The sequence below is a fragment of the Elgaria multicarinata genome, chromosome 9 (genome assembly GCF_023053635.1).
Source record: "Elgaria multicarinata webbii isolate HBS135686 ecotype San Diego chromosome 9, rElgMul1.1.pri, whole genome shotgun sequence".
NCBI classification, from domain to species: Eukaryota; Metazoa; Chordata; class Lepidosauria; order Squamata; family Anguidae; genus Elgaria; species Elgaria multicarinata.
In genome coordinates, this window is record NC_086179.1 from 25207497 (window position 1) to 25351171 (window position 143675).

General features: G+C 45.1%; 4 protein-coding genes across 5 annotated transcripts; 1 reads left to right on the forward strand and 3 right to left on the reverse strand.

Moving 5' to 3' along the window:
• Positions 1-486: 486 nt before the first annotated feature.
• Positions 487-12361, reverse strand: SSBP1 (single stranded DNA binding protein 1). Of its 2 annotated transcripts, none has more exons than XM_063134485.1 (7): positions 12220-12361; positions 11015-11085; positions 6465-6525; positions 5696-5836; positions 4295-4382; positions 3684-3772; positions 487-660 (listed from the first exon to the last, which is right to left on the reverse strand). In XM_063134485.1, exons 2-7 carry the CDS (start codon positions 11036-11038, stop codon positions 617-619), a joined length of 447 nt encoding a protein of 148 aa, XP_062990555.1. In that variant the 5' UTR covers positions 11039-11085; positions 12220-12361; the 3' UTR covers positions 487-616. The 2 variants fall into 2 exon arrangements, with proteins under 2 accessions (XP_062990555.1, XP_062990556.1); XM_063134486.1 differs by lacking the exon at positions 12220-12361 and adding an exon at positions 12171-12195.
• A 3903-nt stretch (positions 12362-16264) lies between these two features.
• On the reverse strand, positions 16265-50087 carry WEE2 (WEE2 oocyte meiosis inhibiting kinase). Its single transcript, XM_063135051.1, has 12 exons — positions 49819-50087; positions 44866-45227; positions 35214-35413; positions 32400-32451; positions 28838-29010; positions 27756-27877; positions 24205-24351; positions 22417-22518; positions 20792-20877; positions 17991-18161; positions 17769-17911; positions 16265-17062 (listed from the first exon to the last, which is right to left on the reverse strand). The coding sequence occupies exons 2-12, from the start codon at positions 45220-45222 to the stop codon at positions 16897-16899; spliced, it is 1719 nt and encodes a 572-aa protein (XP_062991121.1). The 5' UTR covers positions 45223-45227; positions 49819-50087; the 3' UTR covers positions 16265-16896.
• DENND11 (DENN domain containing 11) lies at positions 49580-84992 on the forward strand. Its single transcript, XM_063135052.1, has 9 exons — positions 49580-49820; positions 68890-68989; positions 70902-71060; positions 71701-71848; positions 72707-72845; positions 74607-74738; positions 75248-75398; positions 75781-75849; positions 77698-84992. Exons 1-9 carry the CDS (start codon positions 49580-49582, stop codon positions 77891-77893), a joined length of 1335 nt encoding a protein of 444 aa, XP_062991122.1. The 3' UTR covers positions 77894-84992.
• A 1083-nt stretch (positions 84993-86075) lies between these two features.
• Positions 86076-132813, reverse strand: AGK (acylglycerol kinase). The gene is made up of 15 exons (XM_063135053.1): positions 132680-132813; positions 118935-118974; positions 116153-116232; positions 111264-111339; positions 108942-109034; positions 108017-108049; positions 102015-102109; positions 99852-99921; positions 98906-98985; positions 96971-97028; positions 94923-95070; positions 94491-94588; positions 92028-92098; positions 86838-86922; positions 86076-86419 (listed from the first exon to the last, which is right to left on the reverse strand). Exons 1-15 carry the CDS (start codon positions 132787-132789, stop codon positions 86285-86287), a joined length of 1272 nt encoding a protein of 423 aa, XP_062991123.1. The 5' UTR covers positions 132790-132813; the 3' UTR covers positions 86076-86284.
• Between the last annotated feature and the right edge of the window lie 10862 nt (positions 132814-143675).

Genomic DNA, 143675 nt, shown 5'->3' on the forward strand with positions numbered 1-143675 from the left:
TCACTCTCACTTGGCTTTGAGACACCATCATAAAGTCAACTCAGAGTGAAGGCAATGGTTCCAGCCGGAGCAAATTAAGGGAAATATTTCACCTCTATTCACAAACCCAACACAACAACACTTTTAAGAGTCTACAACCGTTCTCTGCTTTCCCCAGTGCCAGATTCTGGCCACAAAACCAAGAGCCCACCTAGTACATAGAAGTGACTATTTACAACACCAGTGGACTTTACAACAACGGTGCTATCAAATGTGGCTCTAAGCCCTGCTCGTTCTTCATAGCCACACCCCTCATATAAACCACTCACACAGCATTAAGGAGTAGCCATGATAGAGAAGTGAAAAATAAGTCACATTTCTCCCGCCCCCCCCTTGCAAAGTAACTCCGGCTTTGCTTAGGAAGTGAAACACACAGGTGACAAAAGCCAAAATAAAAAGACACACACATACACACACACACACCTCAAAATAAGCCCACAACACTCACACGTTTTCCCAAATGTGTACAAAAGGGTAGTTTTAATCTTGGTAAAGAAACTATAGGCAGAGACATGATTGCAGAATTAGGAATCACTACAAAAACGAGAAGCAACAGACGAAGCCAGACTTCAAAAACTCATTCCTTTTCTCTTGGAAAGTCGCTCAGGAAAATAATGTTATCTGGAAGGGGGGGAAATGGGGGAGGGACAGAGAAAGAGAAGAAGGAAGTAGTCACACATTTGAACGTAAACAGACACAAGAAACCAAGGAGTGTATGGAGGCTCCATTTCTTTTCTTTTTTTACCCCCAGGAGGGTGGAATTTCGGGGGTGGGGGGGAGACAGGTGTTGGGAAAGTTTAACACACACCCTCAGAGTGCCACGGTCCTGATCTGAACTGGGGCCACATGAAGCAAAACTATCACATGTAGATACACTATGCACGATTAGATTGGCCGCGAATGAGACTATTATGGCTTCATCGTTCCCTGTAGTCTGGTTGGCAGTGATTCTCCAAGCTCACAGACAGAGGCTTTTTCCCAGCCTTGAGATCATTTTAGCTGGAGATGCCTGAAATGAACCTGGAACCGTCCGCAAGGCAGGCGTGAGCTCTGCAGGGACAGCCCTACCGTTGGGCAAAGCAAAGCAGAGGCCTCGGGCGATAGATGCTGAGGGAGTGGCACTGAGACGTTGGGAGGACAGAGCTAGAGATCTTAAACAGCCTCCCCTGTACCTCTGAAGCTATCTAGCTGTGGTGTGGTGTGTGGGGATAAATACTATCTCATCGTTTTGACTAATACTGTGGCTATCTTCTGTATGTAGGAAGTGTGTGTGTGTGTGTGTGTGTGTGTGTCTTTTAGGGTGTAAGACAAGCTATAAGTCTAAATTTGAAGCAGGGGAAAAGATTCACAGGTACTCTGTGCTGAATCCACTGAAATCCACAGGCTGAGCTGTGCCTACCTCTTCATGGGATCAGGACATTAACCTCTTGCCTGAAGACCATTAACTATTCCTTTCTGCCTCCCTCCTGAAGTTTGGCTACATGTCTGAGCAGGGGACTGTAATATTTATTGTTCGTATCTGCAAGGATGTTATTAATGCCATTCATCTCCAGCTCTGCTAGCATAAAGACAAGCACGTCCCTCTTTTCCTTCCGCTCTCTGCATCTCAAGGGGCCCCGTGCATTCCCAATATGGTTACAGAGACAGAACTGAGTAGCTACTAGACTGTATCTGTTCAACAAATGGGGAACAGTCATTATTGCTCTTCTGTCCCAGTAGCTCTGGGGCCATCTGCCTTGCAGCCTCTTGCACTTCTGCACTCCATCTTAAGGCTGCTACGAATGGTAAATTTACGGGCATTGACATTATTACCCGGCTCTCTCTCTCTCTCCCTCCCTCCCTCCCTCCCTCCCTGCTTTGTTTCATTTAGCATTCAGCCTGAAGAACAGTCCCAAAGATCTCAAAGACCCTGTTCAGACGACACGCAAAGGCATGGTGGTTAAGGCTCTTGAGCTAAATATTATGGCTTAGCGTGTCATGTGAACCAATCCTAACCATGGTGGCTACATAACCATGGTTTAAGCATACTCACCATTTGCTGCAAAAGGGTTAGCAACCTAACAATAGCTTACCGTGTTGTCTGAACAGGCCCAAAAGCTTGCTCATAGCTTTGTGACATTTTGGTTAGTCCTAATAAAGCAGGGGTGTTGAAACCCAGGACCAGGGGCTGGATCCAGTCCACTGGAGTGCCCCAGATGGCTCCGCCCCTTTACCCTGGCTCCACCCACCCCTGGAATGGAGAACCTAAGAGCTTCTCCAAAACTGAACGTGGCCTCGGATTGAAGGAAGTTCAACATTCTTTCATTGAAGGCATTACCATACCGTACTTATTGGATTAACACTCCAGAAGGCTATCAAATGGCTACTAGCCCTGATGGATATGTGCCACCTCCAGTATCCGAGGCAGTAAGCCTGTGTGCACCAGTTGCTGGGGAACACGGGTGGGAAGATGCTGTTATACCATGTCCTACTTTGCTGGTCCCTAGTCAACAGCTGGTTGGCCACTGTGTGAACAGAGTGCTGGACTACATGGACCCTCTGTTTGATCCAGCATCAGGGCTCTTCTCATGTTACTGCCCTTTGCCAGTGTGTTATTTCTCCTTTCCCCTCCGCTTTATTTCATTATTATTTTTAAACCAACTCCTTCTCCTCCCCAAGATGTTTTCAAAAGTCTCTTGTAACAAGACTGCGGATACAGAATGCAGAAAACCTGTCATCAGTGGCCCAGCCAGACAGGCAAGTATTTCCTGCTGAATTCTTGAATCGGAACGTTGAGGCATAGCTCCCATTCATCCAGAGAGCAAACACAACAACCTGATTGGCCTCTGCCAGAACAGAGGAAGCAAGCAAACGCTCACCAGCTATAGCTTACAAGCATATGTTAGGGCAGCCTGGTGCATCTCCCTACATGCTGGACTACAACACCCACCATTCCTAGCCGGCATGGCCATTCTGACTGGGGATGATGGAGATTGTAGGCCAACAAATCAGGAGGGAGGTTGGGGAACCAGTCTTAGGAAGTCTGTGCTCCCCCACCCCACCCAGCTCTTTTTGTGAATGGTGCCCAGCAGTGACACCTAGTGGCCCAGGCTAAGAATGAAGCCCTATGAAGAGAGACTGAAAGAACTGGGCATGTTTAGCCTGGAGAAGAGAAGATTGAGGGGAGACATGAAAGCACTCTTCAAATACTTAAAAGGTTGTCACACAGAGGAGGGCCAGGATCTCTTCTCGATCCTCCCAGAGTGCAGGACACGGAATAACGGGCTCAAGTTAAAGGAAGCCAGATTCCGGCTGGACATCAGGAAAAACTTCCTGACTGTTAGAGCAGTGCGACGGTGGAATCAGTTACCTAGGGAGGTTGTGGGCTCTCCCACACTAGAGGCATTCAAGAGGCAGTTGGACAACCATCTGTCAGGGATGCTTTAGGGTGGATTCCTGCATTGAGCAGGGGGTTGGACTCGATGGCCTTATAGGCCCCTTCCAACTCTGCTATTCTATGATTCTATGAATGGAAGGTGTTTACACAGTTCTATCTAAATCCAGCACATGGCTCAGAGCAGAAAAACAAGCGCGGACGTCTGGGCAGTGCTATATCCCTCTCCCCCTCACAACCCTGCCAGCTTTGGCACCCAAAAGCTTTTTACCTGCGATGACTGTTGTGGCTTGCCGCCTCACGTTGTTTTTATCTACGTATTCGCCGTAGTCGATCTTCCCTTCCACGTAGATCCGAGCGCTGCCGGGAGTCAAGCACAGACAAGGAGCAGACTCATGGCACCATTTGCTTTCAATTCTGAGCTTACGGCCTTATGATTAAATCAGGGCTTTAAGTGCTGCCATTAACAGATGCTGCTCGTTGGTTCATTCATCAAATCACAGACGGTTAGAGGGAAAGGAAGGTTTTGAGAGACTACTGGTAAGGCAGACACTCAGGCCTTTGAGTGATGCTACGTCAGCAGCACTATTGGGAATCTACAGGCATCGCCACGAGTTTAACTAGAAACCAGCCCATTGACAGTACAAAACTACACAGAGCAGGAAATGCAAACAAAGTAATAATCCCCTATTTTGGCCAACCAACGTGTTGGCAGACAAATTGGTTTCGTGTAGAGATCAGCTGACACAAGGCAATGCCATACAGGAAACTACCATTCGGCATTGCTTCGGATAACCAAAATTTCTAACAAGCTCTCACATGTGTGAAGGGCCTGGTACTATTAGAGAGTTCTGCCCACAGGCAAGCCCCGATTCCACTCACCCTTTCTTCACGTATTGATAAGCCACATCTCTCAGCCCTGGCCTGAACACAGAGATCCGGTGCCATGTGGTCTTCTGCGTAATATCACCTGGGTCCAATGAAAACAGAATAGGTGACAAGAGCTCCCATAGGCTCCTGGTCTTATCCAGAGAGTGGCTTAAAGCTTCTCACAAGTGGTGTGTGGCCAAAATCCTATCACACTCTCTTGCAACGCACGAGGGGGCTGTGAGGTCATGCTCTCCCACTGGCCTTGCATTCAGCAGCCACAGGAAGGGGTTGTAGGTTAGCACTGACGTTGATGCACAGAGCTACTCCAGGCAATGGGGGTGCAGGTTCCCTCTTCGCATGGAGGAGTTCTATGAACACGAATCAGTGTGTGCGTAGAGCCTTCTTAAGGCTACCAGGCGGGTGGCTGCTGGGGGGAGGGAGTGGCTACCAGCGCATGCACTGGGTTGGTGGGCATGGAGTTGTCAGGTGATGGGGAAAGGGGAAGTCTGGCCTGGAGAAGGCATGGCTAAAATAGCACATCATGAGCAAGGACACCAAGACTCAGAGAACAGGAAGCTGATCTTCAACACAGGAAGCAGCAATGGCAGCAGTCACAGAGGCAGGAATAGGATAAGAGGGGCCAAAGGCAGTGAAGAGCAAAGAGGGAGACAGGGAAGGAGGAGGAGTCAGGGAACTGACTCTCAGCCCAACGTACCTCACAGGGTTGTTGTTGCTGTGAGGATAGTAACGGAGAGGAGGAGGATTATGTGTGCTGCCTTAGGTTCCTTGGAGGAAAAAAGGCGGGATATAAATGCAACAAACAAAGTGTAACCTGGGGCCTCGGAATCCAATGGAACTTGTAGGACCCTCTCAAAATGCCAAAGAACACCCCTGCCTGGGCCAGTTCGCTCCCAATTCCAAAGCAGAAGAAACGGAACCCTTTCTCCTTACCCGTCTGCTCCAGTGAGCTTGGGGGACTACACTTGGAGTGGAAGTGTGAGAGGTAAGACATGATACATGTAAGACATTGGCATTATTTATTTATTTTAACTTTTGTGATTACATTTATATCTTCCAAGGAACCCAAGACGGCTTACACGGTCCTCCTCCTCTCCATTTTATCCTCACAACAACCCTGTGAGGTAGGAGAAGTTGAGAGCCAATGACTGGCTGGAAGTCACCCAGTGAGCTTCCATGGCCAAGTGGGGACTAGAACCTGGATCTCCCAAGATCCAGTCCAACCCTCTAACCGCTACACCACACTGGTTCTCGCTATAACATAGACTTTGCTTAAACTACGCAGCACCGAAGGGGACGAGACACTTGCCTAAGTCAATTTAGTGCCAGGACACACCCCAAACGTATCGCATTTACACTATTACGCCCCCCTCCCCCACAGCCATACCCGCTCACCTGCTTGGAGTGCTTCACTTTCTCCCGACCGCCACATCTCATTGGTTGCAAGGCTGAAAATGGTGACAGGATTTTTCCCTTCCACTTGCCTCATGACAGGATCCTGTCCTACACGGCCGAGCAGCTGGATACGGTTCAACGCTTAAAAATGAGAAGAAAAGAACACCCGACAGAGACAACATATTTGTGTGAGGTAAATTAGAAGCCAATTTGATCAAAGGCAGAGGCGGGAAATTTCGGAGAGGTTCGGGGGGGGGAGGCATTTTAGTGGCTGGTGGGGCTGAAGGCAAAGGAGGCAGTGGGGAAAACACAAAAAATACCAGGATATTTCAGCTGAAAGCACTTATTTATGGAAAGGAAGACAGGGGTCCTGTATCTTTAACTGTTGTAGAGAAAAGCGAATTGCAGCAGGTGCCATTTGTATGCATGCAGTGCCTGGTGAAATCCCTTCTTCATCACAGTAGTTAAAGCTGCAGGAGTTATACTAGAGTGACCAGATACAAAAGAGGGCAGGGCTACTGCAGCTTGGGTGGGGTGGGGCCAGGGGAAGATCTGTGTGCCTATCCAGGGAACCCCAGGAGGCTGCATGGAGATCCCAAGCAGGCTAAATTTCCCCGCCTTCCCCAGACCGTAGGTTATCCATTCATGGTCAAAGGTGACCAAATTTCATCAGCGCTAAAGACAGTGAAATCGACTGACAGGTTGATCCGGCATGGACTGTGCGTGGCCTTTGGAAGCTGCCCGCCCTGTCTCCAGAAAAGCTACTTACATCTTTCGAGGACGCTGGGCATCACTGACTCAGACTGATGCCTCACGGACTGACGCAATATCTAGAGAAAGAAAACAGAGGGCGAAAGCAGTCAGGTAGGCCTTGCCTGCCTGCATCATTCCAATAACAGCAATGGTGCTGAGAGGCTCAGGGGTGGATGGGTGGGGATCCCCAGAAGGCCTCACCACCTTCCCCCGCCACATTCACACATCAGTGGAGGCTAGCAGCTCCAATGTCAGTGAGGCAGTGAATCCACGCCAGGTTTCAGTCAGAATTCTAAATCATAGAATAGTAGAATTGGAAGGGGCCTATAAGGCCATTGAGTCCAACTCCCTGTTCAATGCAGGAATCCACCTTAAAGGCTTAAAGTCTGCCTGACAGACAGCTGTCCAGCTGCCTCTTGAAGGCCTCTGGTGTGGGAGAGCCCACGACCTCCCAAGGTCATTGGTTCCATTGTCATACTATAATGCTTCACACTTTGGATAGCTCCTTTAGACTTCTGACTAAAACCAGGAATGGATTCACCGGCCCACTGACATCGGAGCCACCAGCTTCTACTGTTGCACACGCGGATCACTTGGTGGCATCCCAGCTTTTGCGCTGTTTTGTTTTCCCCTATTCTAAAAGGCTGAAATGACTCTCCTAAGGCTTCATTACTGGCAGTAAGGGTTTTAAGGAACAATATGCTGATCCTATTGGTATTTTGGGCCTGACTCCTTTTGCCTTTGGCTCCATCCTTTTGCCTTTACCCCGACCATCACTGGAATGTGCTACTCTGAAATGGAATGTGTGAAGGAAGGGTGGGGTCCACCCAACCTCCCTGCAAGGTAGGCTCTGGACCAAACACCAGGTAACCCAGATCCTTACCTCCCTAACCCCGTACCAAGACAGTATTAGCCAGCCCTTTGAAGAATAACCACACACACCACAAGCTAAGGACTGAAGCAGTTTATTTACACACACTAAATCTAACACGTAATGCCCCAGGGAATGCAGATGGAAGGAAAAGAGAAGGGGGGAATGGGGAAAGAGGGTTTGAGGTAGAATTTAAGTGCAGTCAAACACCAATCAACCACTTAAAACATTAACCCACCATAAATCATGCCACAAAGGCGACTGGCCTTCCCTGGAGTGTCCAGGCACTTAAAACACAAAAAAACCCTTTCTAAAACCGAGCCATAACCCAGCTCACTGGGGATCTCCCGTTCCACACACGTGTAGTTCCAGAGAAGATGGCTGGCCCCTGGTTACCCACTCCTTTATCACTTTTTGCATCTGGCAGTACCATGACCCGTGTCAACCAATCAATCCCCAGCCCCACTCAGATGTCCAAAAAAAGGAGAGGAACCGTACTGTGAAAACGCTGTGGAACTGTCTGAGTGTAATGAATAGGTCAATAAAAAGTTCTACTACGGTATTAAAGGCAAAACTGAAGTACTTTGGCCACATAATGAGAAGACAGGATACCCTGGAGAAGAGGCTGATGCTAGGGAAAGTGGAAAGCAAAAGGAAGAGGGGCCATGCAATGACACCATTAGATTTAGCAATTCCTCCTTTACAAATACATGATCAGAGTATCATTAACACTTCAGAAAGGTGCAGATAAGTGTAACACCACAATTAACATAGAGATGTTGTTGTTCCTTCGTGACTTCATGGACCAGCCCATGCCAGAGCTTCCATCATATATCTTACTGTATACAGTCGATGAAGATACAACAATATGAAACAATGATCACATACTATCAATACTGCATAGAAAAAATAAAACACATAAATCCTAAAAAATAAATCACAAAAATCCTACACTCTACAACATATACCACACACCCACAACATATGCAATGTAAGTCAGCATTCAATAGTTGTGCTATACAGGTGGTGAACCTGATTGTTTAACCTGGATGATATGTTAATTGTGGTGTTACACTTATCTGCACCTTTCTGAAGTGTTAATGATACTCTGATCATGTATTTGTTAAAGAGGAGTTGCTAAATCTAATGGTGTCATTGTATTTGAATACACATTCATTTACATCATTGTAGAACCGTTTATTGACTTATTCATTACACTCAGACAGTTCTTTGATGCTTGGATCCTTTCCACAGCGCAGCCACTCAGATGTCCAGCTCCCTCCTCCCTTGCGAAGGGTGCCTTCCCCATCAGGCCATTTTCCCACGAGTCAACTCAACTCCCTATTAGCCCGACCTTGAGCCAGTCTGATAACTTCCCAGGTGTTGTTGTCAGGGGGAGAGTGTTCGACTTAACAAGCTGTTTTCCCAGAGCTGGACCTTGAAGGCTGTTCTCACCAACTTCCCCCCTCCCTCCCCATTAGGAGGTCTGACCAAATCTGAGCAAGACTGCAGCCATCTTGGCTGGTCTTCACAGAATGTTCCTCAGGCTTCGAGAATATCTGTAATCCCTACAGAACAGTCTTTCTAGTAGGAACTGCCCCTTCGCCGGAGAACAAACTGGGGGTGCAAATGGTCCGGAGTATATCTTTGCTCTCACTCTGCTTTCCCCACCCTGGCACCTTCCAGATGTTTTGGACTCAAATTCCCATCAGCCCCAGCCAGCACAGCCAATAGCCAGGAATCCTGGGAGTTGTAATCCAAAGCATCTGGAAGGCCCTGGGTTAAAGACAGCTGGCCTAGCTGTTTGCATAGTCAGATGTTCGCTGCCAAGCACCAGCTGCACTAACAGCTACGTACGTTTACAATCGCCAACAAACAAGATTCCAGAAAGGCTCAGCTCCAACAGGGACTCTCAGAATATGGGGAAGCCAGCCTCTAAAATGGCAGGAAGGGCAAGGGCCTGCTGAGAGGCAGCCAGGCAGGAAGGCAGAGACTTTAGAGCACCCATGCTTTCTGAGATGCAAGGTCCAAACCACCTCCTCCATGTTTCCATCAGGTTGCGCATAGAACTCTTTTGCCAGCAGCACTTCAGCTCCCAAGGTCATAAAAACAGAGCAACGAGCTGACTGCTTTTGTAAACATGAAAGTAGGCCGAAACTCACATCTTCACACAAAATGGTGCACATCAGTGAGTTGAACACTGCAAAGCGCACGCACACCAACCTCAGAGCTTTGGTTCAGCAGAGGACTTTTCCCCCCATTCCTCTGGGCCTCTTTCAAGTTTCACACCTCATTTCCCAAGGTTCCCTGCTTCTGTTGGTCAGTTGACTTCTCAGATCCCTGTCATTCCACAGGCCCCGTTCCCTCTGGGAGAGTCTGGGCAATCCTGCCTTTCCCATTGACTAGAAAAGCTCAGTTGAAGAGAAGGAGGCAGGAGGTGGAGGGCAGCAGCCCAATAAGCAAAAGTCTCCCTCAGAGACCAAATACATTTTAGTAAAAAAACAGGAGGGAGAATATTCCCAAGTGCCTGAAAATGCTTCATTAAGTCCAACACATTTTGGAATGGTATTTCCTTCCTGAGGGGCCATTCATCTTTCTCTATGAATATTTTGAAACATCTTATCAATGTTATCTCTGTTTCAAACTACTTGATGTACTACTCTTTTCTTAAGTAGCCCAGAACAGAGGAAGTTACCGGTAAGATTCTCCAAATTATTTGCAGAGAGGCTCCTGTGAAAGGTAAGTTCTTTCCAGAATGCAACAGGCTTATTAAGGCATTTTCAGGCACTCGAGAATATCTTCTGTCCCATTTCTTTTTTTCCTTTTTTAAAAACATAATTCCTGCCATTCCCTCTCATTTGATTCCCTCCAGTCCCAAATATATTTTAGAACAGCCTTTAGACACTACCATGTTGCTTGGGTTCCTTTTTTCTTTACATGAATCCTGAGAGCCACCAATATGAGTCAGGTGCAAAATGGCGGCTCAAAGAGTGGATCCGATTATGTACTGCATCCCCCACGAGCTGCACGCTGGAATGACTTGTGTATAAAAGTACAAAGTTGTACACCTGAGTTGTCAATTTTTTTAAAAAAAAAACTTTACTTTTCTTTCACCCAGTACGTATACTTGAAAAAAAAACAGCCAGAAGTTATATGTCTTTTAATAACTACATAAGAGGCAAAACAAGTCAAGCGGGGCGAAGAATGGATGGAAAAAGCTTCACCTGTTGATTTCTGCCTGTCATGCAGTTGGTTTAAAAGACAGAGCTTCCGACCACAAAAAAGAAAAGCATTTCTAGGTTTACTGAGAAAGGCACAGAACTCTATGGTGACCCCTTTGAACCCAAAGTCAATCTTTCATTTCCATTCTCCTCCTTGCTGTCCAGATCCCTTTTCCAAATTTCTCTACTATTTTTCCCCAAAGTACATTAGAGGGAACCTAATCCAGCCTTGCCCAACTTGGCACCTTCCAGATGTGTTGGACTACAACTCCCATAATCCCCAAACAGGATGGCCTGTGCTGACTGGGGCTGATCTGAGTTGTAATTCAACACATCTGGAGAACAACCAGGATGGGAAGGCTACAGATAGCCCAATAACGTAAAGATAATCACAAGCGACTTCAACTCCTCATTAATACACCAGCAGAATCCACTGTTTAAAAAAAACTGTAGCTAAAGGAAATAGATTGTTACCTGCAGTAGCGGCCTGCACAACATTCTGGCTGTTTTCTTTCAATTCTGTTTAGGGAGCTTTTCTAGTTGCTCTGAAAGAGAAAACACCACTATTAAAACAATCCGTAGTTACCAGCTGTCCGATGGCATGTGACTTTCATTTTTGCATGTTGTTCCACAGAACAGAAACTTGGAAACAAAAACAAAGCATAGGGATTGAGTGGGGAAAAGAAACAAAAAGTTGAAAGAAGGAATAGTGGCAAGAAATAGTGCAACTTTCCAAAGAAGACGTTACATACAGGGGTGGCTGCCTTCACACAAAACAGCGAGCCAGAATCCTAACGTATTGTTCATGAGCAAGAGTGCCCAGGGTATGGCACAAATATGTTTCATTTGAAACTGCTCTTTCTTCCATGAGTGTTAAGTGGCACACGAAACATAGTGCCACAGTCACACAAAACAGGAAGCCAGAATCCTGGCTCATCTCACCAGCAAAGAAAAAAATGCTTAATGTTGCATCCGAACCAAACTCCTGGCTTGCTGCTCCCAAACAATCCAGAAGTTCTAAGTCAATGCTAAACCCTGGCTTGTTAGGGGAGTGACAGACCAAGAGTCCTAATTCAGATGCAACATTCAGCTTTTTCCTCTTGGGAAGTTCCTCGTTCATGAAACTGCTCCCGCCAGGAGGAGGGCCCGAAGGAGCAATCAGGGCACAATCGTATGCATGTTTACATGGGAAAAGAAGTCCTACAACTCCCAGCATTCCCTAGCAAGCATGGCCGGCAGGAGAACGCTTGGGAGCTGTAGCACTTTTCTCTGCCAAAACATGCATGGGATTAACGGTGCCACAAATCTCTCCGTTGCTTGTCGGTAAACAGGCCGCACGCGCTCCACGAAGCTCAGGCCGGAGATGCAAAAGGTCAGCACCAAGTAGAATTGCCTGAAGCAGCCTCCGCCACCCCGCCTCCCTCAACCATATTAGACTAGGCTTGCTGGGGATGGTGGGACTTGTAGTCCAACGCTTTTGGAAGACACCGGGTTGCGGGCAACGCTGAGCTAAGGACTTCTGACTGCGCCTTGGGGCTCCTTTGGAAAAATTTGCAGGCAGGCACGGCAGTGTAAGGGAAGTGTTAGGAAGATGCAGGAGATGCTAGTAGGAAGGCATCTGCCAACTTACTCACAGCTTCGCCGCCGGCTCCTCCGCCCTCCACCCAAACGGAGCTTACCTAACAAGCACCTCCGATCGGGCTCCCACGTGGCGCTGCGTAGATTTCCTCCCCTGCCCCAGCAGCGATCATAGAGATAAGCAAAGTTCCAAAGCACGCATCGACGCAAGCCCTACCTACACTTCCGGTCTCGCATCGAACCGTTACCCCCCCCACACCTTTCAAGGGCGATAAGGGAAGAGGTTCACCATAGAGATGCCAATGACAGAGCGACGCCATTCCGCTCTCGTAGAGAACCGGAAGTTTTGGCTCTGCCTCAGCTCTCTCTTCCCGCCCCCCGCCCCCCAAACCCGGTATTTTCCATCTCTACAGACTTTTGATTAGACTGGTAGTTTCCTGCTGCAATAGAACTATTGTTTTCCCCTACCCTGGGAAGCGAAAGCTGCTCACAGAAATCTTTGGAGAATATTCCGGATTGCTGTGATGGCACATCAATACCTCCCCTTCCAAAATAAACAAGTTCCTGCTCTTTCGCATCCGGGTCCTATTTTGTATGAGCATTTAAGTATAAATTCGGTGTCTTTCGAAATTTAGGGCGAGATCCTTGCATAGTTATGACAGAAATAAGTCCTACAATTTCTAGACATTTTCCTAGTAAACAACTGAATAATGAATAGAGCATGATTCTATACGTCCTACAACTCCCAGCATGCCTTAGCCAGCCTATCTGGCTGGGGAATGCTGGGAGTTGTAGGACTTTTCCCTGTCTAAACATGCATAGGACGGCGCGTTAAAAGTGCAAGGCGACTTCAGGCAGATGAATAAAGCGCAGGACTCCTGTTTGCAATTGAGCACTTTCTTCGAGCTGGGGTGCAATTTAACTCGATTGCTGCAAGCTGGGAATTGTTCTGATGGGAAATATTCGGCTGGAAATGCAAAGCAGGCTCAGCTCCTCTATCCTGCAATTAAAAACACTGGACTAGATTGATTGCAGAACTCGTGGAAGCCACTTGCTCAGCCAGCCTACGATAGGAGACTTGACCCTGAGACAGGCATGGGCCGGGCTGGTCTTTAAACGTTAAGACGTCTCTTGAAAAATGTAAATTTCACACTAATTTATTCATTTATTATGTTTCGATTCCACTCAATAGCTGAAGCTCTCTAAGGTTTTTCTGGTTAAGAAAAGCAGAACATCTTTGCTGGCACCATTTCTTTATGAGAGCTGAGTCATACCCAGATGTTCACAGCTGCAATAAAATCTTGGATTACTCCAGCCATTCCCAACCTCGTGCCCTCCAGATGTGATGGCAGACCAGCTATTTATTTTGTTGCTGTTGTTACTACATTTATATCCTGCTTTTCTTCCTCTTGCAAGGAACCCAAGGCGGCTTACATGGGTCTCATCCTTTCTATTTTATCCTCACAACAACCTTGTGAGGTAGGCTAGACTGAGAGTCAGTGACTGGCCCAAAGTCACCCAGTGAGCTTCATGGCCAAGGAGAGACTAGAACCCAGATCTCCCAAGTCCCAGTCTGGCACTATGTCACACTGGCATACCACACTTATATCTCTCTCTTAGGGCTTTTATTATAAACAAATTACAAATAATGTCAAAATCACAGTTTAAAATGCACTACTAAAGACAATTTCAGCAACAATAAAAGGAATACAAAAAAAATAAAATGGGGCAGCATCATGATTAAGAGAAATCCAGCATCAATAAGTGCATTTTAGGAGGCATTATACCATGTTTTCTGCCTCCTGAACTGCATAGGTGAGGGTGTTCCTGAGGGAGGGCGCCACTATTTTTAGAATAAGATCCTGGAAATCACCAGACATTAAGGAAGCAATCCCATGAACCATAGATAGCATTTGGGGTGGGGTAGGGGATAGGATACTTTGGATTCCTGGATCAGAGGTTGGAAGGCCCCATTCAGAAGATACATTAAACCATGGCTCAACCATGGTGGTTAAGACAGAAAGCCAAGCCATGTTCAGAACACACCTTAAATCATGGCTTTAACCACAGCGAATAAGGCCTTTTACTTTATTCACCATGGTTAAAGCCATGGTTTAAGGTGTCTTCTGAACAGGGCCTAAGGGATCTGACTTTGCCTATCCGAAGTCAAAAATACAACTTTGGAGAGGTCAAGGGGGCATTCTGGTTGGGTGGGGAGGGGACTGCAGAGCCCGGGTTACGCAGTATCCGAAGCAAAAAAAACCATCTAGCCAAAATGCAGAACAGGAAGTGCGGATCTCTCTGCCACATCTCTCGCTCTGCATTGGATACTTTTAAGCCTCTGAGTTCATAGGCTTACAAGCGCTGACAGTGCCATCGATAAGACTGTGCCCTAAGAAACATACCTAAAAAAAAATCACTATAATCATCTTAGCATTTTAAAAAGGAAAACTGTATAGACTTAGTTATAGGGCTCTGTTTGAAACTTGGTGATTGAATTTCATATATGAACTGCAGGACTTTAATTATTTTTAAAAACATCTATCATGGTACGGCCTTTCTGATCTTTTCAAATTTACTGAGTTGCTGTTTGACACCAGGGGGAAAACACCCACAACTGAGATTTAGTGTAAAATAAAATAAAAATAAACCAAAGTAGGAATAGTGGCAGAAAGGAGGAAGCAGAGAAGTTGTATATCTCATTATCATAACCAACACAAATATTTATCTAATATTTATATTTATCTAAGTGCCAGATAGATTCAAACTAATATATATATATATATATATATATATATATATATATATACACACACACATACATACATATATATAATTTTTCTATCCCACCTTTTTTCCTCCAAGGAACTCAAGGTGGCATACATAATCCTCCTCCTCCTCTCCATTTTATCGTCACAACAACAACCCTATGAGGTAGGTTGGGCTGAGAGTCTGTGACTGGCCCAAGGTCACCCAGTGGGTTTCCACAGCTGAGGGGGGACTAGAACCCGGATCCCCCAGCTCCTAGTCCAACACTTTAGCCACTACACCACACTGGCTCACAGTTCTATCAACAGGGCTGACCCTACCATTAGGTAGAATGAGGCAACTGCCTCAAGCAGCAGGTCAGCAATTAAAATATTTTAACTGATGTTTTCACTACACTTCATCCTTTGACTCTTATAGGTGCCCAGATTTACTTACGACTATAGCATCACATACCATGGTGTGGCCTTCTGAAGGACTGAGTACCGTTGTGCAGACCTAACACTGCACCCCATGGCATTTTCTTCCTAGTAGACATGAGTTAGCCAATGCCTGGAACAACTCCACAAGTTAGAAGATGTATCTACAAATTAGCCCCAACAGATGTGTGGACATGGCAAAAGTTGTCATCCCTCCTTTATATGATCTGAAAGAAATTCCCCTACACGTACACTTTTACATAAACAAGGTTAAAAGCTTTATTCACAGAGGTGTCACTTTTTAAATATATATATAAAGGAAAGGGAGAATAGTTCCAACAGCTAAAAACGTCAGTGCTGTCCAGCAGCTAGAAAAGTTGGGGGGAATTCATACATAAAGGAAACGTTGGAAGCTCCTTAAAGACACTGCTCTAATGGTCAAGTCTTTGTGACTGGGCTAGTCAAATGGAATCGTGGTTTTTATTCATGAAACAACGTCAGAAGTTAACACTTTGATAGGGGCATAAGATTTGCTTTATTTTATTACATAACACTTTACATAATGGAGCCCCCCCAAAATCGAGGCTTTCTAAAAGCATGTTTACCTCCCTTCCAGTGCACGTAAATCCCACCCCACCCCGTTGCAAGAAGACAGATCTTTTACATGTCTGTACATCATCCACCACCCACCACATTAAGAATAAAGCCAGTGCTCTATTCTGGACATAGAAAAACACAGCCATCAAGGCCAGGCTATATCTTACCTTCTGTTGCATATGCAAACAGAGAGATAACCTGTTTCTAAATCAGGTTATATTTTCCTCCATACCTGTGAGCAACAAAGCTATTCAAAATGTCCCTATTTCTTAGGACTTTTACAGTAAATATATTTTGCTCTGGTTACTCTCTCTGGCTCTTTCGGCAGGACGTAAAAGTTTAGCATGATGGCATAGCCTTATCCAGCCCCTTCCCCAATTGCAAGAAGAACAAGCTTAAGAAGTTTTCCTTCGAAACACTCAGCATTTCTAACTTTTATTTTTACCCCCGTGATGTACACAGAGGTCCTTAAAATAGGCCAATATAAAAGCTAGAGGAAGGAAAGAAAGTTATAAGCTGTTCTGAGAACCCAGGGGAGAAAATTGACTTCTTAGTTTAAAGCAGCAGCAGGCAAGTTGTGGCTCTCCAGATGTTTTGGCCTACAACTCCCATCAGGCCTAGCCAGCATAACCAATGGTGAGAGATGATGGGAGTTGTAGGCCAAAACATCTGGAGGGCCACAACTTGTCCACCTCTGGTTGAAAGAGAGATTATGCCAATAGTTGCCACCAAGAGTCCCCTCTGCCTATGAACTTCAGGCTTTATTGACCTCACAGCAGTGCCAGCTATGGCCCTTGAGTCCAGAGGCCGAGTGGGTGGGACAGTCTGGTCAAACAAGAGACATGATGTTGCAATGTCATGGACCACAATGATCTCGTAGCGATAGAGATTCGGCAGTCATGATGGAACAGATAAAAACAATTATGATCTCTTATTCTCCACAGGCACTTGTTGCTCTGGGATAATATGCCTTCAATAACTTGAACAGCCTGGTTCTCAATAGGCGCCAGAAGTAAAGCTAAATGACCGGGCATTTTTGCCTCCCACCAAGCGCTTCTTGCTGTTCTGATGCTTTGCACTGAATCCAGATTCTCGTAGTCGGGCACATTCCAAAGACGGGTTCTTTCTGAAGGTCTGGGCAAGACGGGCTGCTCTCAACTCCCTGAGGAAGAGTGGAGAGGTGATAACAATAACACCCCGCGGATTACAAAGGAGGGTAAGGAACGTTTCCCCAAGACTGAGCTTGCCACCGATGGCAGAGTACTTTCAAGTTTAGGGAAACAGATGCAGCGAGGAAGTGGAGCAACCTATGGACCCTTCATACCCTTTCCACAAGCAACCCACCCCACGCACAGAAGCTGATCAAACTGGCAATTGAATCTTACTTCAACACTGTCTGCCTCGACTGCACCTGAGGGCAACTTTAGAAGCTGCCGGTTTTATTTACCCCATCTTTGCCTTGTACAAGCTAATGTTCTTCTCGTCTCACCAGTTTTCCTTCTGGGGATTGAATGTTTTGTGATTGGCCACGTCCACCATGGCAGCCATTTTGTGAATGGGTAAAAAAAAAACCACTCCATGGTAGCCATTTTATGAGAGTTTTCTCAATATTTGGAATATTGAGAATCTCTCTCAATATTCTAAATTTGCCCAATGATCCAAAAAGGTTGATGACCCCTGTTTCACCCAATCCTCTCCAAAGCAACATGAATAGCCACAGTCCCCTCAGAAGCAGAGTCTAGTCATAAGCCTGAGTTGCATCTACAATACATTCTCCTTCAAGGGAGGGGTTGACTTCTAAGCCAAGTAGTCCAGTGCCTTTGTTACTTGCAACTCTTCCTCAGCTTTTGAAGAATGGTGGACATTACCTTTCTAGCATAGCAGTTTTGAACCTTTCTACATTCAGCTGCTTCTGGAGTTGGGCAGCTTTCCCAAGAGAAGGTCGAAGGACAGGGTGTTTGGTTAGCACAGTGGCCGCCGGCCTCGCGACCGGATCGGGATGAATCATTAGCTGAGGTAAAGAAAAAAAGAAATGAGGTTTTATATGACTGAAGCATTGAAATGCCCACTCTCTTCCCAAGGAAGCTCACCTCAAGCAGTTCTGTAAAGCCACGTGACAGTGGCTGAGGGATTAGTGGAAGGTTGCCTTGACGGATGTGGTGCCACATGGTATCGTTGGAGGGCAATGGCCCACAGCCTGCTGCTAGAGCAATCGTTAACGCAAGGGCAAAGATGTCTGCCTTGGGCAGATAGCAATATTGCTATGGAAGCAAAGAAGAACACTAGAGATTTTAAAACATAATCAAAGAAGTAAATACATCAGTGGAGGTGGGTGTGGCGTTACACCCCACAAGTCAATTACAAATGTATGTCTGCAGTTTGTAAGTCTGTGGTTTTTAGAATGTTGGCCTGAGTGGGCGGAGTTAGAATGTCTTGGGAGTGGGGAGGAGTGATATATAAGGGAATGACTGAGGGGATTGAGAGAACTTTTCAGGGAGACTTGTTAGGTACTCTTAGTGTCTGTAGTGCTCTCTGTGTTTATGGTACTTAAGTTCTGGGAAATTTGAGAGTCAGTGTAGTGAGTGGTGTCTTTAGAGTGTGGTGTGCACGTAGTGGATGTATATTAATCAATACTGAGAATAAAGAAAGTTCAAGAGTGATTGTGTGAGAAAAAGGAAAGCGTGTATGTGAATGAGTGACAGGATTGTATGAAAGGTTTCAAAAAGGTTTTTAAATGTTGTTATTTGAAACAAAGCTTGTGAACTTTTAAAAATAAATTTTGATTGTTTTGTTTTTAAACTACCACAAAAATCCCACGTGTCTGTTTGGCATTTATCATCTTAAGTTTACACATTTAACACCCACTCTGACAATCATTCACCTAAGCAGTATCAAGCGGTGGTGCTTGGCTTGAGCAGGGAGTAGCCGCGGCCGGGTCTGTTGTTCAGAGCCTGTGTCGTGGCAGTGGGTTGCTCCAATGTCACTAGGGCAGTGAATCTGCTCCAGGTCTCAGTCAGAACCAGTCAATACTTCACACCTTGAATAGCTCCTTTAGAGTTCTGACAGAAACCCGGAGCAGATTCACCACCCCATTGACATCAGAGTCACCGGCCTGCCCTGTAAGACTCCCAAGTTGGGTCATGTTCAGTTTTAAACATGCTAGTTGGGAATGATGGGAGTTGCAGTCCAACACATCTAGAGGGTTGGGGAACTCCCCTCCTCCTCCTCCCTCCCAATCCCCTTTCCTTTTGTGTCATGTCTTTTAGATTGTAAGCCTGTGGGCAGGGACTGTCAAGAAATACTTTTGTAAGCCGCCGTGAGAGCCTTTTTTGGCTGAATGGCGGCATAAAAATACTTAAATAAATAAATAAAATAAACATTGGTTTAGAAACTCTCATATTAAAAAAGGGGACATATTCTAAAACTGACAGTGTCTGAATTTTAAAGTTTTCATAATTTAAAAATCCAGGGTCAGGACAGGAAGATTTCCCAGTTCATTTTTTGAACACGACCCACCCTCCCCAATTAGATTCAAGCTTAGTTAAAACTAGATAATAAGTCACAGCCCCAAAGTCAATAACCTCATCAGAACAGTCCCGGCAATATATGGATTGCAAGATGTATTTGATGCTTAACAGCAGAAAGAGACATGTTTAAAGAAACATTGGGCCTATTCAGACAACACTCTAAACCATAGTTAAGCCAATAACCCCTTTGCAGTAAATGATTAGTGAGCATGTTTAAACCATGGTTATGTAGCCACTATGGTTAAGAATGGTTCACACAACACACTAAGCCGTAATGTTTAGCTCAAAATGCTTAACCACCGTGGCTTAGCATGTCATCTGAAGAGGGTCCTTTTCTTGAAAACTAATTTTTCAAAAGAATGGCACGCAACATACCAACCCACAATAAACCACATACAGCAAAAGGTTTGCCTGGATTGGTTCAGAGTCTCAGTCTCAACTTCTACAGCAGGGGTGAGCAACTTGTAGTCCTCCAGATGTTTTCGCCTACATCTCCCATAATTATGGTGACCATATGAAAAGGAGGACAGGGCTCCTGTATCTTTAACAGTTGCATAGAAAAGGGAATTTCAGCAGGTGTAATTTGTATATATGGAGAACCTGGTGAAATTTCCTCTTCATCACCACAGTTAAAGCTGCAGGTGCCCTGCCCTCTTTTAAATCTGGTCACTCTAATATAGTTCCTACACTCTAACTATTTTGATGAAGAGGGAATTTCAACAGGTTCTCCATATATACAAATGACACCTGCTGAAATTCCCTTTTCTATGCAACTGTTAAAGTTACAGGAGCCCTGTCCTCCTTTTCATATGGTCACCCTACCCATAATCCCTCAACATTGGCTCCATTGACTGAGGGTGATGGGAGTTGTAGGCCAAAACAACTGAAGGGCCACAAGTTGTCCACCTGTTCTACAGGCATATACAAACATCCTCTATAATGTTTGATCTACTTCAGAGGTGAGAAACCTGCAGACCATTATATGTTAGACTACAATCTCTATCAGGCCCATACAACATGCCAATGGCCAGGGCTGATGGGAGTTAGAGTTTCTAACTTCTGCTCTAGTTTTAGTATGCTCTCACTACAAGCTATTACGATTAGTTTCCTTATTGAACTTTATTCGTTTGATTTGAATAGCCATATGTTTGCCAATAAGCACTGTAATTTTGCATGGGCTTGCCAACAATGCAATTCTAAGCACAATTTATGTTAGTAGGATTTACATAAAATCAAAATTCCAGTGTGAAGTAGGTAAATCTGAACACAATGAAAAGGAGTTTTATTGTAAGTATGAATGGAAGTTCCTGTTCAGCCAGAATCCCCCCTGTGTAAGTCCTAAAGAAAGTTCATCACCATTTTACCTCTTGCAAGATTTCGTTGGCCAAGAAGCGGCAGTCTCCTTCCTCCACTTGAGGATTGGTTATGGATGTCACATGTCCAAGGTCCCCTAATAGAGAGAAACGCATGAGCCATGGAATGCATCAAACATGCCCAGGAGTTCAAAGCTTTCTACCTCTGAAGAGTCCCTTCTACATTTTGGACTTGTCCACTGAAAAACTCCAGCATGTCTGCCATGGAAGCCCTTAAGGTTGGAAGATTCTGGGATGTGTTCTTAGCTGCAACATCTGGTAAGGTTCATGCGACCAAGAATTGCCCCACATGAACTGAAAGTGCATCTCAGACAGCAATCCTAGAACCCTGAGCCCAGAGATCTCGGGGAAGGGGAATTCAATCAGGGATACCTGCTGCACCTCCCAGCCATCTCAGAAAGCTCCCTGGTGGCCCCTCTCCCGAGATCAGTGTGGCAGCCTTGGAAGAGGAATGGGTAGGGAAGGAAGAGGACATGGATCCACCAGATCCATAAGCCTCTCAGTTCCCATCCCCGGCCACAGAAGGCGAGTGAGCTAGATGAGCTCAGAGGCCCATCTAGATTAAAATGCACAAATGGAGGATGAACAGGCTGTAGCGTTACCTGGCTCTTGCCAGCAGGGATTATTATTAATAATAAATAATAATATATTTATTTCTTACCCGCTTCTCCCTCTGGATCGACATTAAATACAATATAATACATAAAACTAGTTAAAAGAGCATATAAAACCAATACAATATTAAAATAACAATCACAACATATTAAAATTCTTAGGTTTAAAATTTATCTGGGTAGGCCTGCCGGAAGAGACTAGTCTTTATGGCTGTCTTGAACTCAGAGGCGACAAATCTCCGGCAGGCCATTCCACAGTCTGGAGGCGGCAGAAGAAAAGGTCCTCTGGGTAACAGTTGTCAGCCCAGTTGTGGCTGACTGGAGTAAACCCTTCCCAGAGGACTGGAGTTGTTGTTGCTGTTGTTGTTGTTATTATTATTATTTGCATTTCTATTCTTCTCAATAGCTCTCTGGGTGGTTTACAACAATTCATAAGACAATAAAATACAGCACTAAAAATACAGCATAAAATTTTAAGTCTCCAAAATTGAAAACAATTTAGACAGTTAAAAGCAATTTTAGTGAACCACTAGCCCTGTTTGGATGACTGGCATAAATGCCCCATCTTATACCATTAAATGCCTGGAAGTAGAGGGCAATCTAAACCTGGCGCCGAAAGGATCACAATGTTGGTGCCAGGTGGGCCTCTGTGGGAAGCTCATTCCATAGTCAGGGGGCCACCACTGAGAAGGCTTAGGAGAGACAGAGGGCTCCGAGATCAAAGCCCTTCATCTAATGAGTGTCAGTCCTGTAAGGCTGAGCCCTAAACGACCACCAATCACTTTCCTGCCATTGTACAGAACCCAAAACCGCCCCACTTCACCACCCCATTCCAGCGATCATGACTATCTGTTTAGCACATCCCATGCGCAGAGTTTGGAGCAGCCAGCTCCAGAGGTGACAGATTGGTGTATATACAACCTAGGAGCCATTGGAAAGTACAAGCTGAAAAGCATTTGACACCAAGCTGTCCAGAGACAAAGAAATATTTAAGCCACGCACCAATTTTATACACCACATTAGAAGAAGCAAACCCATCGTCTTCGCTGTCACTCTCCTCCTGACCAGCAGGCCCAATCAGCTTGTGGCATATAAAAATATTGCCTGCAATCGAGAAGTAAAACAGTGATGGCTGTAATGTCAATGCAGAGGAATTATACCATCAACAGAGTTTACATTCCACAAGCATCTGTCTATGCTGGGGGTTGGGAACCTCTTTCAGCCCAAGGCCAAATCCAGTTTTGGAGAAGCTTTTGGGGGGCCTATTCCAGTGGTAGGTGGGACCAGAGGCAAAAGTGGCCATTCGGGGATCCCCAGGATGCTAGATTGGGACCTCAGGAGGGCCAGACTTGGTACCCAGGTCTGAGGTTCCCCACCCCTGATCTACCCATTCCTTACTATCCCTGGAGATCCCACCCTGCGAAGGAGAGTGAAGGAGTATGGACAGTGCACTTGCTTGTGAACTGATAGGATGTTGTACAATACAGCATATTGCACAAAACTGCATATTGTACAAAATTGCATATTGCACAATATATAAAGCGAACGTGCTTTCTGCTGGAGCTCTGACCAATTTTATGGCTGTAGCCATCGCATCCCAAGAGTAGTGAAGTGCCAGAAATCCAATTTTCAGAGCTTTCTAGTAGTCAGGATATTGTCGGCCACTTGGGTTTCACAGAAATGTGGAGTCGGAGAGAGCCTTGTAGGCTGCTTAACCCCCTCCCCCTGCTCAGTGCAGGAAATCTAGAGCTAGAACACCCCCAACGTGAACATCTAGCCTCTGCTTGAAGGCTTCCAGTAAGGGAGAGCCAACGGAGGCTGGTGGCTCCGATGGCAGCGGGGCAGTGAATCCAATCCGGGTTTCACCCAGAACTCTATCCATGGAGCTCCACACCTTGGATTGCTCCTTTAGAGGTCTGACTAGTTCTGACTGAAACATGGAGTGGATTCACTGCCCTCTAGCATCAGAGCCACCAGCCTCCATGGGGGAGAGCCCGCCACTCCACTAGGTAACTGGTCCCATTGTTGAACTATTGTTACCATCAAGATATTGTTCCTTGTGTTCAACCAAAACGTACCTTCCTGTAACCTAAGCCCATTAAAGCTAGTCCTGCCCACTGAGGGTAGCGGGCGAATTCCAGCTATTGGAAGAGCACTGTCACGTCTCCCACCCCGCAACCCCACCCCACGGTATTTTCTCTTCTCCTGGCTAAACACACTGTTTCTTCAGCCTTTCTTCATAGGGCTTGTTTCAGCTTTCTGTATGTTGTGGAAGTTCCCCATCCGTGAAATGAGTCAGTAAAAAAGTGAAGGCCGTGCCTCCCGACTGCTTTGAAGCAATCATCCTGCAATTCTAATTAAGTTCAGTAACTTATTGATGCAGCTCCAGCGAAGGCTCAGTAGGAAACCAGCTCTGTAACCAGGAGGCCTGCAATTCCCAATTAAATATGGGGAGAAGTATCCCCCCCCTCGCCCCAGGGTTTCAGTTCAACTCACTTTCCCCCCAAACTGTTATGGCAGCGCAGTAAGTACACCATCCACAAATATTTGATACCCAAAGGAGCATAAAAACACCAGAAGCTGCCTTAATGAAACATTGGTCCATCTAGCCTAGTACTGTCAACACTGACTGGCAGCAGGATTTTCTAGCCCTACCTGGAGAGCCCAGGGATCGAACCTGGGACCTTCTGCGTGCAAAGCCAGTGCTCTACCCACTGAGCTGCGTCCCCTTCCCTTGACTTGAGGCCCTTTCCCAGGAGTGTTCAGCATTACTGAACAGATCAGGCTTACTGGGTTTAATATCCATGTGAACCAAGCCAGAAGTATGGATATATTTCAGCCCCATGGAGACTTGCAGTAAGATTTCCTTCAGCTCAGATTCTTTAAAATAGTCAGCCGTCTTCACATTTTCCAAAAGCACATCTTGGAGGCTCCCACCTGTGGAAAACCAAGTGTTCAGACCCACACGCACACACAAACACAAACAGCAAAGGCTCATTTGTCCAAGCTCATCTATTCACAGTCCCTTCCTCCTGAAGTAGCTTGTTTCATCTTACAAGAGAGTTTAAAAGATCTGTTTACTTTCGCACTTAAATGGTAACTTTCTACTTCCACCTCTCGGGAGCCAATGGTGTCTGAAGTGCTCTCTTGAATGCATTTCAGGCTACAGGTCTCAAGAAGAGAGTCTGCACATTGTGTGGCAACAGACTCAGGCTTCTGAACTTCATAGAGTATGAAGTAACAAGAGCTGTCCTCCATTTTTGGCATTTAGATTGATTGTATGTTATTATTAGGGGTGTGCACTGCCTCGGTCCTGAATCCGAGTCGAAGCGGGCCAATTCAGTCTGCCTGACCCAAATCTGGTTCAAGACCAGATTGGGCCGTCTCAGCTCAAAGCGGCTGAAGTGCTTCAGGCTGATTTGGCCTGATGGCCAACTGCTGCTTCCTGCCGGCCCACCCGTCCACCCATGGACTTACCTCAAGCTTCCACTCATGTCAGCAAGCTGCCTGTTCTCCAGGACAGCCACTCTGACCCGCCGTAGATCTACCTTTTCCAGCAGCCATTGTTTACAGTAGTAGATCTATGGCAGGCCAGAATGGTTCTCCTGGAGGATGGACGGCTCGCAGGTGTGAGCGGAGGCTTCAGGTAAGTACTGCAGGCAGAGGGCAGCAGTTCACCGGGTTTGGGGGGGTGAGTGGGAGAGGAGGGAGGGTGAGCAGGAGGGGAGTCCTATGGATTCCCAGTCAGCCTCATGCCCAGGAAACCACATCAGCTGACCTGCTTTGGATTTGGAACCAATTTTTGTGAACCACCCAGAGAGCTTCAGCTATTGGGCAGTATAGAAATGCAATAAAAAAATTAAATAAATAAATACATAAATAAATCCACGGTGGGACAGGGTGGTTCTGAGGCAGCCGGAGTTGAATCAGCGCTGATGTCAAAGCTCTGAATCAGCCTCCAAGACGAATCCGTGTGTGTGTGTGTGTGTTTGCAGTCCTATTATTTTGGGTTTAGATCACGTGTGTGTATGTGTTTTTATATGTATATATGATATAATATAATATAATATATATAATATAATATAATATAATATATATTGAGAGAGAGAGAGAGAGAGAGAAGAGAGAGATGCATGCTAATCAGTTTCAAAGTTTGGAGGTGAAATTTTTATTTAGGCCTGGAAGTTTAGCAGGAGGTTATGAAGTTCAATAGAAGGTCAAAGGGAGAGAAACATGCTTTAACCCAGGAAACAGAAACTTAGTTGACAGAAATGTATAAGAAAACTACTCTCCTGCTTGGTTGCATTTGGGTAGGAAAAATGTTTTAGAAGATATAAGCCAAAGGCAGAGGGACAGAGAAAATGGGGGCGGGGGGACACAGAGAGTGAGAGAGACAGAGAAGAAAAGAAAGCCAGAATCATAGAAGAAAGGACCCTTGACAGTAAGATATTGCTTGGATAAGGAACCTGGATAAAATAGGGCCATAGTCTAGTTAGGTTAGCTGAACGGGTTCATCCCTGGTTGGTTTTTATTACCCTACTGCTCATATGGTGTGTGTGGGTGTGGGTGTGTGGGTGTTCATTCAGATGTGTGTTTTTTAAAAAATACCTATTGACTTTTTTCTTTAGTAACTTTAATCTCTGTGACTTTAAATTTTTGTTGTCTTTTTGGGGTACACCCCACATCTAAAAGCTGAACCCCACACTGCCTCTGAGACCGAAGCAGTTTTGAGGCTGGTTTGGTGGAGGCGGTCAGAGAAACAAAGGCTTCCTCCTAGTGGCAGTGGAAAAGTCCACACAAAGGGAAGCTCAAAACGGTGGGCCCACACTCCTTTTCGATCTTCCCTTCCTGTGGACTTTTCCACTGCTGCTGGGTGGAAGCCCAGGCAGGCGCACCATTTTGCCCGTTTCCCCTTCCACTCACAGAACGCCGCCAGTCCGTGCCACCCTTGTACGCTTCTTCACAGTGTACGTGTACAATATATATGTCCAAACACCCATTTGTCTCATACATAATTTGTTTCAGAGGTACATGCTGAAGAGCGACGATGCGTTGCAGGGCTCTCTTCCGTACCCAAATGAAATTGGTTAGCTCTTGATATGCCACTCCACACTCCAGTGCCGCTTAGGAGCCATGCTGGTCACAGTGCACTGAGAATGGCATTAAGTAATCACATTCGCCCTCCTTGCGAGGTTTCAGATAAACATCTATTAAGGCCATGTGAGGAGCAGGTTTGGGGCCTTGGCAAACATGCTGCTCTGCTAGCACTGAACTGCAAATTGTGCTATTGACTGAACATAGGGAACAAACGCAATATGGATTCTGACCAGGGGGAACCATAGAAACACTTTTACATCATGCACTCAGAATGATGCCACCTGAGACAAGTGGGCAGCTGGGCAGCCATTGTGTGAACAGAATCCTGGACTAGATGGGCCCTTGGTCTGCTCCAGCATGGCTCTCCTTATGTTACGTTCTTAAGTTTCCTAAACCGAAGTCACTTCTGTATATGTAAAGGGAATATGAAACTGGTTTGCAGATCCCTTCTCATGTGCAATGAATGCACATGACGCTGTCACATGCCTCAAAACCTTGTGCAAGGGTGATCCTTAACTGGACCAGTCCTCAAGCATGGCCCTTCGGAGAGAGGAGAGAGGAGAGAGAGGGGAGAGAGGAGAGAGGAGAGAGGCCCTTCGGAGAGAGGAGAGGAGCTCAGTTTCACATCTATTTTTGGGTTTCCTTTCCTTATGGCAGTTCATGAGATTGGAAAGCAATTGAATGACCAGTTACCCTGCTCTTTTGGACAGCCACACTCCATGGATGTTCACTGTACATTAGTGGTACCCAACTTTTTGGGTCAGTGGGCACATTTGGCATTTTGAAAGAGTGTTGTGGACACTCTCATAAAATGGCTGCCGTGGGGTAGGATGGGTGTTACCCATTCTCAAAATAGCTACCAGTCACAAACACTCATTTCCCAGAAGGCAACTGGTGAGACTAAGCGAAAAGTAACTTGCCCAAGAACCAAAGTAGAAGGCAAAGGTGGGGTCTGAGATCCAAAATACAAAAGCATTCTTTTGAACCCAAGTAAAGATAGCCTTAAAGGGCAGCCCTTGGCTTTGCAGCATGCCAGCTTCACAGATAATCATCATCATCATCATCATCATCTAAGAAATAAAATTAAAATGAGGAGGGGCAGGGAGCCTGGTGCTTATGGGTACCATAGTGGAGCCCCCAGCTATACATGATTAACTCCATGAAGGAATTCACAGAGTTTCCATGGATTTCAAGGTTCAGCCACTGTGGAGCAGCAAAGTCCTTAAGAGGCCACATGTCCTTACCATTGCAGTGCTCATTCTGAATAATCATGTGATCATCTTCGGCCCAAGCAGAGTAATAGCGCACAACATGCGGATGATGGCCGAGCACCGCATGGGCATAGACTTCCCGCAAAGCCATTTGCCTGGAGAGAGAAGGGGGGGGATGAGCAAAATGTCTCGAATCAAGGCAAGGTTTACGACATTGGACACAGACTCAAGAGAGGGCATCTTGGAGGGACAAGGAGAAGGAGGACGCTTACTGGGTTGAGATAATGGTATCTGTCTCATATACACACTGGCTTAGAAAGCACATGAGACATTGAGCTTCATCCCACATACCCGTTTCCCTCGAATTATCCCCATAGCGTAAAGCTGTTGTTGTTGTTGTTAGCTAAATCACACCCCGGGCGGTGGCGCTCCTAAGATCCTTTGCATACCAGGAAAAGGGTTTAAGGGGGGGGGGAATGTAAAACATCATAAAAATCAACAGATAACCCAATCCGATTCAAATTTGGTATGCTGAAAGCCTTCCTTAATATCTATTACTGTGCTGATTCACAGTAGAAAACATCAGAGCCCTTTGCATGTAATTCACAGTGAATGCACAGTATAACGCTGGTGTGATGAAGCTCATTATGTAGATTAGTGGTACTTCGCTAGGTCTTGAAAAAGGTAATGTGACAAGTAGACAGATACCCTTATTTATTATTATTAATGATCAGAGGATGTGCAATATAGTTTGAGGAATTCAGAAGCAAATGTTGCCTCTAAACCTATACTGGGAAGATGAATGGGGTTGAATCCAATGGTGTCATGTCATTCCACCAGCAGAAGGGAACTGCTGGCAGAACTACTTGCCACATCCTCATCCCATATTTGTTCTGGAAGGCTGGAGGATCCTTTGGATTAAGTTTGGCGCATGTGGGGGGATGGGGACACAGAGAGTATGGGAAAGTCCCACTGCACAAGCCAAAGTCTCTAAGCGCAAGCGGACTTCCACTCACGCGAGGGCTGGATGCAACCCATGTCATCACCCATCAGGGTGTATACGTGTATGCACATATTGAAGGGTGGTGGATTTTTGTTTTACACTGTTTGCTTACTCATCCGAGGATCCAGCCAGGGGTCTCTTTGAGCGCTTGATGGCGTAGACACACCCATCCAGCCGTTTGATGCACTTGTACACAGATCCAAATTCCCCCACACCAATTTTCTCCAGCTCCAGGAATTCCTTCTTGTAGCGGGAAACCATGTTGCTCTCACGTAAGAGGAATCTCTAGGGGTGGACGAGAGGAACCCACGTAAGTTAAGGACAGACTGTACATCAGTGCTGGAGCAGGGCATGGGACAGACCCTGCAATGCAAAGCCTACGTTCAGATTCTTTTGCAGTTTGTGTCCATTATTATTTTTTTAGACAGACTCAGACAAACCCAGAAATGCATTTAGTTTGCTCAGAAAGCTTCCTACCATTTTTCTGCTTGATGATCTCTAGAATATTTACCTTTGGAAGAAAATCCATTCCCTTTGGAGACTCTCCTGCTTCATCTACTCTGAGCTGTGAGGCTTTGGGTGGGGGTGACGTGGGCTGGTCTCCCCACACTTGCAGGGTGTGATGTAAGACAGGGCCCAGGTTTCCCCGACTCCTGGCTTTGGAGAACGCTCCCCCATAAAGCCAGGCAAGTGGCCTGAGGAAGGACCCATGGATTCCCACACTTTCACATGCAGATCCAAAGATGGGTGAACTACCCATATAATTCAAATAAAGAGGCCCTTAGTTTAACCCAAGTTCTGATGTCTGTGTCTTTATTCTATGCTTCCTTCTCCACTCGCAAAGAGTTATTAACCAGGACCGCAATCCAAAGGATAAGTTTAGATGAGCATAATGGCTTGGGCTCACACAGTGATTTGGGTTTTTTTCATTCTTCCCCCACTTCCCACCCTTTAAGACTGGGGTGAAGAACCTCTTTCAGTCCAAGGGCTGAATTTTGGAAAAGAAAGAAAGAACTTGGTATCACGGTTTAAAACAGGTGCAGAACATAAGAAGAGCCATGCTGGATCAGACCAAGGGTCCATCTAGTCCTACACTTTGTTCACAGTCTCCAACCAGCTGTCAACCAGGAACCCACAAGCAACAGCACCCTCCCACCCATGTTCCCCAGCAACTCGTGAACCTCAAGCCCCAAAAGGCCACATTCCTTCCTTGACCCCATCCTCTTTCTCTCAACCACCAGTCATTTGGTGGTTTCACAGCTTACGTCCAGGTTTTTCCCATTCTATAGGGTTGAAATGCCGCTCCGACAGCTTAGTTACTGGCAATAGGAGCTTTAAATTAAAATATGCTGGTGTTTGGGGTATTTTTGGCCCCACCCTAATCCTAACCCCTGAGAGCTTCTCCAAAATTAAATTCGGCCCTCAGACCGAAAGCGGTTCTGCATCTCCGGTTTAAAGTTATAGATTCCCACCCATGGTCTGCCAGCTCTTTCCAAGGGGGAAAAAAAAATGATGCCAGAGACAAAACATACTTTCAAATCAGCCTGGTTTCTCTCCAGAAGAGGGCAATGCTGCTTTATCCCTGGAAAAAAATCCTACAGAAGATTCAACTTGTAAATACTAGTAATTGTGCACAGTGGCTGAAGGGGGACGGAGGCAGAGGAGAGATTCGTGCAGGAGCACACCAAGGACAGACGGGAGATATTTGTCTACTGCTCAGTAAGGTTCGCTGCTTCCTCTCCCCCACAAAAAAACCACCTCTACAAAGAGCTTTATCTTAATTAGCTTTTCAATTAGGGGTTTTTCAATTTGCTTAATTTCTCCCCCGATAACAAACACAGTCAGTTGCAATAAGAATAAGAGGAAAGCATTTGGGACTGATCTACACAAGGAGGAAAAGCACAAGAAATTGTCCAATCTCACCTAGGATTATCTCTCTGCAGAATGCCAGTCAGAGGGGGTAGAGTTTTCACACCCACCCACCCCTACATATATAAATCCCTACATATGGAAAGCTACATGTGGGGGAAAGGGTTCTAGGAGATTAGCTTTCTTCCCAGCTTATTAGATCCTTTCTCCTTAGATGTAGCGTTATTCTTTTCAATGGGACTTACTCTGTAGTAAGTGGGTTTAAAAGCGCAGGCACATTTCCCTGCGAGTAAGTTCTATTGAACTAGGTGGGACTTCTGACAAAACATGCATAGGATCAGGCTGCAAGTTCCAAACTATTAGATGATGCTTACTCACCAGTAAAGGTGCACAGGATTGCACCCTAAGAGCAGATCTGTACGGATGTTTACTCAGAAATAAGTTCAACCGAAACCAACGTTCGAGTACTTTGGTTGACTCAGAGCTCCACGAAGTTCAAAAGGAGTTACTCCTGAGCAGAGAACTTTAGGACTGCAACAGACACTTTTATCTGGTTTTATGTCTTTTTATGCCTCTGTTTAATTTTTAGTTAGATTTTATTGTTTTTATAATTTTATGTACATTGCCCTGGGATTGGTATAGAAATACGTCCTGAATATGCATGCCAACTCATCATTGCATATTTCCGCCTTCAAGATATTATGTTACAGAGGCCTTACTTCTCTAGGGATGGATGAGCTTTGGTTATGGGGCGGTATATAAATGTAAATAATAATAATCAGATGATAATAATAATAATAATAATAATAATAATAATAATAATAATAGGACCCACATAGAATCCACACCTTTGATGAAATATTATTGACTCTTACAAAGTATCCTCAGAATTGATCTATAATTTGATTATAGCAACTCAAGGTAAAGAAAGCCAAAAATATAGAAAAGGGTGTTCGCGGCATTTCATTGAAAAGAATAGCTGAATTATATTAGATAATGTGAATTATATTAGATAATTCATAATGTGAATAGCACATTATATTAGATTCAAGGGAGGCTTGAAGCAAGCAAATAAAGAACATCCCTCATAATTTAAGATTGGTTTGTTAATTTTTTGAACGCTGTCTTGTGTGTGTGTGTGTGTATTTTGAATTGTGTTACTACTGAGTCTGTAAGTAACTATTTAGTGTTGTAATAACTATCACACTACTGTTGTCTTGTTTTCTCTCCCTATGATACACTTTATTCTGGGGTTTCCTTAAAATTTTAAAATTAAATGACAGATATCTCTTAAGATAATAAGCCTCTCTACATGAGTCTGTTATCCTGCAATCAAGATTGGTTACTCATGGAGGTTTGTGGGTCCTTTACATGATGTTGTGAAGCTCTAGGGCTACTACTGTTCTTTCTAACCTTTATCCCTTAAAAAAAAAGATTATGGATAATGAACTATGTAAATACCACAAGTTGAATTTCTTTGTAGAAAGAGGAAGTGGCACTATAACACAGCACTCTCTAGTGGCTGTATAATGAAACATATAGAGCTTGCAGATAAAGGAACTCCCTTGAGGTGGGGAAGCGAAGTGTGTGAAAAGGGGCAACCTTAATCCCCCAAAGAATACGGAAGCAGAAGCCCCTGTAAAGTTGCAGGATAAAAAGCCTGGTGTGAGGAAGCCCTACGTCTTGTGCTATAATAACACTTCCTTTGTCTACTGCTCCAGGTTAGCACCTTGTTTGTCCCCTTCAAACAAAGAACTACTGAGCATGATGGCATTTATACATCTATGCAGACATCAACTACTTACCTTGGCTGGCAACCCCAGTTCCATTGGGCTCCCTTTTTGGCTAGGATCATCCCTAAAATGAGAAGTTTAATCACATGAGGTAGGATCCTAGTGCAAACATTTAAATATTTAAGCCTCAGCCTCAGGAACTATTCAAGCCTGATAAAGTATTTATACAGGCCTTTCTGCATGCAAGCATACAGAAACCACAACGAAATTCACTCTAAGACCGCAGAGGCCACAGCACTCAGATCATGAGGTTCACTTTCTAGTCCAGGATCAATTCAGATTTCTCATTAATGCCTAATTCCCCGACATTTGGAGACACGGGGAGCAGCGACGTGGCATTTTAAGCTTATGAAATTTGATTCCAGAGTTGTGAAATCCAAAACTCTTAAGCCGGCCTGGAAAGAAGCACTTATCCAACTCCAACAGACCCACATAGATCAATTCAAACGTCACCTTTTCTATCTTGTAAATGCAGATGCAGGAAGAACTGAGGGGGTGGGGTGGGGGGATCAACCTTCTCAATTGGCCTTTGACACCCCAGGTCATATATTGGTGCAATGTTGATCTCCTACCAACAGTGGAAGTCAGGTGGACCAGCAATGGCTAAATCCATCTTTCCATGGTAGGTGAGCGGATTCAATGTGCCATTACCCATTGACAGTGTTCCACCGCTTACTGTTGAATATGTATACTGTCCTACGTAACTCCTACAATATTCCACCCTGTGGAATAGAGGGTGGAATGTTCTTCCTATTATTTTAATACAAAGGAATGGCAATGATATAGGGCTCGCACTATATCCCAATCCTAATCTCTATACAATTGGGGAATCAGGTTTGGAGGATGAGCCAAGTCTTTATAATAGACACAGGCTAGGTGGCAAGCTATGCTGGGGAGGTGGTGATGCAAACAACCTTCTGTGCTCCGGTTAGATGATCAGGCAAACAAGCTACACAGAGTAATTTATTTCACCTCCCCACAACCCCCCTCCTCCTGTAGTCCTCCCACCCAGCTGGGCAAGTATCCCAGCTTCCTTTGTGGCAGGAATAAAGATCTCTTGAGAAGGGCAGAACGGAGGCAGTATTTTTGGACGCTCTTGCTGAGCAGCTCTGTAGGCGATCTCCGTAACACACATAGGTTAAATAACCTTACTGCAGACCGTGGGTTCCCAGGGTGGCTTATTTGGAAGAAATAGTGTATCATTGGAGGGTGGGGACATCCCATGGTCAACATGCTTAACCCATCATGGGTTGTTCCAGAAAATAAACCATCATGGGTTAGCATATTGTGTGAATGCAGTCATACAGAGAAGTCTTCATAGATCAACACAGTACTTGCTAAATGTCCCCAGAACGTTCTCATGTTGACTTGTCTGTCAAGAACTCATAGAATCATCAAGTCAGAGGAGGCTTTGTAAGTCAACACGTCCAACGTCCACCCCCCTGGTTGATGCAGGAAACCCAGAGCAAGAGTGTCCCCAAGAGATGGCTGCCCAGCCCCTCCAAAGGATTTCGGGTGGAGGTTATGGGACACATGCTCAGTTCACGTGTCACACTGACTAGCCCTGTGGGGCTTCTTCCCTCACCCCATGGGAGTGCATCTTTGGGAACACCCGCTACTCCGGCTGTGCCTTGCAACGGAGGGTGAGAATGAGCAGGCAAGCAGCCAGGAGAAGAACGTCTGCTGTTACTAACCTTCTCAGTGGAACGTAGGTTTTCAAAACCACAGGGTTTACAAGATGGCTACACTACAATCCTATGAAAGATGAAGTGCAGGGCTGTCTAACCTCTTTCAGCCTGAGGACTAAAATGAATTCCAGAGCTTTCAGGAGCTGCATTCCAGCAGCAAGGAGGGCTAGAAATGCCAGTATATTTTAGCTTAAAGTTTTTCCTGCCAGTAACTAAAAGCGTCTCTACATTAAGGAAAAAACCCATCCCCTTACCAGGCTCCTTTCCCCCCTCCCCTCGGGCCTTTTCGCATTTGCTACAGCTCTTTCAGATGCAACCAAGTGACTTGTAACTGAAACCTCCCCCTCTGAGCAATGTTCCATAAAGCTCAATGAAACATTGCCATCTGGTGGCAGAATTAATCCCACAATTACTTTAGGTACCAGATTATCTCTGAGGAGGAAGAGGGGTGTTAGTGAGCTTTCCAGGACAAAGTGTGAGAGATGTCCTGGAGGTTAACAGCATCATGTAACAGACTCGCAAACTTCCACGAGTGGCCAGTCATGAGCGTGTCATGAATCGCTCATGTAGGGAACGTCTATGTCTTAGGAGAGGCATTTCAACCTTTTAGAAAGGGGAGAAATCATGCAAAAGCTGAGAAACCAGCTTTTGTGTGAAAGACAAAGGGACTGTGGGGACCCCTGGAGGGCCAGACTGGGACCCCAGGTGGGCCGGATTTGGCCCACCATCCTGAGGTTGTACACCCCTGATGTATTAAGATGGAGGCAGATTTTAGGCTTGCAGGATCTACTTTGCTTTTTACTAGGCTCCCAAGGTCCACCAGGTAGGGATAGATACAAAATACTGGCTCAGTACCAGTATAAGTATCAGAACCAAGCTCACAACTCCTTCTGCACAAAAATCCACCCCTGCTTATTCCTCCAAGCATTTTTTCAGCAACGTAATTTGGGGAAAAGGCTTCCGAACTGTTGCTATTGTTAGACAATCTGGAGTAAAAAATCCTTGCTAATCTATGGTAAGCAGTGTATAAATCTATGGATAATAATTAAATAGTCATCCAGAAATCTGTCAGTAATTCCTAAGATACTTTTTATTTTTCTACCCCTGTAATAAGATATCTTAATAAGAAAACACTCACAGCTCCCCTCTGGCTTTCCTCTTGCCACTGGGGTGGAACACCATCTGCCGGTATGAATCGGGTGTGAACGGGTTAATGTTAACCAAAGAAGCCGGGGTGGGCTCCTCCGGATCAGGGCATGATGTGAATCTCAAATTTCTCATCCCTTTGGAGGGGAATTTGGCCACAGGTGAAGGGAAAGCTGTCTTGCTTAGGAGACTCTAGAGCAAAAACACAAAGAAGATTTATTATTTATTACATTTATTTATTTATTACATTTATGTTTAAAAATAGTTCGGGGGGGGCATTATTCGCACCTCTCCTGGGAGTAAGTTCCACAAATTATACTTCTCCTGGGAGGTGCTGCGGGCCATTCCGAAACAAGGAGAATTCCACCATGAAGAACCTTGACAGTGGGCCTTCTCTGTAGCAGCACCCACCCTCTGGAAAACTCCAGTTCGGGAGGCAGAAAATGTAACATCTTGTAAACGCATCCTGAAAATACACCTTTTCACGCCAGCTTTCCCCAGACTGATTTTATCTGATTTTAAATTGCATCTTTAAACTGTTAATGTTTTAAATTTATTGTATACTTATTGTATTTTATGGTTTTAATTGTGCAATGCCCAGACAGCCTCGGCTACTGGGCAGTATAAAAATGTAATAAATAAATAAATGGCGAGGGAGGCACTGAGAATGCCATCTCTGGATTCCCCATCCTCCTCACCTTATTTATAGCATGGGAGGAACCATGAGTAGGACATCTTCTGCAGATGGGAGTGCCCTTGTTGGCTGGTAATGGGAGAGGTACCCCAGTCACAAATCGTTAAAAACTTTATATGCAAAAAACAAGACCTTAAATTGGGCTTGGAAGTTTACTGGCAGCCGTTGCAGTACTTTCAGGATAAATGTAGTAGGATCCCTCTTAGCACCTCCTAGACCACTACATTCCCCACTAGCTGCTGCTTTTGGACCGTCTTCAAGGGGAGCCCCACATAGAGCAAATTGCAGTAATCTACCTATCGGATTACTAATTAGATTAGCCCTGTAATATTACGTTACAAATATAAGAATTTGCCTAACTTAGGCCAAGGTCTATCTAAATCAGCATTCCATTTGCGAAGGTGTACAGAATCTCTCTGCCGTCCAGCCAGCTAAATGCCCCTGAAAGCACACAAGCAGGGGAAGAAGCTGATAGCCAGCTAGCCATTGATGGACACATCTCCTGAGAGTCAGAGGTCCCTTCCCTTTGAAAGTGGAGGTTCAATTTGAGGGAGAAGACCAAAACGATCAGCATACCAAGAAGAAGCTGCCTCCCACATACAGTAGAGCTTTTAAACATGAAACATCTATGTTTGATGTTTCAAATGAACTTCAGCTATGTTTTAAACATGAAACATCCTTGAAGAGGAACAGTCTGGCAAAAAGCATTACTCGGTGTTCGATTCTGTGCAACGGCTCAACTAGACCACAGTGCAGTGGAGAGAGGGCCGGCATGTGTTTAGATAGCAGCCCTGGATAGCCCCCTTCCCTAATCTGGCACCTTCCAGATGTTGGACTACAATTCCCAGCATCCCCAGTCATGCCTATCTTTGAAGCTAGCCCTAAGGATAAGCCAGTGACGGTGACCACATCCTGTAGCAGTGAATGTCATAAGGTGCGCTGTGAAATAGTACTTCCTTTTGTTTGTTTCTGTAATATATGTTCCACTAGTCAGACTTCATCTGAAGTCCTGTGTCCAGTTCTGGGCACTGCACTTTAAGGAGGATATAAGCAAGGTTGAAATGGGTTCAGCGGAGGGCAAGGAAGAGGGCCAACGGCATGGTGAGAGCAGTGTAGTGTAGTGGCTAAAGTGCTGGACTGGGAGTCAGGAGATCCGAGTTCTAGTCCCCACTCAGCCAGTCACAGACTCTCAGCCCAACCCACCTCACAGGGTTGTTGTTGTGAGGATAAAATGGAGAGGAGGAGGAAGAGGAGGATTATGTACGACGCCTTGGGTTCCTTGGAGGAAAAAAGGTGGGATATAAATGCAATAATAAATAAATAAATGTAGTGCTGGGCAGTGGAAGCTTTGGGATTTTGAGGGCCCTCATGCAAGAACCTCCCAATAGCCCCCCTCCTCCTCCGTCAGTGAGTCCACCTTCTCACCCACATGGTCACCTGCTGCTGTTGCTCCTCCTCCTCCTCTTTCTCATTGTTGCTGCCATTTGCTTGCTTGACAAGAAGAGAGCCAGTGAGCAAGGAGGCTGTGGCATCTCCTGCTTCTCCTCCTCACCACCACTGTTGTCTGGGTCAGAGCGAGAGCCAGGTGAACAAGCAGGCTGCAATGCTGAACAGGACCAGCCGGTCCAGAGGACTCTTGTCCATAACTCCCCCCAATTGGATTTAAGGTCCTTGGTAGTTGCCCAACCATGCCAACTTCTGACGCGGGCCCATGCTTTATGCCAAGTTGTACTATTCATGCATTTAGCCAGCCAGTGACTTTCCAAGGTCTTTCCCCATCCCCTGCCATGTGGTCACAGATTGAACCTGGGACCCTACCTACTGCTAAGCCAGGGATGGGCAGCTTATGACCTACAGTTCCCATGATCCCTCGCCACTGGCTGTGCCAGCTAGAGCTGATGGGAGTCCTAGGCCAAAGCAACTGGAGGGCCACAAATTGCCCACCCCTGCACTAACCTCTCACAGTATAGAGAGATCTATTCAAATTGCAACTGGAACACCAGGAGTTAAACCACCAGACCCAGCTTCCTGTCAAGGAAGATCTTTGTCAACCATACAGATTTAAAGATCAGAGGTGGGAGGGAGTGGAGGTGGAGGGAGTAGAGGCTCTTCTTTTAGCTACGTTACTATCACATTAAGGTATTTTTGGCAGCAAGGCCTAACAGAGAGCTAAAGATGCTAGCCAAGTCCTCAGTCATCCATCTTGACAAGCAGGAAGATGAAGAGGATTTTCTAAATTGCTCCATTTCAAATTTTAAGAGAGCAAAACACAATTAAAGAATCAATCAGGATTGTGTCTTTATAGCCTGCAGGGACTCGACATCCAGGCCTGGGATGAGAAAGTGACAGAAGCCACTTTGAAGCAATGCTGCCTCTGATGGTTAAAAATATATCATACCAGCCTTCCCCAAGCTGGTGCCCACCAGATGTGTTGTACTACAAGGCCCAGCATCCCATGGGGATGTTGGGCCTTGTGGTGCAACACATCTGGTGGGCACCAGCTTGGGGAAGGCTGGTATATATGACAGAAAGACGTTCAGCGTAGTCACTTGACACTCTGCTATTCATCTGAGAAAACAGGAAGTGTGGCTTTCACAACACTAGAGGGAGCAGAATCATCGAAGCATGTTGGTACCTAGCCTAGCATCATCCCTTGAGAAGGCAGACAAGACCTCATTCATTTCATATATACCCCCATGCTTTCCTCCAAGGACAGGAAGGCAATGCATATGCTTCTCTCCTCCTCCATTTTATCCTCACATTTTATCCTGACGTAGCCTCAGCCAAGTGATAGCAATTGTCCCAGTCACCGAGCGAGCTTCGTGAGTGACTGAAAGGAGATTCGAACCCACTCCTCTCCAGTCCTCATCCTATACTCTAAGCACCATACCGGGTCTCAGCTGTACAATTCTGTTGTGAGACTGGGAATTGGACAAAAGAATTAATGGGGCCAGAATGACTGACAATCTTACTTAATAGCCATCCAGGTGCAAAATACATACATTTAGAATTAAAGTACACGGGTCTCTCCGATCAGCTGCTGAACAGAGGGATAAGTTTGCAGTAACATAAGTGAGCTGGGCTCATGGTTCTTCCACACAAAAATCAATTTCTCATTTCAGAAATCTAATGGCCGGAGGGAGCGGGAAGATAAATAGCAATTGTTGCTGCTATTTTTAAATCATTGGAATTCAGAAATCCTTGCCTGTCTCCTCCAAATCAACCAGAGATCTACCAGTGGATCCTGAACTATCGACTCCTGGCCTACAACAGTTCAAACCATATTTCTCTCTCTTTCCCTCGCTCTCTGTTTTCCGAAGCCTCCTGGCCCTGCTCTTTCAACCTGTCCCTACCTCTTCACCTGCCCAGTCACAGCACAAAAGCAAAGGCAAGTACACACAACGACAAGTGCTCAAACAATAACATACCAGAGTGAGGAGAGGGAGTCTTGCTTTCTTGGTCTGGGGCAGTCATGAGGATCAGGCCCAGAGGGAGAGGGCAAGTGAATGGGCAGTGGTGACAGTGATGAGAAGGAGGATGTCCCTGAGGCCACCTTGCCCTCCAAAACCTGGAGCTGGCACAACTCAGGGGAGAAAATAGATCTTCTCTCCTACAGGGCAGTGTCTCACATTCCGTTTTTCCAACACAGAATCCACATGCCCACTTTTTGGAATTGCTTTCCATTTCAGGAAAAGTGTAATGGATGTAACGTATCCCATGGTGCAGTGGGAAATTTTGACCAGCAGGAGTTCATGGTGCCAGTCCTCCATAACCTGGAAGAGAAGGCTCTCAATGTCTACTAGCCCTGATGGCTATGTGCTACCTCCAGTATCTGAGGCATTGATCCTGTGTGCACCAATTGCTGGGGAACATGGGTGGGAGGGTGCTGTCGCACCATGTTCTGCTTTGTTGGTTGTTGGTCAACAGCTGGTTAGCCACTGTGTGAACAGAGTGCTGGACTAGATGGACCCTTGGTCTGATCTAGCAGGGCATTTATTTATTAATATATTTTATAATTGCATTTATATCCCGCCTTTTTTCTTCCAAGGAACCCAAGGCGACATATATAATCCTCCTCCTCCTCTCCCCTTTATCCTCACAACAACCATCCTGTGAGGTGGGTTGGGCTGAGAGTCTGTGACTGGCCCAAAGTCACCCAGTGGGTTTTCATGGCTGAGTGGGGACTAGAACCCGGATCTCCCGACTCCCAGTCCGACACTTTAGCCACTGCATCACACTGGCTATAACCGTTCCATCAAGTGTGATGGAGATACAGAGAAAAGTACTACTTTGCTGATATTACAGTAGCAAATACTTTGACACTAAGGGTGCAATCCTTTGCCTGTTTAGACAAGTCCCAGCACACTGGCTGGGAAATGCTGAGACCTGTAAGACATTTTCTGTCTAAATGTGAATAGAATTGCGCCCCAAACTAGTGCTCTCAAATACTATTATTAGTTGGGTTTGGGTTCTTATTGCTGCTGTACTAAAGGCACATTCCACTTACTGAGGTTTTTGTTATATCATGCACCTGTACCTAAAAAACCAATCACCTCTAGAATGATCAGAAAATATTCCTTGCAACTGCCAGGGCTTTCTATGATTTCCGTACAGTGCCTGCTCCAATTGTGGTTTTGTTTTTGGCGTAGCTTAGTGATGGTATCTTTGTCTGCACGAGGTCCCAGGCTCCGGCTCCAACATCTTCAGGTAGGGCTAGAAAAGACCCCTGCCTAATACCCTGCCAATCAGTGTAGACAATACTGAGCTAGATGGACCAGCCATCTGACTTGGTAAAAGACAGCTTCCTACGTTCAAGATAATCTCAGCAGGGGCAGTGATGTTACACATATGTATATTATGAACCTGTGGTTATAGATGTGTATTCATATTATATCTCTGGGTTTTAGGCTGAGTATATCCAGAGTGAGAGTGGGATGAGTGACAGGATGAATCGTGCATTAGCATATGTGAGATGATTGGCTGAGTGAGTGAAGGTGTGAGTGTGTGTGAAGTGTATGTGAAATATAACCTGGGTGCTGTGCTTGCGTTAGACAGATAAGGTTCAGAACAGAGATAAGGGGTGTCTCTACATTAAGGGAAAAAACCTGCATCCTTACTGGGGTTTCTTCTTCTGGAGTCTTTCCACATTTACAACTGGCATCTTTAGATGGCGGCCACATAATTTTGAAAACTTCACCACTCAATAATGCTATTATGTTCAATGAAACAGCACTACACTGTCTTTACACACTGGTCCTGTTCGGACAACATGCCATGGTTAGGCCGCTAACCCTTTCACAGCAAATAGTTAGTGAGCGAGTTTAAAACATGGTTATGGTTAAGAATGGTTCACATGACACACTAAGTCATAGTTGACATGACACACTAAACGATAAGGTTTAGCACAAAATGCTTAACCACCGTGGCTTAGCGTGTTGTCTGAATAGGGACACTGGGGATATCCCACAATAATTTTAAATACTGTATAATCTCCATTTTTTTAAAAAAAAGCAAGATTACTGGGGGAAAGTTGAGGAGACATCCTGGTGGTTGACACTGTCTTGTAAAGGACCAGCAAACTTCCGTGAGTGGCCAATCACGAGCGTGCCATAAACTGCTTGTATAGAGAACCTCAGGGAATAGATCAGAGTGGAAGAGGGTTTGTAACAGATGGGATTTGTGTGGGGTCTGAGAAGAGATTGACTGAGAAGAGTTAAACTGAAGAGAGTCTGGAGAGAGAGAGAGAAGGATTTATGCGTATGAGAGGATTTAATAGATAAAAGCTTTAAATGTTACTGATTTACGGTATAACATTTCAATGCTATCGTTAATAAAGATGTCTTTGTTTTATAAAATCCTATGTCTTCTGCTCTTGGCTGCAAAACGGTAAAGTAATAAAGGGAATAATACAGGTTACGATAAAGCCAGTGTGTCCTCACAGCATGAGGACAAAGTAAAACGGTTGAACCTGAGCCTAAAGGTTCTGGTGGCAGCGTTACTGTGTGCAGGTAAGGTGTTGCCTGCTGTGGGAAAGGCCTATGTGAATAAGAATTCTCACTTGTATTAGGTAGGAATACCACAGGGGCTCCCTCTTCCTCTCCTCCACTATCGCCCACTCACTTGCCCTCTACTCCTGGGCAGAATCCCCACTACTGTCCAGAGGGAAAAGTCAGGAGATGGAGCAGGAAGCAGCAGCTGCCTCCCTCTCCAGGCCGAAGGAAGAGAGCAGGTAGCCATAACAGGAGCAACAACAGGGTTGTGTGGGTCCAGTGGTCAGCAGTGAGACCCCTGCTGAGGCCGGACCGGCTCCCATGCTATAGCTCAGGTGGCACCAGGGAACCCAGACTGTCCTCCTGCAGGACAAGGTCATTGACCCTATATTGGTGTGGGAGGCTGCCCAGCAACGCACTGGGCTTCCCTGATGGAATGCGAAATGCATCCATCATGGCAACATAGTTTAAAGAAGGGGTGGGCAACTTCAAGAGGTCCAGGGGGAATTTTCACCCCCTGGATCCCCTTTCTCCATGGGCTACAGTCTTCTGAAAAATTCATCATGATTTTTTAATGAAAAAAAAATGGCATATAGCTTGATTGCAAGCTAAATTTGACTCTTTTAGGGCTTTGTAGCAGCTACGGAGCCCTAGAAGGGTCAAATCTAGCTCACAAACAAGCTAGATTTTACTTTTCCAGCACTCTGCAGTCCTCCAGATGCTATTTTTTCCTTATTTTGGGTGGGTGGGTGGGTGGTGGGGGCAGCAGATGCCAAATGTGCCTTGTGGGCCTCATGTTGCCCACCCTTGGTTTAAAGCAGTGGTTCCCAAAGTGGGCAGTACTGCCCCCTTGGGGGTGGTGGGTTTGCATAGGGGGCGTTAAGAGGCAAAGGGACGGCGGGGGGGCACTAACAGGCAAAGGGGCGGCAGGGGGGCGCTCGAGGTGGTCTCTCCAGAAGGTCCAGGGACAAAGAGCGGCAAATTCAGCTGCTCTCCCCACACCACTCCTGCTCAGGAAGGACTTTCTCACTCACGCAGCCGCTCTCTCCTCCTATCTCAAGCCCACAGCGGCCCCACCAGAAGTAGGGGGTGGGGGAAGCACCCACAGGAGGCAGCAGAGCAGGAAACAGCGGCGGATTCAGCTGCTCTGCCCACTCTTCTCCTGCCTAGGAGGGCCCAGGGCTTCTTTCCTGCTGGAGCCACTGGCGCCCGCTTGCTCGCTCCCTCCCTTGGCCAGAGCTGCTCCCTCCTACAAGCTGCCCAGGCAGACCTCTCGCGATAGTTGCTGCACAAGGCGGGAGCAGCAGCCATGTGGCGGAGAGGAAGGAGCACGTGGAGGATGGCGGGCGGCAGAGCAGCTGCCAAGAACAGCGGCCGTCCAACTGGGTGGGGAGCTGCTTGTGCTGCTGCAAGGTATCACCAGGCTCCCTTCCCCCATCAGGAGTTACAGGTTGGGGCCATCTCCCCTCTGAGCTGCTGCCCCCCTGTCATAATCAGCCCGGCAGCTATTGTGAGACTTGGGGGGGAGGGGGGATGGAGAGAGAGGGGGGCTTGGAGGGAGTGGGGGTTGGAGAGAGAGAGAGAGAGAGAGAGAGATGCTGTGTATCTGTGTGTGTGCTCCCACCCCCTAAAAAATCTGGACTACAACAGGATTTGGAGAGAAAAGAAAAGGGGGAGGGAGAGAGAATTGCAATTCCCCAGGTCCTTCCTGGCTAAAGAAGATTCAGCAGCACCTTTTTCCAGAATGCTTGCTGAAACCATTGCTATCTGCCCTTGCTTATTTCAGGGTGTCCAACCCCCTTTTTTCAAGTGTTCTTTTGGTAAACATGGTATGTGTGTATCTTGTGTCACCATAAAAACAGAGCTGCAGCACAATCCTAAGTATGTCTACTCAGAAGTAAGCCCCACTGAGATCAATAGAACTTACTCTGAGGTAAATGTGCATAGGATGCAACCTGAAAACGAAGAGAGGTTGAAGAAAAGACAGGAGAAAATGAATTGTAGAAATAGAATAGCAAGGTAACTGGGATATTTAACCATATTTAAAGACAATAAGTACAGTAAAATTAGCACCCCTCTACTTCAGTCCAAGCCAGGTTTTCCATAGGAAAACACTGTACCAAGTGGCAGATAATTATTTTAAAATTTTAATTAAAATACATTATCCTTTCCTATAACAAAATGGTACTTACTCCTAAGTAAGTGTGTTCCACTGAAGAAGGAAATCCTATTTGATTCCTGTATTCATGCTAGTGTGACATGATAAGTTAAAGGCACAATTTTATGCATGTTTAGACAGAAAAAAGTCCTTCAACTCCTAGAATCCCCTCTAAATGGGAAGCACCCGCCCCAGGCTTGCCAAGGGAGGGAGGGAAAAGAGAGCCAACATCTGTTTGCAGCCAGCATGGCGGGGCACACCAATTGGATTTTGAATAAGGTATTCAATTAATTGTTACGGTTTTGAATTTTATTGCTATTATCTTCCTTAGTGGGTCATTGAAAACCGGTATTCTGAATAATGATTTTTATAGTGTAGGGTAGGGGGCACTGGGCATGAGTGTGGAACCAAGGGGGCGGTGACCAGAAAATGTTTGGGAACCACTGGTTTAAAGGCACACTTGTGCTCTTGTTACAGCACATGACTACTGGACTACTGGTCAGCTGTTGTAGATGGAATGGAGGTGGGTGGGGGAAGGCGCCATCTGGTCCTTTGCCTCAGCCAGGAAAATGTTATGGGCTGGCCCTGAGTCCAAGATCAGCAGTGGGGCCGGACCACTAGGACTAGAAAAGTTCCACATTTGAAACAGTAAACATAGATAACCCTTAAAGCAATAACCAACATCAAAATTTCAAGCATGTTGAAACTCAGGATTATGCTGTACGCAGCACTTTGTATTTTAGTGGAAGAAAGGGATACACGTGAATTCTCTTCACCACCACCACCACTACCACCACCTTACCTTTGGGGTGTTTGGGGTATCACATAGTTGCAGCTTTTGCCAAGTGACATAGTGCAAAGGAGTCCCAGGGTAATCCATCAAAGGGACAGTTTTCTTTCTCAGAGATTCTTTGTATTCCCTCACAGGACTTGGCCACGACTTTGGGAGAGTCTGAGAGAGGTCATCCATTTGCCTCTGTGGGGTAACCGGGACAGGACAGTGCATTCGCCAGCTCTGAGATGCCCAGTTTTTCTGTGGGGTGCCACATTTTAACTGTTCCTCTTGCATGCTACTGTCCTCTTCCAACTCAGTGTCTTCGCCACAGCTAGAAAAATCCAGCCTCTGGATAAGTTTATTACTGCTGTTCCAGTCATCCATTGCAGCTAGGAAGAGACAGAAAACATATAGTGAGACTAGATACTAGCCTATTCCAGTGTCTACCTCAACCATGACCTTGGAAGTCATACTAAGCCCTGGTTCCTAGAACATATTTTTCAAAACAAACCCAATTCTTAAAGCGCTTGCCTTCCAACCATCCCAATTACTAGTTTTCATGTAGCAAAAGGTCAAGTAGATTACCTTGATTTCTGACCTACACTAGGTGTAAAGAGCTAGCTTTCAACGTTTACACAATACACACAAATGTCCACTTTGAACAGTCCCCTTACATAAGTCGCCTCCTTCCATATGTACCTGCCCAGAGTCCCTAAGATCATCTTCAGGGGTCCTTCTCCATGATCCCCTGCCAAAGGAAGTGAGGCAGGTGGCTACCAGGAGGAGGGCCTTTTCTGCTGTGGCACCCCGGCTGCAGAATGAGCTCCCTAGAGAGGTTTGCCTGGCACCTACGTTATACTCTTTCCAACACCAGGTGAAGACCTTTTGATTTTCCCAGTACTTTAACATTTTACCATCCTAGTCTTCTAACTTGGCTGTTTCAAATCTGTATTTTAAGTCTCTGCATTGCTGCTCAGTTTTATTCAGGTTGTAGTTTTATACTGTGGTTTAATTTTTATACTTAAGTTGTACTTTATGGTTTTGATTTTTGTGAACTGCCCAGAGAGCTTCAGCTATTGTAGGGTATAGAAATACAGTATGTAAATAAATAAATAAATATTGGGGTGGGGTGTGAGGACACCCTCATTAAAAAATATTGTTTTATCTAACTTGACTTTTAGGCTGTCTTAAAGGGTGGGACACGTTAAATAAAATGTGTGGGGGAGAGAAAACGATACCCCTGAAGAGGCTCAGGAACAAGGCTAGGATATTAAGATTGGCATTCTGTGTATCTTTATTTGGGAATAAGCCCCACTGAACTCACTCATTCTTGTCTCTAAATGAGTATAAATTGGATGAGGCTGTACACACAGGTTTCATATTCATTAGGAATAAGCATTCAGCCTACAGCTGTTCTCACACAAGGGTCTAAGTCAGTACATAGAAGCTAGACAGAGAAAAGTTTCACATAATGAGTCCTTTACATTGGTCTCTAAACCCCAGAAGGGAAGCCGTAAGCTACACACAGATGCAAAGGCACTCAGCCAACTACCCAACACTTTCTGACAAAACCCTTTCTGACTTGGAAAAAACAACAACCCTGTCCCTTATTAATTGCCCCACAAAATTTATAACCACTCCACTGGTGCTGCACTAGTGGAGAATTAAAAAGGCAAGTACTAAAAGCACAGTTATCATCTGTTCAGAATTACCCCTGACCATTTCCTGGTTTCTCCTTCCTGTTAAAACCACAGAGGTGTGGGGAGGGAGAGTTGGGCAAATGGTGCCTAAGAGCAGCTTCCTGCATGTCCCCTGCTTTTATCACGGCCCATCCTGCAAAGACTCACAGCCAAGCCGCTCTCTCACTCCCTGTAAGCCAAAGAAAATGGAGGCAGGGTGTGTGGGGGGAATGTAATTGCTGTTGAATTCATTCTAATTCTGTGGAGATGTGTTGACGGCAGGGAGCCTGTGGAAGGGCACATGCCTTGCATGCGAGAGGTGACGGGTTCAATCCCTGCCATCTCCAGGTAGGACTGGGAAAGGCCCCAGTCTGAAACCATGGACTCGTTATAAGGCAGGGGTGTTGACCTTCTTTCAGCCTAAGGGCTGAGATTCTATTTCTGAGAAATTCTTGGGGGGCGCATTACATAGGAAGCTGCCTTACACTGAATCAAACCATCGCTCAATCTAGCCCAGTATTGTCGACACTGACTGGCAGCAGCTCTCCAAGGTTTCAGGCAGGAGTTTTTTCAGCCCTACCAAGAGATGTCGGTGAGCGAACCTGGGACCTTCGGCATGCAAAGCTGGTGCTTTACCCCTGAGGCACAGCCCCTCCCCATCCCAGTGCTGGGCAGAGCCAAAGGCAAATAGAGCCGGGATGAGAGCAAAATACTGGTATATTTTAGCGTAAAGCACTTACTGCCAATGACAAAGACCTACAAGAGGCATTTCAGCCTTTTAGACTGTGGAAAAACTGCACAAAAACTGGAAAACCACCACATGGTGTTGGGGAAAAGGGGGTGGGGGCATCTGGGGGAACCACAGAGGGCCAGAATGAGACTCCAGATTTGGCTCCTGAGGTTCTGCCCCTCTCCCCACCTATGTTAATTTCTGCTTTTTAAAAGCACAGGAGCCCTGACAGATAAAGAGGTCACGGCACACCTCCTAAACATTAAATATGTCTCCCAAATTTTGGATTTTTATCTACCAAAAAGGTTAGGAAGCTCTGCTATTAAGAATAACATTTCTTTCATTGGGCAGCAGCAACCTGTCTGTGCACATGGAGCAAAAAATAAATAAAATACATATATGCCTAGCAAAGAGAAGCACCACTGGCAGTACCTTGCATGTGCCAAACCAATCCTATATATACTTACTTGGAAGTAAGCCCCAGAGTTCAATAAGACTTGCAGCCCAAAGTGAATCCTCCCACTTTTTTTAAGAGATCTTGTTCCCAGATTAATGGACCTGCAACCCTAAACTTACTCATTGGGAATTTAGGGCACAATCCTATGCATGTTTAGACAGTGGGGGGGGGGGGGGAGAATTCTATAACTCCCAGCATTCCCCAGACAGCATCATTGGCTGGGGAATGCTGGGAGTTGTATGACATTTTCTTTCTTTCTAAACATGCATAGAGTTGTGGCTTTAGTGGGATTTCAACTTAGTGGGTTTTATTTCTGAGTCAAAGTACTACTTGAATTTATTTCTGAGTAAACATCGATAGAGATCTTGCTGTTAGGGTACAACCCTGTGCACCTTTACTGGTGAGTAAATATCATCTAACAGCCTGGGACTTGCAGCGTGTTTCTGTGCACATTTACTCAGAAGCCCTACTTTGCTCAACAGACCTTATGCAGACACAGTGAGGGCTGGTGGCTCCAATTTTGGTGGGGCTGTGAGTCCATTCCAGGTTGCCGTCAAAACCAGCCAGAACTCTAAAAGAACCAGCCAAAAGCTATTTTGGGAATATCCAAAGTGGTTATTCCCAAAATAGTGGTTATCCAAAGTGGTTATTCCCAAAACCACCCTATCCAAGGTGGTTCTGGCTAGTTCTCAGAATGGATTTGCAGCCCCATCAAAACCTCAACCACCAGCCTCCACTGCATTGCAGGTAAGTATACCTGCATTCCTAACCCCATGTATTATGGAGTACATCCCATTGAAGCGTACAACACTGTACCCAGTGTAGTGGTTACAGAGTGTCAGAACTAGATTGAAATTTTCTCTCAACCATAAGCTCACTTCAGGCTGGTCACCCTGGCTATGCCTAACCTACCTCCTAGGGTTGTTGTGAGGACAAAATGGAGTGGAAGACGCCATAGATGTATACAAAATGGATGGTGTGTCGTGAGGAGGACACTAAAGATGTATGCAAAATTCGCCTCCAATTTTCTCCAAGTGTTTTGAGCAGTACAGCTCCAGATCTGTGATAAAATCCATGGAAGATAGGTGAAATATACATTTTTAAAAATATAATCCCTACACTTGTCTATTCAACATTTAATATCACTGGTTTCAATGGGAAGTACTTCCTAGCGAGTGTATTTAAGATAGCACCATTAGAGCTTACAAAGACCTGAGGGCAAACCCTATTCATTCATTTTCAGACAAGAAAAAAGGGTCCTACAACTCCCAGCATGCTCCAGCCAGCCACACTTGGAGTTGTAGGACTTTCCCCCCCCCGTCTAAACATGCATAGGATTGCACCCTAAACGCCAGCCCATTCAGAAATAAGTCCCATTGAGTTCAATATGGGCTTACTCCCAGGTAAGTGGTTACTGGGATTGCAGCCTTAAATTCTGAAGCTCTTTTTGTGCGTTTTTAAATGTAGGATTTACTTCTGGAGTAAACGTGTATAGAATCCTGCTCTTAGGAGCTGCGATCCAATGCATACTTCTTCGGGAGCACGCTCCATCGAGCGCAACAGGGCTTACTTCCGAGCAAACAAGCACGCGCCGGGGCGGGGGGAAGTCCCCTTTTCTAAGTTAACGTGCGCGCGCACAGGAGCGCAGCCGCCCGCCCGAGATCCACGCGTGCCAAGGATCGGGACGCGCCGGACTCCTTCTGCAAGTAAGCCGGGCGCGTCAGGTGACCCGAGCGCGCGCGAGGAGAGGCCTCCTTTCGGCTTCCCCTCCTCGGCTCGGCCGGGAGAAGGCGGCCGGGAGGGGGCGGCGAGCGGGCGTTTCCAGAGGCCGCCAAGCGCCGCCCCTCCCATCGGCGCTCCGCAGCTGGCTGGGCCATGGTGGAGCAAGCCGACGACGCGCCGCTCCTCTTCTGGGCCGAGGGCCCGGCCGTCTCCTTGCCCGAGCCCGGCGAGCCCGGCGGCTGGGGGGTCTCTTGCGCTTCTTCGGCATGGGGAAGCGGCGGCGGCGGCGGCCCCGGGGGGCGCCCCCAAGAGCAGCAGCAGCAGCAGAAACCCGAGCAGGTGGAGGAAGATCAGATCATAGCCGTGTTCGTGGTCACCTTCGATTCCCGCACCGGTAAGGCTGGCAGCGGCGGTGGGGATGAGAACGCCCCATCTCCCTCCTCTCTATTCCTTTTCTGGAGGTGGGGGTCGGTGAGTGGGTGGGGAGAAAGCCTTTGATTTCCCACCCATCCCTTTTACAATCCGGCTTTTCGCGTGATGGCTGGTTTCTTTTATAGCAGCAGCCCCCCTCACCCTCCTTTGTAGATGCTTGGATTTTGCTCCGGAGCCTTTTCGGGGGTGGCTGGTCTCTGCTCTGCAAGAACCAAGGGTCTCTGATCATGTGTAGAGTGCGCTTCTCTCTCCCCACCTACCCACCCCTGGAGTAACCTCATCTCTCTGGGAGATTCGCGGCCGCGGTTTCCAGGTCGGAAGGCGCGACTCAGCTGGTGTTTACCTTTCCCCAGGTTGGGAGCGGGGAGGGGGTGGGGGGATGTGCTGGTTTCTTCCCAGTGGCTCATGATGTCCAGAGAAAGCCCCAATGTCAATAGTCAATCATCCGCCTGGGAAGACGATTCACATCTGTTTGCTGTTTGCGAAGGTGGTGGTGGACTGATAGCAGCCTTCCCCAACCTGATGCCCTTCAGGTGTTTTGGACTACAACACCTAGAATTTCTGACCTTTGGCCATGCTGGCTGGGGCTTATGGGAACTGAAGTCCAAAGCATCTGGAAGTTACCAAGTTGGGGAAGGGTGACCTGTAGCATCTCCACCTCCTTTGTTCTGCCTTTAATGGCAACCACCTGAGGTGATTGCCCACACCCTTTAACCGAATGGGAAGGTTGTTTTTGCCCCATTAGTATAGTAGGGAGATTTCACTAAAACAACATTTTCGAATTTGGAGGGGGGACCCCCTAAATGCTGCTGCAGTACAACTCCCATCCTCCCAAGTCATCCTGGCCAATGGCTAGGATGGTGGGAATTGTAGTCCAATCACATTTGGGGGGAAGGGCTGAGAAAGGCTGCTAGAAGATTTATTTCATTGATTTGAATGGATTTTCTACCAAAAAAATGACACTCAAGGCAGCTTGCAGGCACAATTAAAATCCATCAAAACAATGCATTAAAATACAACAAAAGCGTAACAATTACGGAATATAAAAAATGAAAAAACAGCAGGCCAAAGGCCTTCTTGAATATGGCCCCCTCTTCGCCCTTGCATTCTGTTTCTTCCCCTGCCTCTCGCTTTGGCCTAGGTGGTGGTGATGAGGAGCCAGAGATGCCACGACCTGCTTGCTCACTGGGTTTCTGCCTGTCAAGCAAGCAAGTGGTAGCAATGATGAGAAAGAGGAAGGGGAGCAAGAGCAGTGGTGGTGAGAAGGAAGACTCGCTGAGGGAGTGGGGGCATTGTGGGTTTCTTGCCCAAAAACCTAGAGCCACCCTTGCTTCCTTCTCAGAGATCTGGAATAGTAACAATCTATATGTGTCCTTCCTCATCAAGTAATTTGGGGGGTATTGGCTTTAATCTGGTCTTGTGTCCTCAAAAGAACCTGGAATAGGGCTGGCAGCAGGCAGTTTGGTGTCTGGTGTGGGAAATCCATGTGTTTGTTCATCTTGCCCTGCTGCTCTGAATGGCAGTCAATATCTTTCCACCTGACGTGATCTCACCCCTCCCCACTACACCTTTACCGCCTAGGTCTGCCTTTGTCCTGCAGGTGTAAGTGGAAAGATTTCCTTGGGCATTGTGTCCAGGGATCAGATATCTCAGCCGTCACCAAGAAGGTTATGAATTGTTCTTGACTAGGCCTGTTCAGACTAATATTTATTTATTTATTTATTTATTACATTTTTATACCGCCCAATAGCCAAAGCTCTCTGGGCGGTTCACAAAAAAAACATGCTAAGCCATGGTTAGGCCACTAACCCTTTTGCCGCAAATGGTTAGTGAGCATGTTTAACCATGGTTATGAATGGTTCACACAACTTGCCAAGTCATGGTTCACATGACATGCTAAGCCATAATGTTTAGCTCAAAACATTTAACTACCATGGCTTAGTGTGCCATCTGAACAGGGTCACTATTTGGCGGGGGGCGGGAGGGAGGGGGGCTTAGCAGCTCTTTCCCAGCAGAAGTAACAGGAATATGAACCAATAGTGTGATGCGGCTGCAAAAAAAAGCACATAGTTTCCAAATCGCTTGAGGTACTGGTTCCCCTCTATTCCGCACTGGTTAGGCCTCATCTTGAGTATTGCATCTATTTCTGGGCACCACACTTCAATAAGGATACAGAGAAGCTGGAGGGGGTTCAGAGGATAATCAGGGGTCTGGAAACAAAGCCCTATGAAGAGAGACTGAAACAACTGGGCATGTTTAGCCTGTAGAAGAGAAGGCTGAGGGGAGACATGATAGCATTCTTCAAATGCTTGAAAGGTTGTCACATAGAGGAGGGCCAGGATCTCTTCTCGGTCATCCCAGGGTGCAGGACACAGAATAATGGTCACAAGTTACAGGAAGCCAGATTCCAGCTGGACATCAGGAAAAACTTCTTAACTGTTAGAGCAGTACGGCAATGGAACCAATGACCTGGGGAGGTTGTGGGCTCTCCCACACTAGAGGCCTTCAAGAGGTAGCTGCACAGCCATCTTTCAGGTATACATTAAGGTGGATTCCTGCATTGAGCAGGGGGTTGGACTCGATGGCCTTATAGGCCCCTTCCAACTCTACTATTCTATGATTCTTCCCCACAGACTGTCAGGAGTTTGGGAGATTAAGTGTCTTGGAAAAAAGCACATTCCTTCAGGAGTATCAGATGGAGAAGAATCCGTGGGAATTCTAGGCCTTGCCTCCATCTGAACTCCCAAGCCTGTCCTAAAGTGAGTGTTACCAGGTCCTCAAGGAACCATGTTACTCCTTTTTCTTCCTTAAACATTGCCCACAAGTGTAACCAACAGTGAGATAGGATCTGTATGTGAAATGCTAAGCATGCGTCCACTTCCTACTCCTTCCTGGTATCTCAGCCTTGGTAACTTGATTTGCTCATATTTGAGCAAAGGTGGAAAATATGTGGCCTTCTGGACATTATTGGACTCCAGCTCCTATGAGTCCCACCCAGCATAACCAATGGTCAGGAATGATGGGAGTTGTAGTTCAACAACAGAGAACACGCCTGGCCCCTCTGTCTCCCATAGTAGTAGAGCATGGGATCACCCAGTGAGATTATTTAGTAGTGGATTCAGTACAGACAGAAGGACCTACTTCTTGGCATAACTTACTGTGAATTTACGGGACATGTTGCCATGAGATGCAGTGATGGCCATTGGCTTAGCTCAGCCTTCTCTAACTGGTGCCCTCCAGATGGTTTGGACTACAACTCCTAGCATTCCTGACAATTGGCCATGTTAGCTCAGACTGATAGATGTTGAAATCCAAAATATCTGCTTAGATGGCTTAATGGTGGAGGAAAGAACTTTCAGCCATAATGGCTAAACAAAGCAGGGTCTCTTTTCATTCTTATCTTCAAAGATAAGGAAAAGTCTTCACATACGTTGAATGAGTTTGTGTGCAGTGGTAAGCCAGAATTCTGGACAATCCTGGCTTGCTCCACCACCTGCTCCCACTTAGCTCTTCCCACCACCGGGAGCAGTTAAACCAATCAAGAATAGAAAGCTTAACGTGTCTTCCAAACTAGAGTTCCTGACTTGTTGCTCCTGAACAAACCAGGAACTGTAAACCTCGAACAAACCTGGTTTGTGATCCTGGCTTGTAAGGGGCACAACAGGCCAGGAACACCAGGTTGGAGGAGACACTAAGCCTTTGATTCTTGGTTATTTCAACCACTCCTGCTGCAGCAGGAACAAACTGGCTAGTTGCATGAGCATGTAGCTTTCACAGAAAGACAGGATTTTGGGAATTGCAGATTGTACCCATTACAAGTTAGAACGAGAGAATGTTGGCATCAGTAGTTCTGGTATGCTGTCCACCCTGAAGGTCCTGCTCTTTAACTCTAACTTTACAAAATTGGTTGTGATTTCTTAGCTGGCGAGGGAAAGCACTCTACAAATGCTTAAAGGCTCCTCTCTGTGTTACTACCTTACATATTCATGGTGTAAGCTTTGCTCTTGGAAATAGGCCCTGGGTGAGAATTAAGACCAGACTCTTCTTTTAAGGATGAGCAGAGCAAAGTCTTCCTTGCACAATGTTGATGATGTGAATCTTTTGAGTTACTCCTCTGAGCATCTAGACATTTCCCTTTTCTTTCGTGGTTTCCTTTACTTGTTGCATGAATATGTCGCAAGTTTTCAACGGAGCTGGGGTGCCGGTTGCCATAAACCCTTTGGAAATACATGCAGCCAGTGGTTGCAGAGTGACAACACTTTTAAGTACACCTTTTATGCCGTCTTGAAATGAGTTGGTTATCCTCAAGTTGCAGTTCTGTGTGAAATTGCATGGAAGTAAGTTCCATTGAATTCAGGTTAATTTGCAAAGGATCAGAGTGTGTGTCAGCTGATACACTTTCTTTGGCAATTAGGTAGCATTCATACATGACTCGCTTATCTTGAATAAATTAGTGCAGGTAAGTTATTTTCTGTTTAGGCCTAATCTTGGATTCTAGGATGCTCTTTCATTCATGATCCCTCCGCCCAAACTCACCCATAGTCATTGGAATTCACCTAGCTTGGGAGACTGTTGAGTGGCGTCTTGGTTTCCTGAAGCTTGACTATGAATGCTTTGCTTTAAGAGCAGTTATCTTCAGTGATGCTGAAATGCCTTGCAAATTCTCTAACCACATGATGCAAAGTCTGCATTGATTATGAAACTTTTAATGAATAGGTGTATGATGTCTGCTTGTTTGTCCTTAGGAAGTTGCTTCATGTTTTTCTGGAATTGCTATATTGTGGATTTTGTGTGGCTGCTGATGGAGTGGGGGTAGCGAGAACTTTCAAATAGCACAAAGTGGGGCAGGAGGAGGGGGAGACTAAAATGCAGATGAAGAAATAGCTAATGCAGGCTGCCTTTCTCTCTCTCTCTCTCTCTCCCTCCCCTTCCCTCTTGTACTTGGAGGGTGACTTCAGACTTTGTATTTGTTCACTGTTGTTTGTTCAGTTGACATTTACAACAGCCTTATAAATAAGCCTATAAGTTATAAGCCAGCCAAAATTTGTACAGGACTGCTATGAAGCTAGTAGCATGCATTTCCATGCTGGCCACAGAAGAGGTTAAGTCCCATCCTCTATTGCTCGCATGGAAATGCAGCCTTCTAGCTTCTTGGCAGGCTTTCTTTTTAAAAGCCTTTTACCAAGCAGACTGGCAAAGGAGGGATGGATCAGTTTATTCCTCTTTTGCCGGTCCTCTGCATTTCTATGCTGGTTGCAGAACAAAAGAGGCGTTCCTTCTTCCGTGGCTAGCACAGAGGAAAAGAGGCGTTCCTTCTTCTGTGGCTAGCACAGAAACCAAATGGGCTTTGGAGCAGGGACAGAGCAATCCGTGCCTCCTTCCCCAGCTCCCTCACTTGTCTGCATGAAATTTCTGGTCGCCTGTGACTACCAAGGAAGTTGTTAAATACAAGCTTGATTAATAAGGAAAAAGGCATAATTGCATCCAGGGCTGGCCCTACCATTAGGCAGAGTGTGGTGTCACTATGGGAGGTGGCAGGAAGGTGTTGGAGGAGAGAGCTGAGTGCCCTGAGCCCCCTAAGCTATCCTGCTGCCTTTGGGTGCAGTGGATGGTATTCTCCTGTCTCCAGTGGTGAAAATGATTCAACTGCCAGTCCAGGGTGGGGACTGGACTGCTCTTGCTCTTTGCAACAGGCAGCAAAATGTCTTGGGCCAGCCCTGATCTAGGCTATTATCAGAGTCTAGAAAGTTTGGCTTGCGTTACTAGTGAGTCATAATTGGTGGTGGCCACTGATTTGCCCCCTGCCCTTCTCTGTGTGTTCCAGGGAACTTGGTGTGTGTGTCTTAGTCATATTGTGCTGAGGCACCTGGAATCAGTGGGCATTTGCCAGTGTCCTAACAGGGCCCACTGCTGTTTCCTGCCCTAGGCCTCTGTTATTTATTTCCCCCCTGGTCTGGTAGTAAGTAGTGCTTGGTGGCTGGATCTAGCCACCCTTTCTTTTCATTATCCACATTGCCCCAGACACTGGCTCATATCGGACAACACATTAGTCAATACGGTGTGCAAACTTCTCTCAACGGCTAAGTTTTTAGGGGGTGCTCCCCACACAACATGTTCTAACTCCACCGATGTGTGACTGGGCTACCGTAGAGATGTTTGATTGACAGTTCCTCTGCCCTCTCTCCTCACCCGGTCCTTCTGATGGTATCCCATCAGCTATTGCTGGGGAGGGGGGGGAACAATCCCAGTGGCTCTCCTAGAGCAGCCCTCGCTCTTTTCACCACTCTTGCCAGGGAACTCTGTTCCCTCTGGGAAAAGTCAACTCAGCGTATTGGAAAACAGCATGGAGTCCACCACACAACACACAACACTATGGTTGTGCAGGAACTCTCCTCTGCACAGCATGGATATTCAGCGTGGAGTGTTTTCCCAAAAAAAAACCCTCCACCGTTGCGTGGAGTTTTCCCACCAGACAACATGTTTCTCAGCGGTGGTGTAAAAACCCAACTATGGAGTTCTAAAACCACTGTTGACTAATGTGTTGTCCGAACTGAGCCACTGTGTTGCTCTGGGTCAGTTGGCGGAATTAAGAGAGTGCTTCGACTCAGCTGCCCAGTATCTAGTGGCACAATACTAACACAGCCAGCGAAGCCCAGCAGGACCCCTGGCAGAGGAAGGGGGCACCACAGGATGCTTTGCTCAGCCCCCCTCCAACCTGGAACTGGCAAAAGTAGCTCAAGATTCTCACCCTGCCCTGGCTGCCTCTAAAGACAGCGTGACACCAGTGTCAGCAGGGAGACTCTCCCTTCTCATACCTACCTTTTTATTCTCCCAGCATTTTAACAGTCTAGAAATAAATTTTAACCTGGTGTTTTAAATTTATAATTTTGCATTTCTGCTGTTTTTATCTGGTTGAGCTTTTGTATTGTATTTTATAGTATGGTTTTATACTATTGTTTTATACTTTGAATGTTTTTAATTTTTGTGAACTGCCCAGAGAGCTCCGGCTATTGGGCGGTATAGAAATGTAATTAATAAATTTAATAAATTAATTAATACCTGAGTCCCAGTGATGCACTGTAGGGTCTGAAGACACGTCGCCGTAGAGAGAGGGTGGTGGTGAAGAGACAAGGGAGCCAATCCCATGCTGGGTGGGGCACTGGGCATGGCTCACAAGCTCTGTGAAGGAGGCCGGTGTTGCGATTCTCTGGTTAGCCCAGGGCGAGGCAAGAGATCAGCTTAAGAGGGAGCTATAGCTCAGTGGTAGTGCACCTGCTTTGCATCCAAAAGGTCCCAGGTTCAGTCCCAGGCTTTTCCAGGTAGGGCTTGGAATGGACCCTTCCTGAAACCCTGTAGGGCCATCGCTGCCAGTCAATTGGGTTAGAAGGACCCATGGGCTCACTCGGTATAAGGCAGCTTCCTATGAAGGGGGGAGGTTTGGGCCACCTCATCCCAGTGTGCATTGTTTGTCTTGTGTAATAATTTATTGTGATTCTGCTATCGATGTAGCAGAATCACATTAAAGCAAGGAGCAATTCAGGACACTGAAGGCAACTCCAGAAATTTCGGTCGCCCTCTGCAACCTCTGCAGGCACGGCTCATATATTTTACAAGCATGAGAACTACAAACTTGATTTTAGGGAAGGGAGAGGAAGGAAGGTAAGAAGGTGAGGCTCTCGGGAAGCTGAGCAATGTTCTGGAAGGCACATTCCAGGTCATGAGTGCATTCGTTCCAGACATCCCAGAGAAGGGGGTAAACACTTATACTGGGGTGCAATGGAGAGGGGAACAGAAGGATGGAAAGAAGATTGCGGTCTGGGTGTGTGCAGTAAATAGTGAAAAAATGTCTCCGGTTCAGTTATACATACTTGGGCTTAGTTTCAGCAGGAGATGGACGAGATCTAAAAGATTATGCCATTGGTTGTGCTGGCCAGGGATGATAGGAAGTGTAGTCCAGCGTACCTGGAAGGTATTAAGATGGGAAAGGTATGCCAAAGTCATGGTAGAAAAGGAAGGATTTGAAGAGGGAGGCAGAGAGACAGTATCACAAGGCATTCTGGGCAGAAAAAGAGAAAAATTGGAGCCAGAGGAGTAAAGATTATGGGAAGGAAGCATGGAGGGTAAAAATCAATGTTCTTTTTTTTCTTTTTAAATTGGATTCTTTTAAAAAAGTTTGAAAATAACAGAGTTAAATTTCATCACAGACATGCTAAGCTTACATTGACATAGATGTGAAGGGCAATCCAACACGGGCATTAATTCCAGTGTTTTTATCTCATGAAAATGGCCCTGTTTCGCCTAACTACTTCTTGGAACTTCTGGGTGTTCGGTTTCTGTTTCTCTGATGAAGGCCACATGTGCAAAGATCCAGGCCAGGTAGTATTGTTGTTCTATACTTCAGTAGTGGCGGAACTGGTCCAAGCACGACAGAGGAGTTAGTTAAGACAGAGAGTCAATGACCGGGTTTGCACAATTGTGGGGCTACAAGAAGCCATCATGACTTCTTCTGCCCCAGTGTGTGCTGTGCACACAGCGATTGTTTACATAACTACCCATGCTGCAGCGTGGGCTGGCGTGTCGTCTGAACCCAGCGCACCCAGCGCACCGTACCCCTACAGCCCCTACTGCATGTCATGGATAGTAGGATGGGTACGAAGTTACCTCTGCCGGGTTCGGACAACACACCAACCTGCACTGCATCCTGGGTAATTATGTAAACAACCTGGACTGGGGGTGAGAAGCCGCGATGGCTCCTTTTCCCCCTGCGATTGTGTGGACCCTGCCAATGTATGAAAGACACACATGCAAAACAAAGGTAGACATGTTGGCCAGAAGGGGAAAAAAATCAAAAAGAAGGTCTTTGAAGGTAACTATGGAACTTTTCCATGAATTTGTTTTTTGCAGACCTGCAAAATGGTAAAATAAGAGAGTCCTTGAAAGGAGGGACACTTGAGAACTCTTTTCTTTTCAATAATGGATATAGACAGGCTTGCTGGGTGTGCCAGCTTCAAGCAGAGCACGAGGGTTTTAGTATCCATGGATAAGCCGCACCAATGGAAAGCTCATATTACGGTTTATGGATTTCTCCCCTGCCTAATTGCACAACAGTCTAGGTGCTGAAATATCCAAATATGCAAATAATGAATGCGGTAAGCATACAAGGAAGTTATAAAAAGATGCCGGTTCTAGATAAAAATCGAACGACAGCTAAAATATTGCGCACGCAACGTAATAGGCTGGAGTGCTGGGCTGAAAACAACAGAATGAAATTTAATAGGGATAAATGCCAAGTTCTACGTTTAGGGAATAGAAACCAAATGCACAGTTACAAGATGGGGGACACTTGGCTCAGCAATACTACAAACGAGAAAGATCTTGGAATTGTTTTAGATCGCAAGCTGAATATGAGCCAACAGTGCAATATGGCTGCAAGAAAGGCAAATGCTATTTTGGGCTGCATTAATAGGAGTATAGCTTCCAAATCACGTGAGATACTGGTTCCTCTCTATTCGGCCCTGGTTAGGCCTCATCTAGAGTATTGTGTCCAGTTCTGGGCTCTACAATTCAAGAAGGATGCAGACAAGCTGGAGCGTGTTCAGAAGAGGGCAACCAGGATGATCAGAGGTCTAGAAACAAAGCCTTATGCAGGAGAGACTGAAAGAACTGGGCATGTTTAGCCTGGAAAAGAGAAGATTGAGGGGAGACATGATAGCACTCTTCAAATACTTAAAAGGTTGTCACACAGAGGAGGGCCAGGATCTCTTCTCGATCCTCAAGTTCAAGGAACTTGAAGGGGCTCAAGTTAAAGGAAGCCAGATTCCAGCTGGACATCAGGAAAAACTTCCTGACTGTTAGAGCAGTGCGACGGTGGAATCAGTTACCTAGGGAGGTTATGGGCTCTCCCACACTAGAGGCATTCAAGAGGCAGTTGGACAACCATCTGTCAGGGATGCTTTAGGGTGGATTCCTGCATTGAGCAGGGGGTTGGACTCGATGTCCTTGTAGGCCCCTTCCAACTCTGCTATTCTATGATTCTAATGACAAATAGCCAGTTTAAATAAAAATGCTGTGCACTGTTTTCTCGGGCTCCTTCATGTCTTTTGCCTCTTCTTCTAGAAGCGAATGACAATATTGGCCTGCCCTCCTTGCTCCGGTCCACTGCATTTCTAGCGAGTGGTGATGTCTGGGTTGTCTTGACTGGGTTGTCTTGTCTGGGATCCCTCTCTGACCACAAATTTGTGGTTTGTTCAACTTCTCCTTTTTCACTTAATTGAAAGTCCTGGTGCCACAAATTAGTCACCTCATGAAGGAATATTTGTAGGCTCCGCAAATATGTTGTATTGTTAACATGCTTGTTTGGGGATTAGCTTGGCTGGGGCTCCTCTTAGCTCTTAGATGGGGTAGCATTTATTGATGGGATGTGAGGAACAAAGATCCTACTTACGCCGTGTTTCTGGTGCAAGGAATGCGCAGATGTTACATGTATGTATTGCAGGATCTGGATGTCTTCTGTTAAGGTAGAACTTGCAGCGATACGACAGTTTGCAGCACTCAGAATTGCAATCTTTTGTTGTGGGAAATATAATACTTTTCCCAAAGGGTTGTGTTCCAAAGTTAGTCTCACTTAAGTCCCATCTATTTAAATGGGTCTACTTTAAGTAGGACTAATATTGGATACGACTCAATATTGGTGCATCTATAGCTATAGTGTGTTATGTGGAATGCAGTTGCACAAGTGTCCTTTAGGACTCTCCGCCACTAATGGGCAATGCCATAGTTGAGCCACTATGGGTGCAAATGATGGTGCAAACCTGGCCTGTGTTTTGGCATTATGTTTGAATAGCCACGATGTTACCTATCCTGACTCAGTAGGGTGTGTCAGGAGGAGGAGGAGGAAAAGAGAAAAAGTTGGCAGAACGGCATCCGTGTTCTAGATTTTATGCACAGGGTTCAACGGTTATTGAGATGCGCTCCTTCATAGATACAGTGGCCAAAAACAAACCCAATCCCTTACTCCTCTAGCCAGCATGTCTAGCTGGGGATGCTGGGATCTGCAATCTTGACACATCTGGAGGTCCTCAGGTTGGGAAACATCAAAGCAAACCGAGCTGAAGTCGCAGGAAGCTTCTAATTTAGGCACCGGCTTGTTCGATGCGCCCCGCCTCTGCCTGCTCAGCACGTTCGGTACACAGCATGTCTTGGCGAGACAGTGCCTCTCCCACAGAGGCTGGCCATTCCTTTAAACCCATTACCCCTAAATTACCTGCATTTGTCTGGCAAGCCGCCTGGCGGCCTTGGTCTGCAAGCATGAAATGGGTGACGTGGCAAAGGACTGAGCGACGGAGGAGGGTTAGGAAGCGGTGAAGCAAAGTTCTAGAGCAAACAAAAGAGTGACTTCATGTGTGCCTGGTGTTCAGGTGGGGGTGGGGGCAGGAAGTGGTTGGTGAGGTGGAAAAGGGGAAGCGCAGTTGGATGGAGGTCTGTAGCCTGCCCCTTTTCATGCCCCATCCAGCTCCTACCCAGGTGCCGTGTATCAAGCACTTGGTAGGCTTCAGTGCCAGAGATGCATGTCGTTGCTGTTCTTAATTTGGATTCCTTTTTTTTTTTTAGCTGCCCAATTTTACAAGTCCCAAGGGAGCAGCAATATATTTCGTAGAATAGTAGAGTTGGAAGGGGCCTATAAGGCCATCGTGTCCAACCCCCTGCTCAATGCAGGAATCCACCTTAAAGCACATTTGCACGCCTTGAGGCCTGGGAAATGTTGCCCTTTTAATTATTATTTTAACCAAAAACAGCCTTGCAAATAAGCCCCCCAAAATGACCCACCTGCAAAATAATAATAATATATTTTTGCTGGCCTGCTTCTGGCAGCATTGCATATGATTTACTCAGAAGTAAGTCTGTTTGTTCACTGGGAGAAGTCCCTACATGGGTGGAGGAGATAGCGGTGGGGGTGGTGGAGAGATACCATCAGTCTAATTACTGCCAGGCACCCGAGAGGAAAGGGAAGAAGGGGATTTCAGGGAACACGCCTGGTAGTCCACATCAGAAATGTATTCCACTTGCTTGAAATTCCTTGTCAGCTCTGGCTACCCAGGGGGTGCTTAAATACAAGGCTGAATTTAAAATAAAGTGTTCCAGGCCTTGGGATGAGGGAGATGTGATACAGGATTGGCAACCTAAATGTTTTGGCATTCCAACTCCCATAAGCCCCCACAGCTTGGCCAGTGGTCTGGGATAATGGGAGTTGTAGTCCAGAATATCTGGAAGGCATTAAGTCGACTGACCGTGCTTTGGGTGGACTTAATGGGTAGTATCTGATGTTAGTCCTATGTAGAGTAGACCCATTGAAATTAATTCGACTTAAGCTAGCCATTCCAATGGGACATTGGATCCTGCCCAATGATTCCCACAAGTTGGGGAAGGCTGCTGTTGCAGGTTGCCATCCCGCCTCACCCCCTTGACATCACCACTGTCTTTTTCTACATTCCCATCCTGTTCCTTGTATTTGTTTTACTTAAGGCAAACAAAAAACGATGCATGCAAAATAATGCCCCAGGCAGCTGAGAGTTCCTTCCCAGCGAAGTAGCTGTCTCCTCCCCCCACGCCCAACACACACAAAATAAGTCTCTAAAGCTGCCAGCAAATGGTGTTTCTTCCTGGAGGCAATCCCAGCATAATCTAGTCTGAGATGTATTTTTGGTTGGAACGTTTTCTACCCTTTTAAAGTTGCCATACACATCTGTAAGCTCTCCAGAAACACTAGTCTGCAGACTTAACGTTCAGTGAGGCCACCTGTATCTTATGAAAGTGGGTGTCTGTAGTGAGTTTGTTAGTGTGTGCAGAAATATGAGTGAGCAGTGAAGTGGCCAAGTTTGCTGATGAAACCAAATTATTTAAGGTTGTTAAAACACAAAGGGATTGTGCAGATCTCCAAAGGGAACTCTCCAGGCCGGGAGACATCGAAATGGCGGATGTGGTTCAACGTAAGCAAGTATAAGGTGAAGCACGTTGGGGTAAAAAAAAAAACCTGAGAGATGCTACATCAGGGGCATTGTGGGAAATGAAAATGGTGGCTTACCCCCAGCCACTCAGATCAGGGAATCCAGTGCAGGCATCAGCACAGCAGTGGGCTCTGCTAAGGTTCTGGTGCAATAACAGCTGCTCAAATGTGTCGTATGCAGATGACAGGCCTGAGAAAGTTCCAGGCTCAACCCCCAGGGCCTGAAAAATTTCGTGTGAAGCCCTGAGGAGCCATTGCAGGTCTGACTCAGTGACTGGGTTCAGACAACATGATAATCCACATTCTATAATTTGTTAACCATGGTTTCTTAACCATGAAACATGGATTAACAAGGTTTACAACCACGAACAACCCACAGTTCACAACCCAAAAACAAACCATGGGCTTCAGTCAACATAACCCACGTTTGAACAACCACAAAAGCTCATACTCAACCCTTGCATGTGGGTTATTTTGTTGTCTGAATAAGGCAGCTTCCTATGTTCCCTCTCTATGCCCCAAGACACTTCGCTAATATCACAAATTAAACTTCAGACCTTTAGAGGATCGGCCATAGAGCTTCTGCTGTGGGGCAGTATGGAAATGTAATAAATAAATAAATAGGAATTTGTTCTCAAATGCGTGGACTACAACTCCCATCAGCCCCCTGATTAACCATGCTGGTTGGGGGCGATGGAAGTTGTGGTCCAATGGAGGGTGCCAGATTGGGGAAGGCTGATTTAATACATGCATACACACAAAATAACACACACTCACACACATGCTCCTTTTATTTGCTGCATAAATTGTATTTTTACTCTTTCATTAGGTATTGTGCTTCTCCTTAGGCCATTTTACTTCTTTTGTTGCCTTTGTTTTGTCGATTTTATTTTGAAATCAAATCAAATTTCATGAAAAAAGAAGAGAGAAAGAAAGCTAGTTAGTTTGGGGGAAGGAACAACGACTCTTGTGAAATCTTGAGATATTTGTGTGAAAGAGGTGCATGTTGGGTGTTCAGGTTGCTCAAAGGTCGGGGGGGGGGATCTCTCCCTCCCCTACTTATTAAACCACAATCAGTGAAAATTTCTAGTCCTAAGCTTTACTTTCCACAAAGCAGTAATATTGTTTAACCAGGCTTAGGCAAACTCCTGAAGGAACAGGACAGGCAATACTTGATTTCAACAGCTAAATTTAATTTCATCGATCTATGTTGTTCGGTGCCATGAGCAATATCTAAATAAAACTCTACCAAATTGGCACTGATATGATGGCGGAGTTCACACACGGATTTTAGTGCTGTTTCCCCAACCTAGTGCTCTCTGGATATGTTGGACTGCAACTCCCATAATTCCCAGCCAGCATTTGTTGTTTATTCATTCAGTCGTTTCCGACTCTTTGTGACTTCATGGACCAGCCCACGCCAGAGCTTTCTGTCGGCTGTCGCCACCCCCAGCTCCCCCAAGGTCAAGTCTGTCACCTCCAGAATATCATCCATCCATCTTGCCCTTGGTCGGCTCCTCTTCCTTTTGCCTTCCACTTTCCCTAGCATCAGCCTCTTCTCCAGGGTATCCTGTCTTCTCATTATGTGGCCAAAGTACTTCAGTTTTGCCTTTAATACCAATTTCTCAAGTGAGCAGTCTGGCTTTATTTCCTGGAGTATGGACTGGTTTGATCTTCTTGCAGTCCAAGGCACTCTCAGAATTTTCCTCCAACACCACAGTTCAAAAGCATCTATCTTCCTTCGCTCAGTTTTCCTTATGGTCCAGCTCTCGCAGCCATAGGTTACTACGGGGAATACCATTGCTTTAACTATGCAGACCTTTGTTGTCAGTGTGGTGTCTCTGCTCTTAACTATTTTATCAAGATTTGTCATTGCTCTCCTCCCAAGAAGTAAACGTCTTCTGATTTCCTGGCTGCAGTCAGTGTCTGCAGTAATCTTTGCGCCCAGAAATACAAAGTCTGTCACTGCCTCCACGTTTTCTCCGTCTATTTGCCAGTTACCAATCAAGCTGGTTGCCATAATCTTGGTTTTTTTGAGGTTTAACTGCAACCCAGCTTTTGCACTTTCTTCTTTCACCTTTGTCATAAGGCTCCTCAGCTCCTCCTTGCTTTCAGCCATCAATGTGGTGTCATCTGCATATCTGAGATTGTTAATGTTTCTTCCTGCGATTTTAACTCCAGCCTTGGATTCGTCAAGCCCAGCACGTCACATGATGTGTTCTGCATACAAGTTGAATAGGTAAGGTGAGAGTATACAACCCTGCCGTACTCCTTTCCCAATCTTCAACCTGTCCGTTGTTCCGTGGTCTGTTCTTACCGTTGCTACTTGTTCGTTATACAGATTCCTCAGGAGGCAGACAAGATGACTTGGTATCCCCATACTACCAAGAACTTGCCACAGTTTGTTATGATCCACACAGTCAAAGGCTTTAGAATAGTCAATAAAACAGAAATAGATGTTTTTCTAGAACTCCCTGGCTTTCTCCATTATCCAGCGGATATTGGCAATTTGGTCTCTAGTTCCTCTGCCTTTTCTAAACCCAGCTTGTACATCTGGCAATTCTCGCTCCATGAATTGCTGGAGTCTACCTTGCAGGATCTTGAGCATTACCTTGCTGGCATGTGAAATAAGTGCCACTGTCGGATAGTTTGAACATTCTTTAGTGTTTCCCTTTTTTGGCATGGCAAGTGGGAATTATGGGAGTTTCAATCCAATTTACCTGGAGGGCTCCAGGTTGAGGAAGCCTGTCTTAGTGGATGCTGGTGGAGGGGGAGATAAAGCTGTTTCTTTCAGGCGCCTAAAATCTGAGCTCCTCTGTTCTAACACTGCCCCCATCCCACCATGCGCCATCTGCAATCAGGTGCAGTTTATGACCCAAAAAAATCCTGCTATAATGAAAGCTTTGAATTTCCCCCTTTTGTGATGTTGTTTGTGTTTCGCTTGGAAAAGTACTGCATGTGGCAGCATCTGTTCTGAGAATCAGCCCTCCTAGTATCTCTTAAATATATATGTTCTACTATCGTTTGTAGAATTTTTGATTCCACTAGGTTTTTGTTGCAGATGACCATTGGTTAGTGTTAACTTTGCAACTGGTTTCTGAGCAATGCTGTATGGAGAGCCAGTGGGGCCGTCTGCACACCCTGTATATGCTGTGGTGGCTGCGCAGTGGTGCTGTGTCAGCTATACAACGCAGCCTCCAACTCGCAGCTACCACTTAGCTTTTCCCCGAAGCTGTGGATTTAAGAAGTAGGGGACTTAACGTAACTTTTTGCTTTGTTGCAAGGTCACCCTTTGTTGGTGGGGACTTCGCTTTGGGGTGGATGGAGACCACTGATGGCTTGCTGGAATAGCGGAAAGGCCAGGCAGGGGGTGGGACCAATGAGCAAATGGCCGCCAGAAAGCCCGTATTCCCTCCTGCTGTGGGGATTACCTGGGGCTGAAGTGGCCCTGTGAAGACACCCCCAATGTGGTTTCAGTATGAAGTAGATAGGAGCAGGGAAAAGCTCCTTGGGAATGGGCATTATAATGGCCTATGCGGTTTAGTGCAAGCAAGCACAAAGTGATGTGTATTAGGACAAAAAGAATCCTTATTCCATCTATGCGCTGATGGGGTCTGAGCTAGCATTGATGGACCAGTAGGAACTTATGAGAAATTTGTGTCAGCTCATTTTTTAAAATCAGGATTTACCCAGTTTGCACTTTTTGGACCAAACACGGCCTTAGATGCAATCCATGGTTGGAGTCCCTACATTTCCGGGTTTGCAATGTGATTCACTCCCCAACCAAATGCATACGATAGCACACGCATATTTGAAAAAGTTCCATGAAAAATGTGTACTTTTGAAAAATGCATACAAATCCATTTTAATGAGTGGGAGAAGAATGTGTACATTTTGATGATGTGTGGAATTGATGTGTACATTTGGAAAAATAGGCATGAAAATATGGGCAGATTTTCATCCGGGGGGTGAAATAAAGCTCACAATCTGATATAGGTCAGAGTGAGCTTCAAGATGGAATTTGGAGAACTTTGGCAAGGTTGCGTTTTGTTGATTTGCATATCCTTACTGGCCAGGAAAGGGAACTTTGGGTTACAGTAGATAGTTTGATGAAATCATCAACCCGGTGTGCAGTTGCTCTGAAGAAGGCAAATTCTATGTTGTTGATCTTTGGCGGGGGGCAGGGGGGAACTGAAAATAAAACTGCCAGTATTATAATATATTTATACAAATCTATGGAGCAACCACATTCGGAATACTATGTGCAGTTCTGGTCATCAACTCATTAAGTGGTAATTTCAGTAAGTGCCATAAGAGGAGTTGTGCTAATTAAGCCGGTTGAGACAGGCATGCCTGTTTGACCAGTCAGACAACAACCAAGGGCTTCCTGGAATGTGTTCCACAGAACAAAGCTGCTGAAAGAAGGCAGTACGGAAAGGTAATGTCAGGGTCAGGCTTGTTCTCCCTAACGTTGGGGAAGGGGTTTCGGGGCTTGAATTGGCCTCTGAATCTGAAGAAGAAGGACCAGGACCAGAAGTATACCAGCTAAAACAGATTCTTCAGAGTGAAGGATGACTCTTCCTAGAAGCTTATTGGTCAGGATGCTGAAGGCTCAGAGTCCATCCTCCTCCCGCCCCTGGGAACTCAGCTTCTGATGGAGAGGAAGGGGTCCAGAGTTGACAGTCCCAGAGTCCACTGCAGGGTCAACTGGGCGGAGTTGCGAGGAGGGGGGAGGCAGTCCCTTAGGGTAGCCACTCGCCAGAGACTTCACTAAAAAGACCCTCCCTGAGGTAAAGTGCCAGTTGGACCATGGGGAAACTCTCCATTTTAGTTGAAAGGCCACTGCTGAACTTTGTTAGGCTAATTAAGCTTAGAAGGTAGCTCCTAGCATCCACACCCCTATCAGGTGTGAAGAGATGTTTATTTGTTGAATACAGGTTTGTGGATTACATGGTGGACCACTTTATTGTCATGCATCTCAGTGGGAGGGCATGGAATCACGGCAGGTAACTTCAGCAATATTTAGCAATGTGTGCAAGCGGAACTTGCAACAAAATGTTGCAGCATGAAGTGCTTCTGTTTAGGATTCCAGCCACTCCATTCCACCCCCCACCCCAGTTTTCTGTTTTCCCCTGCCAACAGTCAATCAGCATTCTGTTGCCCTGGAGCATGTTGAGTTCTCATTGTGGTTTCAGGTGGAGGGAGAGGTCTGTAGCCCAGCGTTGCAATTGTATATACTAAATTTCTCTGGGTAAGAGTGTTCGTCAACTCCCTGGGACATCCAGTGTTCAGATCTCCACTCATCCATGAAGCTCACTAGATGAACTTGTCTACCGTACCTCATAGTGTAGTTGTGAGGATGACGTGGGCATTGCTTCTCACACTCCAAGTTCTTGGAGGAAGAGCAGAATAACAATGTTATAAGAAAAAGAGCAAGACCAAAAGGGGAAAGAGAAACTGAGACTTGGGGAGGTAAAATATAGTGTAAAATACCTGTGTTTCATGCAGGACGCCCCAGCAGGGCCTGCCCTACCATTAGGCAGAGTGAGGTAGTTGCCTCAGTTGCTGGGATGTTGGAGGAGAGGGCTGTGGATCATGCGTGCCAGCCCTTCACCTTCTAAGCTAGCCTGCTGCCTTCAGGTATGGTAGAGGCTCTCCCAGTGACAGTGTTAAAGAAAGATTAAACTACCAGTCCAATCAGGTTTTTTATGTGGAATGGGAAGGGCGCCATCTTGTCCTTTGCCTCAGGCAGCAAAATGTCTCGAGCCAGCCTTGCGTCCCGGGTTCAATTCCTGGTATCTTCACGGATCAGGATCAGGAAGTAAATACCAAGGTTGAGATTCTGAGTAAGGCTTCCAGAGGGGGGTTTGCCATGTGATACCTCTCCCTCCTCCCTGTGGCTGATGGGATACATTATTCCACGTTGGCCCATTTGCCTGCATTTCATTTGTTTTTTCCTGGTTGGCCAGTGGCCTTTCAGTTTGCCCCTGCCTGCGTTCATGCTGCAGTTTTCCTCCCTTCTCTGCAGGTAACATGGTTGAATGGTGTTTGCCACAAGATATTGATCTGGAAGGCGTCGAGTTCAAGTCTATGGCCAGCGGATCCCATAAAATCCAATCAGATTTCATGTGAGTGCACATGACGTTCCCAGGGTTCTGCTCTGTTGCGCGTCTCTTTTTGGTGTTTTCTGGTGTAGATGAGCAAAAATGCCCAATATTACAATGGACTGTGTGTATGTGCACATATAGGCATGTGCAGGGAAGGCTATTTCAATGCATACATATGAAATTATATATATGAAAATACAGGTTTCTAAGAACTATAGATAAACTTCAGCAAAAAGCAGACCAAATATCCAAATAAGTATCCATTTGCATGTGGTGTCTATATACCACCCGTTCAGATGTTGAAAGCATTGTGACGTCTTCAATCAATTGCATTGTAGGAGTTTATCCTTCCAAGGTTGTAACGTCAGTCTTTAGCTGTCAGAAGGGCACGGAGAATCCATTTGCGCTGACCATGTGTTAACTTCGAGGAAGTAGGTAGATGGTTTAAAAGACCATGCATATCAGTAAATATTAAGGAGTGTTCCAATACAAAATTGATCCATATAATGACTTCCTCCCCAAGAGGGGCAACTACTTGGCATTGCCAAAACATATGGGTAAAAGAAGCAGTAGCTGCATTTCACCGGTGTGTGTGTGTGTGTGTGTGTGTGTGAATATTTCAGTGAGCCTTTGGGGTGCTGTGCGCAGAGATTCACATTGTACCCTTACCAAAATCCCTGTCGATGGAGACCAAGTTACCATTACACCTTTTCCCCCTAAGAACAAATGGCAACTTTGTGGGGGAAAGTAACGAGCCCCCATTGGAGAGCATGGAAGATCCTCTCCCTATCTGGTGACCTCCGGGTCTAGGAGGAAGGGCAACTTCTGTCTCCTCTCTACAGTTTCCCATATTGCATTTCCTGATCATTCTGCACCAGTCTTCTCCAACGTAGCATCCACCAGGAGTGTTGAACTACAGTTTCCATCATCCCCAGCCAACGTGGCTTGTAGTCACATCTGGAGAGCTTCAGGTTGGAGAAGGCTGTACCACACAGTGGCCCTGTTCAGATGTCACTTGGGGAAGGGTGGTTAGGCTGACTACAGTGCCTGGTGAGTGCCCCGCCACATGTGCATGACCACTCTGCCTAACCACCCTCTACCCTACTTGAGCACGTCTTTCCTTGCACTGCTGCGGGGTGTGGGAGTACCTGCTCTTCTGTAACTGCTTGGAGAACCATGGGCAGAGGTTTCCGCGCCTCTTGGCCATCGGCAAGGCAGACGGAGACGTGTTCACTTTACACGGTGGCTGCAAGGAGCACAAAGTGCTCAAGGTCACTGTACTGATAACAGTGGCATTGGGTTGAAAAAATCTTTGTTCCCTGCTACGAATGTCTGATATGGGGATAGAACCCGATGCCCCCGTCCCCCCCGTCCCCGCTTGGCCTGCTAGGCTGGGGTCTGCACCACACAAGTCACTGGACTGCTTGGTGAGTGTTGGGAACAGACACCCATCCCCGTAGTGAGCTGCCATTATGCATAAAATGGTGGCTTGTTACTCTATGTAAAAGATCTTTATGGAAATGCCAGTATTATATCCACCATTTACGCAAGATTATTCGCACCTCTAATGGTATCCCTAATGGCAGGTCTGTGGCAGGGCTCGATTAGTCATGGGGTTAACCATGGGGGTGTGACAGACAACACACTAAGCCATGGTTAGGGCCACTAACCCTTTTGCAGTGCCTGGTTAGTGAGGGGTGTTAAACTGTGATCATGTAGCTACTATGGTTAGGGAAATCACCCTACACTCAACATGCTAAACCATGATGGTTAGCTTAAAGGCTTAACCATCATGGCTTTGCGTGTTGTCTGAACAGGCCCAGTCTGACAGAATGTTGGAAACCATCTTTGATCGGGAGATCCTTCTGTCCCTATATGTTTGCGTTTCCTTATCTGCTTATTTATTGACTCCCCGTCTCATGTTCCTTTCCAGTTATTTCCGGAAAGGGCTTTGCTTCGGCCTGGCCTGTTTCGCCAACATGCCGGTTGAGAGCGAGTTAGAGCGTGGTGCCCGCATGAAGTCTGTGGGGATTCTCTCCCCTTCCTATACCCTGTTATATAGATACATGCACTTCCTGGAGAACCAGGTCAGGTACGTCCTTAGGAAAAGGGAGCTGGGTGGAGGGAGGGGGACAGTTGTTTGATCCTGTACTCTAGCGTTGGTTGGGGGCCGTTTAGCATGGATGTTGGGAAGCCATGCTGGGTTTTCTGGCTGTTTGATGAGGTTTTGGCAGCAGGTGCAACACCCTAATTTGACTTTCCCGTGGTATGCAAAGTAAGGCAGCCGCACAGAGGTTAGGCACAGCCGTTCAGGCCACCTGGCAGTATGTGCTTAAGCAAGGAGCCCCTTCCAGATCAAGAGCTGCGTGCACAAAGGAGGACCCCCAAAAGCAGGCCTGGTTCCCCTTGACGGTTTGCTAGAGTGAGAGGATCTTGCGCTTTGGCCTTGACTCGCAGTGCGCCTAGCCCAAGCCGGCTGCACATGGACATGCTTAAAGATCCTTCCTTTCAATAATAATAATAATCAGTGGGTTCACCCCTGGTGCCGTTGGATAGGAAAAGAACCCTGCAGTTGACAAAGAGCTGTCTTTGGCCGGAGGGCTTTCCTGGTCCTGGAGATGGACTAGCATGTGCCGCTGAGGCCAGTTGAGAGCGTGGCCTGCTCAGTGAATGGAAAGGCCCCTCCACGAGCACTTCCATAACATACCTTGAAAATCTCGCTTGTCTCCCAGGCACCAGCTGGAGATGCCAGGGCATTATTCCCATCTGGAAGCGTTTTATGACGACAAGAAAGGGGTCCTCCCGGCTGGTGCTTCTGCTGCTCAGCAACCCATCCATTGGCTGCCTTCCATCCACAGATATATGTACCCGGAGATGAAGGTGAGGAGTCAGATGGGGGTTACTGGGCTGTGTGTGAGGGCAGCGCGCGGCCCATGTTCCCTGACTGGCAAATGGCATGGAGAAGGTTTAACTGCTGGTTAAGATGGAGATCCCGAGGCCTTGACTCGTAGAAACTCCAAGAGAGTTTCTCCTAGTCCCGGGATGAGGGGCCACCTGGGAAGGGCCAGGGGGTATCCGTGACAACTCCCGCCTTTCCTCAGCGAGAATTCCCTTCCTCTAAGGCCTGTAGCACCTCCAAGCAGGAACCACCTTCCCTCCAGCACACTGGGTTTCACTCCCACCAGGACCTTTAAGGCCCAGGCCAAACCAACGCCTGGTCCTCTCTCTGTGAGGACACACAGACTTTATGCTTTAACTTCATATTGTTCCTTTTATTTCCTCCCCCTTACTCAGCCACAAGCAGGAGGCGTAGGATTTCATAAACCAAGAAAGCTTTTTTAATTAGAATAGTGAGTGAGTGCTGGGAATTGTAGGATTTTTTTTCTATCTAAATATGCATTGGATTGAACCTTAAATAACTTAAATAAAAGCCCATCCACCCCTTTTTATTGCTTGCTGACCTTCAGCCAGTTGTTCAGGGCATAATTAAAGCACAGCAGAATTATTATTATTATTTTGTCTATCAGCAGTTTGCCTCAGAAAAAAACCTTCCCCACTATTTACCTGAGAAAAATGGAACCAACTGGTCATGTGGAGCTCCAGGACGCTTCCCCCTTCCTTCCTTCCTTGGAGTTTTTGTCCGCTTTTAGCTCTCTCCGACCCCCACCTCACAAATCAGAGCCATTTTGTGTCTGTTTTCTCTCTCATTCCCCGCTCTTTTTTTTTCTCCGGCTGCAGATCACACACCCCGCAGGCTGTATGTCTCAGTTCATCAAGTTCTTTGGGGAGCAGATCCTTACTCTCTGGAAATTCGCCTTGCTTCGCAAACGCATTTTGATATTTTCTCCGCCTCCCGTCGGTGTGGTCTGCTACAGAGGTACAGTGGGGACGGGAGATGTGATAGGAATGATAAATTCAGGAATGGTGCAGACAGGGGAAGGATAGAGTCTCCCAGCTCTTTTCACATTCCAAGAATTTAAGGGGTCATCCAAAGAGATGTATAAATGGTGTTTTTAAAGGCCAGCTAGTGTCTCATGAGCAGGATGCAACCTGAAAAGCAATCTTAGGTGATCCCCTGTGACCCTGCTGAATTTTAGTCAAGGTTTGGTCAAATCAATTCCAAATTCAGTTTCCCTTGCAAGGAAAAGAGAATTGTTTTATAAAGGTTGGAGTTATCCCATCCTTACAGCACAATCCTAGGCATTTCTACTCAGAAGTAAGTCCCCTTGTGTTCAGTGGGGCTTAATCCCAGGTAAGGAGGCCTAGGATTGCAGCCTTAAAGTTACACTTTTCTTGGTGGTTCTGGTGTAATGCTTCAGATGTGCCCTAACACATGAACTCCATAACTGAGAAACTAGGGCTGTCTCCCATCATAGAAACCTAACTGTCTGAGTTTAATTGATCTTGCATACATTTATATATGGGTGCAAACAATAATTCTGAAGGTAAATGCATCATTTGCCTTAAACACACACACGTCACTGCAGGTGCCATGTTAGAAGAGTGTTTGTGTGTATGAATGAAACAGTTAATCTAAGGAATTGCCATGTCTCTTGTAATAAATAATGTAGGGAAAGCATTGGATACTCACTAAGGAGATGTCTGTTGCTGACTGCGAGCTATTGTGATAACATTAGTGGGATCCAAGCTGACTTCACATTGCCTGAAGCTAAGATTCTTACTTGAGCACGTAGTTGGAGGAAATACACTGATTGGTAACGTTAGTGCAATCCTAGGCATGACTATTTAGAAGTAAGGTCTGCTGTGTTCAGTGGGGTTTACTCCCAGATCACTGTACGAAGGATGGCAGCCTTACTTCTGTGTCGGAGAAGCATGTTGATTGGGAACAAAGGGAAGGGTTATTGCTGCTTAGCCCTGCTTGTGAACTTTCCTGGAGCATTTGGTGAGCTGTGGTCAGAGGCGTGGAAGTTGAGCTAGAAGGGTCCTTGATCAACGCCAAGCTAAGCAATAGATCAAACACACCGTGGCTGCTTGTAACGTTCTCTGTAGCGGGGTGTAAAGTTGTACAAAAGTTAGGCGTTCAGAAGGCTGTATCACTATGGAATGCTCCGTAACAGGAAGGGAAGAGAATGTAGTTCAGTGGTAGAGCACATGCGTTGCAGGCAGAAGGTCTGCATCTGAGTTACTACAGATCAGGGATTCTAATTTAGTACTTAAAATGGCTATCAAACATTTGGGAGATGGAGACACTTGCCAATCTGTTGCAATAAATAAATAATAAATAATAATAATAATAATAAATCACCCAGAGATCTTCTAGTAATAACTTAGATCTGCTCACTTTCCAGTACATATAAGGCAATACATTGTGCTTTATTGGGTTGATGTTCTGACTCCTAAATTGCTTTAGAAAAAAAAGAGCTCTATAGGGTTTTTCAGTGCAATTTTTCACTGCTTTTTTGATTTTCAAGATAAGGCCATTCCATCCAGAAATACACTTTTGTTGTTTATTGTGGGTGCTGCTGTTTCGTCCTGTATGTAGAAGGCCCTTTCTGAGACTACTCTCTATGATGCCCTCCAGCGTATAGGGATTTTCAGAGTGGTGAAGTTGGAAGCTACCTGCTTCGTCTTGCTCTGATGAAGCATCCTCATCTCCCCCCTTTCTCCTTGTCTGCAGTTTATTGCTGCTGCTGCCTTGCCAATGTCTCCTTGCCTGGGATTGGTGGGACTGTCCCCGACTCTAAGCCTTTCTTCTACGTCAACGTGGCTGACATTGAAATGCTGGAGACGGAAATGTCGTATGTGGCCTGTAAGTATGTGATGTTCTGCATCTATATGGAGGATTGTAGCTCCAATGTCAGTGGGGCGGTGAATCCGCTCTGGGTTTCGGTCAGAGCCAGTCAGAACTCTGGAGGAGCTCTCCAAGGTGCACCTTGGACACCACCACCAGAGACATGTTTTGTAGGGAAGTGAGAGAGGGCCTTCTCAGTGGCCACTCCCAGGTTATGGAGCTCCCTTTCTGCGGGAAGGCAAAGATGTTTTCATTTATACAGGCCTTCGGCATGTGAGTTGGTCTGTTTCTGAAGGAGGTTTTAATTGGTTGGGTGCTGTCTCTTTCCTTGTTGTGGTTTGAATTGTGCTGTAATGGATCTCTTTTTATGTTACCTTTTAATTAAGAGTTTGTTTTTAATCTGCATTTTATTCATCTTGACCATCTGGAGCACCACTTTTGGCAGAAAGGCAGGCTCCAAATTAAATAAACAGAGCTCGACTGTCTCAGCCCGGATCCAACCCATTCTCTTGCTCTTCTCTCCGCAGGCACGACAGAGAAAATCTTTGAGGAGAAGCGGGATCTCTACGATGTCTACGTGGATAACCAGAACGTGAAGACGCACCGTGAGCATCTGCAGCCACTCCTGAAGATTAACAGTGCAGACAAAGAGAAGTACCGGCGGCTTAATGATCAGAGGTAACGCTAAGGGCTGGCGTGTGGGTCTCCTGTCCAGGTTTAGGGGGTAGCTTGGGTCTGGGAATCAAGTTTTGTTTCTGAGTGGTTCCCTGTATCTGGTCATTGTTTTTATCAGAGGCTCTCAGGGAAGATCACTATAAATTGTAGAAATGCACAAAAGTGTCAAGGTTGAAAAGGTTGGGGTCTGAATGTAGATTTTCCCCATGGCAGGAAGCCAACAAATGCTCATCTATGTGCTGCAATGAAGCATGGGTAGGACAGCCAAGAAGCTGCTCTTGGGTCACCTTGGGTCCAGTTGGGTTATGTTGCCTTTCGGAGGCTATAGGGCAGCCATTGCAGATCCAGATGTGATGGGTATATGTGTTGTGTTTCCATCATCCAGACAGATGCTGATGTACTCCCAGGAAGTGGATGGGGACTGTAGTTCTTGCGAAGAGGACCTCTTCATCCTGTGAGTTGAGATTCTTTAGAGCATTGCTTCATGGTAGTGATGGGCTCGAATTGGGCACTCTTGGGCGGATTAGAAATAAGCTGAACTATTTAGGGCAAAATTGGGTAATATAGCTCAGCTTATTTCCAAGCATTTATGAATTTAGTGGCACATCTAGGCCGCCATCCCCACAGCCCCCCCCCCTTTTTAATTTTTACACCATTTCCCTTCCTGGTCTTCAGCTGAAAAAATCTCTCGGAGCAGCTTATGGAGATTAATATTAAAACAGTTCCCTACCTTCAGGCTTAGGATCTAAAAAGACGCAACACAAAAGGAAGCGGGATTGGGAGGGAAGAGGGGGGTGGGAGCAAATACATCACTGGCCGATGTATCGGGCCAGGTTGGTCTTCCCCTCGCCACGATCTTCTTCCTGGGAGATGGGGCGCAGCTTGGTTCTCTGGCCAATGGAAGAGGCCAGGCAGAGTTGCAGAACCGTCAGCTGGTGTTGCATGTTCTACCTTGTAGGAGGGGTGAAGTGAGCTCGCTGCAGTTGCTCCCTTTCTGGTGGATGGATGAGGTGATGGAAAGTGGTGGTGATGGTTCACCTTTCTGGCTTCTTCTCCTGCTCACAGGCAGTTGGAATTCGAATGGCCTCTGTGAGGGGAGGGTGGAGCCTGGCCCAGCCTAGCCCAGTGAGGGAGAAGCAGCGGGAAGACAAAGGCGGTGGGGGCAGTTATTACCTGGTCACTGCTGCAGCTTCAGTGGTAGTGGTGGGGAAGTCCTCCACCCTAATAGAACAGCACGCTAGGTGACAAAGTAGCTTCTGGGAAATGTAGTTTCCCCAAGGGCTTCTGCAATGTCAGTAGGTGTTGGGGAAACTACATTCCCATAGGCTACTACTGCCTAGAATGGGTTAGCTGCATGCCAGAGTAGGGACAAAGGAAAGAATTTCCATTTGGTGGTGGTGCTGCTGCTAGAGCACTAGCAGTCAGGTAGTCAGGGCTGGGAGACAGGTAGGAAGGGGATTCTACGCTAGTTCAGTTTAACATCTGAGGTGAACTTCTCAAGTCCCCACAAGAAGCATCTTCCACATCTAGAAATGCAGCTCTCAGCAACATTTCTAGTTCATACTGAACTGGTGGGGCGGTGAAGTGGAGGGTGGGAAACACCAGGGTGAAGGTGTCGAGTGCCTACATTGCATACAGAATACTCAGTCTTCGGCATCTCCAGTTAAATGGACCTCAAGGAGGTTTAACGAAGGGAGGCCTTCAGGGGTGTTAATCAGCCAGAGGAGATGACCACACGGTTACACCTAACATGACTGCTCTTCTGTAGCTTCTTGGAAATCTGGGGAAGTGGAGGAGGGGTAACATTAGGCTTAACAATGTTAAGGGTGGCTCTAGATGCAAAAAGAAGAGGGCAGCACCAAAAATGGCCAGAGAAGCAAAGAGAGAGGCGCCTGAAAGAGAATTGATCAGTGTAAAATATGCTGTCAAACATGTGAATTCGAATTTTGAGGATGCACCTTGTAAAACACAAAAACTTGTCTCCCTCAAGGCAGTAACAATTTACACTTTGTTGAAATGTGTTGGGGAGTGCATTTGAACCAGTAAATGTTCCTTCCAGCACCAGTTTGAAGTTCAGCCCTCTGCTTGCTTCTCAGGAGGCTGCAGACGGCCACTTTGGTTGAAACAGAAGTACCTTGTGCTCAAGCTTGGCTCCCGGTCAGTTTGAACCTACCTAGAGTGTCTTCTAAGTAGAGCAATGAAGAGGACAAGCAATAAGCACCCAGTCCATGGCTTTGGATGGTGGAACTTCCTTTGGGCTTCACACATCTTTACCGATCTCCATTTCACATGATCCCTGCAGGTTCTTCATGGAGCAGAACAACCGGATATTTCAGACCCTGATGGAGGTGTCGGCCAGCCAGGATAAGACCTTGACAGCTGACCACGCCCGGGGAATGGGCTTGGACCCCCAAGGCGACCGTAGCTTCCTCATGGACCTACTGGAAGTCTACGGCATTGACGTCATGCTGGTCATTGATAACCCTTGTTGTACTTAGAGCGGAGGGCGCCAGAAGGGCGAGAGACGGAGAACGCACGAGCGTGAGGAGATGGCAGCGACTTCTTACAGACTGCGGGATGCAGGAAGGGCAGCCTTGCCGGAACCCGCCACAACTCGCAGCGTGAAGGATTGCCTTTTATTTAAGAGAACTCTCTACAGAAAGTGTTATTTATATATCTATATTTCCTATTAATTATCATTTTCAGGTATACCTTAACCAAGGTGTGATTTTCTCTCATCCAGCATAGACTGTCCAACCATCCCTTCCCTCTCTTTGAGTTCCGTGAAAACCCATGGCCCTTGCTCCGCACCCCGCTCCGAAACAACCCGGCACAAGCTCCTTTTGAGAGCTCAGATCTGGTGGCCGGGAGTTTGGGTGGTTGGGAAAAGCACTTTACTCTCTTGGGGACCAACGCAAAAATTTTATGCTGCTTTGAGCCTCCATGACTCAGCTGCTGTGGACGCCCTTCCTGATGGAGCAGTAGCAGTCCCCTGAGACTTTTAAATTCTCCTGTGACATTCCTGTCCCTTATCTTCTGCATGTCCAGATACTTGAGTTCTGCCTGTTCTTTCCTGCTGAATTATGGCCAACCTGCAAGGTTAGGCTTTTGCTGTGGCACCTGGGGTGTGGGTTATAGGGGGCAGATTTTTCTCCTATGTTGATTGCTTCAAAAGCAATAGGAATTGACGACCCCCCCTTCTTTTCTTGACTAATATGGTGAGTCTTTTTTATTTATTTATTTTTCTAGCTTGGTCACTGTTTGGCAGCTCCCACTTGGAGGGATGGCCTCTTGCTGGTCCATGCAGGCTTGTGCTTAACCTTGCAATCGCCCTCTCATTGAAGGGGAAGGTCCCAGCTCAAGTGATCCCCACCTGAAACCAGTACAGTTGAACTCACCTCCTCCGCTGCTTTGCAGAATCTGTCAGTGCAATTTACAGCTCTAGAACTGATGCATTTCAGTCTTTGGGTTGTTTCTGCTTGAATCTAGCTCTGCTGGCCATGTGCCTTCACCTACCATCTCGGTAGCTGTTCTTGTGCATTGCTGCTTGGAGAATTGGCTCCTCCTGGATGACCATTCTGCTACACAGGAACAGTCTTTCCCAACCCAGCACCCTCTAGGCATGTTGGACTACAACTCCCATTGCCCCCAATTGAGGGCAATGAGACTTGCAGTCCAACACATCTGGAGGGTAGCAAGTTGGGGAAAGCTATGCGAGAAGGCATCCAGGCTTCTAACTGGACCTGGTTCAATCTCCATGGATCTCCACTGGAGTGGCAGTGGTGAGATTATATTGAAAATGTAGGTGAAAGCAGTAACGGGGTGGTAATCAAACTCCCGCTGGAATTGTTTTGCTGTCGTACAGCAAGGAGATAAATCATATCTTTGATAGTATACGTTCCATTAAACATCCTTTACAGTGCTGGCATAGCAGGGCTAGTTAGTTGCCTGGCTCCCTCCGTACTATGCGAAATACTGTATTGTATAAGCCTTCTAGATCTAGGATTTGGTGTAACGTGCATCACAGACCGTGGGCAGTAATGCACACAAATGTGGGTTCTGCTTCCTTGTGGCTTCTTTGTGTAGCAGCTTCACTGCCTTGTGCCCATGATGATGGGCAGCATGAGGTAGCCTCGGGCCACCATCAAGGGCACATAAACACTGCTGAGAGCTCAGCCGGTTTCTGCAGCTCGTGGCTGAAGACGGGGCTTGTGCGGCTTTATGGCTGCTTTGAATCCAGTGCCTCTGATCGTAGCAGAGGGATGTAGAATAGGCAACCAGCAATCCCAGGTGCCTCTCTTCTCTACTGCCCCACCAGCTCTGAATTTCAGCTGTTCTCTTCTACAGTTGAAGCTCTTTGAGCCCTTCCTGAAGTGAACAGCAGCTGTATTGTAACAGCGGAGCTGCACCACAAGCAGAGAACCCCGCTGAAAGCCTCTGTTGACCTTCTGTGGGGCAATTTTGAAGCAGGGATGGAAAACATGCGGCCCTCCGGATGTTGTTGGACTACAACCCCTGTCATGCCTGAACATTTACCGTTGCCTGTGGCTGATGAGAGTTGGAGTCCAAGGTTATCTGAAGAGCCACAGGTCCCCCACCCCGGATTTAAAAACTCCTTTGGGCACTGGGCTAGTGGGGGTGGGGGGGTGGGGAATGAATAGTGCTGGCCCTGATGCCCTTGCTCAATTCAAAATATATCTCCAATTAGTCACCAACCAGTCTTTTTTCTGCAAACTCTTGAGACTGCACAGTTTTGCTGCTTTTTCAGATTGTGGGTGTTGATCTCAGCTGCTCTAGCGGGAGAACCACTCTTTGCCTAGTAGAGTGGTGGAGCTGGATTTAACTGGAGTAAGAAACAGGCTCCATGTCTGTGAGCCTTTCCTGGTACCTGTTTCTTTGGCCAGTCATACCTCTCTGAATACCAGGTGTTAACCGTGGTCTTTGCAAGAAAATGTCTCCTCCGTGTTTTGCTTTGTAGTGCTTTGAATAGTCATCTTCTCCCAAACGTTTGCTGTCTTGCCCTAATTTGTTGCAGGGAGTACCTGGCGCCTTTTTGTTTTTCTTTTAAAAACACACAAATGAACATAATATATTAATAGCAGGATGGATGGATGCAACCCTGTTTGTGGGCCATAACTATAGTGATAGCATCCATCCTCTTCTGTATGGAAGAGAGACCTTCCTTCTTTGTCTTAACCCTTTCCTCCTACCTCATATTTCGGCAGCCCGCAGACAGGATTTTTCCTGTGCAAAGGACGAGTTATTTTGTATAGTGAAATAAAAGAACTGAAATGATTTACAGCCGCTTTACCCCATAAATGACGCTGTTTTCCCCACACATTGCTAAGCTGCAGCAGGGCAATTGCTCTTAGAACAGGAAGCTTGGAGCTCAGTTGACAGACCGTCCAACAGATCATGAAGGGGAAGAGCCAGAAAGCCTCTGTTGTCTTTCTGCATTTCTGTACTATATCTTTGCATCATTGTCCATAAACCTGTAATTAATAGCTGTAAATCTCTGAAACAGAATATGATGCAAGGGGTAGATGGAAGCTATGAAGCAGACCTCTGGAGAAAAGTAGAAATTAAGAAACTCACAACTTAAAACTTGTCCTGTTCCTTTTAAAATTGGCCTGATACATATTTATCAGGTGATGCTTTTTCACATCAGTGTCCTGTCATGCTAGGAAAAGCATCACTGCTTGATTTGTGCATTGCAGCAGGGCCAGTTTTTTAAAAAAACTGGCAAGTGTAGGAGTGGTTTGAGTATGAACTTTTAAAGCTGTCAGTGAAGTACTATATTAGGATGACCATATGGAAAGGAGGACAAGGCTCCTGTATCTTTAACATTTGTATAGAAAAGGGAATTTAAGCAGGTTTCATTTCTATGCATGCAGCACCTGGTGAAATTCCCTCTTCACAACAGTTAAAAGCTGCAGGAGTCCTGCCCTCTTGACCAGATACAAAAGAGGACAGGGCTCCTGCAGCTTTAACTGTTGTGACGAAGAAGGAATTATCACCAAGTGTTGCATGCATACAAATGACACCTGCTGAAACTCTCCTTTCTGTACAAGTGTTAAAGATATAGGAGCTTTGTCCTCCCTTTCATATGGTCACCCTAACTATATCCTACTTACAAGGCCCCTTTGTAGTCCTGTTTAATGGGGTGCATAAGAGAATCTTCCCCCATCTTACAGGATCGATTTATTTCCCTGGCTCCAAAGTCTGAGCAGCTTTGTAAGGACATGAATACTTTATAATCTTTCCCCACTTATAGAAAAGTGTGTGTGTGTGTGGCAGGGGAAGAATTAATTCTTCTAATATTTTCTTGCTAGGAAACAGAGTTAAGATCACAACAGGAAAGCAGAAAAGCCTTGAAACTGGAGAGAGAAAGATGCTTAAAAATCAAGAGGGAAAACATGTATTGCAAGATTATCATAATGGTGAGGCGCCCTGCTTGGAAACACCTCACTTTCACAGTGAAGCTGGAATACTTTGCCTTGAAACTGCCTTTCTTATTGGAGTCCTATCTAAACAAGCACCTATGGTGGTACAACATATACAGCTACAGCAGAGGGCCTTTTGTAGCAAAGTGATATGCTTCTGCCAAATTAACAACCACTCTAAGCTGTATACCTAAAAGAAAAAGGCATCTTTGCTTGTTTGGCATAATTTTCCACTCTTGAGAGGGAGGGGCAAAGAGGTCTGCATTGGACGCGTGCCCTGCCCACCGGGATCCCTGCTCTGTCCCCTTCCCGCACTGACCATTGAAATTTCATCAAACTGCTCACAGCCTCAATTTGTAAACAGAAACCACTTTTTAACAGGGATGGAGATTTTCAGGCCTTTTCCATCAGTGTTGCTTTAACAGGAGAATCCAAAGCAAAATTTGCTTTTTGTAGAATTCTTGTCATCTAACTTTCGGAGGCTGTAGAAGCCTCACATTGGAAGAGCGTCACTTGAACAAGATGTTTTGAAAAACTACATTAGATCCAAACTAATGTGAATAAGAAACTTTTAGAGAACACACACATACTGTGTTTTGTAAATCTCTTGTCTGTCCTCCCTTTGCATAAGAGGGTATTTCTCATCTATCTCTTCCTTCATTCGGGTTCAGAAAGAGTACTTGCCCTGGGATAATCAGTGGGTAGTCGTTAACGTCCTTCAAATGCACAAGAGCATTTTAGTCTTCAAGAATAGTGAAGGCTTGTGACCCATTGCAGGCCCCATACAAGACGATTATCTCATCACATGTCCAGTTTCTATCTCCTTTGCGCCTCTATCAGCTGCTCCCCTCTCAGAGAAAGTAGCATGAGATAAACTTCATACTCCCAAGATGGCAATTGATAATTGCAATTTTGCAGCATTCAATATACATGCATAGAACACCCATTGAAAGTTCAAATTTGATAAGCTTTCTTCTTATCAAGTTTAAGATGCAACTTTAAGCCTTTGTGCTGTGACAACCGAAGAGAGTATCACTTATAGGATCACGTTGCCTGGTAAAGGTTAATGGGATCCAAATTCTGTTTCTAGACTTGGGGAGAAACTTTCTTCGACATAGTTTGAAACCCCCTCTGTTGGATCAATATTGCCTGCTTTTTGTCTTGTACTTCCTTAAAAAACACTAAAAAGATATAAAAAAATTTCTCAGCTCAGCTTCCTTGTAACTTAAAAAAAGGAGTTAAAATGTATGTCCAGTACTGATATACTGAAATCTTTAAGTGCTCCAGTACATTGCAGAACCACGAGTTCTTCTTGTGTAGTGGTGGCTGTGTAACCTTCACTATCATACAGGAGTGCAAATGGAAGGTACAAGTGGGCCCCTGCAACAAATGATGCTGTGTGGAGTGTGCTCCTAATTCAGAGTTCCAGGCAGGCAGGCCCTCTTCCAGGATATTCCATTCCATTCCCCCTTCCCCCACTAGTCAACATTCCGTGCCCACTGAGGACGCTCAGTACACAGCAGGCTATTTCTTCCCACCCCTGAAGTCTGCTGATACCTCCCTCTTCGTTGTGGATGGTGATGTTTTAGCTAAATAAGGATCAGCATTTGGGAAACTGAGTTTGCTAGTCAAATGTATGATGTGTTAATCAGCGACACTCCCCCTCCTTTACAGTATGCAGCGTGCAAATCCACTATATCAGTGCTAATGAAGGAGAAATTACTAAAGTGTTCAACATGCAACACACACATTGCCTTGCTTATGAGAGTGTTTTCTAAGTATTTCTCCAGCCCCTCTCTTAAAAGCAGAATGGAAAATACTTCTTTATAAAATGCAATAGCCTTTTTAAAAGTGCTCTATATGTCTATCGGGGATGTCACATTGGCACTGCTCTGTCCCTTTTCTTTAATATCTGTCAGAGGCAACTCTAGCATCAGCACTCCACAGTGTAGCGAATTTTTTATCCAAGCACAGTTCATACCGCTGGACAGTTCACACAGACATATGGATCGTTTGAGGTAGTGGCAGCTGAATGTGTGAACACACTTTTGAAAATGTGTATTCTGTGATATCTAGCAATATGAAAACATGGTCTGTGAAGGCCCCCTTCATCATGTATGTAAGTCAAATGCTGAACATATATCGGTGAACCAAGCCAAAATATCTACTGTAAGTAATAGCTTGAGCTGTTGCCATCTATGAAAAATAGCTTAGCTTTGATACAGACTGAGCCACATAAGCTTTTTACACACATGCGCGTGCACATCTTCAAGCCAGCTGTTTACGCTAGAGAAAGGGCATCCGTTACCATAGCGGGGAGTGACCAAAGCAGAGCTGCGATTGGACCTCCTGACACTCCCTAACAAAACGTAAAAAGAATTTGCTGCTTCTCCGAGTTTGGATGCAGGTAACAGCACCACAGGAGAGGACTAACCTTTCTCTTTGTGCCTAGTTTCCCTGATGAAAATCTACCCCTACTTGCTGAAGTTGCTATTCGTTCCACTGGGGGTGAAAGACAGGTACCTGCTCCTCTCCCTGAGTGGGGCTAATGGGCTGGGACGGTGGGAGAAATCTGGATTGGGGGGGGGTGTGCTGCGATCTCTCTTCTCGCACACTGTTGCCCTAATTCAATTTGGGTCCACCAATAGCTAGGTAAGTTTCAAAAGACAGGAGAGCAAATCATAGATCTCCTACATAATGTGCAGGTCAGGCCTAAAGCTATTAGACTGGAACGATTTCTTGTAAGAGGGCATACTAACTGAATATACTTTTGAGTGTCACTGAGAGCCCTTTCTCTCTTCCCACAATTAAGAGAAAATATATATCTTGTTGCATAATGGTTGTGACATTCCTCAACAGTTGATGCTGCAGAGTTTTCAGCTGACTTGAAGAGTATATCGATATCATTTTGAGGTGGCCACAAGGGCACCACGGGCTGTGATAATTCTAACATCTCACAAGTGAATATGCTTTGACTGGCAGCTAGCCTCTTCTCACCATGTTGTAGCAGTATAAATTGTACTAGTGGCTTTCTTCATTTCTCACCAAGAGGGAAATCACTAAGTTTGTGAAATGGCACTGCTTATGTGAAGCTCAAGAGGGACTTGTGTACATACTATAATGGTCTTTTTTTACTCTATTAAAATTCACTTTTAACACATGTGCCCTTTGTGCCTGTTGGTTATTCTTGAACAGCTTGATGGGATATGTGTAATTTCACAACCCAATGTATCTCCAACACAGAGAAATGCTTGTTTTAAGCCTTTTTACATCAGTAACAGGAGCGCATGAATGTCTTGTACCTTAGTTAGTAGGTGACATGGACAGCCCCTTCACGGGCAGGATGCTGCACTAGTTTCGTCATAGCAGTTTCCTTTCAGATGGGATCACAGGTTCAGATCTCACAGTCCTCATTGCTAGGAGCCAGCACACTCTAGTAGCTTTATGGGAAAGGCCTTGGCTCCGAGATAATATATGCCCTTTGCAGGCACAAAGGTCTGACTTTGATCCCACCCTTCCATCTTCATTTCCTATTGGAGAGCAATTCGTACTTATTAACAGAACGCTGCTGCAAGTCACAGGGACTGGGTTATGGACCAGTGATGCATCAAACACACCTAATGCAATTACAAAGTCAGGAGACTTTTCCCAAGTGCGTTCAGGCGGTGTGACGGCCTGCCTGCATTTTAAAGTATCCTAACAGTACAGGAAACAAATGGGGAGTGTGTCACTATCATCACCTTGAAATATATACACAGGGGCTTGGATCCAGAATTAGTCAGAGAAGTAAGTTAGTCATGACAAACATTGATTTCAACAGGTTTACTCTAAGTATGACTCTGGGCATGTCTACACCAGACTATATCCCGGGATCGTTCCTGTTCATCCAAGTGCCACACGGGATCCTGGGAGCAGGCAGGGACGATCCTTCCATTTTCCTGGGATAAACCCTTATGTGTAGAAAGGGCCTAACTCTGGAGCCAACATCCTCAAGCATCGCTTGGGCTTAAAACATCCGTCACAGATAGAATCATAGAATAGTAGAGTTGAAAGGGGCCTATAAGGCCATCCAGTCCAACCCACTGCTCATTACAGATGTAGGAATGGGAAAACAGCCTTCCTTTAAGAAATAATCAGAAGAGAAGGCAAATATATGGCTAACTCTATCTACCTCCTCTTCCTAGCAAGGGAACGTAGAATGTGGAGATCTGGAGATCGAGTTACTTAGACACAAAGATCAATTTGCAAAACAAAGGCTTTCATTGTAGTTGTGGAAGAGCCTACAGTCTTCAGTTAATTGAAGGGTTCCGTCAGTGATGCTGCCAAATTAATTCCTTTTTCAGAGACCTTTTTGCATGTGCCTCCTTTGACACCGGTCACGCCTGCAGTTCATCTGAATGTAAGTACCAGACTGGCAACAGGTGGTGCAGCTGACCCCTGCCTCGATTAGGATGCACTTTGAAGCATTTGCTCTTTCTTTGCAGCATCACAGAAGAACTGGAGCTTCCTGGGCAACAGCTTCACCTCCACTGGCATGGCTTCATACTCTTCGCTGTCTATAGCCAAAGAGCCTTCTGTATCCTGCGAAGAAATCAAGGTTTACCATAACTGGTTACAACAGGAAAACAAAATCAATATACTGCCTAAGTCTATATCTGAGCAGCTGTTTCCCTCATGGTTATAGGGTACCGGGAAATACCATGAAGGGCTGATGCTCATACCTCATCTTTGGTGATGAGGTGTTATCTTGTGAAATTAATTCCACATTGAGGGAGTACTAATTTGTTTGCAATGGCCATTGGACCCAGGACTTTAAGTGTACCCTGCTGCGGCTTCAATAGTGTGCTGTTTCAAGTCATGAGCTATTATGCCTGCTCACAAGTAAGTTTACCTAAATGTGGGAAAGAAACCTAATCAGCCTGCATGCTGCGTCGCCTGACTCCCCTCAAGAACTCTGAAGGGTCAACAGCTACACTTTCCTCAACATTTTATTTCTCACCTCTGGAAGCTGCAAGATACACCTACTCGCCTGAAGGCACTGGCTTCCTTCCGGACACAAGTGGGGTTCCTGCATCTTTTGACTTCTGTTCAAAACAAAGAAAGAGAGGAACAGAGTGAACATTTACAGCTGTGCTTAAAACACAAGAGCCAACAGCAAAGGAGTTGGGAAGGAGTGTTTATTTGCCTCCCCTAGAAAGGAAAATTAGTCATGACTAGTTAGAAGCAAGTTTCAGAAACTTGCAACAGCTGGAGAAAAGTAGAGAAGTGGGTGCTATTTCTAAGCAATTCTTCCATAGCCCAGCTAAGCCACCCATCTATGGAGGGCTGTGATCCCTCTCCTGTGCTTACAGGTAGCCCCAAAGCACCTTGAGTTGATGGCAGCTTTGGCAAATCCTTCCTGAAGAGCCAACTTCAGTGTCAGATACAAAGGCAGTGTGGGGTAAATAGGAAGCATGAGAAAGGTCAGTGTCACATCTGAAGTCCATGTACAAGCCTATTCACACAAACACTGTTGGCTCAGTCACAGAATTGTTTCACCAGATGTCCACGTGAGTGGTGAGGCTATTAATGGAAGAGGACTGACTGTGAAGGAGATACATCAAACGCTCAAACATACAGGCAGTTAAGCTATGGTTAAAGAAAAACAAGTAAGGTCAAATGAGAGGCAATGCAAGCCAAGTACCATTATTAAAAAAATCAAGCTTTTTATACTGTATTTTGTATTTGTGTTTTTAGATTGTTGGTTGTTTTATTATGTTCTTCATGGTTTTAATTTTTGTGAACTGCCCAGAGAGCTTCAGCTATTGGGTGGTATAAAAATGTAACAAATAAATAAATAAGTGCCAAGATAACTTCAGTGATCTTATCTGATATTGACTGTATGTTATGCTTGTACACTGCCCTGAATATAACTGGCATGATATAAATGTTTCAGGAAGGTAAGTAATAAAATAAGGTATCTTTGAATTGGAGATCTAGGAGATGGATGATGTGGAAAAGCAAATCCTGTGACAATTCAAAATGGATGGAAATCGCCGTTTTCTGTGTGCCTTGCAATAGCAGACCACATACATACAGTCAATCACAGTGCAGTTGCTACATGCAGCTGTGAAATGCAGACTACAGCTAAGAAAATCAAAGGCTGCTTCACAGGTTCATTTTTCTGATCTGGAGATCAAGATCAGTGTTGTTAAAAAGTGTGTACTGCTAACATTTGAACGCGGCTGGAACTGTGCTTTTTGCCCTAAACACACAAGCCAGGGAGCAGGCATGTGAATTGGACTGCCAACCTGGGAATCCTCAGCAAAGATACACAACGGCCTGCTGCAAATGGTCGCTCGAAGCTTCGTAAGCCATAGTTCACGAAGCCTTCCCCAGGTGTCCGGGGTGAGAGCATCTCGCCCTTCCCTCCCCTCTCCCACACTGGCTTCAGCACCCCATTCCTAAGCCCCTATTAAGCCACAGTTCCCTGTTAACACCCAACCTGGGGAAATGGCTTAATACTAGCCAGCAACTTTGCACCTAAGCTGCTGCACGACACTCAATCTGGTGCATTTTATTTATTTATTTATTTATTTATTACATTTCTATACCGCCCAATAGCCGGAGCTCTCTGGGCGGTTCACAAAAATTAAAACCATTCAAAATATAAAACAACAGTATAAAACCATAATATAAAATACAATATAAAAGCTCAACCAGATAAAAACAAAACAGCAGCAATGCAAAATTACAAATTTAAAACCATGTTATTTAAAATTTATAGATTGTTAAAATATTGGGAGAATAAAAAGGTCTTCACCTGGCGTCTAAAAGCATACAATGTAGGTGCCAAGCGAACCTCCTTAGAGAGCTCATTCCACAGCCGGGGTGCCACAGCAGAGAAGGCCCTCCTCCTGGTAGCCACCTGCCTCACTTCCTTTGGCAGGGGCTCACGGAGAAGGACCCCTGAAGATGCATGAAGAGGGGAAGGGCGTTTGGCCCCAACTTCGCAAGCCGTATTGTATGAAGCCTCAAACAACGGCCTTAAACAGACCACTGAAACAATTTTCCTTTTTTCTTCAGCCATAGCCAAACCACCTGTATATTTAGGCACCCCCATTCAATAAATTAAATGAGAACACTTCAAGAAACAGGTGAACCCCCGTGGTAGATGACGTGGGCCAAGCATCAGCTGAGAAAGACCCTCAAGGAAAGGGGGCTGCGAAAGAAGAGAAAAGCGGTATCTGGAGTTGAAAGAACTGAGTAACGCAAGCGGCATTACTGAGCCACCTGCCAAGAGTATACTATCTGCAGCGCAGAGATGGCCATCATTTGGGCATGCACAACATTGAAGGAACACTGGACATATACTACTAGGGTTATTGTCCAACCAGCCTCAAAGCTACAGATGGTTGATCGCTGTTAAAGATCCGAATGCATTAATGAGAAGAGAAAGCTAGAGACTGAGTGCGGCAGGCAGGAACCTGGCCGATTCGAGGGCTTGGCTTATGAAACCAGCAGACCTGTCAGTGAACCTAAATTAAAGTAGATTATAAATACTTTCAGCTGCCTGGTCCCTTTAACTCTTAGGCTTGCAGCCTTAATAATTAATGCTAAGCGCGTTTGCTTGGAATTCAGTTCCATTCAGATCAATGCAACTGACGTCCAAGACTATATGTTTAGGAATGACCATTCATCCCCTCAACCAACCTGCCAGGCAAAGTTATGACCCTCTCATTTTAGTCACACAGAGAGGAGAGAGCAAGTGTGTGTAATCTGCTCTTCACTGGAAGCGCTTCGCTGGATTAGATTTGAACCAAGGTTCAATGCCAACAAAACTATTCACTGCTCCAGACTGGCACTCCAATCCCATGAGCACCTGCATTAATTTTAGCAATTCCCAGGAGTATTTCTTGATTGACCTTGCACTGGTGAGGTATAAAGGACCCAAGAGTCAGTATGGTGTGGTGGCTAGAGTGTTGGACTCAGGAGACATGGAGTCAGTCAGTCTGTCTGTCCGTCTATCCAGCTAGCTAGCTAGTTCCTATTTATACTGCCCAACAGCCAAGGTTCTCTGGGCAGTTTACAATTAAAAACATAACATATAAAAATCAAGATTTAAAATTTGAAAATTTAAAGCTGACTGTATGATCTTTCAGCCTTTCCAAACTTGCAAGGTTGCTGTGAGGACACCACGTACCTCTTTCCCCAAACACATTGTAGGGAAGGGTAAGTGGCAAAAGTAATAAATAAATAAGAGTTGAATGGTCAGTGTTCCTCTTCTGACCCCACTATTTACGAAAGAAGTTCTAATATTACATCATTCATGCAACAAAACGGATTCATCAGGACTATTCATAAGAACAGAATTACAGAACTGAATTCTGCTTGCTCTGATAAGCACAGAAAATAGACTGAAGCACCAGTGTAAAATCATGAGAAATGGATGTGTAGAAAACACAAATAAGAGAATGTTCTATACACACACACACACACACACACACACACACACACACGGATCCCAAAGACTGCAGACACCTCTGCAAGTTGTACTGTGAATCTGTGAAAAGGAGGAAGAGATGTCAGGAGAGAGAAAAAGGTAACAAGGCAAATGAGGACACACAGAATGCATTTTTAAAAAATACATAAATAAATCTATATATAATATATATATATATAATGTATGAAATCTCCAAAGAACTCGTTAAATGCGTTCTACTGATGGATGCAGAACATGTGGAGCCATCTGCAAATTGGGAGGGGGCTCGGAGTTAAGCTAGGTCTACTGGCATATTTTGGAAGTGTACTGAGAGTTCCCGGTCATTTATACACACTGCCATGCTTTTTGTCAGCAGTTGCCCATGCTCGGATAACCTCTCGTCTGGATTACTACAATGTATTATACCTGGGGCTGCCTTTGAAACTGGTCCAGAAACTTCAGCTAGACCATAACTGGGCAGCAAGATTGTTAATGGAGACTGGCCAGCAAGATCGTATTATGCCAGTAGTTTACCAGCTGCACTGGCTGCCTGTCTCTTTCCAGGCCCGATTCATAGAATCATAGAATCGCAGAGTTGGAAGGGGCCTACAAGGCCATCGAGTCCAACCCCCTGCTCAATGCAGGAATCCACCCTAAAGCATCCCTGACAGATGGTAGTCCAGCTGCCTCTTGAATGCCTCTAGTGTGGGAGAGCCCACAACCTCCCTAGGTAGCTGATTCCACCGTCGCACTGCTCTAACAGTCAGGAAGTTTTTCCTGATGTCCAGCCGGAATCTGGCTGGATTCAAAGTGCTGGTATTAATAACATTCAAAGCCCTAAGTGGCTTGGAGCCAGGTCACCTGATGGATTGTCTCCTCCTATATGTATCTGCCCAGACACTAAGGTCATTTTCAGGCGGGGGTTCTTCTCCAGGAGCCCCTGCCAGAAGAAGTGAGGCAAGTGACTACCAGGAAAAGGGCCTTTTCTGCTGTGGCACCCCAGTTAAAGACCTTGATATTTTCCAAAGCATTTTGTCATTCAGATTTGTAGTTCTGCTGTTTTAAATCTGTTATTGCATTTTAAATTTCTACACTGCTGCTAGGTTCTATTCTGGTTGCACTTTTATACTGCAGTTTTAAGCCATTATATTTTATATTGTATATTATGCTGCGTTTTGGCTATTGGGCAGTCTATTGGGCAGTATGGAAATATAATAAAAAAATAAATCACTCGGTGCAATTCCTTTCCTTAGTCCCCCAGCCACCTGTGTAGAATAATGGTTAGCAACTCATCTGTATGGTAACCTTGAGAAATGTTATTTTCAAATAGATCTGGACATATTAATATATAATGTCACCACAGGTCAGGATAGAGAGATACGCAGAGATTCAAGGAAACAAGGAGATGATTTGCAGCCTTGCAGTGGTCATGGAAACCATAAATTAAGGCCAGGGATTAACCACCAAGAGCCTCTCTCTTTCTCTTCTTCCTGACTGAACCCAACACAACAACAAGATCATTATCTGCACCAAGGGCACCAGATTAGTTGTGTCCCTGTTCTGGATTTTAGCCTGATGAGAACATCCAGTGTCTCTAGTTCTGTCCTTAAGAAACCCTGCTATAAAAACTACTTATAAACGAGAAAGAAAGAAAGAAAGAAAGAAAGAAAGAAAGAAAATCATAACATCTATGATAAGACATGTAATGACAGGTTCTCTAGTACTCACCCTCTTTTTATGTAGTCCCCCTTACTAATTGTATCTGGTTCAATACAAATATTCATGAAGTCCTCTGTTCGCTAAGAGAAATGTTTAGAAAAGGACACATTAATACAAACATCCATAACATCTCATAAATAATCCTTTGAAAGGCAAATTCAAAAGCCTGTAATGAAATGACCAGCTTCTCCCATTCCCCAAGAAAAGCAATATTTGAGAGGCAGAAGAGATACAAACAGTTTTTAGGGTGTACACTTTAAAAAGACACTGTCATGTTAAGAACTACATAAGAGTGCACATTCTCACTCACACCTTTATTTGTGCATACCTTCACCCTCTTTCCAAATTTAGAAAAGTAAGAATATCCTTTCTCATTAACATCTACTGCTGCCTGTTCCTATTTTTGTACCTCACCTTGAAGGCAATAAAAGGAGGCGTAGCCGTTTCACCAGCATTTTATGGAACTATAGCAAAGCCTCCACATGCAAGAGTATTATTAGTTTTTTAAGGGAAAAACATTTTTAAATAGGAATTATTTATATATTTAGTTTTATATGTCACCTTCCAATCAAATGAGCCTGATGGTGGCTTACAATAAAGAGCAATAACACGTGAACACACGAACACACACAGGCATCAGCATCTCTTACTCACTTTGCTAATGAATGGGGAAATAGCGTGTTCCTTTTTACTTGCAATCTCAGGGCAATGGGCAGTGAGAGCAGAGTGTCCTTGCAGGCAGGGATGAGGGGAAAAACCCTGTTTCTTCTCTGGGCGATGGACGGGGCCTGGCTGGTCTTCCCCTTACCACGATGTTCTTTCCTGAGAAACAGGGGTGCTGCCTCTCAGTGGACCTTGATCCCCTGGCTGATGACAGAGCCCAGTGTGTGCTTCCTTTCTGCATGCAGTCCCTGGGCAATACCATGAACACAATAGGACTTACTTCTGCAGTTGGAGCAGAGTGTTCTTTCTGGCAGAAATAAAACAGAACCAAACCTCTCTCTTATAGACTCATTTTTTAGAAGATACAGTAGTGAGGAATGTCTTCTCACATCTTTTGATTGACCTTTAAGGTAGAGATCCCAAAATAGGAAACTCAGGGGTCAGAACATACTACAGATGATTTGAAAGTAGGTTGCTAGACAAGGGAGTATAATTAAATGTATTGTTCCTTGGTCTTATTTTGCATAATTGAATCTGCCTTTACACTAATTTTGTATAATTTTCTTTACTTGTATTAATTGTGGAGTGAGGAAAGGAGTGTATGGGGCACTAAAGCCTAGCCTCTTCATTGCTGGAAATCCGATTCAGTCTCCCCTTTGGCTTCAGAGATTCATCAGGTATTGTCAACACACTTTCAAGCATAGTTTTATAACCCTAAGGGCTAGGAGCTTCCCCTCTCCATTATCCCATTATTATTATTATTATTATCATCATCATCATCATCATCATCATCATCATCATCATCATCATCCCCCTTTTCCCCAGTACTGGGACTCAAGGCGGTTTACAAGACTAAAACATGTACAATTAAAACATATAAATATACATTTACAGAAGTTAAAATAGAATTAAACCCACAGTAAAATTAAAAACATTTTTTTAAAAAATTAAAAAACAGTAACAAATAATAAAAAAATCCAATACATTAACACAGGTTCAGAGTATTTCCAAAATGCTGCCAGAGCAAAAAAGCTTTTGCCTGCCTCCAAAAGTGTAATGCAAAAGGAGCCATTCTAACTTCCCCGGGAAGGGAGTTCCAGAGCATTGGAGCAACCACTGAGAAGGCCCTCTCCCACATACTCAGAGAAAGGTCTCCCCAGAAGATCTCAGAACATGGGTAGGCTCATATGGGAGAATATGGTCTTTCAGATAACCTGGACCCAAGATGTATAGGGCTTTATAGGTGATAACCAGCACTTTGAATTGTGCCTGGAAACAGACCAGAAGCCAGTGGAGCTGTTGCAACAGGGGAGTTGTATGCTCCCTGTAACCAGCCCCGTCAACAATCTGGCTGCAGCTCTTTGAACCAGCTGAAGTTTCTGAACGCTCTTCAAAGGCAGCCCCACGTAGAGCGCGTTACAGTAATCCAAACAGGATGTAAATCAGAGCGGAGTCTCAGACACTGGAATTCTGTTCCTAAATACATATTCTGTGCTCCTATGGAATTCCAACACACACACACACACACACACCCCTGGAAATACATAGCCCACAACTGTAAAGTTCATATATGTTCCTTTCTTCTCTTCTCTTTGGAATGCCTTATTTTAAAAGGCACAAACATGGCAAATAGTGTGTGGAGACCCAACAAAACATGCCCATCTCAAACACAGTTGCTCATCATTTTCAATTCGGACCTGAATTATCAGACCCAAGATATTGAAAAGCAGTCTGTTAAGCTTCCAGCTACAAAGCAACAACACTTTGGAATAGGAAGAAAAGTTTAGGATTCTTTAAGGGTCCTCTTACTTTCAAGTCAAGGTATCTGTTCTGAGTAGTGATAGATAATTCAATGGCAGACAGCTGCATTTCTTGCCAGGCCTCCGGGGTCACCTCCATGGGGATTTCTGAGGTTCGAGAGGAAAGATACCATTAAGCAGAAAAGTTAGACAAGACAGTATTGTGTCAAGACCAGTGGAGGCCTAAATGCTTCTCTTTCTTGTTACTTCACAGGGCTTCATTCTACCACCTTTTTAATGCATACAGCTGAAAAAGAACTAAAGCAGCAGAGAAAGGGAAAGGAATTTCAAACAACAAAAGGGGAGTAACTCATACAGACTTCACTAAAACAGCTGATGGATCTCTCAAGGTCAATAATAATAATAGACACAGGGAAGAGAATGTGCTCTTCTAACAGAAGCCCTTTCTAAAAAATGTAGATTTCGTTGCAAATCTGCTTACCTGTGGGGACAGGTGCCCAATAATGTGCCAGCCTCTTGTAAAGCCTAACATATAAAGGTGGTCTAGACGTCTTCTGTTCTGGCTCCTCGGGAGGTCTTGGAGTTGGGTCCAAATAGGTAAGGGAGGCAAGATGTTTCTGAGGCCACTCCTTCGAGTTTCACCAGAAAGAGAGCAGAACATCAATTCTGACAAGGTATCTCAAAGGTCAACTAGATGTTCTGCAGCAGATGCAGACTGGGGGAACCCTGGTTGCTGCCGAACGGGGCAGAAGCCATGGGCAAGGCAAAGGGCAGCTTGATGCCAGTGCTTTCCCCCCTACCACATTTGGAATACTGTGTACAGTTCTGGTCACCACCACCCCTAAAAAAAGATATTGTAAAGCTGGAAAAAGTGCAGAAAAGGACAACTAAAATGATCAAGAGGCTGGAGCATCTCCACTATGAGGGAAGGTTACAACAGCTGGGATTGTTTAGTGTGGAAAAAAAGAGGGTAAGGGGAGAAACTAGAGGTGTACAAAATTGTAAATGATGTGAAGAATGCAGATAGGGTGACATTTTTCTCCCTCTCCCATAATACTAGAACACAATGGGGTCCTCCCATCAAGCTGACTGGTGGGAGATTCAGGGCAAATAAAAGGAAGTACTTCTTCACACAGCACATACTTAAACTATGAAATTCACTACCACAAGATGTAGTGATGGCCACCAAGTTGGATGGCTTTAAAAGGGTGTTGGATAAATTCCTGGAGGAGACGGCTATCAATGGCTACTAGCCCTGATGGTTATGTGCTACCTCCAATACCTGAGGCAGTGAGCCTATATACAGCAGTTGCTGAGGAACATGGGCGGGAGGGTGCTGCTGCGCCCATGTCCTGTTTGTGGGTTCTTGGGCAACAGCTGGTTGGCCACTGTAAGAACAGGTTGCTGGACTAGATGGACCCCTTGGTCTGGTCCAGCACGGTTCTTCTGATGTTCTTAACACTGTTGAGGGACATCTAGTGCTTAGTAGCCGTCTTGTATATTTCTGAATGTTAAAGAGCCACTATTTGCTCTCCTGCTTGAGCAACATGAACACTGTACCATTGTTGGGGAATGGGATGAAAAGGAGCTATGTTTTCCCATACAGTCCACTGCCAACAAGCAAAAGAATCTGGACTAGTTGGTTTAAAATTTCTACCAAGTATCGCAATACGTCTGTTATGTGATGCTGCAGGATTTCAGCAGAGGACTATATGTTTATTATCCACTAAGGAATCGGGAGAAGGGTGTGAAAAGGAGAAAACCAGACACAGCTCCTTTAGCGTATGTCAAATCCTTCAGTATTTGGGAACCTAAAACTAGAGCAATTAACCTTTCTGCTCGTTTTGTGACAGAAGGTAGGCAGACTGCAAGAGGCAGATTATCAGCAGTCCAGTAGGCTCTATTTATAGGCACCACTTACGTCAACTGAATAAATCTCAGGGTGAAACATTAGCATAACAAAAACCACGAGAGGGGGCTGCACTAGAGGAAGGCAGCAGAGTAGCCTCTGATGGGTCTCAGCTGCATCCCAGCCTCTCTTCACCCTTCCAGAACACAGTTAATATTCTCTAGCCAGCCATTCCTAGCACTGCAATATGATTTCAGCCGCATTCCAGGATTTTTCTTTGTAAAAGCTCCATGTTTCTGCCACTTGTTTGGCAAAATGTACACAGCACAAAACTGGCCTCCCATCAATCCTACACTGAGGGTCCTGCTTTGGATATGTTTGGATAGTCTTATACAGCCTTAAATATGCTCCGTAACAATCCAATTGGCATCACAATGTGAACATATGAATCTGTCTAATACTGATTAAGACCACAGCTCCGTCAAGCTCTCCAGTTTGCTTCTTATACTGCTTCTCCAGTATAAGATCCTTCTCACTGGTGACATTGGCTAGAGACCAAACCTGGGATCCTGCGCATGCAAAAATGTGCTTTACCACCGAGCTACGTTGTATATTGAGCGTGTTACAGATCTTCCCATTAACAAAGCTACACTGAGTGGCCGATGCTAATGTCCATTTACCTTGAATGTATTAAAGAAGTGGGCTGCTTTGATTTTCAGAGGACCAAGATACCAGTACCTGGAAGGGAATAAAACAAACAAAAAAGCAAAAGAAAAGTTATGGCCATGGAGAAGGCAATTACCTTTCCCAATTCAATTTCTACTAAAGCTGTTTCTTACAGCTCAATCCTTAGTCCTTAGAAGCCCAGCCAACTCACAGCACAGTGCAACCGGTCCCTGGATCTGTGCTAATGCAAGCATATCCTTTGTCTAACAGTGAAACCTGGATTGTGGAGCTCACGAGGAGTCAGAAGCTGCCTGGCACCTCAGATCCCGATCTGGTCCCACTGGACTACTTGTCTGCCGTTTAGCCTTTCCATATCAGCTTTACACAACCAGGTCTTCTGTCTTTCCATTGCTTCTTACTGTTCCTGAGTAGCAGGGCCATGTGTACTAAGCTGACCTCTTGTTGCTATGGAAGCAAAAGGACTGCCCCACTACAAGGCGTACCAATGCCCAGGTGACTAGTTCAGAACCTTACGAGCTTGACGGGCCTTCAAAATGTTAACAGGACTTCCTCTACGGAACAGAACAGCCTGCATCTCCCCCCTCCTCAGAGACACACGCATACATACACCCTGCATCAAATCCCAGGCATCAAACGACCTACTCTGTAATCAACTGCAGAACGATCCTGCCCCCATCCCCAGCTCCCCTACAGCAAGAAACTCTTTGCTCCTGAAAACAGATGTCCATCGGAATGTTGAAAATATCTGAAGCTCATGCACCACGGATGACCCACCCCATTCGTCAAGATGCACCAAGCAAGTGCCCAAGCACTTGAGAAGAGAACATAGAATGAACGACACAGCAAAATCCTAGGAGAAAGAGAATCATTTGGAACCAGTCTGCATACTACCCAAACTATGTGAAAGTTTGCATCTCAGCTATTCCATGCAGCATCCATAACATGCAGTGTAATAACATATAACATAACCCACTTCCATTGCATAGATGAATTCCACATGATGGCCAATCACGTCTGGTTTGGAAGCAGACACTCTCCCATATGATGGAGTGAGCCATGGGTACCAACCCACTCTAAAACTACAGCAGAAACTGTTTCAAATGGCTTTTGTGCAGTTCACATACAGAACAGCTCTCTGAAAAACGAGGCCAGGCTCTTGCTAACACTCTGTGCCCCAGGCCGTCTCAGTAGAGACAAAACAAGCCATCTTTTCATGCATCTGGGTTGACACCTTAACAAAGAGGAGCAGTTAGCAGGTTTGCAGAGCTCCGGCCTTGAAAGCTTGGCCATCCAAAGCCCAAGGACAGGGTTGAGGAACCTGTTTCAGCCCAGGGGCCAAATTCCATTTCAGAGAAGCTCATAGGAGCTGCATTCCAGCAGTGGGTGAGGGCCAAAGGCAGAAAGGATGGGGCCCAAAGTACAAACAACAAGGACAACAAAAACCGGCACGTAGTAACTTAAAAAGCTCTTATTGCCAATAATGAAGCCTTAGGAGGCATTTCAGGCTTTTAGAATGGGAGAAAACTACAGAAAATGCAGGAAACCAACAAGCAATCAGGGAAAGGGGTGGCAAAGGGGGCCATGTCCTTCTGGGGAACCCCGGAGGGCCCAATTAAGACCCCAGGAGGGCTGGATTTGGAGGCCCAGGCGTGAGGCTCCCCACAGCTCCACAGACTAGTGGTGGCAAAACAGGTGGATAATGACAAAGCTGGAGCCAGTGCCTCTATGGGCCTAATGCACAGCACACTGGTCTCTGTCCTCTCAGCTAAATTCCTCCAAGCGTTGGGAAGCAAAGCATTCTACTCCTTACATGACACAGATCAAAGCCAGTTAACACAAGATGCTGTCTGGGATACTGGAGAGAAGAACATTGCTACGAAGCCAAGTTAGAGGCCAAGAGGGCACAAAGCAATACTGTATTTCTTTACTTGCTGACTTTTGCTCCGGCGTCTCTGTAAGACCCCCATCTCAAACCAGTTACAGCAAACACAGGCTGGTCTTTGTTCCCCTGTAAAGGAAAACACAAAAACAGGAGTAAGGATTCATACAAAAGCAGCCTGGTTTTTAAATTACACTAATCTGTGGGTGCTCTCAGCAACCAGGGATCAAATATTCAGCTGCAGCAGGCTGAACTAAAATACCAACCACTACTTGCTGGCACCTACAATAAAAAGGAATTATAAATTAATGCCTCCATGGAGCAGGATTAGTTACACCATTTTAGCCATGGACCATTTCATTTTGTGGATACCTGAAGACTAAAGAATGACATGTAGCATCCTTGATTGCTATACAGGCGTTGAAATGAAAGGGATTTTTTTTTCACATAGACATTACAGGAGGAAAGGCCCTCTTCTCCTTCCCAGGGTGGCTATTTTCATTGTAGGAAGTAGCTGATCCAAGAACTCTGAGATATCCAAACATGACTTTGCAAAGTGAGATAATCAGGCATGTGTTTTCGAGTTGCCTGCGAGGAGAAACAGTGTTATGTACCTCTGCAACTAAAATATGTGTGAACCATCAGAAAATGCATGCCTAGCTGAATAACTCTGCAGAAGTGTCTCATGCTGTTTGGTGAGAACACAACCCATTATTTTATATTTCCACTGTATTTGTCAACGACATGTGACATATGTTTCCGAGTTGCAGCCGGCTCTAAAATACGTGCCTGATTATTCCCACTGTAATAGCTGGGTTCAAGCACTGCCTTGCCCTCAATTCCTAGTGCACTGTTCTTTGAAGAATAATTTTAGATTGTTGTGACCTTCTGTAGAAATACAACTCTTATGTTATCCACATGAGATACGACCAAAAAGGAAAATAAGGAGTAAGAATATCCTCCCAAAACAGAACGAGTGGCTAAGAAAAAGCTACCTTGATCTGCAATACGTCAAGTGGAACTGTCTCCCCTCTAAGTATGGACAATGTGGCATCAGTGATACACCTGAGGGGAAAAGTCAGAGGAGAACGTAATTCAGCAGGAGAGAACACGCTGCGCATGCAGAGCATCCGAGGCGCAAGCTCACGTATCTCCAGTTAAAAGGATTTAAAATAGAAGAGCTGGGGAAGAGACCTTGGAGAGTTGCTGCCAGTCAGTGTTTATAGCGTTGAGCTAGATGAAACATTGGCTCACTGTGGTAGAAGGCCGCCTTCCTCAACCGACTGCAATCCAGATGTGCTGGACCCCAAATCCTGATTCTATTATAATCAGTGGTATATAAATGTTACAAATAAATAAATAAAATATCCCCAACCAGCATGGGCAATGGCCATGGCACACCTACAGAAGCTCACAGGCTGGCAGCTGAATCGTATTTCAACACTGGTGATGGGATGGCATCTTCCACCTCATTTGAAGGCCGCAGACTAGCATAGGGGATGCAGAGCAGGCTGCCTGGAACACACAAGTCTGCCTTCCAGAGAGGAGAAACGGCCGCTGGGCTGCCACTGCTGCCCCCTCCACACCACTGACTTTCTGCCGCCTGAGGTGACCGTCTCACTTTGCCTAATGATAGGGCTGGTCCTGGATGTAAGACATCTCCACACAGTCATAGGTATACTGGCATCTAAAAATTAGAGCTTTTACTTGGTTTTCTAACCCAGCCTGACCTTACAGCTGGGCCGGTACCAAGACTTCAATATAGGTTGTGTTACAATGCTCATTCCCAACTATGATTTTATTCTTCATTTTGTGGACCTTGTGAAGATTTGTTGGGTCAGGGTATGGGAGACTAAGGTTTAAACGCCTGCTCTGCCACAAAGGTCACCAGATGGTTCTGAGAAAGACACTAAGGGTCTTCAGACATGACCCTCTGAGCCAACTTCCAGCTGCACTGCATAGGCTGAAATGGTCAGGATGCATGAAAAGGAGCACATGCTTTCTAACTGGAACTACATTTTCACCTGTCCTACCCTTCCTCAGAAAGAATGCAAGCCTGTTTTAAAAAAAAATCCAACTGCATCTTAAATGCAAGATACAATGCATATCTGGCTTTAGAGAATAGACAAATTTGGGAAGGAAGGGGGAGGACCCAGGATAATGAGACCACAAAGACACTTTTGAAATCTGCGGTATGGTACATCATCTTTCCATCCTACCTCTCCCTGCCCCCCTAACTCCACAGCACTAGCGGATGTATTTTTCCTCCCACACAAAGGTCTTTCTGTTCACTCTTGCTCACGGTATCTAATTATTAATAATTATTTTGCCATCTAATTAGCATTCTGTTCAACAGAAACTTAATTTTCTCCAAGGCAACTAGCACAACATTCTTCATTGGCAGCTTAGAGAGATGGCCAATGCTCTGGTCATGAACAGGCTTATATTGAACTGCTTGACGTGATGAACCCCACAGGTAAAGCAGCAATGCTGATTTTAATGAAATCACTCCAGGCCACACCAGCATTTAGTGAGAGCCAGTGTGGCGGGATCAGAACAGGGTTAGGCAACCTAGTGCCCTACATCTCTCATAATGCCTGCCCATCAACCATGTCGGCTGGGGCTTATGGGAGTTGCAGTCCAAAGCATCTGGAGGGCACCCAGTTCACCTACCCATGGATTAGAGTGTAGGTCTTAGATTGGGGACTCAGGTACAAATCCTGATTAACAATGAAGGTTACTGAGGGATTTGAAGCTAGTCACTCTCTCAGATCAATCTACCTTACAGCGCTGCTGCAAAGACAACCTTCATCTATGCTGCCCTGAACACCTTGCAGGAAGGGCAAGATACAAATGTGATATCAAATTTGTTTATTTATTTATTATTTATTTATTTATTACATTTCTATACCGCCCAATAGCCGGAGCTCTCTGGGCGGTTCACAAAATATAAAGTGTCAAATATAAAATTTGACACTTTTACTCAAAGGTCCATAACATACCCCAAGGTAAAGTATCTAAAATGGTACAAATATGTTAAAAAAATCAGATTGACAGCCCTTCCTACCACAATATGCACCAATTTCTACCTCCCCATCATCCTGTTCTTTTTAACACGCTCACGCAGGTTTTCATAATACGCACAAATGCAAACTTACTGGACTTGGTTTACACCCTCGGGATAAAGTGTGTGACTTAAGGTGCTGGTCTTTCCTAGGGGAATGAATCCAATAGGAATCTTACTGAAAGCTGCCTGGGAAGAAGTGCAAAACAAACTGACATCAGCCTCAGTTGAATTCAGCTCCCTTTTTGCCGAGCACAGCTGTGCCCGATATCATTCTCCCCACCCCAGCACACACACACACCACTCCTTGCATGAAGCAGTCAGGCAAATCCTGAAAGAGAAGCAGTAATAAATAATGACTTGGAACATCAGCCTCTCCGGACAACCCTCCAAGTGCCAACTGGCGACAAAGCAGCCTTCCGTACTCATTAGGCGCATTGTTACACACACAGAGGTTGGCACGCACTCTCCGAGCCCTGTAAGGAGTCTGCCAGCAACCCGCCATCTACTAAAAGACGGAAGGTGGCATCCGAAGCACGGCTGCACTCTGGTCTCATTTCGTCTGCAAGCAAAGCTCACTTGAGATGGAAATAAATAATTCAGCGCACCTTCCACCACCACCACTACCCCAACCCCTGCCACCCCAGGAGGAGAACATTCAGAAGTTTAGCCTGGATAAGAGAAGACTGAGGGGAGACATGATAGCACTCTTCAAATACTTGAAAGGCTGTCACTCAGAGGAGGGCCAGGATCTCTTCTTGATCATCCCAGAGTGCAGGGCACGGAATAATGGGCTCAAGTTACAGGAAGCCAGATTCTGGCTGGACATCAGGAAAAACTTCCTGACTGTTAGAGCAGTACAAACAATGGAACCAAGTACCTAGGGAGGTGGTGGGCTCTCCCACACTAGAGGCATTCAAGAGGCAGCTGGACAGCCATCTGTCAGGGATGCTTTAAGGTGGATTCCTGCATTGAGCAGGGGGTTGGACTCAATGGCCTGATAGGCCCCTTCCAACTCTACTATTCTATGATTCTATGACACTCTGGCAATCAAGCCGCGTGAACATTATTACAGATCAATTAAATAGCCCCTTTTAAACGCACACATTTGCACATTTATCTTTGTCTCTGCAAGATGGGGGAACAGAAGTGGTTTGCTAATTGGGCCACACAATGAGTCATAGCTTGGACAGGATTTGGAAGTTCAAATGCAGCTGTGTGTTCTCTGGACATACTGGCTGTTGTAAAGTTTTTGGCTGGAAGTCACTGTTTGTATTGTTCTCTTAATCTGGGTATGATTTGGGCCATGTTGCTGGAATAAACACACACACACACACACAATCATAAGCTCTGCTTCTTGATGCGTGTCAGCAAATCAGTGGTAATGACTATACACCCTGGCTCTCTGCAGAGTACTGCAGCGTGCAGCAGCAGCGTGACTCAGCAAATCCAATTCATTTCTCTGTAGCTTTCCATCACTTGTTGCCTATAACGCCTCTCTTTTACTAGGCTCTCTAGACTCAGTCCCCTTCCTCATCTCATGTTCTGGCTTCCATCCCTTTACAGATGGGCTGGTGTCAGATGAACATATAAACATACCGATTATATGTACAGGGCTGATTACAGTCTGGCAAGAGCAGTTAACTACACCAAGGTTATACGACTGGTATATGCCAGGCTGTTTGGGTAGGGAGCAGCATCTGCAGAACAGTAAGATGCAAAATATTTTCAGAATATAAATGGAGATCAGCCATTGCTTCTCTATCCCAAAATGCATTGTTATGTGTAATTTGATACCTGCAATACTTCCCAGTGATTAATTCATTTAGTCTACAAATCTCTATGTCAGGACTGTGGGCCTTGCTAGACGAGGCCTTAGCCCGCCTTGAGAGCCGTTTTCCCTGCTGTGCGTCCACATGACGCACAGGGGAATCCGGCCCCAGGCCGCACTGAAGCCTCCTCTAACGCGCCATAAGCGAAGTCGCTTATGGCACGCCTTTTCTGCAGCTCCGGCCTCAGGCCGGAGCTGCAGAACATCTAGAGACTTCCGTGGCTTTTTGCTCTTACTCACGAGTAGCCGCAAAAAGCCGCGGACTGGGCACAGCGGCGCTGTGCCCATCGGGGCGGGGGGGGAAAGGCCGGACCCGGCAGGAGGGGGGAGAGCAGGCATCGGGGATGGCAAGGGGGGAGGGCAGGTGAGAGAGAGAGTGGCGGGCGCCGCTGCCTGGGCAATGCCCGGCGTGGAGGGGGTGCACCGCCGCCCGGGGAAGCGGCAGGCGCTACCACCCGGGCAAGGCCGGGGACAGGGAGGGCGGATGGCACAGGCAACAGGGATGGGGAGGGCAGGGGGGGCTGGGGGGATGTCTTGGGGGGGCTTAGTTTTTAAAAAAACCGGATTTACCTGGTCCGGAGTCTTCGGGCCGCACGTGGCCCCTTTAAACTTTAAAAAAATATGGCAGACGCTGCAGGGATCCCGATGTCCCTGCGCGTCCCGCGTCTGGAAGCTGGGGCGGCGCGCACTAACGTCAGCACGCCATCGCCCCGCCTCCCTGCCGGCTTATCCCGGCAGGTCTAGCAACGCCCTGTGTCTATCTAAACTGCTGACCTCAGGGCCACAAAAACTGAGCTAATTTGGGGACTTTGGTGTTTCTATCCCCATCCCCTGCTTTTTGGTCCACCTAGCCTGATGAGGGGTTCTGGAGAACTTGAAAACTTGCACGTTTCTGTGGAATTGTGGTCGGTCTATTAAAGGTATTGCCCAACTGTGATTTTTTTTCAATTTCCCCCCTCATAGGCCAGCACAGATTTCTTTGCTTTTTAATATTTGGGATTACTGCAAACTACATTGGAATATACCATTTTATCACAGAAAGTAAAACAGAAAAAAGACAGAACATTCAAGAGAAGCACTTCTGTCATGGGATTCATTCATCCCCCCTCATCAACCACTGGCTCTTGCCAAACATAAAGGCAGATGGAGGACATTTCTGAAAAAGTGGCAACACGTCTTCCTCAATCATCAATAAGTAGTCTGGGCCCTGCATGGAAACTGAAGGGGCTGGGCCAAGAGATGGGCAAGCCTTTGGGGAAGTGGGGAGAAGACAATGGGCAATTTTATTTATTTATTTATTTATTTATTACATTTCTATACCCCCTAATAGCCGGAGCTCTCTGGGCGGCAATGGGCACGTGTCCCCATACAAAAGGCACATGCCAGCCACAAGACCAAACAGGAAGGACACAAAGGATGAAGAATGTCTAAGTCCTGTATCAAAGTCGCTGGTTCACTTACATGCCCTCTCAGAGCCCAGCAGCACGGCTTGCCCCAGAGACCATTAAAGTAGGGCAGATGCCCGGGCCCCATAGCTGGCAAGGAGTCCGCTGAGATGGTTTGTTATAAGTAAACAAAACCTTCAAACAAAGGCATAGTATGGTCTATACTCCCCTCTTAGTCTTAACTAGCAGTGGCCCTGTTCAGAAGACACCTTAAACCACAGCTTTATCCACAGTGAATAAGGCAAAAAGCCTTATTCACTGTGGTTAAAGCCGTGGTTTATGGTGTCTTCTGAACGGGGCCAGTGCAATGCAAAGGGAGCAATGGAATAGAGAATGGTGAAGGTGCTCTTTAGTTATTCCACTACCAAGAGTGGGAAGATACTGGGTTTGGTGTGTGTGTGTGTGGGTGGGTGTGTTTTGGTCAAAAAATGAATTTTGCACATGGCTTGGCTTGATTAATCATCCAGCAGATGATTCTTGTCTGCGTTAAGAAGGTAAGAAGAGCCCTCCTGGATCAGACCAAAGGCCTATCTAGGCCAGCATTCTGTTCCCACAGTGGCCAACCAGATGCCTATGGGTACACAACAAGTAGGACATGAGTGAAAAAGCAGCCTCCTGCTCGTGTTCCTCCAGCAACTGGCATTCATAGCCGTACTGCCTCTGACATCTAGCCATCATGACTAGTAGGCACTGATAGCCTTAACCTCCATGAATTTGTCTAATCTCCTTTTAAAGCTGCCCCAGTTGGTGGCCATCATCATCTGCATTTCTTATTCCCCTACCCCTTGATGATAAAAGGGTCAAATGATTATCTCTTCCTTAGGAAGGGGGCTGCCAAAATCCAGAAGCTGGCCTGGCTTGGCAGAGAGAGAAGTCCTTGGGTCACGGCCTTTAATGTGGTTGGAGTATAAATGCCACCCTAGGGACCAGGGAGTGGGAGAGAGAGAAGGGGAGGACATAGAGAGGAGGTATCAGGTAATTCTGCTGTTATGACAGCCCAGATATTGACTGCAGGAAGTCCCTTCCTCATTAACACAGGGAATACAAGCTGAACTGAAAAGGCCAGAGTACAAGCCACTGTAGCACTGATCCATTGTTTGTTTACCAAAGGAATTGTTCCATCGCAGGGGTGGGGTGGGTTGTGGGGGGAAGAGATGGTGTGTGTGTGTGTGTGTGTGTGTGTGTGTGTGTAATGTCTTCCATTAAGCAGCAAAGCTGTTGCCGCATATTATTCCTTTTGTCCAATTTCCTTTCAACTCTAGAGATTTGAAGGCTTAAAATTTTTCAGAGAGAAATATAATTCTTTACATTGATGTGGAAATATAATTTTGTCTCCCCATAAGCACCCAAAGTAGTTCTGTACAGCAGGCACAATTCAAGTTGCTAACAGCCTCCTCAGATCTTCAGCTGAATCATTAAATTGCCTTTTTTTGGTCAGGTTCTGATAAGACACGCTGGAAAACAGTTCTATTAAAAATCAGCCTCAAATGCTTGATGTAACACATCCCTTGCCAGTGCATATATTTCACCCAAAGTTTGCTTCAAAAGGAAACGCACACAGCCATAACGAGCTCAATTTTATGTCTACATGAATATGCGTGTGGGGGGGGGGGAGGAGGGTTGGAAAATTTGAAAGCATTGCACAAACACATATAAGGCCCTGGACCTTTGAAAGTTGTGTTTTTATACGTTATACGTGGGGCTGCCTTTGAAAATGGTCCAGAAACTTCAGCTGGTACAAAACAGGGCAGCACGTTTACTAACAGTGACTGGACAACGAGATCACATTACGCCAGTCCTTTTCCAGCTTCACTGGCTGCCAATCCAGGTCTGGGCCTGATTCAAAGTGCTGGTATTAACATGCAAAGCCCTAAACAGCTTGGGGCTAGGCCATTTGAAGGAACGCTTCCTCCTATATGTACCTGCCCAGACCCTAAGATTATCTTCAGGGGTCCTTCTGTGTGAGCCACTGCCAAAGGAAGTGGAGAGGTTGCTACCAGGAGGAGGACCTTCTCTGTTGTGGCACCCTGGCTGTGAAATGAGCTCCCTAGAGAGGTTCACCTGGCACCTACATTATAATCTTTCCAACACCAGGCAAAGACCTTTTTATTTTCTCAGCATTTTAACAGGCTATCAACTTAATTTTAACTTTGCTGTTTTAAATTTGTATTATAAATCTGTATTAATTTCTCCATTACTGCTCAGTGTTATCCTGGTTGCATTTTTATATTGCATTTTATACTGTTTGTTTTATATTTTGAATGGTTTTCATGGTTTTAATTTTTGTAAACTGCCCAGAGAGCTTCAGCTATTGGGTGGTATAAAAATGCAATCAATCAATAAATAATAAATAAAATATTTGGATTCCCTGTTGGGCTTACACATAACTTCTCAGAAAAACAGTTAGGAAGCCATTTCCTAAGAAAAAGGGTTAGTTCTCAATGAGGTAGTAAACTGTACCAGTTCATACTGCAGGTTCGGGGCTTACATGAATGAATGTTCCTCCAGATAAAAAAGTCCCCCGCACACAGAAAACTAGCATTTTGGGGAGAAGGTTTCTAGCCTGGCATTCTTCCTGACATGTGACTTTTCTATGTGAAAGGAATTGGTTTTGCATGAAGGATCACTAAGTCACCACCTGCAATATGAATTGCCACAGAGTAGGCACAGGTATACCACCTTATGAAGAACAGAGCCAAAGACAGGCAGGTGAAACTGCAAGAAGCTTAGCAGGTCTTAAAAAGTAACCTCATAGTAAAGATTACAGGATGCCTAGGCTTTTGCAGTTAAGAAGGCAATGGGGGGGACGGGACACCTTACCTCATCTGCCCTTCGGAGAAGTCCAGTTATGACCTGAAACAACAAAAACATGTTAGCTTTCCCTGGCACACAGCCGCTGCACAAACTGAGCTAGATATTGCCTTAATTCCCAAAGCAAAGAGGTGATATACCACCAAACCTTGGTGGATCCTACAACTTTTGCTTCCTTTACTTATACCGAATGACAATATGGTTTCAAATGGTTTAGTGGGAATCACACTAGGAAGAATAAGATCCAGTTGTTGGAAAAAGCTTCTAGGATGGGACCTGAGGTAGGGAACCATCCCATCAAGAATCCCTCCCTACTCCACACCACATTTTATTCTCTTTGCTCGCCCAAACCACATAAAGATTGGGGCCAAGTGACAATAAAGTTGTCAAAATTTATTACGGTCATAGACCAGCAAACAAGTGACAATAATCCTCAAACTGTAGTCTGTGTGTACTGCGCCTTTTGGGGTTGAGATTACCTGAGAACACCTCCCCCTCCTCCAAAAATTAACAATGCACAAAGGTTCCCTGAAAAAAAGCTTTATACTATAATTCAGCCCCCATTTCTCTGCTTCCAATATGGATAAATTCCAGACTATGGAATGATCTCCCTGACGAGGCTCGCCTGGCACCAACGCTGCTATCTTTCCGGCGCCAGGTTTAGACTTTCCTCTTTGCCCAGGCATATGGCGGCACATCTTAATCACCCACATGTTTAGGTTTTTTAACGGTTTTTAATGCTTTATATGTGTGTATGTTCTGTGTTTTAGAATTTTAAATTTTGTATACTCGTTTTTATCTCAATTTTAGAATTTCTGTAAACCGCCCAGAGAGCCCTGGCTATAGGGGCGGTACATAAGTGCAATAAATAAATAAATAAATAAAGTGCCAGTAAAAGAAAAACAGGCAGAACACCTAAGAACTCTTACGGTACCTCTTGTAGAGTTCCGTCCCCTCCGGCAATAATGATCATGTCTGTGTGTTCCATCAGCTCCAGCAACTTCTTTGCTTGCCCTTCATAATCTGTCTGAGATAGAAAAAGGGCCCAGAAACGTATTGTGGGTTTTTAAGACTGCCTGTCACACAAAAAAACTATGGTCTATCTATTTTACATCCATAATGCAACACAGCAATACATATCATTTTATTTACTTATTTTTAAATGTGTATCCTGCCCTTAAAGCAACATCCACCACTGCCCCCATCGCGCCGGCTGGCTTACAGCACATCGCGCAAGAGAAATTCCTATAATATATCTTTACACTCAGCGAAGATAAATATAGTCCATACTATTTTAAAATTATAAGTACTTAACCTGAAACGCGCCATCACTTTTTGGTCAAATAAAAGGAGAAGAAGAAAAGTTGCGGGGCCAATAGGTGGGTTGAGCCTCTTCAAATGGATAGTTTATTGAAAGCCCTGCGTTGCCATTCCGCCCAGATTCTCTGCGAGCTTATTACTGAAAGCAAACAGTGCCACCTATTGACCTGCCCACTCTACATCCTAAAGCACTGGAGGGATTTGCAACTATCCTGCTTAACTTGAGAACGCTTATTATTTTAGAATATAAAACCCTTTGGATTGACACAATATTTTTGCAAACTAATGGGAAGGATCCAGAGCTCACTGGTAGAACTAGGGATGTGCTCCGCTTCTCTTCGGTTCAGAGAAGCAGGAGCGAGGCGGCCTAATTCGGAGGCGAAGAGAGTCAGGGGGGCTGCGGATCGAGACGAAGAGGATCGCCTCAATCCGGAGCTTCGCCTGCAGGTAAGTGGGGGGGGAGGGGGACTCATCTGGCGCTGCCGGCGACGCCATCCATGCAGCAGCGGCGGCGGCAGCGCCAGGTAAGGGAGCAGGGAGGAGCGACACTTACCTTCCTCCATCGCGGGCTTCAATTGAGGCCCTGGTTGAAGCCAGAAGTGAAGGCCGAGGCCTCTTCTGGCTTCAACCAGGGCCTCAATTGAAGCCTGTGACGGAGGAAGGTAAGAGGGCGGGGGCCTGGCCTACCTGGCGCCACCATCCATGTGGCGGTGGTGGCGCCAGGTAAGGGAGCAGGGAGGAGGGACGCTTACCTTCCTCCGCCGCGGGCTTCAATTGAGGCCCCGGTTGAAGCCAGAAGTGAAGGCCGAGGCCTCTTCCGGCTTCAACCGGGGCCTCAATTGAAGCCCGTGACGGAGGAAGGTAAGGGGGCGGGGTGGGTGGGTGGCTTATCTTGCGCCGCTGCCGCCGTCCATATAGTGATGGTGGCGAAGCCGGATCTCGCTCCACGGAGCGGAGTGGGAGACGGGCGGAGCGGCGCGAAGAGGATTGGGCCCGATCCGGATTTTCCGGATCGAGCCACGAAGCGGATTGCGGGGGTCCGTGCACACCCCTAGGTAGAACACAGGCTTTTCACACAAGGAGGTACTCTGTAAAGCACCATGCACACTGATGGCTCTATATAAATAAATCACCATCACCATCTCCTGTTAAAGGGTTTTGGGTACCAGGGCTGGGAAGAAAGCTCCTGCTTGAGGCCCTGGAGAGCTGCTACCTGTTGGAGTAGACAACACAGGGCTAGATGGGGCAGTAACCTCACCCAATGTATCAGTAGCTTCATAGGTTCATTATTGAGCTTCTCAGAAAAAGAGAGAGCCTGACTCCCCAGTAAGTGCTTGTTAGGTCTGCCTACCTGGTCCCCCAAGAGAGAGGACATTTCCCTCCTGCCTACAAATGGAGAAAGGTCAGCCTTTATTGCTAGTACATGCCACAAGGCAAGTTAAACAACCAAAACAATATAATCTCAAAACTGTTTAATCCATCCAAGCTGTCTCTTCCTCTCTGCCATTTTAATGCTCCCATCAGCGATGCTGGATATTCTCCTATCCAAAGGGCCATTAAAGGTGTAAAAAGCTGCTCTTAATCAATCCCAAGTGTTCTGTGGCAATTTTATGAGCTCTTGTACATCAGAATTTATCTTTCACAGCGAGTCACCAAACCCTCCGCTTGCCTACGTGTATTAGTAGCCGACACTCCAAAATGCTCCGTTGTGTCTCTCACCGAGATTCATCACGTACCTTCCGCCACCCTTGTTCAAAAAACTGAAAGTCACAGAATCAACTCTAAAAAAATGTCGCTGTTTTAAAAATAATAAAAATAATACCCCTCCGTGCGAGCATGGCACTCGCTCTCTTTAGTTTCACCTCTAGCAATAGGTCGATTCTGACCAATATGTACTGGAAGGAGGAGAAAGCACAAGTCCATTCTCAGTCTTTACCTTCACCACAGTCACATCCAAACCAGACAAGTGGAGAATCGGGGCTGCATTCTTTTCAAAGAGATTCCTGGCTTTGCTAGAAAGTAGAAGGTGACAAATCACTTTATGGAAGTTGCTTTTTAAAACATCCCACAGTGTTAAAAAACAAAGTCACGTTCATACTAAAAATAAGCTGTTCAGCACATCCCTAGCAAATTCTAGCAGCTGAAGGAACCAAATGAAAGCTGTCGCCTAGAGGGAAGAGTCGTATTTTATCGGTATGTGACTGGCATTAGGTTTTTGTATGCAGAATGAGCAATCAGTATAAGTTCTCAGTGGTAAGATATGTGTAAGCAATGAAGCCTTCCTTCCTCACGAGTGAAGGAAACGAGTGGGAATGAGGGGGCGGAAGGATGAACGCTGGACAATGTTAGACTCAGAGAATGTTCAGTGTGTGTTTTATGATATTATAGTTTTATCCCGCCCTTCCCCAGAGGATCTCAGGGCAGCACACATGGTTCTGTTCCACCTTCTGTAGGGGAAATGCAATGAACACATTTCCAGAGGTCGGGGGAGGAACAGAACTGGGTACACAGTCTGCAGGAATTGTCCCACCTTGCACTAGTCCTGGCTTAGTCCCCGTGCAGGAGGTGATGGGGAAGTTGGACGCAAGGTTGGGGACTGGCCAAGCCCCAGAGTGTTAACTCTTTATCCCACACAGTGATCCTGATCAAAACCAACCCTCCAGAGCTGCTATCAATCCCAGGCAGTACTCTGCCCTGCATACTACAGTCCTGATCCAGATCGACTCTAACCCCCAGCACCTATTTACATGTTTTAAAAGTGTATAGGAATAGCTTCCATGCAATTCACATCACATTTAGTTTGGCCCTTAATGGAATGAGCACTCTTTTGATGCCCAGAAACAGCTATGTGTAGAAGCATTCCTACACATTGCAAGACTGACTTACAAGGGCCCCCAGGGGGGCAGGAACAGTCAACTGGAAGAAACAATGCTTGGATGGGGCTGAATTTACTTCTCCCCAAGAAACCTAAATCACAAAAAATTGTCCTGCAAGCTCCTGCATTGTGGTGTACAGAAGGACCCTAAAGATTGTACTCTATGAGGACGCAGAAAAGAAAAACTGAAATAAGAAGGGGAAATGGCTTTTACCCCAACAGTTAAGAAAGGAGAAGGAATAATAATGCCACACCTTTAGATGTAAACATTTTACAGCTCCATTATAAGCAATGTTCAGAATTCAGATCAAACTGAATTCAACAAGGCTTACTTCCAGATGACGATACCCTAGTCACACAAGAAGTAGTGATGGCCACCAATTTGGAATGCTTTAAAAAGGGGGTTGGATAAGTTCCTGGAGGAGAAGGCTATCAATGGCTACTAGCCCTGATGGTTGTGTGCTAACTCCAGCATTCGAGGCAGTAAGCCTGTGTGCACCAGTTGCTGGGGAACATGGGTGGGAGGGTGCTGTTGCACTGTGTCCTGCTTTGTTGGTCCCTGTCCGACGGCTGGTTGGCCACTGTGTGAACAGAATGCTGGACTACATGGAGCCTTGGTCTGATCCAGCATGGCACTTAGTACAATATTCACTTGTTAGGCAATTTAAAAGTTTAGGTTTTGTTGAATACCCTACATTTCTTAGGCAACCCCATTTCTCTTCTATTACATTACATTTATATCCCTTCTTTCCACCAAGATGCTGTGTAGCATGTATGGTTCTCCCCACCCCAGCTCCCATTTCATCCTCACAACCACCCTTGAGGGGGAAGGTTACCCTTACCCTGGGGGGGTAGATAGCAAGTGGCCCACATAGCTTCATGGCTGCATCTCCCCAGTCCTCATCCTCTACTCTAAACATTAACACCACTTTTCTATTGTAACTTTAGAAACTTTCCAGGTTGTTTCCCCTCAAAAGACACCCAAATAAGCCCTAAAGCAAATTATGTATTATCACCCAGCTAATGAGCTATAGAATACTAGCCCTTGGTTGATAGGATGCAAATTCTACATTTAAGGGGAAATATTACTTGATTATTCAGTAACATTGCGACCAAAAACTTTACCTGACCTTGTTTTGGTAATGTTCTCATGCATTTTTATGCCCGTTAATGCATAATAAATAGCCATGCTATTAATTATAAATTATTCTGCAAAAATAATTTATAGCATCCAGGGAATACAAAAGGAGATTATAAATAAGGGACATTTTTCAAAGATGCGCAGTTTGTAAGACTTATATCCTAACAAAAATATGTTTTCAGTTTAGGCTAAGGAGACAGTCAAATGCCCATCACAAGTGTGATATATATGGAAGGAGAAGCTGCAGATTGAAGAGAAACGTTTCCCCATGTGAAGTCTTTATTGGAGGCCAAACCATTGAGAGTCAGGGGCCCCTTTCATGTTTATCATAAGTTTGTTGACAGGTGCACTGCTTTCCTCGTCCTCGTAAGAATGAGTGGCTGTCATACATTGATATGGGAGAAGAAAAAAGTGCGCACTCAGGGACACCATGGGGGTGAGGGTGTTAAAGTTCACCCCGGCCTTGGTGATCCCACAGCCTGGAGTGAAAAGTGATTGTACAGTTCTTAATTGTGTCTCAGTTTGCAGAACTGAATGGGAACCATACAACTGCCCAGTTCTCAGAGACAGCAAGTGGGGTGTATCTGTTTCTGGCCTGTCCCACTTCAGACTGAAGCTGGGACTCTACATGCAGTGGAATGAGGCGTAGAATACACTGTACCACTTCAAGCTACAGGTGGGACATACGTTTTACCACTATCCCATGTAAAAAAAAAAATCCCTGCACTCAGAAAGGTAGCCCGGAAGGAAGAAAAGTTCTACTCCTGCCTGTTTCCTGTTGCTCAGGTTTTCTATTTGCAGGTAGAGAAGCATTTTAAAATGTGGTCTCTTATCTGCAGTTTGAATGGTTTAGTCCATTCTTTCATTTCAGTTTGCTGCATGTATAGGCCGTACTTCAGACTGGGGGCATAATAGGATTCACCTCTGTATGTCAACAGTTTTCTGCATTCCACACTAGGCTTAAGGGTGGAATCACCATGTTTCACTCATATTTTATGGGGGGTTCACACAGGATCGTTACCCATTTATAATTCTTCTGAGTTTTCCTAATGCTTCTTCCATCTTTTTTCTTACCGCAGAAAGTCTGACTTTGAGAAGGATGGGTGCATAGCGTAATTTCCACAGCCTTAGATACCCTTAATGCTACTCTTCTGTCTCTTTTAAGAAGCACAGTTTTGATATGGGCAGTGATTTATCAGGCAGGTAAACAGCTCAGCACACTGTCACTATAATCTTTGCAGTGGGCACTGTCTTATACACTCATTTTCCCCCCAAATCATCCTTTTAATTACTGCTATAATTAAATATAGCACCAATTTCTGGCTATGCAAAATGCTGCTTAAATGAAACAGTGTTATACTGCTATTACAACATAATGCTAATTTAATAAAAGAAAAACCTTTCCGGTCACCGCCATTTTAGCAAGGATTTCCCCCCCTAATTAAAACATTTCCAATTCATTTTAACTAATAAAATATTAGTGAAAAACTGCTTAAATAAAACTGTTACAGTGTAAACACACTATACTGCTAATTATTATTTTTGAGAGCCCTTCCAATCACCGCCACTTTTTTCCTAATTAAACAATTTCAATCCAAAACAAATGTTAAATACTTTGTTGTTTTAACATTTCATGGACAGTAAAGGGTGATCATGCTTAAATGAAAGAGTGCTAAGTACTTAATAAATTATTGTGTGTGGGAGGAAGGGGGGTTTAAATTACTAAGATCTTCTTCTTTCTCTAATGGCTGCTCAAGAGAACCGGACCTTCATCTTGCTCACCCAAACCAGCTATGTCACACTTACTGTCATGGATGGAATTTAACAGGATAAACACACAGAGAACATGCAACATCCCTGATAGTAGCTAAGAGCAAAAGAACAATAATTTATTATTTATTTGTTACATTTATATCCCCCATTTCCTCCAAGGAGCCCATGTTCCTCCACCTCTCCATTTTATCTTCACAACAACCCTGTGATGTAGGTTAAGCTGAGAGTCACTTATTGGCCCAAAAGACACCTGTTGAGCTTCATTGTCAAGTGGGGAATTCAATCGAAGTCTCCTGAGTCTCAGTCCAACGGTCTAAACCATTACTCCGCATTGGCTCTCAGTGTGACTCCCTTAAAAACGCTAGAAGCCGCTGTCTGGAAGCAGCCTTAGAAAACTGGCACAGCAGAGAGGCTTGGCTAGAACCCTTCTTCCTGGCGTGCCAGTTTTCTATGGAAAGATGGAAGTATATCAAAACTGTGCGGAGATTTCATTATATTAAGTGGTATATATGTATTACAAATAAATAAATAAAAATCTTGCCCGGCTGTAATTTACAGGATATGAAGCCTATCAGGGGGAGGCCCATTCATAGACAGAAGACCCTATTTGCTTCGAAGCAATACTTCAGCTAAATCTTTGACCTTAAAACAGCTTTAGCACAAGCTGGCCATTCGCTAGCACTAAAACAGAAGCACAACCGGAAGAGAGAAGCACAAAGTAGTTTTAGGGGCATCGAGTCAGCTTCGCCAACAGCTCAGTACCTCCGTTTGGGTGGAACTTACATCCCAACAATAGTGAGAATAAATATAGATGACCTTAATGTGGAGATTTGCTTTACGAAATGTAATGAGTGCCCAATTTAATTATGGTTTCTTATCTACAATGCATTATCTATAAGGCAAACAGCTTAAGTTTGATAACGCTAGGTTTGGGGACGATAGGGTGTAAGACTCTGATTCACACAAATTGCCCCCACAAATGAAGATGTAAAGAAACAATACCAGGAGGGTGGGAAAATATTACGGGGAACCTTACCCTTTACAAGCTGCAGGGTTGAGAAATACTGTTGCTTTCTTTATCTGCACACTGGAAGGAATAATCTGGTTGCCAAACACCTAACAAAGAAGAGAAAGTGGGAGTTAACTCTTAGAAAATAATCAAATGGGAATTACCTGTTACATAATAATCAAAATTCTTTTCTGCTTTTGGCAGTGAAACATGACACTGGCACCTCTTATGCTATTTTGGTAGTTAATGGACACCTCCTCAACCACATAGAGGAACTGGCTCTGTGAGGAGAAACACAGATTGTTTTTCTCTGCCCCTTCCCAGCTAGCAGCCAGCAAAGGCAACCTTTAAGGTCTGCAACATGCCTAATACAGACTTCTGTTAAATCCTTCAGCTGCAAATCTAAAAGATGGAGGCAGACTGACGTTTTGCACATAGAACTGCAAAGAACTGGGTACATGTCGTTAATTCCATTGTGAACAATGCACACCCTATACATTTATGGCATGCTCTACTGTGATTTATCTGCCTCACTTTGATGCAAGCTGAATAATAAGGGTAAGCCCTAGGAAAATATAACTAATAACAGTAATCAATGAATTTATTCTCAATGCTTTTGGTGGCAAGGTATAAAACGAGGCAGCTGAAACAACCGTATTAATACAAGAGCTCTGTAGCTTTTCAAAGCAACAATTCATAGCAATTATCAACATCAGTGAGATTATTAGAGCAGAGAATTTAAAATGTGTTAGAACAAAGTTGAGCATTAAATTCTACTTCTTTTACTGCAGTGGGAAAGAGAAGGCAGAAGGTAGGTGAGAAACAGTGATTCATGGGGGCAAAGGACAGAGAAAATCAAACTGACATGTTATCTAAAGAACAGATGGGAAAATCAGTGATTAATTCTATTACTTTTGCGTTCTTGAGGGAATCAGGAAAAATGACTGTCTGCATTTATAATTCTCTGATCTGTTACAGCTGTTAGAAATATCTAATTATTTACTTGATAGGGGGAGTGATATATTTGCCTGCACTGAACAAACAACCTGTCTCTTCTACAAATTACACTTTTGGCAGACTCACTCTTTGTGGAGGCTTTGCTCTCATGCATTAAGAGGTTGAGGGGGAACACACGTCAAAAACCTTCATAATCATTTACTAGTCTTTAATCGGGGTGGGTGTGAGTGGGGGAGTAAAGTAGGAAACTTGGAAACCAATTTTAAGACAAATTTATTTTCTGTTTGACCACTACTACTTTCTCTTTGCACTTCACATCACTTCCCCCCAACACAACTGTTACTGGATATCCCATAAACCTGTTTTATATCAGTTGATTCCTTTATGTTTGATGACTGAAATAATGTACTCTTGTATCTGCAGTGGTGCCATTTAAGTGTTCTTCCCTTGACTGCAACATCAAGTGATGGTTTGCATGTGTGAGCTAGGCCTTAGTTTATCCTAATGATTAAAGCTCTGCGTCCTCTTGCAGTTCATATCCTCATAAAGTTTTTTTAAAAAATTGGGTAGTGTTACCTATTAGCTGGAAAGAAGGCAACACTCAAAGAGTATTTTAAATTTTGCATTTTGCCAAAATGGGTACTCTCATCTATTTATACATGTGTGTGTGTTTTTATTTAGTTCAAAAGGTTCAGTTTTCAGGCAGAATCTTAAAGATTTTATTTCCCAACTTTTTTTCTACAAAATTGAGTTTTTTGCTTTTTTTTTTGGTCAACATCTAAGGTCCTCCTCCAGGTGCCTACTCCGAGGGAATCACGTCAGTGGCAACAGGAGAGAGGGCCTTCTCTGTGGTGGCCCCCCAACTGTGGAACAATCTCCCTGACGAGGCCTGCCTGGTGCCCACATTGTCATCTTTTTGGCGCCAGGTGAAGACTTTTCTGTTCTCCCAGGCATTTAGCAATATGTAATGAGCCGGAGTCTGGTTTTGGCTCATCATTTGTAAAGTTGTTATAGTGGTTTTAAATGTATGTGCATTTTGCATGTTTTTGTGGTTTTTTACTTTTCATATATTGTTTTTAAGTGTTTTCATCTTATGTGAACCGCCCAAAGAGCTTCGGCTATGGGGCGGTATACAAATGCAATAAAATAAATAAATAAATAAATTGTATTTGCAGGCTAAGTGAGCTCCACAGATAACTATGTTTAGTATGATAGTCTAAGAAATATCATTTTCTTACTGTCTATTAAGAAATCTCCCTTTTGGGCATCAAACATTTCTGGGAATTTTTCACCACTGTCAAAGAGAAGGACATTAAATGGTTTACAATATGGTCAAGCTTTTAGAAAAGGTGTAATAAATTTGGTGGCCACAGGTACTAGGAATCAAATGGAAGCTTCCACCCCTCCCACCTTTTGTATGAGTACTGGAGTACCAGGTCCAATCAGAGTGAAAAAGCTACACCTTAATTGCTCTCCACTCTGTCAGTTGATGAAATGGGATTTCAATCTCCAGAGTTGTCAGTCTATCACCTCTGGCCCATACATTTACCTAACAGAAGCAATACAGATAATTAAGTTTCCAGAACTGTCATACTGAATAATCAAAAAAATCCACATTCATGATGCTCCTGAATAATTTGTGATGGCACAGAATTGGAGGTATAATTAGGTGCAAAGCATAGGTCCTGCATGAAGGAAAAAATACCTCATGGTATTTGAGCAAAAGAATACAGACAGTCCCTTTGTCAGGCTAGTCACGTAGATGAGTCCTGCTGGGAGAATCTCCAGAATCCTGCACAAGTGAGATAAGGAGGGGATTTTAATCTAATTTGATCTTGTTAAATGGTATTACCTGGGCTTCTTGGCATGCAGCTCTCCTTAGCAGGTTATCACTATCAGGAAGGGTGGGGGGAGAAACAAAAAGGAAAGAATGGGTGTTAGACAGCATGAAGTTTAGGAAAGACAGATAGATGGATGGATGCATTAAAAAAATCTATTATTACTGCTCTAGCACACAATATATAGACCAAACTTTTCAAAAGGACTACTTGTCAGGAACATATACTGTTTAAAAGTCATCATTTTGAGACCACATTAGCTTTTGTTATTTCTCTTCCTATGTCTTCATTACTAAGAACCAGGTGCCACGTGTTAAGAAATAACATTAATTAATGTCTCATCTACAAAACTGACCAAAGACACAAAGCCCTAACTTGTGTGTGTGTGTGTGTGTGTGTATTTGTGCTGGAATCAAATGATCAGCGGGGAAAAAGAGAAGGCACCATGGTTTCTTTTCCCCGCCCATCACATGCCAACCATTTACCTAATCACCCTCATCGCAGCGCAGGTTGTCATGTCATCTGAACAGGCAAAGTGCACGGGGTGGGTGGGGCTTCCAAACCACCCCATAATCCTTGGCTTGTTGTAGGATTTATGGAGTGGTTTGGAAGCCTCCACCTAACCCCAGCGCATCTTGCCAGGTTCGGCCAGGGTACGGAGTATCCTTGCGCTGCAGCAAGGATAATTAAAGAAATGGCAGGTGCATGATTGGCAAGTGCAGACCGGGGAAAATAAGCCCAGTCTTCATTCCAACACTCATTGTCCGAACCCATTCATATTGAGTAACTGAAAGCATTTCCTCCAGCCTCACTTGTGAGTGATATAATGTAATTGCCCAGCTGGCCAGCACATATTGTCCAACTATTATTATAAACATCCATCCACCCATCCTTACGCGTGCACACTATGCCACTCTAGCCTCCGCATTCTGTGGCTGGGCACCTGAGCTTGTGCATGCGCCTGCCTTACTGATTCACCTTACTCCATCTAACCATTCTTTCCAAATAAACTCCCCCAAGATTCATTAAAATTGGGCTCTAGGTGTTATATAATTAAGGGGCAAAGAACAGGAGCCAGTAACATGAGTCTCTGGGAGTTGTTCGCTCTACAGCAGAGGCATTCCGATTGGAATGCATGTAGCCTGAAGTGCTCTGGGTTTGGAGAGGAGAACCACCACTTCCATTTCCCAGGGAGTAAAGGCCTGGCTGGTAAAAGCCCAACAGGAGCTTGCTTGTGCCTAGGAGCGGCTGGGGTCAGGGGCATGAAAACCAAAGGACAAACGGAAGCTCGCTCGATTTAGTCTGGGCTCTAGAGTGTCATATGGCCACGTGACACTCATTTTGATTCAACTCAAACAACATGCAGTTAATACACCACCCATTATTTGGCTTATTTCAGAACAATTTACTTCAGGCCTTTTCCCTCTTCTCTGCTTATCCTACTCTTTGCAGGCACAGAACTTGTTTGCTCTTACTAACACATTATTGCCACAGTAGCTTTTCTCGCGCTACGGAAAATTGATTTCAGATGAAGAATCAATCAGGAGAAATTCAAACTAAGCAACAAGAGAAACTCTGTCAATAAGAAACCTTTAGTGAAAATAATGGGACAAACAGAAACAGGCTTCCTAAGCGAGAGAACGCATAAATAATATATTACTCCAATTCATGCCTAATTGGAATATTTATCAAAGTTTTCCTTAGAGGCATTAGCACTTCCTTTAACATAATGTTTGCTCTTCAAATTCAAAGGAATAAATCATGGGTGTTAAGAAACAGGAGCATTTTTTTTACAAGCATGACAGACTATTGACTAATTGCAGTAATTTTACTAAGTACTAGTTAAAAACCAACCCTCGCACTGAAATGAATTGGACAGCCCTGCTCCATCTTATCCACACATGTTCAGAGAACCTCTGTGCACAAGCACACATTTATTTTAAGGGAAATGCCCACAGTGCCTTTTCCACCATCATGTAATGACTTCTGGGCAAAGACTCAAGAGAGCCTATTCCTATGAAATGGTTCCCAACCTACCCGAGCACCTAGGAAAGGCTGAGAAAGGAAGGCTTTGGGTGATGCATGGCAGTGGGGAAGTAAACGCACAGCGAAGTCATCCACAGGAATTCCTGCCATATCTCTCAATTAGTATTCCTAAATATTTAAATGTAAATCATATTTAAGTGCACAAAATTACCCAGTTTCTCTGTTTTGCATCCAAGTCTCCCCAATCGATATGAAAGGAAATCCATGAAAGGAAAAAAGTTTCGGTTGGATCCATGATCTGCCTTCCTGAAGAGGAAGGAAGAGCTCTACTCTCAGAAGGTCCCTCTGGCTGATTTTTGGGGATCGTCCCTCCCCACCAAACCACAGCTCAGCCCATTCAGAAGGGTCTCCTGACTGTTTGGCATTTTCAGGGGGCTGGGGGGGACGGCTCTGTGAAGGTGAGGGCAGGGAAGTCCAGATCTGTCAGCAATTTTGATCCAATGTAAATATTGATCCAACTGTTTGCATGCGTAAAGCATTGCCAAAGGGCTAGTATGAGGGCAAGGTGTTCTCTATATTCAGCAGTTGCGCTTATAGCTATGGCCCAAATTCAGAGATCCACAAACTCAGCAATAAGCTTCATGCCCCACACCCTATTCATCAACCCCCCAACCCTTGTTGCTAGAGGCAGTGAGCAGTTCCATAAATACTAGTGCTCTCACGAACTTTAACTACAAGCAATATATTCAGTTCATTTATAATATTATATTATTTATTAAAACATGTATTAGCTGCAGCCTTGGCACGCAGAGCAGCATGTAAAAAAAAAAAATTAAACACACACACACACACACTAACTCCCTCCCACTGCCCCCAGCCAATTGCAGCAGAATTATCTCCCAAGTCTAACGTGAAAAACAAATAAAGCATGAACTTAAGACACTCAGGCAAATGAAAAGAGTTTTCACCTTGTGCTCCAAAGAGAATAAAGACGATGCCAAGCAAGTATCTCTACTACGTACTAAAAGCAATGATAGTTAATACAGTAAGTTTCCAATTAGTAGGCAGGAGGTAAGACAGATAGCATTTTTGTAAATTTACAAGCTGGCTGAGCTATCGTCACCTAGAAAAGTCAATGGACTTTTGTAGTGCAATGACAACATCCACAGAGGAAGTGTGAAGCAATTATACCCATGGCTTTTGTTCAGTGCTTCCAAACACCCCCATTATTTATTTATTTGTTTTATTACATTTATATACCGCCCCACAGGCGAAGCTCTCTGGGCGGTTTACAACATTTTAACCTTACGGCAGAAACAACATCAAAGCTCTGCAGTTTCCAGCTAGTGAAGGGCTGCTTCACTCTTACCCAGTTTATCAACTAAGAACATAAAAGAAGAACTGTGCTGGATCAGACCAAGGTCCATCTAGTCCAGCACTCTGTTCACAAGGTGGCCAGCCAGCTGCCCATCAGGACGTAAGTGCAAAAGCACCCTCCCATCCATGTTCCCCAGCAACTGGTGCACATAGGCATACTGCTTCTGTTGCTGGAGGCAGCATATAGCCATCGGGACCAGTAGCCATTGATAGCCTTATCCTCCCTGAATTTGCCAAATCCCCTTTTAAAGCCATCCAAATTGGTGGCCATCACTGCATCTTGCAGAAGTGAATTCCATCATTTAATATGCACTGTGTGAAGAAGTACTGTCTTTTATCTGTCCTAAATCTCCAACTGATCAACTTCATCAGATGGCCCTAGCTTCTAGTATTATGAGAGAGGGTGGGGGAAATGTCGCCCGGTTCACTTTCTCCACACCATGCATGGTTTTGTACACCTCTGCCATGTCTACCCGTACTCACCATTTTTCTAAACTAAACTGTCCCAGATGCTGTAACCCTTCTTCATAGGGGAGTTGCTCCAGCCTCTTGATCATTTTAGTTGTCCTTTTCTACACTTTTCAAACTCTACAATTATTTCCAAATAGCTCAGAAAACCAGTCAACGTGGACAAGAAACATCATTTTAAAGATGAATGAAGCCTAAACCTCTTGGAATCAAGTGATCAATTTCAAATGAAACAACCATATTCTGCTATTTAGGCCTGTTGCATTTCATAGGAGAGAGGACAAAAATAACCAGCAGAAATGGCATGTGGTCAGGAAGAGAAGAGCATGCTTCAGTCTAGTCCAGCCTTCCCCAACCTGGTGCCCATTAGTTGTTTTGGACTTCAACTCCCATCAGCCCTAGTTAACATGGCCAATGGTCAGGAATCCTGGGAGTTGTAGTCCAAAACATCTAGAGGACACTAGGTTGGGGAAGGCTGATCTATTGGTTCAACCTATTCCTTCCCCAAATGGATAGAAACTCAGAGCAGCCTTCAGATGGTACGTTTCCTCTTCAGAAAAGAGCCCTATGGTGCTAGGAAATTGTTACTTTTATTTACAAATGTATAGCTTGTGTTACTGGGGCACAGAAGCAAGCATGAAAGTAGGCCATGTTAGCCCTAAAGCCAAGTCAGAATCCTGAAAACTAAAGGCTACTTGCTCCTAGAAACCTCTTAGCCAGTCCGCAAGCCATCAGGCCTGGTTCATTAGCATTAATTGCTCCCATCAATGACTATGCCATACCAAAATCAAAAGAGAACAATGCTCATAGCAGTCAGTTTTTCCCCCTTTTCAGACCAGATTTCCTGGTTATTTTTGAAACCTTAATTATCTCTTAAAAGAGGAGTAACAGCTGTCATAGAAGACAAGTGTAGAAATTCAGCACCATTGTCTCTCATTTCAATTTAAAAAAAAACAATTTAACTATTTTTAAAGTAATGTTTCTGACCCTCCAAACCATGACTGCAAATGAGCCCTGTGCTCACAAGTGCTGTCCTGCCTCCTCTTCCCTCTTGCTCTTGGCTTAACAAGTAGCTTTCCGGTTTGTTCAAATCAATTTGCCAGTTCCAGCTGCAATGGCAAATCATGGTTTAATCTAACTAATTGTTAAGCCAAATATAGGAAGAGAGGAAGAAGTACATGAGCACAGGGCTCATTCCCAATACTCTGAAGAAGGTTTTTTGGGATGAGAAATGTGTTTCACTGCTGCCGTTAAGTTCATAGTGCCATGGAGGGGTGGGTGATGTGATATTCAGAGTATCTTATGACAACCCTGTAAGTTGGCCAAACTATTCATACCCCCATATTTCCAACTGGCAGGGTGGGTGCTATAACATGGTCCACTGTTGATGTCCATTGCAGACTGAAACAAGTTATAAGAGAAAATAAAAACAAATGGCTTATGATAACCGTGAGATAAACCTGGGATCAAGTAGGGGGTTGGACTCGATGGCCTTAAAGGCCCCTTCCAGCATTACTGTTCTATGATTCTATTATATAGTTCAGTATTATTTTCATACTACATAGGAAGCGGGGGGAGGGCACAATGTGACATCAGGCAGAGTGACTTATGACATGACATCCCCCTCAATCACTTGTATGCATGTGCATTTACCACTGTAACAGAGATTGATGGAAATTCCAATACCATGTCAGAAACTAAGCAGTGTTAGTCTAGATTTTCCTACCTCTTTGGATATACCAAAGCAATAGACCAACCAACCATTACAAACACATTTACATCATAAGGCAATAGAAATGCCTTTCTTTTGAACCGCTTCTACTATGCCAATGTTTTCTATAGTAGTACATAACGTCTGCTCATAGTTTCCATTTCTGCTCTCCCACCTAGCAATAAGTTTACCAGATCTATTTCAAGCTGCATTTCTATTGTTCATGATCTGGACTACCCAGTGTTTCCTAGAGAGTTTCCTAAACACTCTAACCCACTGTTTAGAAGACTGCATCCCAGTATTACTGCAAGATTGGAAAACATCTGGCTGGTGGGCACAGGGAATAAGACTTTTTTGGTGGTAGTACCATGCTTAAGAAACTCATTACTAGCTGGAGTACATCACAGCCTGACTTTGGAGGTCCTCAGAAGAGCCCTAAAGACTCATTTATTCTCAGTGGCCTTCTCCTAAGAGTTTTATGGAACAGGAAATTGTTTCGATGTGATGATTGATTGTAATGTTTGTATTTGGTTTCAATCATATTGCTTGGTTTTCATTAGTTATTAAGTAGTTAACTGGATTTTAATTGTCTATTATTGATGTTTTATTAATTTTCTATGCTGCCTTAAGAGGAAGCTTTCGTCTTATAGGCAGCCTTAAATAAATATAAATCAAATAAATAAATAAATGTCAATCATTCCGAAACCCTGCACTAGACTTACAGATCTAGTTTATTTTTTACTAGAACCCTGAGATCCACCAAACAAAGCTGGGTCCATAAAAGTGGCTTGGTGGTCAAGCCAATTACCTCCGGCACCCCATGAGCCATACACTGGGACGACTTCAAATATACAACAACAATTCCACCCCTGTGTGATTACTGATCAGAGATTCCAATGTGAAGCTTTAAAACTGGCCAACCAAGCTGCACAAAGACCTGGTGAAAGGCAACCAATTTAGGTTCCTATTCTCAGGTGAGAAACATTGGTGCTGACAGAGAAGCAATCAGCACAAGGCCAGCTATAGCAGAGAATTGGGTTTTTTGTTTTGTTTTAATGCAGCTATTGTTAAATTACTGGGAGTCAGAAGGGCCTGGTCTGAGGTGACATAAAGCAGCCTCTTTGCTGAAGCTAAGCAACTCTAGATCTGGTCAGTGCCTTGATGGGAGTCAGCGTGGGTACCCTACGTATGCTGCTGACCCAACAAGAAAACACTTGCTGATCTACAGCAAAGTTACCGAGAGATCTTCGCTCACTCCTGAACTAGGGCACACGAGCATGAAACTGAACGCTCCTGGTGGAGCTATAGACAGGCCTCTTTCCAATCAGCCAGCTGCGAGGGCAAACACTTTTGTTACTATTACTGCATCAGAACCAATTTAATCACACCTGGTGTGGAGATGCACCTCTTGCATCTCTGCAAGTCACAGCTCTGAGTACACGTGCGTCCTTCCAACCATCCTGGATGCAAAGTGTGCCTTCCATTTTAATTTAGTAAAATAGGGTGCATATAGACATGACCCAGGAGACCTACGATTGAGATCTTCTGCATTGTCATTGCTGTTTAAATAAGAGCTGCCACGGGAGGGCCCAAATAAGATCAAGACCATCATAGTGCAGAAGGGGGGACATAATCCTTCCCCTACCATGCTCTTTTACTAAATTTAAATATCCTCCCCAATGAAGCTGTCATTTGCCCCATGGGGGGGGGGAAATTGCAGGTATCACATGGATTCCTGAAAGTTTCCCCCATGGAGCAAATAAACAGTAGCGTCAGAGAACATAGTTTGTCTGTAATCCTCTCCCAAAGAATTAAACCTTCAAACTCCACAGCCAGAGCCCAGATTTTTCTATTCAAGAATAAGAGCTAATTGGAGAACGTTTTGGGACTGGATCTTTGCACTCCCCCTTCCCTTGCAGAAGTCCTCCTTCAGCAACAAACGAATGAGAAATGCATGAAACTGCTAATTCCAAGGAGTCAAAGGCTAATCTGAAGCAATGTTGAGCTAAAGCAGACCCCTTTGCATTAGAAACTCCATCTATGTCAGAAAGAGAAGGACAAGATTTTGCTAAACCTTTAAGCTGTTATAAAACAGCCCTATATAAGTCCAGTCAAGTATGCCTCGAGCATAGTAATATAGCCTCTGATGTCAGCATCAACCAAAGCTCAATTGTAAGGCAATGTATATATAGTTTACTTTATTAATCCTTCCCAACATTGCTCAACATTTCAGATGAATGGTTCTACATTTATTTATTTCAGCACTTAACTGACTCTCTCCTGGAGTCTCCAGGGTGGTAACATACAGGGGTCAAAAGTCGAGTCACTAACAGCACACAGGGAGATCAAGCTGACATTGTTCTCAAAAGAATGATAAAATTAAAACAACCCTTATACTGCACAAACAGAAAGATCTAGCACTTAGTTAATCGCAGAACTCTGGTGAACATCTAAAGAAGCACGTTTCCTTTCATAATTGTGCATGAGGTTCTGAAATCACTTCTCTACATATCCAACTTCACTACTGATCAAGGTAAGCAGGAAAACATGTTACTTATGAATACCACAGAAAATATCAAGCCAAGGCATAGGGCATGGCTAGACGAGGGGGGTTGAGGGGGATAATCTCATGATTTTATGATCACAAGATTGTCCCCCTTGTCTGCACATGGTGCGTGACGTCACACCCGCCATTTTGGATTTTTTTTTTTAAAGGAAAAGGAGCTAAAGAGTGCTCGAATGGCACTGTAAGGTTTTTTTAAAAAAAACAAACCCAACAACCTCGTGCTCTCCTCTCCCTACCCCTGATGGGCACAGAGCTCCTAAGGAGCTCCATCCCCAGTTCCTGGCTCCTCGCGTTTACTCACGAGGAGCCGGGACAAAACAGTGATGGTGGGCCACATGTCCCACTGTCTTGGGATCATCCCGAGACCACAGAAAAATCAGAATTGAAGGGGAGAGCGATATCCTGTGCGATATCCTGGGATCATCCCTCCCTGCTCCCGGGATGCCTTGTGCATCATGTGGACGCACAGGGACTATCCCCAGGATATCACCCCATCTAGACATGCCCATAGTCTTTAGCTTACATGGTACCACTTAATAAATATTATCTTCCATCAAACATTAACTGGAAGCATGAAAATTACAACACAAGCAAGGTGCTTCACTAGCTAGGGATATGACAATTATTTTTACTTTTGGAGCCAGACACCATTGCATGTAGCAGAACTCAACCAAAAAGGTAAAAGCAGCAAGGAAAGCCTGGTTTGAGAATTGGAAGCCAGCCTGGGGAGTGCTTGTTCCTGATAGTAACTGCACTAAAAAAAAAACAAACTTAAAATATGATCATGAATAGTTTTATGTGCACATCAACATGAAGCTTTTAAAGCATCCAATATGGTTAGATGATTTTAACTTTGTATGCCACATTGGATTTAATTCTAAAGAAAATTGCAATAAATAACTTAGTTTGTGCGAATGATAAGGATTCTCTAACAGGTTCTCAAAAAAGGACATTTTCAAGGTTTTTTGCAGAAAGGGAACAACAACTAGCACTGAGTTGAGAGTCATGCTCAAAAAATAGAATAGTGGAGTGAGTATTTGAGAAGTCACGTGACTTTAGATGAATCTCTTGATTTTAAATGCTCATAGCTGGCAATGCTGGTTACCCAAACTCTCTTTTTGTCTGCTTCTACGAATACTGGACTGTAACTTACTCTGGTTTTATGTGATTTTTAAAGTTTTAAGTTTTAATCTAGATTATTATATTATGGTTTAGTTGTAAACTGCCCAGACAGCCTAGACTGTCGGGCAATATAAATATGTAAATAAATAAATAAATCCCAATTAGTGAGAGTTCCACTTTCATCTTTTCTTCAGTTCAGTTTTAAATGTAGGGACTTGTTCGTCCTCTCCGGAATTTTAATGCTCATGACATCCTAGCCAGTGATAGACTCCACAAATTTTTTCTTTCTTTTTCCTTGAAAAGCAATTCATACCAGATCTTCACCCAATCTGTATTGTATTTATGCACAGGGAATTAACTGGACACTGTCCTCTTAAGTACAATTGAGCTTCCCCATCTTTTTTGGCATAGGAGAAACTCTGTGGTGGTGGGGGTGGCTGTTTAAAGCCCTGCTATGGAACTGTACATAACCCTGTTAATAAACCTGTTGTGCTACCACGTGAAGCCTGAATTTCATTGCCAAAGTTCAACACACAGTCAAAACCCATAGAAATCAACCAGGCCAAATTACTGAAGGTAGTAACATACATTAGAAACAAAGGCAGCAAAATATGAATACGTTCTACACCTTGAAACCAATGCAGTGATTACTAGAAGCCAACATGGATTTGTCAGGAACAAATCCTGTCAGACTAATTTGATCTCATTTTTTGATAGGATAACCTCCCTTGTGGACTGTGGGAATGCTGTGGACGTCATATATCTTGACTTCAGCAAAGCTTTTGACAAAGTACCACATGACATTCTGATTAACAAACTAGCTAAAAGTGGGCTAGATGGAACAACTATTAGGTGGATCCACAGTTGGCTACAGAATCGGACTCAAAGAGTACTTATCAATGGAACCTTCTCAAACTGGGGAGAGGCAACGAGTGGGGTGCCGCAGGGCTCAGTCCTGGGCCCAGTGCTCTTCAACATTTTTATTAATGATTTGGACGAGGAGGTGCAGGGAACGCTGATCAAATTTGCAGATGACACAAAATTGGGTGGGATAGCTAATACCCTGGAAGACAGAAACAAACTTCAAAGTGATCTTGATAGGCTGGAGTGCTGGGCTGAAAACAACAGGATGAAATTTAATAGGGATAAATGCCAAGTTCTACATTTAGGGAATAGAAACCAATTGCACAGTTACAAGATGGGGGACACTTGGCTCAGCAATACTACAAACGAGAAAGATCTTGGAATTGTTGTAGATCACAAGCTGAATATGAGCCAACAGTGCGATATGGCTGCAAGAAAGGCAAATGCTATTTTGGGCTGCATTAATAGAAGTATAGCTTCCAAATCACGAGAGGTACTGGTTCCTCTCTATTCGGCCCTGGTTAGGCCTCATCTAGAGTATTGCGTCCAGTTCTGGGCTCCACAATTCAAGAAGGATGCAGACAAGCTGGAGCGTGTTCAGAAGAGGGCAACCAGGATGATCAGAGGTCTAGAAACAAAGCCCTATGAAGAGAGACTGAAAGAACTGGGCATGTTTAGCCTGGAGAAGAGAAGATTGAGGGGAGACATGATAGCACTCTTCAAATACTTAAAAGGTTGTCACACATAGGAGGGCCAGGATCTCTTCTTGATCCTCCCAGAGTGCAGGACACGGAATAATGGGCTCAAGTTAAAGGAAGCCAGATTCCGGCTGGACATCAGGAAAAACTTCCTGACTGTTAGAGCAGTGCGACAATGGAATCAGCTACCTAGGGAGGTTGTGGGCTCTCCCACACTAGAGGCATTCAAGAGGCAGCTGGACAAGCATCTGTCAGGGATGCTTTAGGGTGGATTCCTGCATTGAGCAGGGGGTTGGACTCGATGGCCTTGTAGGCCCCTTCCAACTCTGCTATTCTATGATTCTATGATTCTATTTGAAACACAGATGTCCACAAGGAGAAGAAACTGAGTAGACAGAATGGAGACAGACGAAGATTTGCTTTCTTAAGTCTCCCATTTAGAATCTGGCAGGATTTAACATATAAGAGATCAGAAAACAGGAGGGCCTAATTGGTTCCTATTTCTTAAAAAGTGATGAAACAACAGAACAGATTGTGGTCCTCAAGACAACAGTGGTTTTAAATCATTTGGTTATATTTACTTTCCCCTGAAATTGTATTAAATGAGCAAACAGGGATTAAAGTCAAAGCGTATTAATATATCTTTTTAGAAAACAGTACAATGGTTTAGGCCCTTATAAGGAATCTTTCTACCAGAGACAGCAGAAGCAGAACAGCAATAGATAGCTATTTCTCACATTGTATTCTATTAATACGCTTATGCTTTAATTTTCTGAACAGTAGGTGTTTTCTTAATTTAAAAAAAATTGAAACAAACCAAGAACAAAAAAGCACTCCGTAGAAGGGTTTGACGGATCATACCTCAGTTTAAAAACTGAGATATCTTTTGGCCAACATATGCAGTCTCGCTCCTTTTCCCTTTGAAGTAAGAGCAAAGAAACTAGGAAGTCTTCCATTACTATAGTTTCTCATTTCATCCAAACTAAGAAGCTATTGTTAATGGCTTCAGAACAAGCCAGATTATTAAACCAACTTGAAACAATGGTTTAAAATACTGGTTTGTTCCAAATCTGTTGATCATATGTAAACCATATAAGTGATGAGCCTCCTTGCTCCTCCAATGCAGGAAGAATCCACAGTCTCAAGAGAGTTGGAGGAAGGAGAGAAGAAGAAAAATAAAGGAACTGCTAAGCTGAACGGGGATTCACACTGGATATGTCTGTTAATTATTTGTTTTTGTTATTTTGAATAACTATACATTTTTATAACCTTCAGTATAATACATACCTGCTGGGCTGTTGTCGTTAAAGGAGAAAAAGTACCCAGGAAGATGCTCCCATCAATAAGAAATAACTGTTTTTATGTTTGTTTACTGTCAGTTGCTCAGAGAACATTATTATAGGGCAGCATACAAATGTCGTTAATAAAAATAAATAAAACAAACTGCTACGGGCTCCTGGACAGAATTACCCTTATACATAATTTCCCAGTTCAGATAAATTGGGCAACTATAGTTAATAGTTTGTTTGCTCGTGCAAAGGCAGGAGAAAGGATGCTGTGTTGGGGGCGCGAAAGCTCATTCTTATCTTGGTTTATGAAATCAAGATCATCTGAATACAGTTACTACTGACATTCATGGGTTGGAAATATTCTCAACCCGCAGATATAAAATTACCCTGACTCAGTCAAGGAACACAATAAGACAACCTTCCCCAACACGATTCTTCCAGATATATTGGCATACAACTCCCATCAACCCCTCCCAAGCCCCCAGGCAGCCAGCCAGCCAGCAACCAGCAGCATTTTCTTAGGGCACAATCCTATTGGATCTGCCCTTGATATGGTGCAAGCCGTCCCCTCCCCTTCCTTCCCACAGGCATGCACCCTTTCCCTCCCCTCTGACCTTGCATTTGCGAGCTCATAAAGGCAGCCAGGATAGTTCTCTCCACGCCAGCTATGAGGGGGCAAGGAGTTTGGACTCCTTGGTCTGAGGTCAGAGAGTTGCCTCTGTCCTCGAATTCAGGAATCAGAAATATCCTATGCACACACACCCAAGACATTGTCCAGGGGCCAAAGGATTGCTCTTTTAATCTACTACTAGTAGAGTGCCAACAATGCACTATCTTCTCAAAATGAGATCTTTTTCAGCAGGATGAAGACTTACATTCTGAACTAATAATCCCACTTGGTCTAAACCAAACATCACTGCAAGTTTGAAGCAAAGAAGCAGAACCACTAAACAACGACATTTTAAACTACATTATGCAGCCTGTACCATGTTTAGTAGCATATTGTACGATGAACTTCATGCTTTTTAAAGTGCTTTTTTAAAATCAATACATCTAAAGAATACTAAACCATTAAACTTCCAAATTGAGGTGTGTGTGTGTTCAATTCTGCTCTTAAATCAATTGGGGGGGGAACCATTTCTCACCACTTTCATTTAATCTCAAATACATTCATCAGTTTCATCATAACCATTTCCCATCCTGTCTCAGAGAAAGAAATACTAAAGAAATGAAGTATACTCTTTACCTAAGTCAGTTTCATGTTTTTACAGACTAATTTTCAGACTTACACACATACACAAATTCCCTCCCAGCTTTGTCTTGGGGCTTTATTGGAGAAATGGCACTTCTATTGGAAAAGTGGCTTAACCCTATTTCCAGTCTGCTTTACTATGCGCAGTGAAAGGATACCACATAAATGCACGTTTCCAACCCTAGGGAGAAAGAACAGACTGGAGATGCACTGCTCCCAGCCACCCCCACCCCTGTTGTGCCACTGCTCCAGTTAAATTCAGAACTTCCCATGATTACAGTAAAGTAAAAGCAAAAATAATCAGGAAATAGTCCACGTGTCTTACATGTCACTTCCAGTTTGGCTCTAATTTATTAAATTAAAAAAATACACCCGCACACAAAACCTTAAATTCCAATAATACTTTAAAGACTAAGAAATAATTACCAGTGTTTTCCATACAACCAGTTTCCTCCCCAGGCAAGCAGGCAGGCCCCAACAGTAGTTTTCTTCCAATGATTTCTTAGGGTGTGAAACACTTTCATTACTTTGGCCATGATTATGTTTTACTCCGCAGCACACCTTAGGACTCTGATGCGAAGAAAAAGAACACAAGAACATCTGTGTAGTAAACTATAAATAAGAAAGATTAAGATTTTCAGAGACGGGGGGGGAAAGCCGTAACATCAATTTGCCTCTAAATAATTACTACTTTTGCGTTAGTAAAAATGAAGGCAGGAAATAACATAGGCTGAAAAATCTGCCTTCTGGTTTCAGGTGTTCGTAATGTTCTGGTTGTTATTCATTGTTCCACATTAACTTAGAACAATAAAACTTGGTCCATACATCCAAGACATAGTTTTACATTTTAAGTACAAAAATTACCCTGACCTGCACACTCTTTTTCAAGGGAGCCAGAATTTATTTTATTTTTATTTATTTATTTAAAAAAAATTGGATGCCTTGAAGGATAGAATCCTCTAAACCTGGTGCACAAGGTAAGAACAGTACTAAACACTGGGCCTCTTCAGACAACACTCTAAGTCATGGTTAGTCCGCTAACCTTTTAAACCACGGTTATGCAGCCACCATGGTTAGGAATGGTTCACACAACACGCTAAGTCGTGGTTCATATGACATGCTAAGTCATAAAGTTTAGCTCACAATGCTTAACCACCAAACCTTAGTGTGTCATCTGAACAGGATCGCAGCAAGATAATAAAATAAAATGCAGCTCTACAACTGGGTCAAAGACATTTGGAAGCAATCATATTGAGAGCCCAGGTCATCTTCTCATTCCAAGTGGCAACCACGGTCTTGGCAAAACCGCTGGCAAGAAAATCCCAAGAGACCTCAGAAAATCATCCAGATTCATCAGCCTCCTGCTAAATGTGTAAAACATATTAACTGCAATCACTCCAGAACTGTTCTACTTGAAGAAAAAGAATGGAAGATGGAGGTAATAAGCATGCCCAATTGAGAAAGCAGGTTGAACGGATGTAAACCTGAAGCAAAAGCACATCTGGAGGGCACCAGCTTGGAGAATGCTGCTTTTATGGATGCGCCCCCTGTGGCAACTAGCCAGGAGGCTAAATCCTAAGGCCAGTGAAATGTTGTTCAGACCAAGTGCCAATCCTACTCACTGATTCTCTCTCCCGTCTTTCTCGAGCTCCATTTGCTGCACCTCCCCCTAACAAAGTGCACTGCTGGGGCGGGGGCACACTCCTTCATTAGGCCAGCTTTGCAAATGTGCTTGAACTACAACTCCCAGATTCCTGACCATTGGCCAGGGTGGCTGGGGATGATGGGGGTTGAAGTTCAAAACATCAGGAGGACAGCATGTCCCACACGGGGTGACCTCCCTCAGCTTGGCCTACCTCTCAGGGTTGTTGCGGGGATTCAAAAGGAAAGGGGGGCACGAGCCAGTAGCCGCAGCAGTCCTGAGCTCCATGGAGGGAAGGCAGGCCGCGATACATAAAAACAGCAGCAGCCGCAGCAGCAGCAGCAGCCTCACCTGGCCCGTGGAGTCTCTTAGCAACGCCTTTTCTCTCCCCGCCGCAGCGGCAACCTCCTCCGCTCCCCGCCTCCTTCCTTTGGGCCCGCGGTCGCTCGCAGGCTTAGGCCGGCCGCTTCCAACCGCGCCGTCCCTCAGGGCTGAGGCTGGGGGAAGGGGCGCGGGGAGCAAAAAGGTCTCGCTGCCCCTCAGCTCCTCGCCTCCTCGACACACGCCGCTGCCAAACTCCGCTCAGCTTCTCGCTTTCTCTCTCCGCTTCCTGGCACCGCGTTGCTTCTCCTTCCCCGCCTGCCGTGGAAACAGCGAACCGCCTCGCCTTAGTTCCGCGCAGGCTGGGCCAGGCCCGACCCGACTGGGCAGGTTTTCCGAGGAGAAAAGGCACCAGGAGCTGAAAGCGGGGAGGCAAGGCTGCCTTGTAAGCCTAACCCAGGCCTTAATAGATAGATAGATGTTTATAAAACGGGAATAATGCCCGGAAGCTACAGCTGCTGAAGACTTTAGATGTTTATAAAACGGGAATAATGCCCGGAAGCTACAGCTGCTGAAGACTTTATTTCTTTGATTTATACCCTGTCTTTCTACCAAACAATGGCACTTAGGGCGGGTTATTTATCTACACTTGGGGTAGGCAATTTGTCGCCTTCCAGATGTTTTTGACTACAACTCCCATCAGCCCTAGGTGAGGCATGATGGGAGTTGTAGCCCCCCCATCTTTTATTTATTTATTTACATTTATATACCGCCCCAAGCAGAAGCTCTCTGGACGGTTTACAATCTGGAGGGCGAGAAGTTGCCCACCCCTCCTCTATACAGTTACTATTGCTCATACCCGTGGGAAGCCCATACTGTTGGCCACTGTGATGGTCTAAATGTGGACCTTCAGTCTGATTCAGCATGGTTCTGATGTATATATGTATTTATTCCATTTATTAAAATGTTTATGCCTGCCTTTCTGTTTAAAACCAAGCAAAAAAGGCATAGCCAGGATGCCTTGCAAGAAATATAATAATATAACATAAGAATTAACTTAAGTTAGAGAGCAATCCTATGGAACCTGGGTGAGCATCCCATGGACCATAGGATGGCTTGGAAAAAACTGCCCGAGGTTGGAGTAAGCGCTCTGGCCTCAGAAACGGGAGTCACAAATCCAACTCCTGCTCCCTCCCCACGCTTTTGCAGCCGCCAATGGGAGAACTGGGCCAACTGGCTCTCCGTGGTTGGAAAACTGATCTCACTGAGGGGGAAAGGGGGATGTTCTGGTGGGAGGGGAGGAGACCAGAACAAAATATGATCTATCCTGAGCATCCTTCAGCCTTCTTCCCTCCCCGTCTGAAGCACCCTTGCTAGATGAGCTAAAAAGCCTGTCAAGTGAAAAGAACAAGATCAGAGGTCGGACAGGCATGGATAGCCTCTGCCACTCCTCCCCTAACGCCCAGCATTCCCCAGCCAGCCACGCTTAAATTAATTCTTTCCTTAAAATACAAGGCCATTCAAGGTTTTACACAGGATGTAATCAACACTGAGTTCCTGTACACACCGTGCTTGAAAGGGTGCTGCATCCCAACTGAATGTTTTGAACTAGACACTCTGGAGCAGCACATTGGTCACAGCCTCTTGGTGATAATTAGCACATGATTTGGATCTATTAAAGATTATTTAGGGTAGCAGAGCTAATTGCATATCATTTATTTAGGCACTTTATTTGCTCAGTTTTCTAAAATGTAGATATCTTGAATTAGTATTGTCAGATATTTTTTACCTCTCAGCTTGGAACCTATCTAGATCCCCACTCCTACTGGCATAACAAAATGAAATGCATGGATTCATAGCAGTTCAGTGTCATTATATACTATAGTTTGGTCACTACGTGACATTGGACTTAGTTGTGTCTAGTTGTTAGGAAATTTCCCCAAACCCTGTAGGAAAGGAACAACTCCAGACTGGTCCAGATGCAGAGGCTTTATTTTACTACATACATAGAACTGCTCGCCTCCAGCATGCCGAAGGCTGAACTCTCTGCCTATCATCCAAATCAGCATACTTTTATACTCATCAAAATCATACTTTTCCTTCCTCCCTCCTGTGACTGATCACAAGTCCCATACATGTTCCATAAACAGAAAACCATTCTTACATAAACAATACCATATTTTGGCAACCTATGACCGGTACAAAATGTTGCATTCTGTTCTTTGATAAGCCCCAAAGAACAGGTTCCCAAGGACCTTTCGGAAAGTCCTAAGTATACCCTGACCCTTCCAAAATGCCCAGTCAGTGGACTTAGGTGGTAAACAATGAAGCAATGCGCCTCAATGTCTATCCTGGTTCCTGAACACAAAACACGTGTTTAAGGAAAAAGCACCATGGGATCATGGTAGTTAAGGAGCCAAGACATTAGGACAGCCTTGAGCAGCTGACAAAGAGGCTGCTCAAATTCAAAGAGGCTGTCTCCAAATTCAAAAGCGAGGGGGTGGGGGGACAGATCAGAGTATTTCTGGGTTCTTGGGCACTTTTCCACAACACAACAAACAAGGGGTTTTAGTGGGGTATTTTCAGATTTCCCTGTCACAGTGAAGTCAGGAGTTCCTTGTTGCTGTTCTGCTCTTGTTTAAGGTATATATGCACACCAAAATATAACTAGTTTATTTATTTAAAGCTTGGTCATGGTCCTCTGCTCCAACCTGGTGCCTCCAGATGTTTTGAATTTCTACTCCCAGCATTCGTGGCCATGCTGGCTGAGGCTGATGGAAGTTGAAGTCTAAAACATCTGGAGAACACTAAGCTGAGGAAGGCTACACCGAGCTTATGGGTGACCTCTCTCATCCTAGCCTACATCGCAGGGTTTTTGAAGGGATTAAAAAGGAAAGGGGGTGAGGAACCATGTCTCTTAGCAACGCCTTTTCTCTCCTCGCCTTTTCAATGGAAGTTGAAGTCCAAAACATCTGGAAGTCACCAGGTTGGGAAAAGCTCTATTCATCTATATTAACTTATTCTCCATAGCAGTTGCAGCAAAATGATGCGGGGAAGCTATATAATAGGGCTGGAGAACCTGTGGCACTCCAGATTTTGGACTGTAGCCCACTTGTTTGACCATTGGCTATGCTGGCTGGGGCTGATAGGAGTTGTAGTTCAACAAAATCTGGAGGATTATATATTCCCCAGCTGGCTGCTATTAAAAAAATGTTTTGTTCCAAGCTTTTGGTATGTACCATGAGTGTATAACTCAAGATTGTTGACAGGATTGGTGTTGACTGAAGCATGGGCTGGAATTGATAGTAGGAGGTTACTGGAGAGAAGCAGTTTTTTGATTCTGAGGCGCTGATCATCCTGATGCTTATTCCAGATACAGCTAGTTAGTGTAGCCTCTCTTTGGATCCAGACCTCTTATAAATTTCTTTCCCCTCTTTTTGTTCCTTTGGATTTTTGTTTACTGCTTCCCTTATTAGTAACATAGGAAGCTGCCTTATACTGAGTCAGACCATTGGTCCTTCTAGCCTAGTACTGTCGACACTGACTGGCAGCGGCTCCCCACAATTTCGGGCAGGAGTTTTTCCTGCCCTACCTGGAGATGCTGGGATTGAACCTGGGACCTTCTCTACCACTGAGCTACGGCCCCTCCAACCTTCCCCCACTTTCCCTCTAAGGCCCCTGTATTTCAAATAAACCCCTGAATCAATAAAGTAACACCAGGCTCCAATACTCGTCAGGTTTCAGGACAATCTCAAGATGGTCTTACGGTAGCCTTGTTGGCTCTTGACAAGTCATTCCATCAAGCATTCATTCCATCCAGAGGGAGAGTCAGGAAATTCACCGACTTCAGATGCCACTGGCACCTCCTCTCCCTGGACTGTTTTCATTCCAGCGCGTCACTATAAGAATGCTATAGTTTTAAGAACTGGTATCCCTTTTGCCATGTGACGTCTTTTAGATTGCCCACCTGAGGGGCAGAAAGAGTCTTGTTTTTGTTATTGATCTGTAAGCTGCTCTGGGAGACACTTGGCTGAAGAGCAATATAAAAATACTATCAATATTTTCTTTTTAAAAATGTTCCTTTGACAATCTTTGTACTGCCTGACTGAATGCTTGCTTGCATCTGTACTATTGTCATACCTGCTTAGTCTGTACGTTTGTAAATAATTAGATTATTAGAAGGTCACAGTAGGAAATTACTTGATCTGTAATGGTTATTCTGAACGTCCCACTGTTCAGAGAAGAGTGTGTGTGTGTGTGTGTGTGTGTGTGTGTGTGTGTGTGTGTGTGAGAGAGAGAGAGAGAGATTATTTTCCAAAACAGAACGATCATACAGGACAGTTTGTTTATCTCAGTTGACTTCAATGATGTACCGTTCCACACCAGATAAGACACTAATTCAAACCTACCAGGTGTTCTGCAAGTGTGTTGCACCCAAAGTAACAAACAGCTGTGGCAGACTTCATTATTGCCTTGTTACCCATCCAGGCTTATGACCTAATGTAACATTCCTCTTGGCAAATTTACTTGTTCTGTGTGTTGTTGTTTTTAAAAAAGGACTCTCGACATCTGGTCGCCCTAGCAGCTTAGCCTACCTGCTACAATTATTATTATTTTTACATGTACCAGATACCTCTTTTCTACTACTTCTGCTGTTTTGTTGCAGGCATCCAGTGGAAGTTATTGGCAAAGCAGCATGAGACCAAAAGGGGACAGTTAATAAAAGATCCCCTCTGGATTCTGTACTGCAGTCTTATTTAAAGGCCAAAGAAAATGACCCTGCACTGGCGGTTCTTTTGAGACTCTAGTTTGGAAGATTGCTGAAAATAATTGTTCATTACCAATTGATCAAGAGGGCTTAAATAGCTAGGTCAATTTTTAAGTCTGTCCTCCTGTGTCACCAAAAATTAACCCACTGAGTCACGGCCCTCCAATCCAATGAGTTCGTTACTTGGTCGAGTGCAATCTAAGACGGAGTCAAGCAACTCCATCAAGCATGTGGTAGCTGCTCCAAACCCCTTGACATGGTTGTGTGCATTTGCTCTCTTTCTAGGGCAGGGCTACGGAACAAATTGAGGCCTCTCCATCTGGCCCGCAGCTTCCCTCTACCTTGGCCTGCCGTGCAGCAATTCAGGGAGGCTTTTAAAAAGCCTAACTGCCCTGCAGGAAAGCATTTTTGGGGGGAGGGAAGATCTAACCCTAAACTTCCCTGCTTATGTAATGTGACCCCCACATAGAATCATAGAATAGCAGAGTTGGAAGGGGCCTACAAGGCCTTCGAGTCCAACCCCCTGCTCAATGCAGGAATCCACCCTAAAGCATCCCTGATTAAAGGCACATGCTTTAAAAAAAATCACACTCTGTGGCAATTGCTGACAATGGAGGCTTTTTTTAAAAAAGTGGGGGTGGGAGGTTGTGTATGAGTAGCTATGTGTATGTGAATGATGGGGTGTGTGTTATGGGTGTGTGTGTGAGAGAGAGAGAGAGTGTGTGTGCATTGGCCTGCTCATTTTAGTTTTAATCCTGCTCACTTTTAGTTTTAATCCCACCCACCTCTAGCACGCAGCCCCCAGAAGATTCCCCCGGGGCTGCAAAAGGTTCCCCACCCATGTTGGGTATCATGTAGTGCAGCACCTATCCCAAAGCCTCTTGTGTATAAATGGCATACAGCAGCAGTAGATATGGGCATGGCCCTTGGAGAGCTTCTAAGAGTTTCCAGCTCTTAGACAGGTCTGGGATTGCTTGTTGTCTGCCAGTCAGGCATAAAATCAAGCATGTGTTTCCATGAAAGCAAGATCATACTTTAGTGCTCCAGTGGTGTTAGAAATTGCACCTTTCAAAATGTCCTCTTCAATCCAACTGTGAAAGGCAATCACATAGAATCTAGTAGCCACTGACAGATGTATCCATCTAGAGCCAGATTATATTCAGCAGAATCAAGTAGTAAAGCCCACATTAACTAAAAGTAACTATTTCTTTTCCTGGACTGTACCACTGCAGATAGAGTTTTGAATGTGTCACTCACCATGCACTCAGAAAATCAACATGATCAGGAAGATGGCTAGGCTGAATCCACTCAGTTCGTACTTGCAAGATGTTTTTAATTGGGAGGATATTTAAATATGTGAGCCCTCAACTGCCGACTGATATGATAGAGTCCAAAGAAAAGCTTTATCACTAAATTCTAGTGAACATACAAAGTGGTGTGTGTGTGTTGTTGTCGTTGTTAGGGGTAGGACGGGACTCAACGGTGTAGCATTTCCTTGAAAGTGGTTGGGACAGCTGAACAATCTCCATTCTTGTGTGTTACTTAGACCTGTCAACCGATTATTTTATTTATTTATTTATTTATTTATTTATTACATTTATATACCGCCCCACAGCCGAAGCTCTCTGGGTGGTCTACAACAGTTAAAAATAGTGAACATTAAAAAGTATACAAGATTTTAAAAAACCATCAGAAACATAAAAACAACAGTATCCATTTAAAAACAACAATTCTGGGGTCCATTAAAAACAAACTTAACGTTGTTAAATGCTGTTAAAATGCTGTTAAAATGTTAAAATGCCTGGGAGAAGAGAAAAGTCTTGACCTGGCGCCGAAAAGATAACAATGTTGGTGCCAGGCAAGCCTCATCAGGGAAATCATTCCACAGTCGGGGGACCACCACCAAGAAGGCCCTCTCCCTTGTTTCCATCCTCCGAGCTTCCCACAGAGTAGGCACTCGGAGGAGGACCTTAGATGTAGAGCGCAGTGTACAGGTAGGTTCATGTCAGGAGAGGCATTCCATCAGGTATTGCGGTCCCAAGCCATGTAGGGCTTTATAGGTTAAAACCAGCACCTTGAATTGGGCTTGGAAATGTACAGGCAGCCAATGCAAGCGGGCCAGAATCGGTGTTATATGCTCAAACCTCCCTGTTATAGCTCTCAATCTGGCCGCTGCAGCTTCCGAACTGTCTTCAAAGGCTGCCCCAAGTAGAGGGCATTGCAGTAATCTAATTTGGAGGTTACCAGAGTATGGACAACTGAAGCTAGGTTATCCCTGTCCAGATAGGGGCATAGCTGGGCCAAAAAGCGGAGTTGGTAGAAGACACTCCGTGCCACCGAGGCCACCTGAGCCTCAAGTGACAGAGATGGTTCTAGGAGAACCCCCAAGCCATGAACCTGCTCCTTCAGGGGGAGTGCAACCCCATCCAGAATTGGTTGAACACCCCCCATCCGATCAAAAGAACCACCCACCAGCAGCATCTCAGTCTTGTCTGGATTGAGTTTCAGTTTACTAGCCCTCATCCAGTCCATTGTTGCAGCCAGGCACCAGTTCAGCACATCCACAGCCACACCTGATGAAGATGAAAAGGAGAAGTAGAGCTGCATGTCATCAGCGTACTGATAGCAACGCACTCCAAAACTCCGGATGACCGCATCCAATGTTTTCATGTACATGTTAAACAGCATGGGGGACAAGACTGATCCCTGTGGAACCCCATACTGGAGAGTCCACGGGGCTGAGCAGTGTTCCCCAAGCACCACCTTCTGGAGCCGACCCGCCAAGTAGGAGTGGAACCACTGCAATACAGTGCCTCCCACTCCCAACTCAGCCAGACGTTCCAGAAGGATACCATGGTCGATGGTATCGAAAGCTGCATTATCTTTTAACCTGGGAGTTGACAGACCTCAGGCTTGGGAGATAAACTTTTTTTTAACTGAACCCCCAAATCCACAAACCAGATCTAGATGCAGAAAGTGTACATTTAGAATTAAGGAATTCTGATCACCCCTGAACTTGTTTTCCATACCAAAACTGAATGGCGTTCACAATCTCCATTCACAAAACTTCCACAAAAAAGTGGCCAGGGAGGGCAGTTTTGCCATTGTTCAACAATTGGGAGTAAGAAATCCTTGCCAATCTACTGCTTATTACCCAGAGATCTACCACTAGACCTTTATCTACCTTCCATCCACCAGTTTTAATCCATTAAGGGCACAACTCAATCAGATTGCTGTCCATTAAAAGAAAGCCTCCAATCTCAAAGGCTTCCAAGCATCCTTGTGCTCTGCCAGCCGGCTGGACAGGCAGACCGATGGAGATGATTGTTGCCTCCCTGTCCTCCTTTTATTTCTTTTTCCTCTAGATGGATCTCTGAGCCTGACTAGAGGAAGTGCGCTAACACAGTGCCAAGGCTGGAGAAGCCATAGGATTTTACATATCCTGGCCTCTCCCCTCCCTGCCCACCGGAATTCCCTCTTTCAGACTTATCCGCGGTTATCTGAGGCTGCTTTTACAATCTCAGAAAGTAGGTGCCACAGTTCTTTCCATGTTGGCTGCGAGGGAGCTGGGGTAGGGAGTGGATCTTGGAGCCCCCTCCCAAGGTTGTTGCAGTTTCTATGGCTTCCAGATGGGGAAAATGAAAAGCCCTATGGTTCCTGGGATGCTCCGTAGGGGCTATAGGATTGTGCCCCAATTTATTTTTTTATCTGCTTACTACAAAAAACTCAACATTAGACTTTTCTGAGAATATTGGAGCAGCATGCTTTTTTTCCCTTGTTCTTCTTCCACAACTAGAAGTTACCACCCAATTCTACAAAGCCATTTTGAATATTGCAATGGAAATGTTGTAGTAAAACACTAGGGTTAAAAACGGCTTTAAAGACACAAAACAAAGGTATTCCTTTGGTCTCTCAACCCCATCGATTTAAATTTGCTTCCATCAATTAAAATTTGCTCCTGATAAATTGGCTAAAGCTGTAGTTGACTAATCTGCCAATTAAGCTGATGAAAGCTTGCAGCCTTGGTGTTAATTTCATTCTTTTGCTGGCCAGTGTGAGGATGAATTCCTTGGTCCTGTGAGAACAGCCTCAAAGCGTTTGACTTGTTGAAGCCCTCCTGATGGGAGGGGAGGGAAATAGACCGCTAGGTGTCTCTCTCGATCAGGCTGTCATGGAAGTGATGGCTGGTTGGTTGTGGGCTTTTTGGCAATGCCTGTATCCCTCGGAATATTGCACATTAATGGAAGTGGTTGCTTTTTAGCCTGTTTGCATGATGAATACAGGATTCCCCACCCCCACCCCGCCACAACACCACTTAAATCTCCCTTGGTACTTCTGGTATAGTGTGTTTTCCCTTCTCCATGTATTCCTAATTCATATGTGCGCCCAATCTTGCTTTGTTATTCTCTCCTCTTTCTCTGTTCATTTCTAAGTCAATATGCCAAGTAGAAATTACAGCCTAAAATGGAGGAAAGGAAAAGATGTTGTTAGTCTGTGAAGACAAGCAGAAAGGTTTAGGGAAAGGTTTAGGAAGCAGCTTTGTACAGATCCAGAACATCGGCCCATGTAGCTCAGTAATTTCTACATCAGACTTCCCCAACCTGGTGCCTTTCAGATTTTTGGGACTCCAACTCCCATAATCTCGATCATTGGCCATAATGGTGAGAGCCAATGGAAGTTAGAGTCCAAAA

Excerpts from the sequence above, each read along its gene's own strand:
- SSBP1 (XM_063134485.1), bottom strand. The coding sequence starts at position 11,038 with ATGTTGTGCAGGCCGCTACTGCAG. Across the intron at positions 5,837-6,464 it reads GCCCAGCGTCCTCGAAAGAT|CGTTGAACCGTATCCAGCTG; the intron begins GTAAGTAGCTTT and ends CTCATTTTTAAG. Across the intron at positions 661-3,683 it reads AGCCACAACAGTCATCGCAG|ATAACATTATTTTCCTGAGC; the intron begins GTAAAAAGCTTT and ends CCCCCCTTCCAG.
- WEE2 (XM_063135051.1), bottom strand. The coding sequence starts at position 45,222 with ATGGATGACTGGAACAGCAGTAATAAACTTATCCAGAGGCTGGATTTT. Across the intron at positions 22,519-24,204 it reads TCACATGGATATTAAACCCA|GCAATATTTTTATATGCCAC; the intron begins GTAAGCCTGATC and ends TCTCGATTGCAG. Across the intron at positions 17,063-17,768 it reads AAAACTGCTATGCTAGAAAG|GGAGTTGAGAGCAGCCCGTC; the intron begins GTAATGTCCACC and ends ACTCTTCCTCAG.
- DENND11 (XM_063135052.1), top strand. The coding sequence starts at position 49,580 with ATGGTGGAGCAAGCCGACGACGCGCCGCTCCTCTTCTGGGCCGAGGGC. Across the intron at positions 49,821-68,889 it reads CACCTTCGATTCCCGCACCG|GTAACATGGTTGAATGGTGT; the intron begins GTAAGGCTGGCA and ends CCTTCTCTGCAG. Across the intron at positions 72,846-74,606 it reads CGGTGTGGTCTGCTACAGAG|TTTATTGCTGCTGCTGCCTT; the intron begins GTACAGTGGGGA and ends CCTTGTCTGCAG.
- AGK (XM_063135053.1), bottom strand. The coding sequence starts at position 132,789 with ATGGCCAAAGTAATGAAAGTGTTTCACACCCTAAGAAATCATTGGAAG. Across the intron at positions 108,050-108,941 it reads GGGACGGAACTCTACAAGAG|GTCATAACTGGACTTCTCCG; the intron begins GTACCGTAAGAG and ends TTGTTGTTTCAG. Across the intron at positions 97,029-98,905 it reads GCCGGAGCAAAAGTCAGCAA|GTACTGGTATCTTGGTCCTC; the intron begins GTAAAGAAATAC and ends ATTCCCTTCCAG.